At 35.0% G+C, this 136,248-nt stretch overlaps 1 protein-coding gene and 2 pseudogenes across 2 annotated transcripts; all 3 read right to left on the bottom strand.

The window, feature by feature from the left end:
• Window positions 1-2,953: 2,953 nt before the first annotated feature.
• LOC115865693 (UDP-glucuronosyltransferase 2C1-like) lies at window positions 2,954-39,679 on the bottom strand (annotated as a pseudogene).
• A 17,736-nt stretch (window positions 39,680-57,415) lies between these two features.
• Window positions 57,416-91,277, bottom strand: LOC115865694 (UDP-glucuronosyltransferase 2C1-like). 2 transcript variants are annotated; one of them, XM_030880708.2, is made up of 6 exons: window positions 90,557-91,277; window positions 84,369-84,517; window positions 77,568-77,699; window positions 65,275-65,362; window positions 63,712-63,931; window positions 57,416-57,695 (listed from the first exon to the last, which is right to left on the bottom strand). In XM_030880708.2, the coding sequence occupies exons 1-6, from the start codon at window positions 91,275-91,277 to the stop codon at window positions 57,416-57,418; spliced, it is 1,590 nt and encodes a 529-aa protein (XP_030736568.1). The 2 variants fall into 2 exon arrangements, with proteins under 2 accessions (XP_030736568.1, XP_069901633.1); XM_070045532.1 differs by having other exon boundaries at window positions 84,369-84,532; window positions 90,824-90,881.
• Window positions 91,278-109,717: 18,440 nt separating this feature from the next.
• On the bottom strand, window positions 109,718-121,665 carry LOC115865724 (zinc finger protein 532 pseudogene; annotated as a pseudogene).
• Window positions 121,666-136,248: the final 14,583 nt, after the last annotated feature.

Genomic DNA, 136,248 nt, shown 5'->3' on the forward strand with positions numbered 1-136,248 from the left:
TGATACCATCATGACACCTGGACAGTGAATCTTCACTCAGTTCTTAGTAATTATCGATGAAATAGCAGTTTTATCTCAACAAAGGAAGAAAGATCTAGTTTATTGCAAACTCTCCATGAGTTTTAGGATCTCCCCTATCATAATCTGCATGATGAGACTTTATGTCTAGGAGTCCTGGAAAGGAGACAAGGTCTAAACTGAGGCATGTTCATGAGGGCAAAGGATCTCCAGGATAGTGGGGTGGCTTCCCTTCATGAAAAGATCATAATTTTATCATCTGACAATTCCTTTAAGCGTGAAAGGCGCCTTCATTTCATGGTGTCATATGGATTGCTGATATCATAGAAGATTTCATCTGAGTGTATTAAAGATTGTCTCTGGGGGAAATGAATGGCAGGAACTGACAATGAGAGATTAGGATCTCAGCCTCTTTGGCTAAGTTTAGAGCCAGAATCTAGAACTTTGGTAGAATTGGAATGGAATTCAGAAGCAAACAACCTGGGGAGGAAATGAAATTGAGAAGCAGGTTGGTAGGGTTTCAATGTTCATTGCAGAACTTATGGTTCTCTATTTTATAGGCAGCAGACGCTTCTAAGTCCCAAATGTATTACTGTTTAAAATACAGTTAATATTCTCCTAAATTAGGGAGTATGTTAAATCTAAGATACAGGTGAATCATTATTTTTGGTAAAACATGTAGAACATAAGAGAAACAAATCCTTCATTGTAAAAAACAAGCAAGTTTGAAAATCAAAACATAAAATATAAATCACTTTTTTGTGATGTATAGAAAGTGACTTTGTATTCACATATGTATGCATGTAATGTACAAAATACTTGCATCTACCTATTAGTGTTTTCAATGGTCATGATACAGAAGAAAATTGAGCAGGATTCTATAATATAGTCACATATGAATAGTAAATAGTTTAAAAATAAAGTATTTTAAGACATGTTATTTTAACTGACTGGAAAAGCCAGAGGTCATCAAACTCCTGAAAAATATGTTTTTATTAAAACTTAAACTAGAAAAAATATGATATGTTACAAAGGTTTAGCTTCTACACACCTAAAATTATTACCAGATTGTTAATATATTTAATATAGTAATGTATAGATGATTTAAATAGGTAAATATTTGTGTTTAAGAAAAATTTTGGTCTCTACAAGATAGAATATATTTGTTTATTTGCCAGGGTAGTTCTTTTGAATAAACTCAGAAATTGCTAACAAGGTATCCAAATCTTGAGTTTACTTAAACTCCTTTATGTTACATCATTTGATAATAATGAAAAAAGTGAAGGGATATCTTGACATTGGTATAAAATAACCAAAGATTAAACTATGATTTTATAGAGCATTTTAGGAAATAACATTATCTTATTGCCAGAATAAATGATTTAGCACTATGGTAAATTATTGCTTCGATTACATTAATTAGATTGTAAACAAGGTAGCATTGTGTTTACATTTTTCAAAATATGTACCTTAAAGCATTATAATTAGTTAATTATCTCAAAACCTCATAAAATTGAGAAAATATCTTTTTTTGTATATCTCTTTATAGTTAATTCCACACCTAAGAATAAATTTATCTTTATCTTGTTCTTATTTGTGCCACTATTCCTGTAACAAAGAAGATAATTGCCCAAATGATTTATAACTATTCTAAGATAGAGCTATAATTTTAGGCCTCTTAAACTTGAGTTATAAATTTCAAACTCTGTGGTAAATCATTTAATGAACTTGGTTACTACTATGTAATACCATCACAGTTAAATAATATTTTGACCTCAAGGGCAAAACACTGGCAAACATAATGGAAGATAGACTTTTTAGAAAAGAAAGGAAAATATATTCTTTATTTTTATTAAAATTGAACTTGTGTCTTCATGTTTACTGCAGATTTCTGACTGATGCTAGTTAATAAGAAGCCTAGGTACTTGTGCTTATTATAGCTGTCCCAGTACAGTTCATGAGAGGACCAGGGGAAGTGATGGGACAAAGGAAAAGGAAGAAATGGGCAAACTCTTGAGTTTCTGATGGAGAAATCATACCCATAGAAAATAGCATTTCTGAGAAATACATTTTCTTCCCAAAGTATTTGCAGAGTAGCTCTTAAGTAATTTGCTTCTTCTTTTCAAATATGTACATTGTAAGTAAAATTAATGTAGGAAAGAATTAAATAAACTTTTAAATTAATTTAAAAGGGTAGGAATGAAATTCCAATCATTTACTTCTGCTCCATCATATCATCAACCATGCTAACATATGATAATCAGCTAGTTCTCTGAAGCCACGAAGTGTTACAATACAAATGAAGTACTATCATTATTAATATCCAAATGAAGGGAAATCTTCAAATCAAAGACCAAAAATAGTGTTTTGTATTCCAAGAGGGACAAAGTCTGACGTGTCATGTGAAAGGAAATTGATGGTGTAAAATCTGCTTTACAGCAGATTAGAAACCCTGACAGTTTCCTGATCTTCCTGACCAGAAGGGCAGCTCTGGCTAGAGTAATATTTTACATTACTTCTTGTCTAGTTCCTTTAGATAATACGCAATAATTCTCATACACTGGACCCAAAACGATGTTATTTAGGAAATAGTCAACATGAGCAGTACTGAAAATAGAATTAATCATTATGTTCCTAAGGTCTCAAACAGCATCTCATTTGGTTGAACTGAAAGAAAGAAACAAAGCACTGAGGCTTTAATGGTAATAACTTCCATGTGTTTAATTGTTTATATTGTCTTTTAAAGAACAGATTAATTTAAACCTTAATTCTGAATCATGTGGCATATTTTTGGGGTGAGTCTTTGATCTGTGACTTGATAAGCTGAGGAATGGACAAGAACCTGGGGAAGTAGGAGAGGAATCTATTCTAATCAGTGGCTGGGTTAATTCAGATGGATCCTACCAAAGTTTCCAGCCGGACTGTTAAAAAAAAACTACTCTCTCTTTTTCTTCTTCGCAGTTTTACCAAACTTCCAGCAACAAAACAGGCAACATTTAGTGATCAGGAATATAAAAGTTGCCACGCATGCTAGGAGGAACCCAATCACATAAAAAGAATTGTACTGGTACTAGGTGTAGTTGTGGATGGCTGGCCAAAGGTGTTTGACTGCTTTATGGCACATGATAAACTCAATCCAGAAGAACTGCTCATTCCAGAGGCTTCATAGGCTGATCATGGTGAATTCTTGCTAACTTTATAGCATTCTCTTTATAGCTAAAATTGAATATACAGATAGCAACTTGAAAAATTTGTTAAGGACATGATATACCTAAAACTGTTATATATTATTAAAAGTATATTACATAATTATATAATAAGTTGTGTCATAAATGATATCACCAAGAGTCAGAATGCATATGAAAGTTTGTTTCCTCTTGAGATATTTCTAGATATAGTGGCCTATCAGCTGGAATTTGTTGGATGTTTCATAGTCTCAGTAATGATTGGAGGCAGGGGAGAAAAGAATTTCTAACTGGAAATAGCATTTTGAAAGTTCAGAAATAAGAATGTAGAATATGTAGGTTGAGAATACAGAATTTGGTTTCATTTGATGAGTGTAGTATTGGGAACATGATAGTGACAAGAAGCAGCAATGAGGGGAAAGTTTATGAAAAAGGAACCCTTCCCCCCACCACTCTGCCCTTCCCCAGGTTCTGTCTGGAGTGTCAGTGTTAGCAAGGAGCTAGTCTTCAATAGTAACAGGAAATGGTTTCAGTCTGTGATTTTCATGGCCCTGACATTCCAGATGAAACCAATAAGTTTCACGTGACCGTCTGAGCAAGAAGTGGGCCTGAAAGTGAGTAGATGCTGGACTCTTTGCTTCAATCTACAGAGGAATGCAAGTGCCAGTGTTGAGATAGAACAATGGCAATAGCTAGAACACTAACCCTTCTAACTTCTGTCATGGAACAAAGACCAGACCAAGGTTTGGTTTAAGGTTTTGAATGGCTGATTTAGAAAAAGGATTTCCTTGTATCTGTGAAAGAGTTGAAGGAGGAAGGTTATTCTCCCACACTGAAGTGCAGTCATCATTGATGGAGAATATAGAACATTAAATTGTAGAAGATAGTGGAAGAGCATGTAGAAAGTTCTGAGGAAGGGAACGGTAAATCAGAAAAACATCAAATCCTTGTTGCTGTTTGGTTTAAAAAAAAAAAAGGCCTTTCTTAATACCAAGAATTTAAGGAATAAATACTTCTGAATATATCTCAAGGAAACAAGGAAATAGCAACAAGAAACCCTCTAAGACCCAAAAACAAAATATCTGTCAGATAAAAAATTAATGAAAAGAAAATCCTCCAGGAATAGAGAGACTGCAATAAAAAGAAAGTGCATCATTAAATCCATATAAATACAAAACTAAGGCTAAATGTTATTCGAAATTTTGGTCGTGGACAAAATGTGTACATTGTAAGTTTTGAACATGTTATAATGATAATACAGCAAACAAAAATTAAGATGTGATGTTTAGGTGACATGAATGGGAAGTTTAAAAGTGACTTCATAGTGAAAAGTCATTCTATATTGACCAAAATTGGAAATATTTAAAAAGTAATTATTCTAAACTCTAATGTAAATATTTGTACATAGAATTATAGGAAAATTTTAGTAAGAATTTATCTAATATTAAAAAAATCTCTCCAACCATGGCAATTCTTTTAATTTTAATATAGCTTATTTTTTTCCAAGAATATATTTGATTTATTTGAAATACACTAAAATGATAAATATAATCACTTGCTGTTGAGAATATTTTTACTTATTTATAATCACAGCTAATCACCATGCAGTACAAATATCCCTATAACTTATTCACTTCAAACTAAAAGTTTGTACCCTTTGACCAACATCTCTTCACTTCCCAAACCCCTAGACTCTAGTTACCACCAACCTGCTTTCAGTTTCTATGAATTTGACTTTTTAGATTACACATATAAGTGATATCATATAGTATTTGACTTTCTCTGCCTGACTTATTTCACTTAGAACAATGCCATGTTACACAAATTGGCAGGATTTCCTTCTTTCTCTTTGCTGAATAATATTTCTTTACATACATATACCACATCTTCTTTATCCATTTATCCATTGATGGATAATTAGGTTGTTTTTATATCTTAGTTGTTATGAATAAAGCTACAATGAACATAGAAATGCAGGTATCTCTTCCATATTCCGTTGTAATTTCCTTTAGATGTATACCCCAAAGTGGCATTGCTGAATGATGTAGTAGTTCTATTTTAAATTTTTGGAGGAAGCGCCATCCTATTTTCCACAGTGGTTACAGCAATTTACATTCCTACCAACACCCTTCTTCACTTCCTCACCAACATTTGTTATACCTTTTCTTTCGTTCATGGCCATTCTAATAGGTATGAGGTGATATTTCATTGTGGTTTTGATTTGCATTTTCTGATGCTTACTGATGTCAACCCCCCTTTCATGTATCTGTTGGCCATTTGTACATCTTCTTTGGAAAAATGTTTATTTAGTAACTCTACTAATTTTTAAATTTTTCTTTACTTGAGTTATATGAGTTTTTATATATTTTGTATTTTAACCTTATCAGATATCTAATTTGCAAATATTTTCTCCCATTTTGTACGTTTTCTTTCATTTTGTAGATCATTTCTTTTGCTGTGCAGGAGCTTTTAAATTTGATGTAGCCCACTTGTTGATTCTTGTATTTGTTCCTTGTGCTGTCGTTGGCATATCCAAAATATTGTTACAAAGACCCTTGTCAAGGAGCTTTTTTTTCCCTATATTTTCTTCTAGGAGTTGTATGGTTTCAGGTCTTATGTTTAAGTTTTTAATCCATTTCTAGTTAATCTTTGTAAGTGAGGTAAGATAGGGGTCCAATTTCATTCTCCTATATGAGATTATCTAGGTTCCCCAGCACCATTTATTGAAGACACAACTGTTTTCTTATTGAGTATTCTTGGCTCTCTTGTTAAATATTGTTTTACCTTATATGTGAGGGTTTACTTTTGGACACTCAATCCTGTCCATTGGTCTATGTGTCTGTTTTTATGCCAGTACCATACTTTTAGAAGATCTGTAGCTTTGTAGTAGCTACAATTTAGGATTTGTGTTTCAATTTCTGTGCCCCAAAAGGCTTTAGAACCTGGTCACTCGACTCACCCTTTCCTGTTGAGAAACTCTTTCTAGCTGGGAAGTTCCCTCTTGGTGTTGAGTAATGCTGGCTTGGAAATGGGATGATATGGGTAAAATGAAGCTGTCTTCATTCTGTTTTTTGTGATTATTCTCAGGATTTTTTAGTTCCACAGTGTTGCTAAAATTCCTTAAGTGGACTTTAGAGCTCTCCCAGAGATGTTTTTGTTTATGGGTACTGTCGTGTCTAATTGTCGATCTTTGTCAGGGGACAGGGAGGCTGGGGTCTTCTGTGTCTCCATTTGGATCTCACTGTCTCACACTCTTTACTTCACTGTCTTTCTCTTGTTTTCAATTAAAATATACCAATATAGGATGTTTTTAATTAACAAGTAGAATGATCCTATTTTTATAAAAGTCTTTCTATCTTTTTTTTCTAGTTATAAATTAGCACGAGGAAATACCTAAAGTAATATTTCTATACTGATGGTTATAGCTGCATGTGGAGAGTTAAGTGATTTTTCACTTTTATTTCTCTATGCTTTTTTAATACTGTCTAAATTCTTTATAGTGTTAACATCTGCATTTTTAAGAGATAAACAATAAGTATTATTAATAAAAATATTTGTGTCTCTTTAACAGCAGCTTAGTTTCTTTAAATAAATTTAGTATTTCTTTCAGGTTGTAATCTATTACCCAGTAACAGTAGGTGAATCTAAATACTTTCATAGAATTTGAGAAGTGTAAGACAATCATATTTGATGTTAGTTATGTCCTGGTGATTATGTAAAAGTAATCAATTTAACTGAATGAGACAATTTACTCCTTTTGAAATACTGAGGCTTCTCAGAAAAGAATATAGTCTATACTCAGGAAGGGTTGTTAATAACTGTGTTCAAAGTGTTAAGGAGATTGGAACTCGTAATTATGTGCAAATTTAATTCAACAGCTGCCCCTTTGGCTTTTATATGAGCAATATTATCATGCTGATCACCAAACAGGGGAATTACCACCATAGGGACCCTGTGGTAAATAGCTTCATAGATCCCATTGGTTCCACAGTGAGTAATAAAAGTTCTGGCTTTGGGATGACCTAAAAATAAAATATATATCATTAGTAAGAGTTTCAGATACAGAAAATCATGACACCTTTATAAATCATTAATTCAATTAGGTAGCATCTTCTGCATAATTCTGTGCCATGAGGCCATATATAAATTCCTATAGGCTCTAAAGAAAGCAGCAATTAATTATTCCAGGCTAAGCAGCAATTAGTAATTCCAGCAATTAAGTCATTCCACACCTGTGAAAAGTTTGTGCAGAGTTAACCGATGGAGAGCACTTGACGTTGGACAGTTGCTGGGGTGAGAATACTTTAATAAAAAGGAATGGAGGGTTTTAAGAAAACAAACGCTTGCTTTAATAGGGAAAGGGAGTTGAGATGTGCAGGGTTTCAATGTGAGAATGTTGGCATAACAGGCTAGAAAGATCGACCTGGGCAAGTTCATGTAGTACTCTGTTTTAAAAATTGGGTTTTGAATTGATTATAAGTAATTTGAACCATTTATAATATTGTAGATGGTGAAATGGCTTATCAGATTTTTTTTTCAAATAGCTACTGTGGGAAAAGTGAAGAGACGAGGAAGATAATGGATACAGAAAGCCAGGAGGGTGTTGCAATATTCTATACAAAAGATAATGATAGCCTGATGTAAAGGTACTTTCTTTGGCTCTGATTCTGAGGAGGGAGAGATTGTATCATAAATGGAAGAATTATAAATACCATATTTATGTTAGTGCTTGACAAAGATTCCATATTTGACCAAACTCTAGTCAGGCTCCTCTGAACTCTCTTTTCAAGTAGACCCTGATTTGGGGGCTTTTTGTTTATCTCTGCATTGCCCAATTTTAGCAACCATCCTTCTAAAGTCAGTTTAGCTAGATTCTCCCAGTACTGATACCTGATCACTCTTTTGAGCTGCTGCTTCCTCTTTCACCATCCCCCAAGTGATGGCTGATCACCCTGGCCTGCTGTCAACAAGAATCGGATTAGGTTAGTTTTGCCAGCGTCCTCCCTTGACCCTGATGTTTCTTCTAGTGATTTTCCATCCACTGACCTCCCTCTCTGCACTTTGGTTATAAATTTCCCACTTTTCTTTCTGCATGCAGTTTAGTCCAATCTCTCTGTCTTACTGTAAAAGTCCATTGCAGTAGTTACTGTACTTATCATGGTGGTCTTGGCTAAAGTGTGCCTTACAGTCTTTAACAAGTGTCATGAATAAGTTTTTCTTTAACAAGCTCCAGAAGAAATGTGAAGAAGAAATTAAGTTTTTTTTCTTATTTTGAATACAACTTATCTGTCATTGAGTAATCATTCAGATTATTCCTCATTCGTAATTAAGCAAAATTATTTAATTTTGCTTCTCTTTGGTCTTACCCAAGATCATTCTGTGGAATCCATCCATATAGCCGGGTATTTGCTCCTAGTGTTTCTGGTTCCTTTTCCTGTGTATCTCCACAGAACCTGCTAAGACAAGTGCATTTACTCTATTAGAAAACTTTTAGAATCACATCCCATCAGAAGGAGGCAGTTAACTTAGAATTAATCAGGTTTGATGACTCCAGGTAATACACAAGCAAACTGAGGTCCTAAGTGATTAAGTAATGAATGTTTTTAAACCTTTGACACCACAACAGTGTTTTCAAATGCTTGCAATAATCCTAGTCGATAGGCTATCATCATCAGGTTAATTCTAACTTGTAGATGAAGATAAAAGACAATCTGTATCTGAAACAAGTGTATATTGGTATTACTAGGCCATTCTGGTAAAGTGGATTTTGAAACAAAGTTTTCAGAGGCAAAGGGAAGGAATGTGATTTACGTCACTAAGAAATTGTTAGTGCTTTGATCTTTGTTATATACTTGGTAGTAACTTAGAATCAAGTATTTCCTTTTTTATTATAGTAAAATATACATAATGATGTCTATCATTTTAAAGTATTGTAATTATAGAATCTGGTGGCACTAAATACATCCACAGTGGTGTGTAACGATAAGCACTATCTATACCCCAAATGTTTTCATCTTCCCTACATAAACTCTGTATCATTAAGCAATAACTCCCTATTCCCCCCACTCCCTAGCCCCTGGTACCTCTATTCTACTTTCTGTCTCCATGAATTTGTCTAATCTAGGTATCTGATATAAGTGGAATCATACAGTATTTGTCTTCTGACAACATTATTTCACTTAGCATTATGTCTTCAAGGTTCATGTATATTTTAACATATCAGAATTTCCTTTCTTTTTAAGGCTGAATAATATTCCATTTTGTGTATATATCACATTTTCTTTATCTATTCATTCTGGTATTGTGAACAATGTTGCTGTGACCATTGTTGTACAAATATCTGTTTGAGTCCCTGATTTCAATTTCTCTTCATAAATAGTCAGGATTAGAATTACCGGGGCATATAACAGCTCTATGTTTAACTTAGTGAAGAACAAGAAAAATGTTTTTCAGAGCAGATACATCATTTTGCATTCTTATGAGTATAATAGAGAAGAACAAATCTGATTTCACATTAGATCTGTTTCTTTTACTTTAACCTTTCTGTTCTGTTTCCTGTGTTGGTCATGCTGGCTCTGTACCTTTTGTAAAATAATGTTGCCTACAGCCTAAAATGTACAGGATAGCCTATTCTCAAGGCTCTGACCTTTAAGAGTCCATTAATATAGAGATAAAAGTTGCAGAACAGAAAATAATATTTGTCTTGTTGGAGGTTTACAGGAACATCATGACCTGACCTACTTGGAGAGTGGCAAGAACAAAGTACTGTCCTACACCAAGAAGTTTGCAACAACTAACCACATACCTCTCTTACCTTGCCTTTAAAAGTGCTTTGTTGAAACCCTTTGGAGAGTTCAGGGCTTTCTGGGCACAAGCCACCCACCTCCTTTGTGGACTTGCAGTAAACCTTTCTCTGCTCCAAACTCCTATGTTTTGGTTTGTCTGGACTAACTGCATCAGGTATACGAACTTGCATTCGGTAACAGAATTGTAACGCACGAGGTCCTATTTCTCCACATTCACACCAACCCTTGCTATTTTCCGTTTATTTACTTTTTATAATAGCCATCTTAATGTGTGAAGTGGTTCTTCGATTTGCATTTCCTTAATGATTAATGATTTTGAGCATCTTTGCATGTACTTTTTGACCATTTGTGTATCTTATTTTGAGAAGTATCTATTCAAGTACTTTCCCATTTTTCAATTGGTTTTTTGTTGTTGTTGAGTTATAGGAGTTCTTTATGTATTGTGCACATTAGTTCCTTATCAGATACGTGATTTGCAAAGATTGTCTCCCAATCTGTATATTGTATTTCACTTTCTTGATAGTATCTTTTGATGCACAAAGTTCTGCATTTGATGAAGTCCAATTTATTTACTTTTATTGTTTGTGCTTTTGGTGTCATACCTATGAAATCATAGCAAAATACAATGTGATGAAGTTTTCCCTTAGGATTTTCTTGTAAAAGTATTATGTTTTTACTTCTAAAGTTTGTCTCTGATCCATTTTGAGTTAATTTTTTTAAGGTAAGTGTCCAACTTTATTCCTTTGCATGTGGATATCAAGATTTTACAAGCACTATTTGTTGAGAAGATTGTCCTTTCCCCACTGAATCGTCTTGCATCCTTGTTGAAAATCAATTGCCCATACGTGTGAGGGTTAATTTCTACTTTGTCTTCTATTCCATTGGTTTATATGTCTGCCCTTTTCCCATTACTACACTGTTAATTTACTGTAGGTTCATAGTAAATTTCTAACTTCAGTGTTTGAAAGTGTGAGTCCTTTAACTTTGCTGTTTTTCAGGATTGTTTCGTCTATTTGTGGTTCTTGTAGTTCCATGTGAGGTTGAGGAGTGGATTTTTTATTTCTACAAAAATGCTGTTAGAGTTTTGATAGGCATTGCATTAAATCTGTAGCTAGTTTTGGATAGTGTTGACATCTTAACCATGTTAAGTATTCCTATCATGAACATACATAGGATGAGTTTCCACGTATTTAGGTATCCTTTAATTTCTTGCAGCAATAATGTTTTGTGGGGAATTCCCTGGCTGTCCAGTGGTTAGGGCCCTGAGCTTCCACTGCAGGAGGCATAGGTTCAATCCCTGGTTGGGGAACTAAGATCCTGCATGCCACGCAGCACAGTAATAATAATAATAATAATAATAATATTTTGTGGTTCTCATCATGCAAATGTTTTACCTCCTTAGTTAGATTTATTCTTAAGTATTTAATTTGTTTTGTTGCTCTAGTAAGTGGAAGTTTAAAAATTTCATGTTCAGAGTGTTCACTGACCCTGTGTGTATGAAAAAAACTGATTTTTGCCTGTTAATCTTGTATTATGCACCTTAGTTAAGTTTGGTTATTATCCTTAGTAGTTTTTTGTGAATTCTTTGAGATTTTCTATGTCTAGTATCACGTCATCTGCAAATACACATTGCTTTACCTCTCTCATTCCAATGTGGATGCATTTTTATTTCTTTTTCCTGTGTCATTCCTATGCTAGAACTTCTGGTATAAGGTTAAATAGCAACAGTGAAACAATACAACTTTGTATTGTTCCTGATCTTAGGAAGAAAGCTTTCAGTTTACACCACTGAGTATGACATAAGCTGTGGGTTTTTCAAAAGTATCCTGTATCATATTGAGGACTTCTCCCTCTATTCCTAAATTTCTTGAGAGTTTTCATCAAAAGAATGTTGGATTTTCTCAACTTCCTTTTCTGTGTAAGTTAAAATGATCATTTGTTTGTTTGTTTTTCCTTTCATTATATTCATGTGCTGTATTACATGGATTGATTTACATTTGCTGAACCAGCTTTGCAAAAATAGAATAAGTATCATTTTACTATGGTGAATACTCCTTTCAATATTCTAGTGGATTTGATCTGCAAATCTTTTCTTGAGTATTTTAATGTCCATATTTAGAAATGATCATGGTCTGTAATTTTATTTTGTGGTGTCTTTATCTGGCTGTTGGGAAAACTAGTAAAGTAGTCTTGTTTAGGCTTCAGAGGCAAAAGAAGGCCTCTGACTGACTTGTGATCCTGCCTGGACTGCAGGCCTGCTTGCACACCTAACAATTCTTACTAACAAGTCAAGCAGCAAGTACAATAAGAAAGGGAGTGGGTCTTGGAATTTCTTGAGCCCTGGGGACCTGGCCAGTCCCCTGGGGTCTAGAAAATCTTGTGACTCATATGGTGAAATCAACAGCATTGTTACAGTTGAACCAGAGCTGCATTTTTGCATGCAAACTGATGACATCAGTTTGTGGCCTGGAATTATAAACGGAAGCCCCCAGAACTACAATTTGAAGTTTCACCCCTGAGGTGGACGCACCGCCTGGGACCCTTCCCAGCTGGGACTCCAGATTGCTGTTACTCGGGATTTCCCAGCTGCTGTTTGAATCTGGATGAAGATGTCAGCCCAATCTGGTGATGTATACTCTGTTATGTCTTTCTAATACTTTTATTCATCCCCTTCTAATGATTGTATATTGAAATTAAGTTAAATCATCTTCTATTAAAGAAACTAATTAAATCTGTTCAGTTGTGTGAGACGAGTGGGTATTTTGCTGGTGAGTCCAACGAACCTTGAAACTGAAAGCAGGTTTCGGCAATACACAGGCTTTCATATCAGGTAAATCTAGCCTCACAGCATTATATAATGTTTCCTTCTTTTCACTTTTTTGGAATATTTGAAAAGGATTACTTAATTATATAAATGTTTGATAGAATTTGCCAGTGATGCTATCTCTCCAGGACTTTTCCTTTTTGGTAGGTTTTTGATTACTATTTCAGTCTCTTAATTTGATATAGGTCTGTTGAAATACTCTATTTCTTGTTTAGTCAGTGTAAGTAAATTGAGTTTTTCAAGGTATTTATCCACGTATTCCAGGCTGTCTAATTTTTGTTGTGCAAGTTTTGATAATATCCTCTTTTTTTTCTTTCAGTTTTGTTGATATATAATTGACATACAGCACTAAGTTTAAGTTGTATAGCATTATAATTTTACTTACATACATTATGAAGTGATTATCACAATAAGTGATAAGTGAATAAGTGAATATCCATCATCTTATGTAGGTACAAAATTAAAGAAATAGAAAAAAATTTCTTCACATGAGACCTCAAGATTTACTCTCAACAATTTTCATATATAACATACAGCAGTGTTTATGATATATATTGCATTCCTAGTACTCATTTATCATATAACTGGAAGTTTGAACCTTTTAACCACCTTCCTCCAATTGTCCTTTCCCCAGTCCCCTGCCTCTGGTAACCACAAATCTGATCTATTTTTCCATGAGGTTGTTTTTTCTTTTCTGTTTTGAAGTATAACTAACCTACAACACTATGTTAGTTCCTGTTACACAATATAGCTATTTGGTATTTCTATACCTCTCAAAATATCATCACGATAAGTCTAGTTACAACATGTAAAACTATTGTATAGTTATTGTCTTATTCCCCACACTGTATTTAGCAAAATACATACATATATATGTGAAAATACATGATTATTTTAAGTTGCTGATCTCTTAAGTTCAAGTGCATTTTAACAACCTTGCATTTTTACTTTCCTCACCACACTTACTATTTTTGACATCATATTTTAAACCTTTTAGTTTCATGTATCTCTTAACTACTTATTATGAGTATACATGATTGTATTACTTTTGTGTTCTAACCTTCCTTCTAGCTTTATATCTGGCTGATTTACTAACTTTACTATATATTTGCCTTTACCAATTTTTCCTTTTGTGATTTTCCTGTTTCTAGTTGTGACCTTTTCTCTCTCACTTAGAAAAGTCCCCTTAACATTTCTTGTACACCTGGTTTGGTGGTGCTGAACTCTTTAACTTTTGCTTGCTTGTAAAACTTTTGATCTCTCCATCAAACATGAATGAGAGCCTTGCTGGTGAGAGTATTCCTGGTAGTAGGTTTTCCCCTTTCATCATTTTAAATATTATATATTGTGCCACTCCCTTCAGGTCTGCAGTGTTTCTGCTGAAAAGTTAGCCAATAGGCTTATGGGAGTATCCTTGTAAGTAAATTGTTCCTTTTCCCTTGCTGCTTTTAAAATTTTCTCTTAATTTTTGCCATTTTAATTACAATGTGTCTTGGTGTGGTCTTCTTTGGGTTGATCCTGTGTGGGATTGGCTCTGCTTCCTACAACTAGATGACTGTTTCCTTTCCCAAGTTAGGGAATTATAGCTATTATGTCTTCAAATATGTTCTCTGCCCCTTTCTGCCTCTCTTCTCCCTCTGGGAGACCTATAATGCAAATGTTAATATGCTTGATGTTGTCACAGAAGTCTCTTAAACTGTCTTCTTTCTTTTTATTCTTTTTTCTGTTCAACTTCAATGATTTCCACTACTTTGTCTTTCAGCTCGCTGATCGATGTCTCTGTATCATCTAATCTACTGTTGATTCTTTCTGGTGTATTTATCATTTCAGTTATTGTATTGTTCATCTTTGTTTTGTTCTTATTTATATTTTCTAATTTTTTGCTAAAAACTTCTACCTTCTCACTCTGTTTATTTAATCTTCTCCCCAGTTTTTCTGAACATCTTTACAATCATTACCTTGAACTCTCTGTGGGGTAGATTGCCTATGTCCACTTCACTTAGTTCTTTTTCTGGGGTTTTATGTTGTTGCTTCATTTGCAACATATTCCTCTGTTGCCTTATTTCACCCAACTTGCAGTTTTTATTTTTATGTATCTGAAGGTTGGTTACATTTCCTGATCTTGTAAAAGTGGCCTTTTGTATTAGACATCCTATCCATCCAAGCAGTGCACCCTCATCCGGTCACCAGACTTAGATGCTCTAGGGGTACCTGTATTTGGGCTGCCTGTGTCCTCTTGTTGTGGTAGATTGATTACTATGAGCCATTAGCTCTGCTGAAAGTACTCTCCACTGGCCTTTAAGGCCATTGTTTTGGGGGCATGGCTTCCTGGTGCTGGAGCCCTGGTCTGGGGAGCCTAACCAGGAGTTAGGACTATGCACTCCTTGGGGACAGTCTTTGCTAATTTGCTCCCTTGGTGCTATGAGTCTTGACTATACCACTTCTTCTTCCCCCCATCTGTCTCACTGTGCTAAGAGGTAAGCTGGGGTATTCTTCTTCTCCCATCTTGGCTACAACTTCTTCATATCCTCTTATAAACTTTTTATTTTTGAAAAGCCTTTAGTAATCTCCCTAGGTTCATTTCTCATTTTAAAATTATTTGCATCTACTTTTTTTCTTTTTCTCTTTGGCAGTTTAGCTAAAAGTTTGATAATTTTGCTGACCTTTTCAAAGAACCAGGTTTAGGTATTATTGATTTTCTCTGTTTTTTTTTTTGTTTGTTTGTTTGTTTTGTTTATCTCTGCTCTAACTCCATTTTTTTTCCTTCTGCTATATTTTGGTTTAGTTTGCCTTCTTTTTATAGTTCTTTAAAGTATAATATTAGTATATTGATTTTTAGATCTTTCTTCTTATTTAATGTAGGCACTTGCACCTATAAATTCCTCTCTGAGTCCTGCTTCTCCACATCTATTGATTTGGACTGTTGTGTTTTCATTCATCAAAAAAAAAAAAATTTCTGGGGGCTTCCCTGGTGGCGCAGTGGTTGAGAGTCCACCTGTCGATGCAGGGGACACAGGTTCGTGCCCCGGTCCGGGAGGATCCCACATGCCGCGGAGTGGCTGGGCCCATGAGCCATGGCTGCTGAGCCTGCGTGTCCGGAGCCTGTGCTCCACAACGGGAGAGGCCACAACAGTGAGAGGGCTGCGTACTGCCAAAAAAAAATTTCCAATTACTTTTCTTTCCAGATTTTTTAAAAGTTTATATTTTACAATACTTTTACATTTACAGAAAAATTGCAGAATTTCCATAAACCCCACATCCAATTTCTGCTATTACTAGCATCTAACATTAGTATGGTACACTTGATTTTTTTAAGGTTTTTTTTTTTATTCTTGAATTTTATTTATTTATTTTATACAGCAGGTTCTTATTAGTTATCTATTTTATACATATTAGTGTATATATGTCAATCCTAATCTCCCAATTCATCCTACCACCCCTTGCCCCCATGTCCATACATTTGTTCTCTACATCTGTGTCTCTATTTATGCCTTGCAAACTGGATCATCTTTACCATTTTTCTAGCTTCCACATATATGCATTAATATACGATATTTGTTTTTCTCTTTCTGACTTACCTCACTTTGTATGACAGTCTCGAGGTCCATCCATGTACCTACATATGACCCAATTTCATTCCTTTTTATGGCTGAGTAATATTCCACTGTATATATGTACCACATCTTCTTTATCCATTCATCTGTCAGTGGGCATTTAGGTTGCTTCCATGACCTGGTTATTGTAAATAGTGTTGCAATGAACTTTGGAGTGCATGTGTCTTCTTCTTTTTTTTTTTTTTTTGCAGTACGCGGGCCTCTCACTGTTGTGGCCTCTCCCGTTGCGGAGCACGGGCTCCGGACGTGCAGGCTCAGCAGCCATGGCTCACGGGCCCAGCCGCTCCGCGGCATGTGGGATCCTCCCGGACCGGGGCACGAACCCGCGTCCCCTGCATCGGCAGGCGGACTCTCAACCACTGCACCACCAGGGAAGCCCGCATGTGTCTTTTTGAATTATGGTTTTCTCTGGGTATATGCCCAGTAGTGGGATTGCTGGGTCATATGGTAGTTCTCGTTTTAGTTTTTCAAGGAACCTCCATACTGTTCTCCATAGTGGCTGTATCAATTTACATTCCCACTAACAGTGCAAGAGGGTCCCCTTTTCTCCACACCCTCTCCAGCATTTGTTGTTTGCAGATTTTCTGATGATGCCCATTCTAACTGGTGTGAGGTGATACCTCATTGTAGTTTTGATTTGTATTTCTCTAATAATTAGTGATGTTGAGCAGCTTTTCATGTGCTTCTTGGCCATCTGTATGTCTTCTTTGGAGAAATGTCTATTTAGGTCTTCTGCCCATTTTTGGATTGGGTTGTTTGGTTTTTTTGTTACTGAGCTACATGAGCTGTTTATGTATTTTGGAGATTAATCCTTTGTCTGTTGATTCATTTGCAAATATTTTCTCCCATTCTGAGTGTTGTCTTTTCATCTTGTTCATAGTTTCCTTCGCTGTGCAAAAGCTTTCAGGTTTCATTAGGTCCAAATGTATTGTTTCATTTGTTTATTTCTGTTTTTATTTCCATTGCTCTAGGAGGTGTGTCAAAAAAGATCTTGCTGTGATTTATGTCAAGGAACATTCTTCCTACGTTTTCCTTTAAGAGTTTTATAGTGTCCGGTCTTACATTTAGGTCTTTAATCCATTTTGAGTTTATTTTTGTGTATGGTGTTAGGGAGTGTTCTAATTTCATTCTTTTACAAGTAGCTGTCCAGTTTTCCCAGCACTGCTTATTGAAGAGACTATCTTATATACATTGTATAACCTTGCCTCCTTTGTCATAGATTAGTTGACCATAGGTGCGTGGGTTTATCTCTGGGCTTTCTATCCTGTTCCATTGATCTATATTTCTGTTTTTGTGCCAGCAACATACTCTCTTGATTACTATAGCTTTGTAGTATAGTCTGAAGTCAGGGAGTCTGATTCCTCCAGCTCCAGTTTTTCCCTCAAGATTGTTTTGGCTATTCAGGGTTTTGTGTCTCCATACAAATTTTCAGATTTTTGTTCTAGTTCTGTAAAAAAATACCATTGGTAATTTGTTAGGGATTGCATTGACTCTGTAGATTGCTTTGGGTAGTATAGTCATTTTCACAATATTGATTCTTCCAATCCAATAACATGCTATGTCTCTCCATTTCTTTTTGTTATCTTTGATTTCTTTCAACAGTGTCTTATAGTTTTCTGAGTACAAGTCTTTTACCTCCTTAGGTAGATTTATTCCTAGGTATTTTATTCTTTTTGTTGCAATGGTGAATGAGATTGTTTCCATAATTTCTTTTTCTGATCTTTCATTGTTAGTGTATAGGAATGCAAGAGATTTCTGTGCATTAATTTTGTATCCTGCTACTTTACCAAATTCATTGATTAGCTCTAGCAGTTTTCTGGTGGCATCTTTAGGATTTTCTATGTATATTATCATGTCATCTGCAAACAGTGACAGTTTACTTCTTCTTTTCCAATTTGGATTCATTTTATTTCTTTTTCTTCTCTGACTGACATGGCTAGGACTTCCAAAACTATGTTGAAAATAAGTGGCTAGAGTAGACATCCTTGTCTTGTTCCTGATCTTAGAGGAAATACTTTCAGTTTTTCACCATTGAGAATGTTGTTTGCTGTGGGTTTGCCATATATGGCCTTTATTATGTTGAGGTAGGTTCCCTCTAGGCCCACTTTCTGGAGAGTTTTTATCATAAATGGGTGTTGAATTTTGTCAGAAGCTTTTTCTGCATCTATTGAGATGATCATAAGGTTTTTATTCTTCAATTTGTTAATATGGTGTATCACATTGATTGATTTGCATATATTAAAGAATCCTTGCATATAACTTCCACTTGATCATAGTGTATGATCCTTTTAATGTGTTGTGGGATTCTGTTTTCTAGTACTTTGTTGAGGATTTTTGCATCTATATTTATCAATGATATTAGTATTTAATTTCTTTTTTTTTTTTTGGAGGATCTTTGCCTGGTTTTGGTATCAGGGTGATGGTGGCCTCATAGAATGAGTTTGGGAGTGTTCCTTCCTCTGCAGTTGTTTGGAAGAGCTTGAGAAGGATGGGTGTTAGCTCTTCTCTAAATATTTGATAGAATTCACCTGTGAAGACATCTGGTCCTGGACTTTTGTTTGTTGGAAGATTTTTATTCACAGTTTCAATTTCATTACTTGTGATAGGTCTGTTCATATTTTCTATTTCTTCCTGGTTCAGCCTTGGAAGTTTACACCTTTCTAAGGATTTGTCCGTTTCTTCCAAGGTTTCCCTTTTATTGACATAGAGTTCCTTGTCGTAGTCTCTTATTATGCTTTGTATTTCTGTGGTGTCCATTGTGACTTCTCCTTTTTCATTTCTAATTTTATTGATTTGAGTCCTCTCCCTCTCTTTCTTGGTGAGTCTGGTTAAAGGTTTATCAATTTTGTTTATCTTCTCAAGGAACCAGCTTTTAGTTTTATTGATCTTTGCTATTGTTTCCTTTGTTTCTATTTCATTTATTTCTGATCTGAACTTTATGATTTCTTTCCTTCTACAAACTTTGAGTTTTGTTTGTTCTTTCTCTAGTTCCTTTAGGTGTAAGGTTAGATTGTTTGAGATTTTTCTTGTTTCTTGAGGTAGGATTGTTTTGCTATAAACTTCCCTCTTAGAACTGCTTTTGCTGCATCCTTAGGTTTTGGATCATTGTATTTTCGTTGTCATTTGTCTCTAGGTATTTTTTGATTTCCTCTTTGATTTCTTCAGTAATCTCTTGGTTATTTAGTAACATATTGTTTAGCCACCATGCGTTTTTTTTTTTTTTTTACATTTTTTCCCTGTAATTTATCTCTAATCTCATTGCATTGTGATCAGAAAAGATACTTGATGATTTCAATTTTCTTAAATTTACTGAGGCTTGATTTGTCACCTAAGATGTCATCTTTCCTGGAGAAAGTTCTGTGTGCACTTGAGAAGAAAGTGTAATATGCCGTTTTTGGATGGAATGTCTTATAAATATCAATTTAATCCATCTGGTCTTTTGTGTCATTTAAAGTTTTTGTTTCCTTATTAATTTTCTGTCTGGATGATCTGTCCATTGGTTTAAGTGAGGTGTTAAAATCCCCCACTATTATTGTGTTACTGATGATTTCCTCTTTTATAGCTGTTAGCATTTGCCTTATGTACTGAGGTGCTCCTATTTTGGGTGCATATATATTTGTAATTGCTTTATCTTCTTCTTGGATTGATCCTTTGGTCATTATGTAGTGCCCTTCCTTATCTCTTGTAACATTCTTTATTTTAAAATCTATTTTATCTGATGTGAGAATTACTACTACAGCTTTCTTTTGATTTCCATTTGCATGGAATATCTTTTCCATTCCCTCACTTTCAGTCTGTGTGTGTCCCTAGGTCTGAAGTGGGTCTCTTGTAGACAGCATATATATGGGTCTTGTTTTTGTAACCATTCAGCGAGCCTGTGTCTTTTGGTTGGAACATTTAATCCATTCACGTTTAAGGTAATTATCGATAGGTATGTTCCTATGACTATTTTCTTAATTGTTTTGGGTTTGTTTTTGTAGGTCCTTTTCTTCTCTTTTGTTTCCCACTTAGAGAAGTTCCTTTAGCATTTGTTGTAGAGCTGGTTTGGTGGTGCTGAATTCTCTTAGCTTTTGCTTGTCTGTAAAGCTTTTGATATTTCTATCGAACATGAATGAGATCCTTGCTGTGTAGAGTAATCTTGGTTGTAGGTTCTTCCCTTTCATTGCTTTAAATATATCATACCACTCCCTTCTGGCTTGCTGAGTTTCTGGTGAGAAATCAGCTGTTAACCTTATGGGAGTTCCCTTGTATGGTATTTGTCACTTTTCCCTTGTTGCTTTTAATAATTTTTGTCAATTTGATTACTATGTGCCTCATTGTGTTTCTCCTTGGGTTTATCCTATCTGGGACTCTCTGTGCTTCCTGGACTTTGGTGGCTATTTCCTTTCCCAAATTATGGAAGTTTTTGACTATAAACTTTTCAAATATTTTCCTGGGTGCTTTCTTTCTCTCTTCTCCTTCTGGAACCCCTATAATGTGAATGTTGGTGCATTTAACGTTGTCCCAGAGGTCTCTTAGGCTGTCTTCACTTATTTTCGTTCTTTTTTCTTTATTCTGTTCCACGGCAGTGATTTCTACCATTCTGTCTTCAAGATCAGTTATCCGTTCTTCTGCCTCAGTTATTCTACTATTGATTCCTTCTAGTGTATTTTTCATTTTAGTTATTGCTTTGTTCATCTCTGTTTGTTTCTTCTTTAATTCTTCTAATTTTTTGTTAAACATTTCTTGCATCATCTTGATATTTGCTTCCATTCTTTTTCTGAGGTCCAGGATCATCTTCACTATCATTATTCTGCATTCTTTTTCTGGAAGGTTGCCTATCTCCGCTTCATTTAGTTTTTTTTTCTGGGGTTTTATTTTGTTCCTTCATCTGGTGTATAGTCTTCCGCCTTTTCATTTTGTCTGTCTTTCTGTGAATGTGGTTTTCATTCCACAGGCTACAGGACTGTAGTCTTCTTGCTTCTGCTGTCTGCTTTCTGATGGATGAGGCTGTCTAAGTGGTTTGTGCACGCTTCCTGATGGGAGTGACTGGTGGTGGGTAGAGCTGGGTGTTGCTCTGGAGAGCAGAGCTCAGTAAAACTTTAATCCATTTGTCTCCTGATGCATGGGGCTGAGTTCCCTCCCTGTTAGTTGTTTGGCCTGAGGCGTCTGAGGACTGGATCCTACAGGCTCTTTCGTGGGGCTCATGGTGGACTCTGGCAAGGCTCATGCCAAAGAGTACTTCCCAGAACTTCTGCTGCCAGTGTCCTTGTCCCTGTGGTGAACCACTGCCACCTCCCACCTCTGCAGAATACCCTCCAACACTAGCAGTTAGGTCTGCTTCAGTCTCCTGTGGAGTCACTGCTCCTTCTCCCTGGGTCCTGATGTGCACAGTACTTTGTGTGTGTCCTCCAAGAGTGGAGTCTCTGTTTCCCCCAGTCCTGTCAAAGTCCTGCAATAAAATCCCACTAGACTTTACAGTCTGATTCTCTGGGAATTTCTCCTCCCACTGCTGGACCCCCAGGTTGGGAAGCCTGACATGGGGATCAGTACCTTCACTCCAGTGGGTGGACTTCTGTGGTGTAATTGTTCTCCATGTATCTTTTTTGGTGAGTTCCAGTGTCTTCCTGTTGATGATTGTTTGTTTTGATTCCGGTGCTCTTCCAAGAGGGAGTGAGCACACATCCTTCTACTCCGCCATCTTGAACAATCTCTTTCCAATTACTCTTGTGACTTATTCTTTGACCAATTATTTGTTAACTTCAATAGCATGAAAAAAACTGTGCTCTTATATAGACCCATCTATCTCTTTCTTTATTGATGTGATAAATTACATATTTATACATTGTGCTCCTAATTACATAAATTAATAATTTCATTTTATGAATTTTTATTTTAAATCATTGAGAAAATTTTTTAAAAATTGGGGTTACAAAACTACTGGCTTTTTAAAATTGCCTTTACTGCAATTTTACCTTACTGCTGACCTTTATTTCTTCATATGGTTTTACCTACTGTCCAGCAGCATTTTATTTCAATTAGAAAGACTCCATTTGCATTTTTACAAGGAAAGTCTACTGTTAATTATGTCCCTCAGCTTTTGTTTTTCTTGGAATATTTTAATTTCTACTTCATTTTTGAAGGATATTTTGCCTGATATAGCATTCTTGGTTAACAATTTGTCTTTGAGGACTTTGAATTTATCAATCTACTGCCTTTTGGCCTCCAAAGTTTCTGATGAGATATTGGCTAGTCACCATAGTCAAGATACCTTTTAGGTGATGAATTCCTTCTCTCTTGCTGCTTTCAAGATTCACTCATTATCTTTGGCTTTTAACAACCTGGTTATAATATGTCCTAGTTTAGGTCTCTTTGAGTTTATCCTACTTGGTGTTCACTAAACTTCTTGGTTTTGTAGATTTATGTATTTCATTAAATTGGGCTATTTTAGGCCATTATTTCTTTAAATATCCTTTCTGCCCATTTCTCTCTTTCTGGGGCTTCCACAATGTGTATGCTCATTCACTGGATGATGTCCCAGAAGTTTGTTAAGCTTTGTTCATTTTTCTTCATTTGTTTTTCTTTCTGTTCCCCCAACTTGATAAATATCAATTATTCTTTCCTCAAGTTTATTTATAATTTTGCCTGTTCATTTCTGGTTTTGAACTCCTGAGGTGAGCTTTTCATTTCAGTTATTGTAATTTTCATCTCCAGGATTTCTTTTTGGCCCTTTCTTTAGTAATTTATTTTTCATTATCAATATTTCATTTTGTTCCTACATCATTTTTTTCTCTTTATCATTGTCTCCCTTTAGTTGTTAGTGCATCTTTACGGCAGTGGTTTTAAAGGCTTTTTCTAGCAGCCACAAAATCCAGACTTCCTCAGGAATAGTTTCTCTCAATTTATTTTTTTCCTATGATTGAACCATATTTTTGTCTATCTTCTTATGCCTTGTGATATTTGTTGAGAGCTGTACATTTGATTTTTATAATGCTCTAACTCCAGAAATCAGAATTGACCCTTTGTTAGAGTTTGAATTTTTTTTTTTTTCGGATTGTTGAAGTATTTCTCTTTACCAGAAACCAGCCTGAGTTTAAAGTTTTAGGTCTTCTCAGTTCTTTTATAAGCCAGTGTCTTTCCCTGGACATGCACATAGCTTTCCAAATTCCACTATGTGAGGTTGTTTTTAATGACCTAATTCAATGTCTTGCTCCCTAATGGACAAAAAAGGAAAAAAAGAAAAAAATAGTGCTGATCCTTTAAAACTCCTGGATATTGTTTCTGCTTATGAAGGTTGAAACAACTCTCACCAACTTCTGTGCCTACACCTCAAGGATCAGAGGCAGTAATCAGCAAACAGAATGCAGAACCCCAATATCTGGAAAATAAGGTCTTTTTTGCCCACAGTGGCTCCACCAATTTACACCAGAAATATAGGCATTTTGCCTGACATGGGGTTGAGTGATGGAGGCTTTGAAGTTGCTTTTAGTCTAAAGGGGTGAAATTTACTAAATTAACCACAGTTCCTAGTCAAGCTGTCCCCTGTGAGTTGTAAGTGCTCAGACAGGCCCCAGAGTTCCAATATAGTTACTTCCTACAGCTTTGGCTAGCACAATTATTTTTTTGGTAGAGAGACAAACAAAATTTGTGCTTCCTATTCTACCCTGCTTTCACCCATAAGCATTGCATTTTAATGCAATTGAAAACTCAATAATTTTCAATAATTTTATGAAAATGATTTTTGGATTAAATATTTAAATGGGTACTACTTACACAAAATAATTTTAAAGTAACTTCATTATGAATACAAAAATTATTATGATGATTTGTAACTTAAAATTACATTTAATTCTCTATTTTAACTAAAGGTAAGGAGAAAAGGGTGTCCCTGGCAGTTTAAAAGCAACATCACTCAGTTATAATCTAGAATGGTATCAATAAATAATTGTAATTTATAGGAACATCATAGAGTGAACTGCATAAATCTTTTACTGTATTATTATAGTTTTTAACTGTTTAAATAGAAGAATCACTATTTAGGAGTATTTCAGGAATCTAAGCTGTCAGTTCTGGGCTCAAACAGGGCCTGGTCCACGTCCATTAATTAAAAGGAAATAGAGTCCCAAGGCATTCTGTAAATCAAAGCTATATTTTTGAATATCTATTCCCTTATTCTCCATCATGGTAGCTGCAATTTGTGTGTATGCCTCAGATTAAAAAAACAATAAGCACAACAAAACAAGGTTAGATTACATGGAAGCCTTAAAATGTAGATACAAAGCCGACTGAAAATTTGACAGTAGTGAATGATTGTTTTAGCTTATTATTTAAAGAAAATTTTGCAATATGTTTTCCTGTTAGTAATGCCAGGTTTAAAACAAGACAGCAATCAAATATCCTGTTTTAACGGTTAGTACCTTTTTTTTTACAGTTCAGTTAAATTGACACTAACATTGCCAATAAAATTTCTGGCATTTTTAAGCATGCTTTTAAGGAGATCTTCATGGAATTTAAAATAGCTGTCCCTGAAAAAATAAGATTATCTGACCTTCTGAGGAATCTGGGCAAGGGCTGATGCAATCACATTAGACTTTTCTACTGTGAGGTTTTTGATCATTGACCCCAGAGTAAACACTACAACTGCAACTTTTTTTTTTTAAACATCTTTATTGGAGTATAATTGCTTTACAATGGTGTGTTAGTTTCTGCTTTATAACAAAGTGAATCAGTTACACATATACATATGTCCCCATATCTCTTCCCTTTTGCATCTGCCTCCCTCCCACCTTCCCTATCCCACACATCTAGGTGGTCACAAAGCACCGAGCTGATCTCCCTGTGCTATGCGGCTGCTTCCCACTAGCTATCTATTTTACGTTTGGTAGTATATATATGTTCACGCTACTCTCTTACTTTGTCCCAGTTTACCCTTCCCCCTCCCCATATCCTCAAGTCCATTCTCTAGTAGGTCAGTGTCTTTATTCCCATCTTGCCCCTCGTTCTTCATGACCTTTTTTTTTTTTGATTCCGTATGTATGTGTTAGCATACGGTATTTGTTTTTCTCTTTCTGACTTACTTCACTCTGTATGACAGAATCTAGATCCATCCACCTCACTACAAATAACTCAATTTCGTTTCTCTTTATGGCTGAATAATATTCCATTGTATATATGTGCCACATCTTCTTTATCCATTCATCTGTTGATGGACACTTAGGTTGCTTCCATGTCCTGGCTATTGTAAATAGAGCTGCAATGAACATTTTGGTACATTACTCTTTTTGAATTATGGTTTTCTCAGGGTATATGCCCAGGAGTGGGATTGCTGGATCGTATGGTAGTTCTATTTTTAGTTTTTTAAGGAAGCTCCATACTATTCTCCATAGTGGCTGTATCAATTTACATTCCCACCAACAGTGCAAGAGGGTTCCCTTTTCTCCACACCCTCTCCAGCATTTATTTTTTGTAGATTTTTTGATGATGGCCATTCTGACCGGTGTGAGATGATATCTCATTGTAGTTTTGATTTGCATTTCTCTAATGATTAGTGATGTTGAGCATTCTTTCATGTGCTTCTTGGCCATCTGTATGTCTTTTTTGGAGAAATGTCTATTTAAGTCTTCTGCCCATTTTTGGATTGGGTTGTTTGTTTTTTTGATATTGAGCTGCATGTGCTGCTTGTAAATTTCAGAGATTAATTCTTTGTCAGTTGCTTCATTTGCAAATATTTTCTCCCATTCTGAGGGTTGTCTTTTCATATTGTTTATGGTTTATTTGCTGTGCAAAAGCTTTGACGTTTCATTAGGTCCTGTTTGTTTATTTTTGTTTTTATTTCCACTTCTCTAGGTGGTGGGTCAAAAAGGAACTTGCTGTGATTTATGTCATAGAGTGTTCTGTCTATGTTTTCCTCTAAGAGTTTGATAGTGTCTGGCCTTACATTTAGGTCTTTAATCCATTTTGAGTTTATTTTTGTGCATTGTGTTAGGGAGTGTTCTAATTTCATTCTTTTACATATAGCTGTCCAGTTTTCCCAGCACCACTTATTGAAGAGGCTGTCTTTTCTCCCCTGTATATTCTTGCCTCCTTTATCAAAGATAAGGTGACCATATGTGTGTGGGTTTATCTCTGGGCTTTCTATCCTGTTCCATTGATATATATTTCTGTTTTTGTGCCAGTACTATATTGTCTTGATTACTGTAGCTTTGTAGTATAATCTGAAGCCAGGTAGCCTGATTCCTCCAGCTCCGTTTTTCTTTCTCAAGATTGCTTTGGCTGTTCAGAGTCTTTTGTGTTTTCAAACAAATTGTGAAATTTTTTGTTCTAGTTCTCTGAAAAATGCCAGTGGTAGCTTGATAGGGATTGCATTAAATCTGTAGATTGTTTTGGGTAGTAGAGTCATTTTCACAGTGTTGATTCTTCCAATCCAAGAACATGGTATGTCTCTCCATCTATTTGTATCATCTTTAATTTCTTTCATCAGTGTCTTATAATTTTCAGCATACAGGTCTTTTGTCTCCTTAGGTAGGTTTATTCCTAGATATTTTATTCTTTTTGTTGCAATAGTAAATGGAAGTGTTTTCTTAATTTCACTTTCAGATTTTTCATCAGTGTATAGGAATGCCAGAGATTTCTGTGCATTAATTTTGTATCCTGCTACTTTACCAAATTCATTGATTAGCTCTAGTAGTTTTCTGGTAGCATCTTTAGGATTCTCTATGTATAGTATCATGTCATCTGCAAACAGTGACAGCTTTACTTCTTTTCCAATTTGGAGTCCTTTTATTTCTTTTTCTTCTCTGGTTGCTGTGGCTAAAACTTCCAAAACTATGCACAACTCCATTTTTTCCAGAGCTTTGCACAAACTCTTCTAACTCCTGTGAGGGAAACAGTCTTTGTTATATGAAAGTTGATAGTATCAAGAATAAGTCATACACTTTTCTCAAGGTGTCAGAATTATTAGAACATTTCTGTTTTTCATATGTTAACCATTTCAGTATACAAAATATGACCTGAAATCACTGGTTATTAGACAAATTAAAAATGACTTAAATTGGGTGTTCCCTTCAACATGATAGAGCGGTGTGTGTGTGTGTGTGTTTACAAATTATTGACTACATGTTATCTCCTGCCATGTGCAGAGTTCTTTACATGTATCCTTTAACATAGATATATGAGAATTCTAAGAGATATGTATACATTTGCAAATGAGAAAGCTGTCTCAGTAAGGTTGAGTAAATTGTCCAAGTCTACACAGCAGTAGCTGGCAGAGCCAAATTTCTAAGTTAAGCTTGTTGATTGTAAAGCCAATGACTATATTCAGTACTCTCTATTGCCTTCCAAAACCCTCTCCACAATGTTCCAAATGAAGAACATTTGATTCCTGCTTTAAGTTAAATAGTTCTGGTGCTTCACTTTATATTTAGTTTTGGATGCTAATAAGATTATCATTCATTTTTCTGCTGAATTGCAGTCAGTATAATGACATAAGTTTGGTATATTTACTTTATCCTGTTTTCTAAATTTCAGTTTTCTTTTACTTTGGTTACATTTTCTCTTTGTATAAGCTTCCATAACCACATTTAGAAATGAGGTAGCCACATAAATTCCTGACTAGATAAGACATGCAGAAAGAACTATAATGAATACTCTGAGGCTGACAGTAATATAATAGAAATATATGACTTTCCATTAAAAATAAAAATATCATATTTAATCATGCTGAAGTAAAAATGATCCTTTCATCCTATGTTTAACTACTAACAAAACTAAAACTAAGTCAACTAAATAAGAGAAGGAAAAAAATGTATGAGTCTTGAAAGGGAAAGACAGGGAAGAGATTTATATTAAGGAATTGACTCACATGATTATGGAATTTGGAAAGTTTAATCTGCAGAATAGGCCATGAGTCTGGAGACTCAGAGAAGAGCCATTGCTCTAGTTCAAGTCTGAAGTCTGTCTACTGGCAGAATTCTTTTTTGCTTGGGAGCATTCAGTCTTTTGTTCTATTCAGGTCTTCAACTAATTGGGTGAGGCTCACCCACATAATAGAGAGCAATTTGTTTACTCAAGGTCCACATATTTAAATGTTAATGTCATCCAAAAATACCCTCACAGAAACTTCTAGAATGATGTTTGGCTAAATAGCTGGGTGCCTGGCCCAGGCAAGTTGACACATAAAATTAAACATCACACTATATTTTACATGGATTGACTTAATATGTAAAGCTATCAATCTCTTTAAATTTCTTTTCATTTATGGCATTTTTCTTGATAAATTGGCACATTTTAAAATTTATATAAAAATTACATTTTCATCAATAATGAATGAACTTTGAAAAAGCAAAGGAAATACTGGAGACTACTTCATCAGATAATAATGCAGAATACAAAATGAAGGCTACTGAATTGCTAACAGACTAAGTGAACCATAGAATAATGTAGTTAGGACAGAAAGAGAGGCATAAGTAGGTGATAGTCCCGTTTATGCTAAAAATGGTATCACAATTCACTGGGACAATCAGTGAGAAAAATTCATACTGTGTGGATTGTTTATCAGGTAGTGGTATAACAATACATTCATTATTCAGACAAAACAGGGAGGTGAATGTTTACCTCCTAGCATGTATTAATAGAAAAATCTGAATGCATTAAATATATCATGTTAAACTATAATATTATACATTTAAAAATAAAATATAAGAGAATATCTCTTTAACCTCAGAAAAGATACAAATATTTTAAATGAGACTTTGAAAAGTACAAATCATAAGGTATTAAAGGATGGATTTGATTACATCAAATTTGGCAGTTTACATTTAGAAAAGGAAATTAGAGGTAATATTAACAAATATATGAAGCCATAGGAGAAGATATTTGCAATGGCTAGATCAAGGATTAATACCTAAATATTCTGTGCTATGGAAAGAATTTGTATTTCTTGCAAAAATGTTAGAATATCCAAAATAATGTACTAAGTATATGATTTTCAAAGAGGGAAAATAAGAATAATAAGTTTCTGAAAAGATGTTCAGCTTTGCTATTACAGAGAATACAAATAAAATTCAGCAATGTAATATCACTTTACCTCTTTGAAACTGACAAATAGAATAGTATCAAGGTGTAGATAAAATGTGGAAGATGTGACCACCTATGCACTCCTGATGAAACAACACATTTGTAGAGATATTCAGTGAAATTAAATGTACAACACAATTAAATATGCCAATAACCCATGATACTATAATTTAATCCCACTATTGGATATAGATCTCAAATATATGCCTAGCTTTGCAAATTTTCCTCCTAATATTCTCCGTTGTAGGATGGAGATGGGGACACCTAATTATCCTTTGTGAGGAATAAATAAAATGTGATAAATACATAAACCAAAACTCTGCAACTCTCACAATGAATTAAATGGATTTACAAATAGAAACTTGGATATATTTGAAAAAAATCATAGAGTAATAAGAAAAAGTGAATTATAGTATAAAACAATTTATGTAATTATAAAACTCAAATCAATACTATATATAGTTTGAAGATCCACAGTATCTGTGTAAATTGAAGTGAGACGATAAATATTAAATGCATTTGACTGGGTGCCTACTGGTTGTGGGGTAATGAAAAAAAAGAAGATAAAGAAAAAAATGTAAGAAAATAAATCAAAAGAGATGTCAGCTATGGGCTGATTATCATATGGAATGAATTGCGAGAATGATTAATACATTCTGAGGCTCTGAAATTAAAAAAAGAAAACCCCAAATTCCATAATTCCACAAACTTACATTTTGGCATTCAAAATCAAATTGACATCTTTTTCATGTTGTAATGGAATCTGAATACATGTATCATATTGAAAATTCTATAATAGATCATGTGACAAATAGTGCTACTGACACAAACATTATTGAGTAATAATCTATTTTGAAGTGATAATTTTAAGGTTTAGATTGTGATTCAATGTCAGTTTGAGATAAGTAGTTCTTGTCCTGTGTGGATAAATATTATTGTTGGAATTAGGCTGGTGATAAAAGCATATGAGATTGTTGTTTTACATAGGATGGATATATATTACTTTTGTAAATACTTGAGTTTATAATTGTAAATGTTATTATAATTGGAATTGTTAATATGAATAGTGTGACTAGTGTGAAGGAGGTAAATAAGTTTATTACTTTTATTTGGAGGGAAATTTTTCACTCCTCTCTCCAACCTTTTCCTACATCTTCCTTACAGGGAAAAGATGAAAGTCTGAGTCTTACTGCAGATCCCTAGTTGGGTCACATTCCTTAGAGGATTGTTGTGCTGAGTGTTATAAGAACACACATACATGATTAACTGTGACTCTCCCTCTACTTCTTCAGTAGATGGGGCTAAAAATTTAAGAAGAAAAGACCCTGTTCCAAAGATGGGTCTTCAATACTGCTTTTTCCTTTTAATGTTTACATTGATCTGATTAATTTGACATAGCTGCCTGACATTGATAAGATTTTGGCTCAAGGGTAGAAGCAGCTGTGTACACTTTGAGTTTAACCAAATGATCCAGGCTAATTTACCAGAGAGCTCTGCATAAGGATTAAGGCACAAATGTAGTTAACAAAGGGCTCGCACTTATATATCATCTGTCACTGTACATACTCTAACTCAGAAACAGAACACAAATGTGGTTATTGTTTGTGGAAATGTTCAAGCTTTACACTTTCTCCCATCATATTCCTTTCTATTAGAGCCTCAAACCTCACGATTACTTTACTTGTCACTCTCTTTATGTGTTAATTTGCACATTCACATCGACTCGTATTTGTATGTAAACGTAGATACAGTGTACTTTAGTATCTGCTTTTTTTTTTTTAAAAGATTTATTTATTTAATTTTATTTTTGGCTGCATTAGGTCTTAGTGGCAGCACGTGGGATCTTCACTGAGGCATGCAGGATCTTTCCTTGCAGCGCGCGTGCTCTTCGTTGGGGCATGCGGACTTCTCTGTAGTCATGGTGTGCAGGTTTTCTTTCTCTAGTTGTGGCACGTGGGCTCCAGAGTGCGTGGGCTCTGTAGTTTGCGGCACGGCAGGCTCTCTAGTTGAGGCGCGCAGGTCAGTAGTTGTGGTGCGCAGGTTTAGTTGCCCTGCGGCATGTGGGATCTTAGTTCCCTGACCAGGATTAAACCCGCGTCCCCTGCACCATTAAGGCGGATTCTTTACCACTGGACCACGAGGGAGGTCCCTAGTATCTGCTTTTTATAGTTAGGGATACCATTGAAAATCTTCTGGAAATATTCTAATACCAAAATTAATCATGTGAATTATTCAAACAATTAAATGTTATGAAAATACTTGCTATATTAAAGAACCCCCTTACAGCTGTCATAAACTTAGGAATCATTTTTTTTTCATGAGTGTGAGAGCATGTCATTATTGAACTGCAGAGATGTTATTGTGCTTTTGTAGTGTCCCCAGGGCCCTAGTGTTCTCTGATGGGTGGAGACAGGGGAAATAAGATCCATTGGAAATACTTCAAAGCTCTTACACTTTCTGGACATCCTTAAAGTTCATACAAAAGAAATCAGTTAGATCCTTGGTGACATATAGCTGGTAAAATAAATAAATGCACAAATTCACACAAACACACATTATATATACATGTATGTGTGTTACTGGGTCAATAATAAGGCAATAGGAGAATTCTGAATATTTTTGAATTATTAAATATAGCAAATATACTTATAAGTAAGTCTCACACTATCCCAACAGGGCATAGACCTTTTATCAAAAATTATGAAATAAAATAAAAAAGGCTCAGAATATTTAAGTGATTACTTTCTGAGCAGAAACAATGGCTTAGAACAAAGTAGAATGGATATCCAATATCATTTAACTTGTCAAAATATTAATGTATATATTCATATAACAGGATAAAGTAAAAATTTCTGTTACATGATTTAAAAATTCCCCCAAATTCTCAACCTCTTCAATGAGTATTCCATATATTTCCTGACCTTACCTGAAACTCAGGTCTTGCCCTATAATCCTTTAAGTATGCTCAATCATTCTACCCTACCTACATCAAACAGGGTCCAGACAGAGTCTTAATATGTGTCCTGCTTTCTTTTGACTGACATTTCCAACTGTTTCATTTTCTCTGCTTTTAAAAAATATCCTTATCTTTATGTCTTTACTCTGTACTGTCAACTACTCATGTTCTCTAATGCCAACTGTCAGGCTGACAGGTGCAACACCTGTTCACACAAGCCTTAGACATTTGGATTATAGTCTCCTGTTCCACCCCAATTTCTGCTTTTTAACTCTGGGTGGTGTAATGTTTACAATAAACAGCCAATACAAAGTCATGTCTTCTTATTCCTTGACATCCCTAATTTAAAACCACTTCTTATGGAAAAGGCAAAACTATGGAGGAAGTAAAAATAGTTATTTCTAAAGATTTAGGGGCAGGGAAGGATGAAGAAGTGGAGCACAGAGTATTTTTAGGAGAGTGGAGAGTCTGTATGAGAGTATAAGGGTAGATAACATGTCATTATACGTTTATCAAAAGATGGAATGTACAACACACAGAGTAAACCTTACTGTAAACCATGGACATTTGTTGATATTCATGTGGATGTTGGTTCATAAAGTGTAACAAATGTGCTGCAGGAATGTGGAATATTGATGGTGAGGGAAACTGTGTATGGGAGGGGGCTAGAAATAGGTGGGGACCCTCTGTATTTTGTGCTCAGCTTTGCTGTGAATATAAATGCCTCTAAAAATAGTCAATTAGTTTAAAAATAAACCCCACAAGTACTGCATAGACCTGTCCTCTGAGATTGAAACAATGTATTTTATAGCTGCTTGCTAGACACTGCATTGTATCTTATTCAGCATACCCATATATGAAACGATCATTTTCCCTCACAACTGCTCCCATTTACTTCACCTTTGTAAATGACAATATTCACTACTAAATTGCCCATACCAAAAAAAATAATAATAAATAAGTAAAGGACTGACATATACAAAGAAACAAAAGCCAAGGATTAATTCTGGCACTCTCTCTTTTAATCTCCACCCTCAGCCTATCAGAAAATCCTATTGACTTTGTAAATACTTCCTAAATCTCTCCATTTATATTCAAAATTGCTATCATAGTGAAGTTTGGATCTTTATAATGACTTTCAGGAACTATTGCAACTGTATCTCAGCCCATTTCCCTGCTTTAAATCTTGCTCCATTCCAAACAATTCAATAGTCAAAATTTATGAAAGGGAACGCTATATCACATTACTGCTTACAAATTATATGTTGATCCTCATCGACCTTAAATTTGAAGTGAAGAATACTTAGCATTGTCCCTTTGTTTTTTTCATAACCTATCCTCCGATCATGTCTCCAGTCTAATTTCTCTCCTCTTTTCAAATCAAACAGGTCATCATTACTGAATTTCTGCCAGAATTTTACTGGGCCATCTCATTTCTATTAGATCTTTTATCAAAGTATTATAATTTCCCCACTATTGTCCATGTCTTAGACAAGATTATGCTAAATAACATGCAATTCCAAAATCTCAGTGGCTTAAAACAACAGCTTATTTCTTTCCCATGCCATATGTCCATCTAGTGAGCTGTAACTGTTACACATATTCTTTAACTAGGACTCAGGTTGACAGAGTAGCCACTCTGGAGCACACCCCATTGACATTACAGAAAAGAGAACTCTGGAGTAAGTGCACCTGACAGTTAAGTGTTGGACCTGGAAGTGATACATGACACTTCAGCTCATACTCATTGCCTGGAGAGTATTGAACAATTTGCACCAAACTCAGGGGCTAGGGATTTTATTGTTGTCAAATATCTGGCATATTTGATGAACATCATTAATGATTACCATGCTAATGTTATTAATACTATGGTATTATAATACTCCAAGTGGATAATTCCCATTAATTCCTATGTCCAAGTTTTCAGATTGAAGATCAAATACTAAAAATAATAAACTAGAAATCATTCCAAGAGGTAAACACTCAAAGAGGCAATAATAAGTACATTTAATTACCTTTAGCAGGGACTTTGCAGGCTTGCAGTGCAGTCCTCCAACAAATTCAAAATTAGGTAGTAAGGGTGAAGAAATTCAAAATCTCGGTCAGTTCGAATCAATCACATTTCAGCTTTCCCCATAATCTCACATAACGTGGTAGGTTTTCCTGAATAAAAATAAAGAATGATAGAGGGAAAACAAACTGATATATGAGATGGGAAATGTTTTACCATCAAATTTTCTAAGAAAAATCTTTAAAGAACCAGTATTGGTCCCATGTAACTATTGCCTTTTCCCTGCAAGAGTACACAATAGTGAGATTATGAAGAATCAGACACAGATTTAAGTATGGAACAAAGTCAAAAGCCTGCTGCTTTCTCTGTCAACAGACTCTTTCAGCTTGAGCTAAGTCTGAGCCCTACTCCATGCTCAGAATCAGCACGTGCTCTGAGCAATGAGCAAGGAATTCAGCCAGTGATCCCAGCCTACTATGGTAGAGTCTCCTCCTCTTCTGGAATTCCAATTTATCTCATCCTCATTGCTCCAAAAGAATTTGATATCTTTAAAAATCAGCTTTTGTAATTGATCCATCTTTTTTTTTTTTCTGGTGTTTGGGAGTTTGCCACCACAACTAACTATATCCTATCAGGACTGAAATCTTTTAATAAATATTTAAAAGTGATTATCTCCTTTGCTATCCATAATTATAGTTCCTGTTTCACAAGATCTTGTCCTCTTTGGTGAAGATATAGCACTTCATAATAATCTGGTGATGTATTAGTTGTTATTTTGACATATTTAGCTGACAAACACTACAAAAGGGGTACCTTTCAAATGAAGTGGTGACCAAGTGAATATTAACAGAATAAGAAATAAAATTAGTGACTCTGATTAAATTATTTTTCTTAATTTTGAACCAGAGCCTCCTTTCTGAATTCTATTCAATTACTGTGGTGTAAGGGACCTTACCCAGCATTTTGGTGTCCTTTCGAAATATGTACTCTATATTACTAATAGGAGGAAACCATTGCTATCTGGTTTCTCACCACATGGCTTTTTGAATAATCTCCTTGATGTTCTAAGTGTGTTAAAGTTTGATTAGAAAATGTAAGCGATTTTGAACTGCCAGGAAGATCTATCTGCATGAGATCACAAGAAAATCTCATTAATTTAGGTTTTGATTCTGGTAATGCCAAAGGTATTCAAAATACAGTTTCATACTCAGTGTGTATCCCATTTCACTGCCTTATTGGTGTCAGCCATGAGTATAATATTATTCTCTTTGTGAAATGTTTCACTCTCATACCCTTTCATAAAAGTTTCGTTGAGATATATTTTAAATACAATCAATTCTTCCTTTTAAATAAATGACAGTATAGTTTTTGGTATATTTATAATGTTGTGAAACAATCACCACTATTAAATTTTAGAAAATCATTAATCCCCAAAGAAATCCTGTATCCATTTAGAACAGATACTCGATAAAAGGAAAAGGGAAGCAGTTATAAAACAAGAGATCACAACTATAAAGGAAAATTTTAATTTTTCAGGAATAAACTAATTTTTTAGTAATGATGCATTATTAGAGATATTTCTGTCAAAAACAGTAAAAAAGAAAACAATTTTAAAATTCACATGAAACTGAAAAAGACCCCAAATAACCAAAGAAATCCTGAGAAAAAAGACCAATCTGCAGGCATCACACTTTCTGATTTCAAGCAAGATTATAAAGCAATAGTAATCAAAACAATTTGGTACAGGCATAAAAACAGACACATGGACCAATGGAACAGAATCAAGAGCCCAGAAATAAACCCATGCATATTTGATCAACTAATATTTCACAAAGGAACCAAAACAACTCAATGGAAAATGACAGTTTTAAATAATTCTTGCTGAAAAAAATGGATATTCATGTGCAAAGGAATGAAACTAGACTCCAATCTTACTCCACAAAAATTAGCTGGAAATAGATTAAAGACGTCAATGTAAGACCTGAAACCAAAAAATTTCTAGAAGAAAACATGACAGAAAATTTTCTTGACAGAGGTCTTGACAATGATTTTTAAAATATGACACAAAAGCATAAAAAACAAAATTAAAAATAAATAAGTGGGACTACTTCAAACTAAAATGACTATGCACAGCAAAAGAAATGATCAACAAAATGAGAATACGACCTATGAAATAAGAGACATTATTCTCAAACCATATATTGGATACAGGGTTGCCATCCAAAATCTCTAAGGAATTCATACAATTCAGTACAAAAAAAATAATAATTAAATTAAAAATTAAGCAAAGGACCTGAATAGACATTTTTCCAATGAAGCTATTCAAATAGGTAGCAAATATATAAAAATGTGCTCACCATTGCTAATCATCAGGGAAATGCAAATTAAAACCATGGTGAGATATCACCTCACACCTATTAGCATGGCTATCATGAAAAGACAAGAGATAACAAATGCTGGGGAGGATCTGGAGAAAGGGGAGCCTTTGTGCACTGTTGGTGGGTATGTAATTTGTGTAAAACTATGGAAAACAGTTTGGAGGTTCCTCAAAAAATTAAAAATAAAACTACTATGGCACTCCATGTTCACTGCAAGTTTGGAGCATTATACAGTAGCCAAAATATGGAAGCAATCTGCATGTTTTTCAATGGGTGAATGGATAAAGAAAATACGATTATATATACCATGGAATATTAAGTCATGAGAAAAAAGGACAACCTGTCATTTGCCTCGACAGATGGAACTTGAGGACTTCATGGTAAGTGAATTAGGTCAGACAGAGAAAGACAAATCCTATTTGATATCACTTAAATGTGGAATCTAAAAAGAAAACAAAACAAAAAAGAAAATGAACTCATAGAACCAGAGAAGAGACTGGTGGTTGCCAGATGCCGGGGCTGGAAGATGGGCACAATAGGTAGGTGAAGGTGGTGAAAGGGTACGAAATTGCAGTTATAAAATAAGTCAGTCCTGTGGCTGTGATGTACAGCATGGTGACTATATTTAATAATACTGTGTTGTATATGTGAAATGTGCTAAGAGAGTAGATCTTAAAAGTTCTCATCTCAAAATAAAAAAAACTACATTCAGTGATGAGTGTTAACAAGTTCTTGTGGTGTTCAATATGTACAAATATAAAACCATTGTGTTGTATACCTGTGATAAAAGGAAATGATTTTAAGGCAGGACAAGAAAAATTTAACATAAAATTTTCTCTTCCATTTGAGCCACTACCCCCCCCTTTAGTGTATCTGCATTCTACATTAACTAGGTCCCCTTAGAAGACACAAGAGTGCCTACTCAACCACCACGACCACAACAACAAAAAAACCAATTTCCTCCTGGTGCCAGCAAGGTAGCTCCTTAGGAGATAAAATTCCTTCCTTAATCCCTTAAGGGATCACAGTGACCCACTACTCGCCTTCTTGACCTATGTAAACTGTCAGTATATTACTTTGATGTATAACACTTTGTCTCAAAAACTTGTACAACTGTGCTTTGACTTCTAAAGGGGAGAACATTCCTCAGAGCTTTATGAAAAACTGTCTCCTGGATTATAATCCTCACGTTGGCTCTAATACAATTTTCCAGTTTTTTGTAGACTGACTATTGATTAATTTTTGTAGATCCCTGAAATGAATGCAATGTTACATGTTAATTATATCTCAAAAAATCTAAATAATGTAAGTAGGGTAGGGCTTCCTCAAAGATAAATAATGTCTTATGCAAAAATCATCCATGACACAATTAAATGAATGCTTTTCAAATAAAAAAAATCAAAAGGAAAAACAAAGGGGGTAAACAGACTTGCTTAAACAGAGAAAAACTTTGTGCTCAGAGTAAAAGCTCACTAGTTGACCTCTAATGCAATTTAAAATAGAACAACAGCAACAAGAAAATAATAGGTTAAAAGTTTAAAAACATGGTCCTTTAGGGAAAAATCTTCCTTTTTTCTCCTTTGGAAAACAAGAGCAGATGAAACGAAGCTATATTTATTTATTTATTTTCTAGTTTCATGCTCACCACATGCCAAGCTCTGCAACCAACTAACCAAGCCCTGATAGAATGCAAACAGAAAGTCTGAGAAACAGCACATTAATCAGAAAGAAAACAGACTGTGTACCAGAAGTAAACAAGAGAGTAGTCCAAGGTTATGGAAATTAAGCACAGTGTCAGATTTGGGTTTTCCAGTTACTTCAAAAAAACCTAGGGGCATCAGTCAGGATTTATGCATAGGTATATAGAATATTCCTTCTTTGATATATTGTCAGTACTCAATCATATAAAACAAAACAAAAAAGAGAAAAAAAGGAAAAAAAGAGAAAAAAAAAGAGAAAAGAAAAAAAAATTATTATTTTTTCATTCAATATAGTTAAGCAAGAGGAGCTTGGGTTCTCTCTTAAAAACACTTTTTTGTAAGTTTTCATACAGTCAGATAAATATTTGCATTTTACATATGAAATAAGAATCATTACATGCACATTTCTCTTACCTAAAACCTTGCTGTAATACTTATCCCATTCCAGAAATATATCATATGAATATAACATTTCATTCATTGCATAGAAAAACCAATTCTTCAGCCTCTGTATAAAAGTCACGTTGTCTGTCAGTACTGATGTGATGCCAGGAACATATGAAGAAGGTATAAGATGCTCAGCACACAATCTCTCAATGACATTCCCATAAGAAAACCAAAAATAATATATAAATGGGATATTGAGGAGTTCAGCCACTGATTCCCCACAAAAGCTTAAAGGGTCATCAATACAGATATCAAACTTAGCTGCCAGTAGCCTGTTGAGTAACTCCTTGTTTGTGATAGCACTGTCACATACTCATTTGTCTGATGTTAATAAACTGCTGATCATTTTTGTTAGTTTTTCTTGCAAGTCCCACCATGAAAGTTTCGGCACTTCAAAAGAAATTGTATAGAGACCAGTATCAAATTCTTCCATGAAAGCTTCTTTAGTTACTGGAAGTTGGAGGATCTCCACATTGAAGGGAATCTTGGTATGATCAAGCAGAAGGCTTGGTGAAGGTACCAGGATGGTTATCTCATGTGTGTGAAGGAGGAGTTCTTCCAGAATAACTTTTAAATTAATCCAGTGACTAAAATCCTCAGGCCATACAAGTACTTTCCCAGTCCTTCCAGAGTCAAAGAGCATAGATGCAGCCTGAAAAGGACACAGAAGCCTTTCACAGTCTTCATGATTAACTCTTGCTCAAACTAAATCTTATCCATTTTATTTTATTTTATAGTAGGCTGGGTTGAACTTTGAATTGTGTACTTGTAAATCAACCATATGTCACTTAAAAAATAAATTAATTAATTTAAAAAAAATGATTAAAATGCAATGCAACTGCTGTGATGGAAAAAAAAAAGTCGATGAAGTCAATAATATATTAAGGAAAAAAAAAAAAAAAACAAGTGAGAATTTCCAAACTTCTTTTGGATGATATCAAAATAAAGAGGCTTAAAGTTAAAGACAAATCCATAATAAATTCTTGGTAATGTTAAAAAAATCCATCATCATGTGATGCATACTCAATTAAAACTAGATTTTTTGGAATTTTTCTCTGGTTTTCTTTGAATGTCCGTTTGAAAAGAGTGGTCTCTCTAGTATTTCTCTTACTGATAATTATGCTAGGTATTCTACATAGGAAAGAGACAAACACTTCCTGCCAGAAAAATAAAATATGTCGAGTTTAAGAGCTGTTAAGGCAAGGAGAATTTAATATAAATATTCTGATGCTAAATAAAGTGCCAGTTTGGCTATATCACAGCTATCTTTAAGAAAAATATCTTTTTACTATTACTGTGGATATGAGTCAAATTCTGCTTCTAGGTGAGATTAATGTTATGTTGTGAAGAGATAACTTAGAATGGAGAAGGTAGATCATGAATAAGAAATCTTGATTATCTTATGCTTCCTTCTAGTGTATCCACTTCTCTTTTCTTTGCTTTCTTGTTCTAAGATTCTTCTTATAGTGTAAAATTCCCTTTTTTTTTTTGGCTTGGATCTTCACAACTGGAAGCCACTACTCCATGTAGAAATGGAAACAATTATATTTAGGATCATAACTTCATCTATAGTCCTTTTGCTTAAAATGTTGATTTTCCTCGTTATTAATCAATAGGAATATAGGATGATAATAACATTATCATAAGAATAATTGACTAATAATAAAAATATAATTGCATAATTATTCAATTTCCTACTATAACTTTAAATTCTACCTCCAAATGATAAGCCAATCTATTTTCATTTGCAGTCTTCACTATCATCAATCTAACCCTATTCAGTTTCATATCTAATCTGGACTTACTGAAGTACCCTTCCAATATCACTTCTTCAACTTCTGCACACCTGCAACTTACTCTCCATAGAGAAACTTTTCTGATTTTCAAAAAAATTCTATTTCAGAAAATATCATACTTGAGCAAAATGGTTTAATAACTTTCTCTTATATGTACATTAAAATCTATACTCTTTGAAATGGCCCACAAGACCCTAGTTTTCTAATCTTATGTTGTTTCACTTTCCCCCTTCATTGATATCAGCTTCCTTTAAACTTTCCATGATAAGAATTTCTTTCCTGTAGTGACAGCATCAAGATTGTAGAAGGAGATCTCTACTGTCATCCACACAGAATATTGATATTGGCAGTCATCCAGGGATGAACGTAAGTTTCTGGGAGTCCGGTGGAGAAATTTTATCCCACCATTGGAGCAAATCATTCCAAGAACAGATTCATTGAAGAGGGTAAGAAAACAATTTCACTTTGCCTGTGTCATTCCTTCCACAGGGCATTATGGACCAGTTCCAGGAAAGTCCCTTGTAAGAACTTCTTCTTTAGGAGAACTGTAATTTCTCCTACAGTGGAAAGTGAAATCTTATGAGTACTTGGTTTCCCCAGCAATAAGGGATGTCCACTTCTTTCTCACCTTTCCCAGATTACTGAGGTGATCTGCAAAGCTAAGGAGATAGGAGAGGCTGGGATCATCACCAGGCCTTAGAACTTATCAAAGCAAGGCTAGTAACCACTCTGTGGTTCTTCCTTCTAAACAATTTCTGGACTCCATTAGGAAGCCTGCCCACCATCTTCTTGGGACAACTCATCAGAAGACTGCTCTGTGGGGCCACAGACTCCCCCAATGCTTTGTGCTCCTTTACTAAACTCTGCTTCTCCTTCTCCCTGACCCACAGAGCTGTCTCCAGCTGTACACTGCCATGGAGAATAAGAGTAAGCAAGTGCAGAAACCATATCTGTAGGACTGGGATAAGACTCACAAACTTGAACATTTCAGGACTCTACACTAGGGAAAACAAATTGGAGACCCTCAACACACAGCTTCCATTGTGGAATCAAAAGAAGGCATACAACCTGAAGAAATCCCCCTAAAGAGGGAAAAAGCAATGTGGAACAGACATATCCATAAGAAAGGTCTGAGAAAGTCTCAGATTTTCTAGTCAGACTGAGAGGTGAAAGCATTTCTGTCCCAAAGCCAGTCAGTAACGATTGTGTGAGGTAACTGATGCTTTATGTGCAAACACCAACACAAGCCTTTAAGGAACATAAAAAATTAAGGAAACATGACATCACCAAAGGAACACAATAACTTTCCAGCAACAAATTACAAAGAAATACAGATCTATGAATTCCCTGAGAAGAATTTTAAATAATTTTTAAAGGAAGCTAAGAGAGCTGTGAGAGAACACAGACAATGAAATACAGCTCAGTGAAATCAAGAATACAATACATGAACAAAATGAAACATTCAACACAGACAGAAATCATAAAAAGAAACAAAAATGAAACAGGAAAAATTATAGACCATATTTTTCTAAAAATAACACAACAATGAAAAGAAACAAACAACATACCCCAGAAATCCTGGAGCTAAAGAATGCAATGAATGGAATGAAAAATGAATACAGAGCCTCAAGAGCAGACTCAGTGAAGCAGAAAAAAGAATCTGTGAGCTCAAAGACAAGTCATTGGAAATTATCTAGTCAGAAGATAAAAAGGAAAAAAGACTAAAAAAGAGTGCTGGAGGCTTATGTGAAGAACGGGACACCTTAAAGTTAAACAATACTTGCATTATTGGATTCTCAGCAGGAGAAGAGAGGGAACAAGGTGCAGAAAGCTTAATTTAAGAAATAATAGCTAAAACTTCTCAAGCTGGGGGAGGAATATGGACTTCCAGGTACATGAAACTCAGAGGTTCCCACACAGAATCACCAAAGAGAAGACTTAACCAAGACATATGATAATCAAATTCTCAATAGTTAAGAACAAAGAGCAAAGGGAGAAAAATACCAAACCAGCAAGAGAGAAAAAAACAACTCACTTCATACAAGGGAACTCCCCATAGAGATATTATTAAATTTCTCAGCAGAAACTTTGCAGACCAGGACAGATTTGGTTGGTATATTAAAAGTTCCAAAAGAAAAAAACCTATGATCCTGAAATATTTTATGTGAAAATGATGTCCTTCAGAAATAAAGGAATGATACTTTCCCATACAAACAAAAGCTGAAATGGTAGAAAACTCAGACCAATATCTCTGATGAATATAGATGTCAATTTTTTTCAACAAGACATTAGCAAACCAAATTCAACAGCACAAAAAAGGGACCATACACTGTGATCAAATAAGATTTATCTCTGGGATTCAAGGATGGGTCAACATACATAAATCAGTATTATGATACACAATATTGACAGAATGAAAAATAAAACTCATATGAGCATATTATAGACACAAAAATTTTGAAAAAAATATAACATCTTTTCATGATAAAAATGCTTAACAAGTTAGGAATAAAAAGAACATGACTCAACATGATAAAGGCAATCTATGCAAACCCACAGCTAACATCATACATAACAGTGAAAGTGACAGCTTTTCCTCTGGGATTTCATCAGGAATAACACATGTGCTCTATTCAATACTGTACTAGAAGTCCTGGCTAGAGCAATCAGTCAAGACAAGGAAATAAAAGGCACCCAAATTGGAAAGAAAGAAGTAAAATTGCATTTCTTTGCAGATGATATTATCTTTTATATAGGAAATTATAAAGACTACCAAAAAGTTTTTAGAAGTGACCAGTGAATTCAGTGTATTTGCAGAGTACAAGTCAATGTACAGAAATGGGTTGTATTTCTATACACTAACAACAGAACATCTCAAAAAAGAACAAAGAAAACAACTCCATCCAAAATAGCTCAAAAAGAATAAATGTTTAGGAGTAAATTTACCTAGGATGTGAAAGTTCTGTACAGCAAAAATTATAAGACTTATTTGAAATAAACAGAAGAAGACACAGAAAGTTGGAATGATTCCCATATTCATGGATTAGTAGAATTAATATTGTTAAAATATCCATACTATCCAAAGCCTTCTGTATTCAACGCAATTGATGTAAAAATTCCAAGGCATCTTCACAAAAATAAGAAACACAATCCTAATATTTATATGGAGCCACAATATAATTGCCAAAGTAATCCTGAGAAAGAAGGACAAAGCTAGAAGGCTCACACTTCCTGACTTCAAATTATGTTACAAAGCTATAGTAATCAAAACAGTATGACACTGGCATAAAGTATGCATGTAGACCAATGGAACAGAATTGAGAGTTTAAAACAAAAAAAGCTTTGACTATAAGGTTAACTCATATTTTATATGGGATCCAATAACACTAAATGGGGAAATGATAGTTTCTTTTATAAATGGGGATAGAAAACTGGATAACCACATGCCAAATAATTAAACTGGACCCCTATCCTACATCACTCACAAAATTTAGCATGCAATTGATAGAGACTTAAACATAACAAAAACTGAAAGCATTCATAGAAGAATAGATAGGAGAAATGCTCTTTGACTTTGGTCTTGGCATTGATTTTTTTTGATTGACACCAGAAGCACAGCAACCACAGCAAAAATAAACATGTGGGACTATATCAAACTAATAAGTTCTACACAGGAAGAATAAAAATAAACAAAATAAAAGGCAACCTACAGAATGGGAGAAAATATTTGCAAATCATATATCTGATAAGGCATTAATATCCAAACTACATAAAGAACTCTATACTTAATAGTTTAAAAAATCTGTTTTAAAATGGGTAGACACATTGAATAATTTTCCCAAAGAATACATATTATAAATCACCAAGAGGTATGTGAAGATGTGCTCAACATTTCTAACCATCACAGAAATGCAAACCAAAGCCACAATGATCTATCACCTCACATCTGTTAGAATAGCTATTATCAAGTACAAGACACAAGAAGTATTTGTGACCATATGGACAAAAGAGAACTCTAGTGTACTATTTGGGGGAATGTAAATTAGTACAGCTACTATGGAAAACAGTATGGAGGTTTTGTGAAAAAAAAAATAGAGCTACACATATTTAGCAATTCTCCTTCTGGGTACATATCCAATGGAAGTGGAAACAGGATCTTACAGCGATATCTGCACTCATGTTCATTTTAGCATTAATAACTACAGCCAAGATATAGAAATAATCTAAGTGTCCATCAATAGATGAATGGGCAAACTGATGTGATATATGTATACAATAGAAGATTAGTTAGCTATGAGAAAGAAGGAAATCTTTCCATCTGCCACAGCATAGATGGACATTGTGGGCATAATGCTAAGTGAAATAAGTTTGACAGAGAAAGACATACTGTATGATATCACTTATATGTGGAATCTAAAGAAGCCAAACTTATAGAAACAGAGAATAGAATTGTGGTTTCTTGAAGGTAGGGGTTAAAGTGAAGGGAGAGATGATGGTAAAAGTGCACAAACATACAATTATAAGACGAATGAGTTCTGGGGACCTAATGTACTGCATGGTGATTATTGTTAATAATACTGTATTACACTTGAAAGTTGCTAAGTGAAAACATTTTCAATGTTTTCACCACAAAAAAAGGAAAGAAGCAAAGAATGGTAATTATGTGGTGTCTCAAAGATGTTATTTAATGCTAAGGCAGTAATTATTTCTAATATAAAAGCATTTCAAGTCACCTCAAATTTATACTATGTTGTATGTTGATTATATCTCAATAACTGTTTGGATATCATTAAAAATTTCTTGTATTAATGATTCTGCTGAATTATATTTGTAATGAACCACAAAAGGGATAAATAACTTTGACCCACAGCCAATGAATTCATCCATTATCAGTATTACTCTCTCAATGTTATTAGATGTTTCCTGGCTTGGATGTTAACCATTTGTACTTTAGTAGGAAAAAACTAAAAGTGTTTATTTTGTTCTCTTAGTCTTAGGAAGTCTGGAAAAATAAGAGAGTGGGCTTTCTCTTGGATTTGAGTTCAGTGAGTCACTAAATTTTTACATTACAAAAATTCCATTCTTGTTGCAAAGCTTCCTCCGGTTCTGCTTCAATTTGTTTATTCAAAGATTTTTCCAAGTCATTTAAATTTTTTAGTAATTAAGTCAGTTAAGGTATTGACTCCATTTTTGTCCATGATGGTATAACTGGAACCAGACTAACCCTCTGCCACAAACAACTAGAGAACTGGACAAATTATATGTAACAACTATTTTCAGGTATTGAACAGGCATCACAGAAACTTGACAACTAAGAGAAGGGAAGCTAATGAGGTGAACCCTAAGATCACTATAGCTTTCTGACTATAGCCACTTTTGAGATTACATTGCCAAAAATAGAATCAATAGCAGAAACTGGGGGTATCAATGAGTGAAGAAAAAGAAATGAGAACTTGAGGAGAATTGACATCTGGGAAAGGAACTGCCATAAATTGGAAATTCAAAATGCTCTACACTGTTTTCTACTGAAAAACTAAGGTACTCAGTTTGTGTTGATGCTGAAGTCAATTTTCACCCGTGGCCTTAAAATATCTTGATTTTTTTTACCACTTTTATACCTCTCAGTCTTAGGAACCAATAAAATTGCTAAAATTCTGGGTCAATGAAATGTGACCTTTTTGCAGAGTCCATGTAGATAATAAGATAAAATCATTTCCAGTATTATCTAACTATTTCTGTCAGGGTAAATAGCCAGTGTGAAGGGATCCAATTTAGGAAATTGGCCTCAGTGCCCAGTTGGTTTACTCTAGCAATGATGCCCTATCAGGAACTCAATGTTTAATTCTCTTCCAAGCAGATATGATCCTTTTGACACTCAGGGAGTAGTTACATGAGCCTCAGTAAATAAGATCCCATACACTGGGGCCCATGCATAGCTTTACTCTCTGTCACCATAGTCACTTTGTTAATTTGTTCTAGGAGCCAGAACTGGGGTGGATGATGATAAAAGCGGTCTGATGTGACCCGGCTGGGTAATTTTGCCTACTTAATTGCTTAATGCCAATTCTATGATGGTTGGTCTCTGGTGAGAAATAACATGATGTCCCATGGTTGAGTGTTCCATATTTAACAGGGTCCCATAACATGTCAGGAGTTGTTTTTCCAAAAACACATAATTCTTCAGTCCAGATGACTTTATATTGCTGTGTTGTGATTCTTCTATTAAGCTTGGCAGAGATTCCATACAGTGTCTTCTCTCACTGCTGATGTATTTAATGCTATAAGGTTTACCTAATATTGCAGACTATTACAGGCTGGACCTATTGCAGAATTCTTTCCTGCTCTGGGTCCATTCATAACTGATAGTCTTTTGAGTTATCTGGCCTATGAGTCAAGAATGGAAAAATATGCTTCCCCTAATTCCTGAAAAGGCCTACAATATCTATTATTTTTCTTTGCAGAAAAAAGGCAAAATGCAAAATCTATCCTCTTTTGGAAATGATTACCTTAAATATCTCTGATCACTGGATCTCAATTAATTTTACTGATGTGGAAGATCACACTTGAATATTCACAGGGTTTTTCTCCCACTTTCTAAAGCTCATGTGTCTTACACAGTTGCCCAACATACTAACCACTTTTTGTTCATCTTTCTGATTTGCATAGTGTTGTCAACATAGCTGGTTAGTACAATTTTCTGAAGGATATCCAGATAATTCATATCTCATTGGCCTATATTATGAGGGAAGAGAAGAAAGTTTATTTTATATAGTCTTCAGGCAAAATTGTATATACATGTATACTATTGTCTTTTCCAAGTGAATGAGAACTGTATCTGATCTCCTTTCAGATAGGGATGGCAGAGAACACAGTTACTAGAGCAATGACCTCATCCCATGTACCTGAAGATGTATGCTTTAGCAGAGATATCACATCAGACACAGAGTGTGAGAGTAGAATGAATTCTTGTATGAGTTTGCAGGATCCACTACCATTTTCCAGGATCTTTTGGTTTTGAGGGGCCCAGATAGGATGGAGCTCATCATCCTGCATTCTTTAACTCTTTAATATCTTTAATTTTCACCATACACAGAAGTGTGATCCTGTCTTCTGTTTGTGTTTTTGGGGTCAAGTAAGTTGTTTCAAGTCTTTAATGGGTTGACTAGTGGGCACCCCAAAGTATGTCCAAGTTGTAACTCCCAGGATCTATAAAATTGACCTTATATGGAGAAAGCAGTCTTTGAAATATACAGGCATACCTCATTTTATTGTTCTTTGCTTTATTGTGTTTCACAAATATCAGCTTTTTAACAATTGAATGTTTGTGGCAACCATGAGTCAATCAAGTCAATCAATGCCATATTTTCAACAGCATTTGCTCACTACATACCTCTGTGTCACATCTGGGTAATTCCTGTAATATTTCAAACTTTTTCATTATTATTATATTTGTTGTGGTGATCTGTGATCAGTGATCTTTGATATTACTATTGTAATTTTAGGGGGTGCCACAGAACCTCACCCATACAAAATGATGAACTTAATCAATAAATACATGTGTTCTAACTGCTCCATCAACTGGCTATTCACCTGTCACTCTCCTGCTCTTCAGATCTCCCTATTCCCTTAGACACAACAGTATTGAAATTAGGCCATTAAAAACCCTGCAATGGTCTCTGTGTTTTCAACTGAAAGAGTTGAATATCTCTCCTTTAAATCAAAGGTAAAAATAATAAAGCTTAATGAGAAAGGCATATTGAAAGCTAAGACAGACCAAAATCTAGGCTTCTTGCACCAAAGATTTTTTTTTTTTTGCAAAGGAAATGTTCTTGAAGGAAATTAAAAATGCTACTCCAGTGAACACGCAAACGATAAAGTGAAACAGCCTTATTGCTGAAACGGAGAAAGATTTCATGGTCTAGTTAGAAGATTAAACCAGCCACAACATTCCCTTAAACCAAAGCCTAAACCAGAGCAAGGTCCTAACTCTTTTCAATTCTAAGAAGGCTGCAAGAGGTGAGGAAGCTGCCTAAGAAAAATTGGAACTAGCAGAGTTTGGATCATAAGGTTTAAGGAAAGAAGCCCTCTTCAAAACATAAAAGTGCAAGGTAAAGCAACAAGTGCTGATGTAGAAGCTGTAGTAAGTTATCCAGAAGATCTAGCTAAGATAATTCATGAAGGTGGCTACAGGCAGCAGATTTTCAATGTAGATGAAACAGCCTTATATTGAAAGAAAATGCCATTTAGGACATTCATAGCTAATGACGAGAAATCAATATCTGGCTTCAAATTTTCAGAGAACAGGCTGACTCTCTTGTTATGGGCCAAGCAGCTGGTGATTTGAAGTTGAAACCAAAGTTCATTTGCCGTTTTGAAAATTCTAGGTCCTTAAGAATTATGATAAATCTACTCTGCCTGTGCTCTATAAATTGAACAACAAGGCCTCGATGACAGCATATCTCTTTACAAGGAATACTTACAGCTAAATATTTTCAGCCCACCTCTGAGACCTACTGTCAGAGAAAAGAACCTTTCAAAATATTACTGCTCACTGACAAGGCACCTGATCATCCAAGAGCTCTCATGGAGATGTACAATGAGACTAATATTGTTTTCATACCTTCTAACACAATGTCCATCATGCATCGCATGGATCAAGGACTAACTAAAACTTTCAAGTCTTATTATTTAAGAAATACATTTTGTTAGGCTATAGCTGTCGTGGATAGAGATTTCTCTGATGGATCTGGTCAAAGTGAATTGAAAACCTTCTGAAAAAAACTCATCATTTTAGATACCATTAAGAACATTTGTGATTTATGGGAAAAGGTCAAAATATCAACATTAACAGAAGTTTCAAAGAAATTGATTCCAGCTCTAATGGATGATTTTTAAACAGTTCAAGACTTCAGTGGAGGAAGGAACTGCACGTGTGAAAATAGCAAGAGGACTCAGAAGTGGAGCCTAGGCAAAAAATATACAAATCAATTTTCACTGCAAAGTAAAGGAACTGTTACAGTGGAGGATTACTGGACTGAATATCAATATTATGACATAGTATGAGTATGTTTCGTGTTTGGTAATTGCAATCATTGTTGCTTTTGTTGTGGTCATCCATTTACAGTGCTTGGTGTCAGTCTATCTTTTGTAAAAATAAAATACAGTGTGTGTGTGTGTGTGTGTGTGTGTGTGTGTGTGTGTGAAAATAAATAAATAAATAAAAAGTAATAGAACCTAAGATTTAGAAATAAATAATAAATAAATAAAATAATTTATTTTAATGTTAAAAAAAAAAAAAAGAAGTGGAGCCTAGGGATTTCCTTGGTGGTCCAGTGGTAAAGAATCCGCCTTCCAATGCAGGGGACATGGGTTCAATTCCTGGTCAGGGAACGAAGATCCCACATGGCACGGGGCAATTAAGTCTGCGCGCCACAACTACTGAGCTTGTGCACCTCAATGAGAGAACCTGTGTGCCGCAAACTACAGAGCCCATGCACTCTGGAGCCCACACCACAACTAGAGAAAAGAAAACCCACCCTCCATAACTAGAGAGAAGCCCACGTGCTACCACTAAGACCCAAAGCAGCCAAAAAAAAAAGAAGTGGAGACTAAAGATGTGACTGAATTGCTGCAATCTCATGATAGAACTAATGTGTGAGGAGTTGCTTCTTATGGATTAGTAAAGAAAGTGACTTCTTGAGATGGAAAGTAGTGCTGGTGCAGATGCTATGAAGATTGTTGAAATGAAAACAAATGATTTAGAATATTGCATAAACTTACTTGATAAAGGGGCAGCAAGGTTTGAGAGGATTGACTCCAATTTCAAATGAAGTTCTATTGAACACAAAATGTTTTCAAATAGCATTGTATGTTACAGAGAAACAAAAGAAAGAGTCAATTGATGTGCCACAGCCACCCTTGTCTTAAGCAACCACCAGCCTGACTCATTAACAGTCATCAAAAAGGTAAGACCTCCACCAGCAAAAAGATTATGACACATTGAAGGTTCAGATGATGATTAACATTGATTAGCAATAAAATCTTTTTTAATTAAGGAAGGTACATTTTTTTACACACTTAATAGATTACATTACAGTACAGACATAACTTTTACATCTACTGAGAAACAAATAAATTTGTGACTCACTTCACTGTGACCTTTGCTTTGCTGTGGTGGTCTGGAATCCAACCTGCTATACCTCTGATGTATGCCTGTAATTAAGTTAAAGATATCGAGATAAGTTCATACTGGATTTAGGATGGGCTCTAAATCCAATGACAGATATTCTTATGACAAGAAGGATGGAAAGGGTTTATAGACACACAAAGGAAAAGGTGATGTGAAGAGAGAGACAGCAATTGGAGAGAAACCACAGCCAAGGAACAACATGCATTGTCAGAAGCCAACAGAATCTTGTAGCGAGCCATGGAATGGATTTTTCAAGAAATCTCAAAAAGCAATGGAGCATAACAACACCTTGATTTCAGACTTCTGGCTTCCATAACTGTGAAAGAATAAATTTCAGTTGTTATAAACTACTAAGTTTGTGGTAATTTGTTATAGCAGCCCTAGGAATCTAATACAGAGTGCTTCTACCCGACCTTTCCCACTATTATAACTTTTATCCCACATGTCAAGGATACAGTTTGCATTTGTGCCACTGACAAAGTATTTCTATCCAATTATATATTTGAGGGACTGAAAAAATCATTAGCTGTCCCAGGATGCTGTCATCCTCTTGGGAAAGAATTGAGGAAATTATTAGCATGCACACTTACTGTGTTGCTACAGCGTTCTTCCTCTAAAGGACTTAGTCTCTTCATTAGTCAATGGATCAGGTCTAAAAACTCTCAGGTCTAAAAGCTTGATAAGTGATTATGATTTGAGTGAAACGATGGTCCTCATCCTTCTGATACTGATCCTCAAACTCTTCTGGTAGACAGGACAATGCCCTTTTTGGTGGCCTGTTTATCTCTATCACCATATTGATAGCTTTTCATGGGTTAAGACTGCTTGGCTGCCACTCTAACCTCACTGTTCACTGTGATCATTGTGACTGTCTGACTTCTGATGATTGAGTACCATCACCTAGTCTCTCTTATTTTTGGATTTGATTACAATTAACATCATTGAGCTCAGTTTTGTTACTGCCAACCACCTGGCCCTCAGAATATGGCCACACTGAACAATTTATAACTTCAGTAAACAATCATGTGGTAGATTTTCCAGACTTACAAGCATGTAAATCTTAATATATCCACTATTCTAAGCCGTTGGATTCCTTCTTTCACTGTTTATCATGGCACTTCCAGCATATCAATTTTACGTCCTATGGGCCATCACTTTTTCCAAGTTTCTACAGGAATCTCAGTACTCTGTTACCACCATCTCCTGGAGTCTGAACCCAGGTATTAAATCCTATGTCCTGACAGTGCTCCAAAGTTTTAAATGATGCTTCCTTATACAACTTTATGTTTTACTTTCCTTAATCCTATTCTTCAGCATACAGTTCCATATATAATCTCTCAGTTCCTGCTGGTAAATATTGGATAGGTCCTCCAGTTCTTTTGAGCTATACTATGTTTCCTCCCTTGGTTGATCCTTCTTATACCTGGCTTTATACACTGTGACTTAACCCTAGTCATTGGCCTGTGGCCAAGAGGGGAGATAAGAGCAGATACTGAGAGGGACATAAGATGTTCTGTAGGGTAGAGGACCGTATATCATCCTCAAACAATGGAGAAGTGCTACCCCTTCACAGAGAGGAGTGGGCTCAGGGGAATCTAGGAATTCAAGATTTTCACATACATTAACTATTTCTCTGATGTCTTGGCATTCTTTTCTTTCTCAACCAGGGTCCTGCTCTTCAAAAAAGTTAAAACTACGTTGGGAATTTAAGTAGAACTGGAAATGTTTTATTTTAAAATAAAACTGATTTTTCTTTTTCTTTTGCCTTCTGCAAGAGATGAGAATTGCTTTATATTCTGACAAGGAGGCTCCTCTGGCTTTCTCACTTAGTCTTAATACGATGGTCTAAAGTTCTCATTCTATCATATTTTCCAAAGCACTAATTCTGCAGAAACAAACATGTACCTTCATTTTCCTCATAATTTCTGCTTTTTCCATATTTATCAAATACATGATATATCACAAACACTGCTACCTTCTATTGGGTTTTAAAACGGGTCATGAGGCAGGACCAAACTCAAGGCTGGAGAAGTAGCTTCACCTCTTGACAGGAGGAGTTACAAAGAAAACGTAACCATTTATATTATACTGCAGTAAGAAACTTCATTAAATATAAATAAACTCATGAGGAACTACATCTTTCAAACATGGTTTTAGTAAAAAATCTACTTTAAGCATAAGAAAGTATGACTACTTTATGTAAACTTTATGTTTGTTTGCCTTACAAATCAAACATTTCTAAGGGCTCACACCTGATGTTCCTGCAGCTTTCAGAATGATATCTCTGATATCTCTTCTCCAGATCAAATTTTTCTATTACTGTATCTGTGCTATTTCTCTATTAGGAAGGAAAATTGCTTAGTTATGGATGAGTTGTCTCTGGGCATTGTTATTACTCCTTCCTTCTCAATGGATTAAAATTCATTTGCTAAGGAAAACTAAAACTTTGGGGATTAACATTAGAATTATTATTATCAAGTATCTATTTTCTGATTCTACTATTACTGCCAATAGGCTTTTACAACCAAGTCAGTTCTCCAGCCTAACTCTCCAGATTTTTTATGTCATTCCTTGAACAGGCACCCATCACAGCATTGTTGATTTAGTCTATGGATAGAAGCTGACAAAGGAGATATTTTGACCAAGCTATAATATATAAAAGTGCTAATTTTTAGCTTTTTGCTGTTGAATCTCTCTTTTACCCATTCCTCCTTGCTTAGTAATATTTTTCAGTTTTTCCAATACTTATATTTTTTCTTGAAACCAGAGACACAAATTTAGATATGGGAAAACATTTGATAGATTAAATCATGCTATACTTCTTCATGGACTTGTTCTTTCCAGGCAGTTATCAAGCAACCTTTTGTTTATATTAAATTGCAATAATCAATACATTTCAGGAAGTTCCAGCTTACCTAGGAAGAAATATATAAATGACATGGAGATGGAGGTGAAAGACATCATTTCACTTAGTGCATCTCATTCATCACTCACGTTACTGATCATGGATTAACCAGGAATTTAGTCCTGCAATAACCTTTATTCTATAAAATATACATAGGAGGATGAGTCTTTTCGCTATGGAAGGGAAGACTTGTTGATTCCTGGTGAGATCTGCATCATTAGGGTGGGCTCTTAAGCCACTGGGGTTTCTCTGCTTGCCTTTCTTTACACCCCAAAAGGAAATTCACCTTCCCATGTGTAACCTGTTTATTCTCTGGTGGCTGACTAGGTGCAACTGGAGACCAAATTGAGACACATGTGAGTGATGCAAATTCTTTATGCTGCACTTCCATACTTAGCATGGAAGAAATTATAATCTTTAGAAATCAATTTCTCATTTAACCATTTATATCGACCTTGGGGCATTTCTTCATTCTCAGTGAGCATGATGAAATAGCAGTTTTATATCAATAAAGGAAGAAAGGTCTAATTTGTTCCAAACTCTCCATGAGTTTTAGGATCATCACTATTGCTAACTGCATGATGAGATTTTATGTCTAGGAGTCCTGGAAAGGAGACAGGATCTAAAATGAAGCATGTTAACCAGGGCAAATGATCCACGATGTGGGGAGCTTTCCCTCTGTAGAAGAATCATGATTTTACCACCTGACAAAGGTGAAAAACAGGTGCCTGCATTTCATGGTGTCATGTTGACTTCTGATACCATATAGGAGTGGTTTACATCTGAAGATATAAAAAGGTCATCTCTGTGGGAAATTAATGGAGGAATTGAGAGTGAGACATTAGAGCCAGAATCTAGAACCATGGTAGAATTGGAGTGGGATTCATAAGCAAAGAACCTGCAGAGGAAATGACATTGAGAAGCCAAGGGTAGGTAGTGATTCAATGTGCATTGCTGAACTGATAGTTCCTTGTTCCATAGGCAGCAGACTCAAAAGTCCCAACTGTATTGCCATTTGAAATATCACCATTGATAGTCCCATAAATTTGGGGAGTATGGTAGGTCTGAGGCTGTAGGTTAATCATTATTTTTGGTAAAATATGTAGAACATTACAGTAACAAACACTCCTCATCAGAAAAGGGAAGCAAGTTTGACAATCAAGACATACAACCATATGAATCACTTTTTATTTATAACAGATAGAGCTTCACTTTGTGTTCACACATATATGCATGTGCACATGTACAAAATACCTGCATACACCTATTATCATTTTCAAATAAGTCATGACACAGAAGATATTTGAGCAGGATTTCCTAACATATAGATTATATAATATAGATTATATGTAGTTTACAAATAGAGTATTTTAAATCATATTGTTTTAACTGACTAGGAAAGCCAGAGGTCATCAAACTCCAGGAAAAATCTTCTTATTGAAACTTAAACTGGAAAAATATAGCATATTAGAAAGGTTTAACCTCTGCATACCTAAAATTATTACCAGATTGTTAATTTAGTTAATATAATGATGCATAGATAATATAAATAGGTAAATATTTGTGTTTAAGAAAAGCTTTGGTCTCTATAAATAGAATATATTCATTTATTTTTAGGAGTAGTTTTTTTTAATAAACAGAAATTGCTAACAACGTATCCAAATCTTGAGTTTAAACTCCCTTATATTAAATCATTTTATAAGAATGAAAAAGTAAAGAGATACCTTGACATTAAGATTAAACTATGATTTTAAAGATTATTATAGGAAAGAACATTACCTTATTGCCAGAATAAATGATTTAGAAGTATGGTAAGTTATTGTTTTGATTACATGAATTAGATCTTAAAACAAACAGCATTAGTGCTTACATTTTTGAAACTTTATACCTTAAAGTATAATAATTATTTATTTCAAATCTCATAAAATTAAGAAAATACATTTTTTCTGCTATATTTCTTTATAGTTAATTTGCCATTTAAGAATAAATTTATATTTACATTGTACTTATTTGTGCCACTATTCCTGTTTAAAAAAACAGATAAATGCCCAAATAATTTTCATTTGTCCTAAGATAATTTTATATTATTTTCTAAAATAATTTTATATTTGATAGACTTATGTTTGTTCTATGATAGTAACTTTCAGTCTATTTTGCTTGGGTTATAAATATCAAAGTCCATAGTAAATTATTACTGAACTTGGTTGATATGTATTATATTGAATAATTTTTTGACCTCATGGGCAAATTATTGGCAAGCATACTGAAGATAGACTTTTTGGAAATGAAAGAAAGAGACTTTTTTTTAAATGGAGAATTTGGCAGAATTTCAAAATAAAATCACTGTCAGAACTCCCCAAAATTGACCCTGTATGGTTAGAGAAGAAGGAGAGGGAATACTCTTTTTTTTTTTGAGAACTTTCTATTAAAATTCAACATGTTGTCTTCACGTTTACTGCAGATTTCAGGCTGACAACTAGTTAATAAGAAGCCTAAGTACTTGTGCTTGGTATAGTGATCACAATACAGTTTGTGAGAAGACCAGGGGAAGTTATGGAGTAAAAGAAAAGGAAGAAATGAGAAAACTCACCGAGTTTCTGATTATATGTAGAAATCATCCTCACAGCAGATAGTATTTCAGAGAAATGCATTTTTCCCCCAAAGAATCTGCAGTGTAGTCTAAGAAGTTTGCTTATTTCCAAATGTGTTTATTGTAAGTAAAATTAATGTAGGAAAGAATTTTTAAAAAATTAAGTTACTTTTAAAAAGTGGGTATTAAATTCCAATCATTTACTTTTGCTCCATTATACTATTAACCATGCTAACATATGATAATTAGCTAGTTTTCTGAAGCCACAAAGTGTTACAATACAAATGAAGTACTATCATTATTAATATCCAAATGAAAGACAATCTTCAAATCAAAGACAAAAAATAGTGTTTTATATTCTAAGAGAGACAAAGTCCAGTGTGTCATATGAAAGGAAAGTGATGGTGTAAAATGTGCTTAATAGCAGAGTAGAAACCCTAACAGTCTCCTGACCTTCCTGATTGGAAGGGAAACTCTGACTAGAGAGAGTATGCTCTACACTACTTCTTGTAAAGTTCCTTTAGATAATATGTAATAATTCTTACATGCTGGACCCAAAATGATGTTAGATATTTAGGAAATATTCAATATGATCAGTACTGAAAATTGTTAATCATTATGTTCCTAAGGCCTCAAGCAGCATCTCAATTTGTTGAGCTGAAAGCAATGAATGAAGTAAAACACTAAGTCTTTAATGGTAGCAACTTCCATGTGTTTATTTGTTTATCATCTCTTTTTAGAGAATAGATTATTTTAAACCTTAATTCTAAATCATGTGGCACATTTTGGGGGTGAGTCTTTGATCTTTGACCTGATAAGCTGAGGAATGGATAAGAACCCAGGAGAGTAGGAGAGGAATCTGTTCAAATCAGTGGCTGGATTAATTCAGATGGAGTTTATCAAGGTTTCCAGCCCAACTGTTAAAAAAACAAAAAAAACCCCACTACTCTTTCTTTTTCTTCTTTGCAGTTTTACCAAACTTCCAGTAACAAAACAGGCAACATTTAGTGACCAGGAATATAAAAGTTGCCACGCATGCTAGCAGGAACCCAATCACATCCAAAGAATTGTACTGGTACCAGGTGAGGTTGTGGATGGCTGGCCGAAGGTGTTTGGCTCCTTTGTGGCGCATGATAAACTCAATCCAGAAGACTGCTCGGTCCAGGGGCTTCATAGGCTGATCATGGTGAATTCTTGATAACTTCATAGCATTCTCTTTATAGCTAAGGATTGAATAAATATGTAGATACTCACTTGAAAAATTTGTTAAGGACATGAAATACCTAAAATTTTTATATATTATCAAAGGTATATTACATAATTATTAATACATTATTTCATAAATATATCACTAAGGGCACAGAATGCACATGAAAGTTTGTTTCCTCGAGATATTTCTAGATAAGGTGGTCTATCAGCTGGAATTCATTGGATGTTTCATAGTCTTAGTAATGATTGGAGGTAGGGGAAAAAATAATTTCTAATTGGAAGTAGAATTTTAAATGTTCAGAAATAGGAATGTAGAATATGTGAGTTGAGAATACAGAATTTGATCTCATTTGCTGAGTATGGTATTGGGAACATGATAGTGACAGGAAGCAGCATTGAGGGGTAGGTCTATGAGAAAGGAACCCCTTCCCCTTCCCCCTCAACCTTCCCCAGGTTCTGTCTGGAGTGTTAGTGTTAACAAGAAGCTAGTCTTCAACAGTAGCAAGAAAGATTTCAGTCTGTGATCTTCACGGCCCTGATATTTCAATTGAAAACAAAAAGCTTAATATGACCCTATGGGCAAGAAGTAGGGCCTGAGATTGAGTAGATGCTGGAAACTTTGCTTCAAGCAACAGAGGGATGCAAGTGCAGTGATGAGAGGGAAAAATGGCAATAACTAGAACACTAACCCTTCTAATTTTAGTCAAGGAACAGAAGACCAGTCCCTGGTTTTGGTTTAAGTTTTTGAACGGCTGACTTAGAAAAAGGATTTCCTTGGGTTTGTGAAGGACATGAAGAAGGGAGGTTATTCTCCCACACTGAAGTGCAGTCACCATTGATGGAGAATACAGAACATTAAATTATAGAAAATAGTGGAACAGCATGTAGAAAGTTCTGAGGAAGATAATTGTGGCTAAAAAAAAAAAATTATACAAAGTCCTGTTGCTCTTTGGTTAAAAAGAAAATACTACAGGCCTTTCTTAATACACAAGAATTTAAGGAGTAAATACCTCTGGATATATCTCAGGAAAACAAGGAAACAACAACAACAAAAGCTCCAAGACACAGAAACAAAATATTTGTCAGATAAAAAAAATAATAAAATCGTCAGATAAAAAAAAAAAAATAATAAAATACTTTTAATTTTAATGTTTTTTCCTCACAGTATATTTATTTGATTTTTATGAGAAAGAATAACATAATAAATATAATCATTCATCATTAGGAATTTATTTATCTATGATTACAGCTAATCTTCATGTTGTTCAAAGTTCCCCACAATTTATTCACTGAAGTAAGTTTCAATTTACTGAAAGTTTGTAATTTTGTATAACATCTCTTCATTCCTCCAACTCCTAGCTCCTGGTAACCACCACTCTAGTATCTTTTTCTGTGTGTTTCACTTTTTATATACAAATATAAGTGCTATCATACAGTATTTTTCCTTCTCTGACGTATTTCATTTAGCATGATGCCATATTATCACAAATGGAAAGATTTCCTATTTTCTCTTTGCTGAATAATATTCCTTTATATACATATGCCACATATTCTTTATCCTTTCATCCACTGACAGAAACTTAGGTTGTTTTTATATTTGGCTATTGTGAACAAGGCTGCAATGAACATGGGAGTGAAGATATCTCTTCCATATTCTGTTTTTATTCCCTTTAGATACATACCCAGAAGTAGGATTACTGGAGAGTGTAGTAGTTCTATTTTTAATCTTTTGAGGAGCCTCCATACTTCTTTTTTATAGTCACTGCACCATTTGCATTCCCACCAAGAGTGCACTAGAGTTCCCCATTCTTCATATCCTTACCAACACTTGTTATAACTTGTCTTATTTTTTTTTTAATAGATCTTTACTGGAGTATAATTGCTTCACAATCTATGTTACTTTCTTTTGTACAACAAAGTGAATCAGCCAAATGCATACAAATATCCCCATATCCCCTCCCTCTTGAGCCTCCCTCCCACCCTCCCTATCCCACCCCTCTAGGTCATCGCAAAGCACCAAGCTGATCTCCCTGTGCTATGCTGCTGTTTCCTACTAGCTAATCATTTTACATTTCGTAGTGTATGTATGTCGCTGCTACTCTAACTTCACCCCAGCTTCCCTCTCCCCCGCTGTGTCCTCAAGTTCATTCTCTATGTCTAAATCTTTATTCCTGCCCTGCCACTAGGTTCATCAGTACCATTTTTTTTAATTCCATATATATGCGTTAGCATACAGTATTTGTTTTTCTCTTTCTGACTTATTTCACTCTGTGTGACAGATTCTAGGTCCATCCACCTCACTACATATAACTCAATTTTTTTTAAGGCTGAGTAATATTCCATTGTATATATGTGCCACATCTTCTTTATCCATTCATCTGTCAATGGGCATTTAGGTTGCTTCCATGTCCTGGCTATTGTAAATAGTGCTGCAATGAATATTGTGGTACATATCTCTTTTTGAATTATGGTTTTCTCAGGGTATATGCCCAGGAGTGGCATTGCTGGGTCATATAGTAGTTCTATTTTTAGTTTTTAAAGGCATCTCCATACTATTCTCCATAGTGGTTGTATCAATTTACATTCCCATCAACAGTGCAAGAGGGTTCCCTTTTCACCACACCCTTTCCAGCGTTCATTGTTTCTAGATTTTCTGATAATGGCCATTATGACCAGTGTGAGGTGATACTTCATTGTAGTTTTGATTTTATCTCTAATAATTAGTGATGTCGAGCATCTTTTCATGTGTTTGTTGGCAATCTGTATGTCTTCTTTGGTGAAATGTCTATTTAGGTCTTCTGCCCATTTTTTAATTGGATTCTTTTTTGGTTTTTTTTTTGATATTGAGCTCCATGATGAGCTGTTTGTACATTTTGGAGATTAATCCTTTGTCCATTGCTTCATTTGCAAATATTTTCTCACATTCTGAAGGTTGTCCTTACGATCATACACCATGATCAAGTGGGATTTATCCCAGGGATGCAAGGATTCTTCAGTATATGCAAATCAATCAATGTGATACATCATATTAACAAATTAAGGAATAAAAACCATATGATCATCTCCATAGATGCAGAAAAAGCTTTTGTTCAATACCCATTTATGATAAAAACTCTCCAGAAAATGGGCATAGAGGGAACCTACTCAACACAATAAAGGCCATGTATGACAAACCCACAGCAAACATCACACTCAATGGTGAAAAACTGAAAGCGTTTCCTCTAAGATCAGGAACAAGACAAGGATGTCCACTCTTGCCACTCTTATTCAGCATAGTTTTGGAGGTCCTAGCCACAGAAATCAGAGAAGAAAAAGACATAAGAGGAATACAAATTGGAAAAGAAGAAGTAAAACTGTCACTGTTTGCATATGACATGATACTATATATAGAAAATCCTATAGATGCCACCAGAAAACTACTAGAATTAATCAATGAATTTGGTAAGGTTGCAGGATACAAAATTAATGCACAGAAACCTCTGGCATTCCTATATTCTAACAACGAAAAATCAGAAAGAGAAATTAAGGAAACAATCCCATTTACCATTGCAACAAAAAGAATAAAATACCTAGGAATAAACCTACCTAAGGAGGTGAAAGACTTGTACTCAGAAAACTATAAAACTCTGATGAAAGAAATCAAAGATGACATAAACAGATGGAGAAATATACCATGTTCTTGGATTGGAAGAATCAATATTGTGAAAAATGACTATACTACCCAAAGCAATCTACAGATTCAATGCAATCCTTATCAAACTAATGGCATTCTTCACAGAATTAGAACAAAAATTTTTACAATTTGTATGGAAACACAAAAGACCCCAAATAGCCAAAGCAATTTTCAGAAAGAAAAACGGAGCTGGAGGAATCAGGCTTCCAGACTTCCAACTATACTACAAAGCTACAGTAATCAAGACAGTATGGTACTGGCACAAAAACAGAAATATAGGTCAATGGTACAGGATAGAAAGCCCAGAGATAGAACCATGCACATATGGTCACCTAATTTATGACAAAGGAGGCAAGAACATACAATGGAGAAAAGACAGTCTCTTCAATAAGTGGTGCTGGGAAAACTGGACAGCTACATGTCAAAGAATGAAATTAGAACACTACCTAACACCATACACAAAAATAAACTTCAAGTGGATTAAAGACCAGACACTCAAATGTAAGACCAGACACTATAAAAGTCTTAGAGGAAAACGTAGGAACTCCTTGACATAAACTGCAGCAAGATCTTTTTTGACCCACCTCCTAGAGTAATGAAAATAAAAACAAAAATAAACAAATGGGACCTAATGAAACTTAAAAGCTTTTGCACAGCAAAGGAAACAATAAACAAGATGAAAAGACAATATACCTTGTCTTTTGATGGTGGCCATTCTACCAGGTGTGAGGTGATACCTTATTAAGGTTTGGATTTGCATTTCCTGATGCTTAGTGACATCAAACTGCTTTTCATGTACGTGTTAGCCATTTGTGTGTCTTCTTTGGACAAGTATCTATTCAGTAACTCTGCTTTATAAGAGTTCTTTATATGTTTTGTATATTAACCTCTTATCAGATATGTACTTTGCAAGTATTTTCTTCCATTTTGCCAGTTGCCTTTCATTTTGTGGATCATTTATTTTGCTGTGCAGAAGCTTTTAAGTTTGATGTAGTCCCACTTGTTGATTTTTGCATTTGTTCCTTGTGTTGTTGGTGTCATACCTAAAATATTGTTGGCAAAACCCTTGTCAAGGAATTTTTCCCCTTTGTTTTCTTCTGGGAGTTTCATGGTTTCAGGTTATGTTTTACTATTTAATCCATTTCTAGTCAATGATTCTAAGTGATGGAACATAGAGTTCCAAATTTCATTCTCCTGCATATGATTATCAATTTACCCCAGTACCATTTAATGAAGAGACAACCATTTTCCTATTGATTATTCTTGGCTCTTTTTTCAAATATTATTCAACTTTGTATATGAAGGTTTGTTTCAGTGCTCTCAATCCTGTCCTTTGGTCTATTTGTCTATTTTTATGCCAATACCATACTTTTAAATTTACTTTAGCTTTGCAGTATAGTTTGAAGTAGGAAGTGGGATGCCTTCAGCTTCATTCTTCTTTCTCAGGACTTCTTTGGCTATTTGAGATATTTTGTGGCTTCATACAAATTTAGGATTGGTTTTTCTACTTCTGTGCCCCAAAAGGCTTTAGAAGCTGGTCACTCAGTTCACTCTTCCCTTCCTGGTGAGGAACTCTTTCTAGCTGGGAATTTCTCTGTTGGTGCTGAGCAATGCTGGCCTGGGGATGGGATGATGCAGGCATAAATAAGCTGTCTTCACTGTTCTTGTGTGATTATTCTCAGAGTTTTTTTGTTCCACATTGTTGCTAAAATTTCTTAAGTGAACTTTAGAGCTCTCCCAGAGATATTTTTATTCATGGATAGTGTCTAATTGTTGATCTTTTTCAGGGGACAGGGAGGCTGGGGTCTTCTATGTCTCCACTTGGAGCTCTCAATTTTACTTCATTGACTTTCTCTTGAAATATTTTTAATTAAAAAGTAACATGATCCCATTTTTATAGGATTATTTTTCTTTTCTATTTATTAATTAGCACAAGGAAATAGCTGAGGTAATATTTCTACTGGTAATTGGTTATAGCTACATGAGGAGAGTTAAGTGGGTTTTCATTTTTATCTCCTTATGTTTTTGTCATATTGCCTGAATTCTTTATAATGGTAATATCTGTAATTTTTAAGAAATAAACAACAAACACTATTAATAAAAATAATAATATTTAGTAATAGCTTAGTTTATTTAAATAAATTTAGTATTTCTTTGAGATTGTACGTTGTTGCCCAGTAATCTATTGCCCAGGTGAATCTAAATGCATTCATAAAATTTGAAAGGTATAAACCAATCATATTTAATGTTAGCCAGCCCCTGGTGATTATGTAAAAGTAATCAATTTAGTAGAATAAAACAATTTACTCCTTTTAAAATACTGATGCTTCTCAGAAAAGAATATATTCTATACTCACGAAGGGTTGTTAATAACTGCTTTCAAAGTGTTAAGCAGATCGGAACTTGTCATTCTTTGCAAGTCTACTTCAACAGCTGCCCCTTTGGCTTTTATACGAGCAATATTATCATGCTGATCACCAAACAGAGGAATTCCCACCATAGGGATCCCATGGTAAATAGCTTCATAGATCCCATTGGTTCCACAGTGAGTAATAAAAGCTCTGGTTTTGGGATGACCTAAAAAGAAAAAAATATATATCATTATTCTATGTTGTAAGAGTTTCAGAAACAGAAAATCATGACACTTGTATAAATAATTCAATTATGGAGCATCTTCTATATAATTGTGTGCCATGAGGCCATATGTAAATGCCTATAAACTCTAAAGAAAGCAGCAATTGATTATTCCATGCTAAGCAGCAACTAGTGATTCCAGCAATTAAGTGATCCCATAAGCCTCTGAAAGGTTTGCACAGAGTTAAATGATGAAAAATACTTGCCTTTGGACAAGTTTTTGGGGTGAGAATTCTTTAGTAAACAGGACTGAGGGATTTAAGAAAAAAATGCTTCTGTGGTTGGGGAAGGGGGTAATATATGCAGGGTTTCAATGTGAGAATGGCTAGAAAGATAGATGAGGGCAAGATCATGAGGTTTCTGTTTAGGAAAATGGAATTTGCCCTTTATTTTGAGTAATATGGAACCATTTATAACATTATAGTTGGTGAAATGGTTTATCAGATTTTTTTCAAATAGTTATAGTGAGAAAAAGAGAAGAGAGGTGGGAGAAAATGGATACAGAGTCAGGATGATGCTGAAATATTGTATACAAAAGTTAATGAGAGCCTGATCTAAAGGTACTTTCCTTGACTCTGATTCTGAGGAGGGAGAGATTGTATCATAAATGCGAGAATTATAAATTCCATATTTATGTTAGAACTTAACAAAGATTCTATCCTTGACCAAAGTCTAGTCAAACTCCTCTGAACTCTCTTCTCAACTAGGCCCTGATTTGGGGGTTTATTTGTTTATCTCTGCATTGCCCAATTTTAGCAAGCATCCTACTAAGTCAGTTTAGCGAGACTCTTCCAACCTGATATCTGATCACCCTATGTAGCTGTTGCTTCATACTTCACCATCCCCCAAGTGATGTTTGCCTTCAGCAAGAATCTGATTCAGGCAGTTTTGCCAGGGTACCCACTTGGCCCTGAGGTTTCCTTAGTAATCTGCCATCCAGTGACACCCCCTACTCTGAACTTTGCCTACAAATTTCCAACTTTTCCTTTTTGCACTCAGAGTTGAGCCCAATCTCTCTGACTTACTGTAGAAGTCTATTGCAGTAGTAGCTATATGTATCATGATGGTTTTGAATAATGTGTGCCTTACAGTCTTTATCAAGTGCCATTTATAATTTTTTCTTTAACAAGCTCCACAAGAAATGTGAAGAAGACATCAAGGGTTTTTTGTTATTGTTGTTTATTCCTTATTTTGAATAGAAATTTGTTGGATTTATTTGTTATTGAGTAATCATTCAGATTATCCCTCATTCACTTCCATTTAATTTTGCTTCTCTTTGGTCTTACCAAGAAGATCATTCTGTGGAATCCACTCATATAGTCGGGTATTGGCTCCTAAAGTTTCTGGTTTCTTTCCTGTGTATCTCCATAGGACCTGTTAAGATAAATGCCTTTACTCTAGAAAATTTTTAGAATCACATCCTATCAGAAGGAAGCAACTGACTGAGAATTAATCTGGTTCGGTGCCTCCAGGTAATACACAAGCAAACTGAGACCTGAAGTGATTAAGTAATGAATGTTTTTAAACCATTGATGCTATAACCATGTTTACAAATGCTTGCAATAATCCTAATCGATAGGCTATCATCATCAGGTTAATTCTTACTTAGGAGATGAAGAAAAAAGATAACCTGTACCTGAAACAATTACATAGTGGTGTTACTAAGCCATTCTGGTAAAGAGGATTTTTGAAACAGTTTTCAGAGGCAAAGGGGAGAGATGTTATTTACCTCACTAAGAAACTGTTAGTGCTTTGACCTTTGTTATATATATATATGTATGTGTGTGTGTGTGTATATATATATATATATATATATACACACACACACACACACATTAATATAGAATCAAGCATTGCCTTTTTTAATTATAGTAAAATATACATAATGATATTTATCATTTTAAAGTATTGTAAGTATAGAATTTGGTGGCATTAAATACATTTATAATGTTTGTAACCATAAGCACTATCTATACCCCAGATATTTTCACCTTCCCTAACATAGACTCTGTACCATTAAGCAATAACTAACTCCCTATTTCCTCCACTCCCTAGCCCCTGGTAAAGTACATTCTACTTCATGTCTCTTTGAATTTGACTACTCTAGACTTGTGATATAAGTGGAATCATACAGTATTTGCCCTTTTCCCACTTAACATTATTTCACTTAGCATTGTTTTCAAGGTCATGCATGTTGTACCATGCCAGAATTTCCTTTCTTTTTAAGGCTGAATAATATTCTGTTTTGTGTGTATATCACATTTTCTTTATCCACTCATTTACTATATTGTGAATAATGTTGCTGTGAACATTGGTGTGCAAGTATTTGTTTGAGCCCCTGATTTCAATTCTTTTGGCTATATAGCCAGGATTAGAATTATTGGGTTATATGATAGCTCCGTGTTTAATTTTCTGAGGAACGACAAAAATGTTTTCCAGAGAAGATGCATGATTTTGCTCTCCTACTAGCAATGCAGGAGGTCTCATTTCTCCATTAACACTTGTTTTTTTTTTTTTTAATAATAGCTGTCCTATGTGAAGTGGTATCTCTTTGTTCTTTGATTTGCATTTCCCTAATGATTAACGATGTTGAGCATCTTTTCATATACTTTTTGACCACTTGTATACCTTCTTTGGAAAAATGTCTATTCAAGTACTTTCCCCTTTTTCAATTGGGTTTTTGTTGCTGTTGTTGAGCTGTAGGAGTTCTTTATGTATTGTGCATGTTAATTCCTTGTCAGCGATATGATTTGCAAAGATTTTCTCCCAATCTGTACATTGTATTTTACTTTCTTGATAGTATCTTTTGATGCACAAAAGTTCTGCATTTGATGTAGTCCAATTTATTTATTTATTTTTTTACTTTTTTTGCTTATGCTTTGGTGTTATATCTATGAAATCCTGACATAATCCAATGTGATAAAGTTTTCCCTGAGAATTTTCTTGGGAAAGTGTTACAGTTTTACTGCTAAAGTTTGTCTCTGATCCATTTTCAGTTAACTTTTGCATATGGTGTAGGGTAAGGATCCAACTTCAATCTTTTGCATGTGGATATCAAGATTTTATCAGCATTATTTGTTGAGAAGAGACTGTTCCTTCCCCCAATTGAATGGTCTTGCACTCTTGTTGAAAATCAATTGACCATATATATGAGGATTAATTTCTGCATTTTCTTCTGTTCCATTGGGTTATATGCCTGTCCTTCTTCCAGTACAACAGTGTTAATTTACTGTAGGTATTATAGCATATTTCTAATTTCAATGTTTATAAATGTGACTCCTTTAACTTTGTTGTTTTTCAAGATTTTTTTGTCTGATTGTAGTTCTTATAGTTCCATATGAGGTTGAGGATTGGATTACTCATTTCTATAAAAAAGGCTGTTAGAGTTTTGATAGGCATTGCATTAATCTGTAGATTGCTTTGGATAGTAATGACTTCTTAACCATGTTAAGCTTTCCTATCTATGAACATGGGATGACTTTCCAAGTATTTAGGTATTCTTTAATTTCTTGCAGCAATAATGTTTTGTGGTTTTCAGCAGCAAATATTTTACTTCCTTAATTAGGTTCATTCTTAAGTATTTGTTTTGTTGTTTTCGTAAATGGAATTTAAAAAATTTCATGTTCAGTGTGTTCACTGACATTTATATAAACAAAACTGATTTTTGTATGTTAATCTTGTATTCTGCACTTTTGTTAAGTTTGGTAATTAGTTCTAGTAGCTTTTTCTGAATTCTTGAGATTTTCTATGCATAAGATCATGTCATCTGCAAATACACATTGTTTTACCTCTCTCTTTCCAATTTGGATGCCTTTCATTTCTTTTTCCTGTATAATTCCCATGCTAAAACTTCTAGTATAAGGTTATATAACAGCAGTGAAACAATACATCCTTGTATTGTTCCTGATCTTAGTTTCCACCATTGAGTATGATATTAGCTGTGGGTTTTTCAGAAATACCCTGTATCATTTTGAGGGCTTTTCCCTCTATTCCTAGTTTCTTGAGAGTTTTTATCAGCAGAGAATGTTGGATTTTCTCAACTTCCTTTTCTGTGTAAGTTGAAATGGTCATTTGATAGTGTTTTTATTTCCCCTTCATTATAATCATGTAATGTATTACATTGATTGATTTACTTTTGGTAATTCAATGAATGTAATATTTATTTACTTTGCATAAATAGCATAAATACTATTTTACTACGGTGAATACTGTTTTCAACATTCTAGCGGATCTGATCTGCAAATATTTTCTTGAGTATTTTAATATCTATATTTAGAGATGATCATGGTCCGTAATTTTATTCTTGTGTGATGTCTTTATCTGGCTTTTGTAACAGGGAACATCTGGCCTCATAGAGTAATTTATTGTTTCCTTCTTTCCACATTTTTTGAATATTTGAAAAGGATTACCTTAATTATTCAATTCCTTAAACATTTGGTAGAATTTACCATTGATGTTATCTGACCCTGATTTTTCCTTTTTGGCAGGTCTTTGATTACTAATTCAGTCTCTTAATTTGATATAGGTCTGTTGAAGTAATCTGTTTCTTTTTTAGTCAGTGTAAGTAAATAGAGTTTTTCAAAGCATTTATCCACTTCTTCTAGATTGTCTAATTTTTGTTGTGCAACTTTTCATAATATCCTCTTTTATCTTCCAGTTTTATGAGATATAATTGACATACAGCACTAAGTATAATGTGTACAGCATTATGATTCTACTCACATACATTATGAAATGATTCTCACAGCAGGTATAACATTAAAGAAATTTTAAAAAAAGTTTCTTGACATGAAAACTCTTAGGATTTACTCTCTTAGCAATTTTCACATATAAAGTACAGCAGTGTTACCTAAATTTATGATGTCTATTGCATCCCTAGTACTTATTTATCTTATAACTGGAAGTTTGAACCTTTTAACCACCTTCTTCCAATTGTCCCTTCCCCAATCCCCTGACTCTGATAACCACAAATCTGATCTGTTTTTCTTTGAGTTTGTTTGTTTCTTTTTGAAATAAAACTGACCTACAACACTATGATAGTATCTGTTACACAACATAGTGATTTGGTATTTCTATATGTGTCAAAATGATTATCATGATAAGTCTAGTTAAAACATGTGAAGATATTACATACTTATTGTCCATGTTCCTCACACTGTACTTAGCAAAATAAATACAAATATATGTACTTAAGTTGCTGATCTCTTAAGATTAAATGCATTTTAAACAACCTTGCCTTTTTACTTCCCTCACCACACTTACTGTTTTTGACATCATATTTTAAATCTTTTTGTTTTGTGTATCCCTTAACTAGTTATTGTGAGTATACATGATTGTATAATTTTGTCTTTTAGCCTTCCTTCTAGCTTAATACATGGCTGATTTACTGACTTTGCAGTATATTTGCCTTTACCAATGAGATTTTTCCTTTTGCAATTTTTATGTTTCTAGTTGTGGGCTTTTCTTTCTCACTTAGAGAAGTCCCCTTAACTTTTCTTGTAAACCTAGTTTGGTGGTGCTGAACTCTCTTAGCTTTTGGTTGCTTGTAAAACTTTTGAACTCTCCATCAAATCTGAATGAGAGCCTTACTGGGTAGAGTGTTCTTGGTTGTAAGTTTTCCCCTTTCATTATTTAAAATATATCCTGCCACTCCCTTCAGGCCTGCAGTGTTTCTGCTGACTAGTCAGCTTTTAGCCTTATGGGAGTTTCCTTGTACTTAACTTGTTCCTTTTTCCTTGGGCTTTTAAAATTCTCTCTTTATGTTTTATTTTTGCTGTTTCATTACAACATGTCTTGGTGTGGTCTTCTTTGGGTTCATTCTATTTGGGATTGTCTCTGCTTGGATGACCATTTCCTTTCCCAAGTTAGGGAAGTTTTCAGCTATTATGGCTTCATTACTTTTTTTTTTTTTTTGAAGAGTTCACATATTAACAGGTTTAATGTTTTAATATAACTCCCTCACCAATTCTCTTTGTATTAAAATTTCAACTTGGGGTCTACAAGCTATGGGTGACTAATTTTCCAGTTCACAGTAATGCTAAAGACTTTTTTTCTTTTAATCTTTATTGGAGTATAATTTCTTTACAATGGTGTGTTAGTTTCTGCTTTATAACAAAGTGAATTAGCTATACGTATACATAGATACCCATATCTCCTCCCTCTTGCATCTCCCTCCCATCCTCCCTATCCCACCCTTCTAGGTGGTCACAAAGCACTGAGCTGATCTCCCTGTGCTATGTGGCTGCTTCCCACTAGCTAACTATTTTACATTTGGTAGTGTATATACGTCCATGCCACTCTCTCACTTCGTCCCAGCTTACCTTTCCTCCTCCCCATGTCCTCAAGTCCATTCTCTACATCTGCGTCTTTATTCCTGTCCTGCTCTTAGGTTCTTCAAAACCATTTTTTCTTTTTTTAGATTCCATATATATGTTAGCATATGGTATTTGTTTTTCTCTTTCTGACTTACTTCACTCTGTAGGACAGACTCTAGGTCCATCCACCTCACTACAAATAACTCAATTTCGTTTCTTTTTATGTATATATGTGCCACATCTTCTTTATCCATTCATCTGTCGATGGACACTTAGGTTGTTTCCATGTCCTGGCTATTGTAAACAGAGGTGCAATGAACATTGTGGTCCATGACTCTTTTTTTTTTTTTTTGAAGTTTTGTATTTAATTTAATTTATTTTTTTATACAGCAGGTTCTCATTAGTTATCCATTTTATACATATTAGTGTATATATGTCAATCTCAATTCATCACACCACTCCCCTCCACCACTTTCTCCACTTGGTGTCCATACATTTGTTCTCTACGTCTGTGTCTCTATTGCTGCCCTGCAAACTGGTTCATCTGTACCATTTTTCTAGGTTCCACATTTATGCTTTAATATACAACATTAGTTTTTCTCTTTCTGACTCACTTCACTCTGTATGACAGTCTCTAGGTCCATCCACCTCACTACAAATAACTCAATTTCTTTACTTTTTATGGCTGAGTAATATTCCACTGTATATGTGTACAACATCTTCTTTATCCATTAATCTGTCGATGGGCATTTAGGTTGCTTCCATGACCTGACTATTGTAAATAGTGCTGCAATGAACAGTGGAGTGCATGTATCTTTTTGAATTATGGTTTCCTTTGGGTATATGCCCAGTAGTGGGATTGCTGGGTCATATGGTAATTCTATTTTTAGTTTTTTAAGGAACTTCCATACTGTTCTCCATAGTGGCTGTATCAATTTACATTCCCACCAACAGTGCGAGAGGGTTCCCTTTTCTCCACACCCTCTCCAGCATTTATTGTTTGTAGATTTTTTGATGATGGTCATTCTGACCTGTGTGAGGTGACATCTCATTGTAGTTTTGATTTGCATTTCTCTAATGATTAGTGATGTTGAGCATCTTTTCATGTGTTTGTTAGCCATCTTTATATCTTTGGAGAAATGTCTATTTAGGTCTTCTGCCCATTTTGGATTGGGTTTTTTGTTTTTTTGATATTGAGCTGCATGAGCTGCTTGTAAATTTTGGAGATTAATCCTTTGTCAGTTTCTTCAAATACAAATATTTTCTTCCAGACTGAAGGTTGTCTTTTCATCTTTTTTATGGTTTCCTTTGCTGTGCAAAAGATTTTAAGTTTCATTAGGTCCCATTTGTTTATTTTTATTTCCATTTCTCTAGGAGGTGGGTCAAAAACCATCTTGCTGTGATTTATATCATAGGGTGCTGTGCCTATGTTTTCCTCTAAGAGTTTTATAGTTCTGGCCTTACATTTAGGTCTTTAATTCATTTTGAGTTTAATTTTGTGTATGGTGTTAGGGAGTGTTCTAATTTCATTCTTTTACATGTAGCTGTCCAGTTTTCCCAGCACCACTTATTGAAGAGGCTGTCTTTCCCCTATTGTATGTTCTTACCTCTTTTATCAAAGATAAGGTGACGAGGGGCTTCCCTGGTGGCACAGTGGTTGAGAGTCCGCCTGCCTATTCAGGGGACACGGGTTCGTGCCCTGGTCCTGGAGGATCCCGCGTGCCGCGGAGCGGCTGGGCACGTGAGCCATGGCCACTGGGCCTGCACGTCCTGAGCCTGTGCTCCGCAACAGGAGAGGCCACAACAGTGAGAGGCCCGCATACTAGAAAAAAAAAAAAGATAAGGTGACCATATGTGCGTGGGTTTACCTCTGGGCTTTCTATCCTGTTCCATTGATCTATATTTGTTTTTGTGCCAGTACCATACTGTCTTGATTACTGTAGCTCTGTAGTATAGTCTAAAGTCCAGGAGCCTGACTTCTCCAGCTGTGTTTCTTTCTCAAGATTGCTTTAGCTATTCAGGGTCTTTTGTGTTTCCATACAAATTGTGAAATTTTTTTGTTCTAGGTCTGTGAAAAATGCCATTGATAGCTTGATAAGGATTTCATTGAATCTATAGATTGCTTTGTCTAGTATAGTCATTTTCACAATGTTGATTCTTCCAATCCAAGAACATGGTATATCTCTCCATCTTTTTTTTTTTTTTTTCTGTTCAGCTTCAGTGTTTTCCAGTACTTTATCTTTCAGCTCACTGCTCTCTTTCTCTGTATCATCTAATCTGCTATTGATTCCTTCTAGTATATTTTTCATTTCATTTTTTGTATTATTCATCTCCATTTTATTCTTCTTTATATTTTCTAACTCTTTGTTAAAAACTTCTAACTTCTCACTCTGTTCATCTAATCTTCTGAGTTCTTTGAACATCGTTACAGTCATTACATTGCACTATCAAGTAGATTGTTATATGCACTTCACTTAGTTCTTTTTTTAGGGTTTCATATTGTTGCTTCATTTGGAACATATTCCTCTGTCACCTTATTTCATCTAATTTGCTGATTTTTTTTTATGTATATCTGGTAGGTTGGTTACATTGCCTGACATTGGAGAAGTGACCTTTTGCAGGAGACATCCTATGTGTCCAAGCACTGCACTCTCTTCTAGTAATGAGAGCTACATGCTGTAGGGCAGCTCTAATTTGGGCTTCTTGGTATCTTCTGTGCTATATGTTGAGTACTATGAGCCCTTGGCTCTTCTGAAAGTAATCCCCACTCACCTTCAAAGCCAGTGTTCTGAAGGCTTGACTTCCTGGTGCGGGAGATGTGTGCTGGGGAGCCCAATGTTTGGCTCAAACTGTTCACATCTTGGAAACAACCTCTGCTAATTTGCTCACTTGGAAATACGAATCTTTTTTTTTATAGATGACTTTTGTTTTATTTTATTTTAATTTTTATTGGGGTATAGTTGATTTACAATGTTGTGTTAGTTTCATGTGTACAGCAAAGTGAATCTGTTATGCATATACATATATCCATTCTTTTTAAGATTCTTTTTTCATATAGGCCATTACAGAGTATTGAGTAGGATTCCATGTGTTATGCAGTAGGTCCTTATTAGTTATCTATTTTGTATATCGTAGTGTATATGTGTCAGTCTCAGTCTTCCAATTTATCCCTCCCCCACTCTTACCCCCCTGTAACCATAAGTTTATTTTCTACATCTGTAACTCTATTTCAGTTTTGTATTGGGTTGGCCAAAAAGTTCTTTTGGGTTTTTCCATAATATTGTATGAAAAACCCAAAAGAACTTTTTGGCCAAGCCAATAGATAAGGTAACTTGAAGCCTTTTTTTAGATTCCACATGTAAACAATATCATATATTTGTCTTTCTCTGACTCACTTCACTCAGTATGCCAATCTCCAGGTCCAACCATGTTGCTGCAAATGGCATTATTTTGTTCTTATTTTGGTTCTTTGTTCTTTTCTCTTAACCATACTGCTTCTCCATCACTCCTATCTGGCTCATTGTGGTTTCTTCTTTATATCTTTAGTTGTAGAAGATCTTTTCTGCTCATCTTCTTTTTCTCATCAGTAGTTGCTCTGCAAATCAGAACTATTTTTGTGTGCCTGTGAGAAGAGGTGAGATTGGGGTTTTCCTACTCTTCCATCTTGGACACAGCTCCATCATATCCTCTGATAATATTTTAATCTCTGTACAGCCATTAGTAATCTCCCTAGGTTCATTTCTGATTTTAATTATTTGCATATACTCGATTTTTCCTCTTTGCGAATCTAGCTAAAGTTTTGATAATTTCCCTGACTTTTTCAGAGAACCAGCCTTTGGTTTTATTGATTTTCTCTGTTTTTTGTTTGTTTGTTTTGTTTATCTCTGCTCTAGTCTTTATTAGTTCTTTCCTTCTGCTAACTTTTGGTTTAGTTTGTCCTCTTTTTATAGTTCTTTAAAATATAAGATTAGGTAATTGATTTTAGATCATTATTCTTTTTCAATGTAGGTACTTGCAGCTATAAATTTCTCTCTGAACTCTGCTTTCTCTGCATCTCTTGCTTTGGTCTCTTGTGTTTTCATTCATTTAAACAAATATTTTCATATTACTTTTGTAACTTATTCTTTGACCTATTGATGGTTAACTGCAATAGCATAAAAACATGTGCTCCTTTATAGATCCATCCATCTCTTTCTATAATTGATGACATAAATTACATACATATACATACTGTTCCTAATTACATAGATCAATAATTTTTTTTTTTTTTTGTGGTACGCGGGCCTTCCACTGTTGTGGCCTCTCCTGTTGTGGAGCACAGGCTCCGGATGCACAGGTTCAGTGGCCATGGCTCACAGGCCCAGCCACTCCGCAACATGTGGGATCTTCCCAGACTGGGACATGAACCCGTGTCCCCTGCATCGGCAGGCAGACTCTCAACCACTGCGCCACCAGGGAAGCCCAAGAAAAAATTTTAATAAATGGAGTTACAACAAAAATAACAATAATACTAGTTTTTATTATTGCCTTTAGTGCAATTTTACCTCACTGCAGATCTTTATTTCTTCTTATGGTTTTGTGTTACTGTTTAGCAACCTTTCATTTCAACAAGAAGTATTCCCTTTTGCATTTTTTACAGGGAAAGTCTAGAGTTAATGATGTCCCTCAACTTTTGTTTATCTGGGAATGTCTTAATTTCTACTCTTTAAAAAAATTTTTTTAAGGCCACACTGTGTGGCATGTGGGATCTTAGTTCCCCACCAGGGATCAAACCCATGGCCCTCGCATTGGGAGGGTGGAGTCTTAAATACTGGACCACCAGGGAAGTCTCTACTTCATTATTGAAGGACATTTTGCCTGATATAAAACTCTCAGTTAACAAGTTTGTATTTCAGCACTTTGAATTTATCAATCCACTGCCTTTTGGCCTCCAGTGTTTCTGATGAGAAATTGGCTGATCACTTTATTGAAGATATCTTTTAGGTGATGAATTCTTTCCCTTGTTTCTTTCAATAGTCACTCATTATCTTTGTTTTTCACCAACTTGAATATAATGTGTCTTGGTGTAGGTGTCTTTGAGTTTATCCAACTTGAAGTTCACTAAGCTTCTTGGATTTGTAAATTTATGTATTTTATTAAATTGGGACTATGTTAAACCATTATTTCTTTAAATATTCTTTCCGCCCATTCTGCCCATTTCTCTCTTTCTGGGACTCCCACAATGTGTATGCTCATTCACAGGATGGTGTCCCACAAGTCCCATAGGCTTTGTTCATTTTTCTTCATTCATTTTTCTTCCTTGAACTCGATAATTTCAAATATCCTTTCTTCAAGTTTGCTGATGATTTTGCCTGCTCATATCTGGTTTTGAACCCCTGAGGTGAACTTTTCATTATAGTTATTGTAATTTTTAACCTCTGGAATTTCTTTTTGATTCTTTTTAAAAATAATTTCTTTCTCATTATCAATATTTCCTTTTGTTCCTCCACCATTTTCTTTTCTTTGTCATTGTCTTCCCTTAGTTCTTTGTACATCTTTAAAAATGTGGTTTTAAAGGCTTTTTCTAGTAATTCCAAAATCCAGGCTCCCTCAAGAATGGTTTCTCTCAGTTTATTTTGTTTCTTTGATTGGGCCATACTTTCATCTATCTTTGTATGCCTTGTGATATTTTTCGAGTATTGTACATTTGCTTTTTATAATGTTCTATCTTCAGACATCAGATTTGCCCCTTGTTAGAGTTTGATTTTGTTGTTGCTGTTGTTGAAGTGTTTCTCTTTGCTAGAAATCAGGGTGAGGTTAAAGTTTTAGGTCTTCTCAGGTATTTTATGAGCCAGTGTTTTTCTCTGGACATGCACATAATTTTGTAAATTCCACTATTTGTGAGGTTGTTTTTTTAAAATGTCTAATTCTCTAATGCCTGGCTCCCAAATGGAGAAAAAAGTAAAAAGAAAAAAGAAAAAGCTTATCCTTTAAAACCCCTGGAAGTTGCTTCTTCTAATGAATGTTGAAACAACTGTGCCCAGCTTCTGTGCATATACCTCAATGACCATGGGCAGTAATCAGCAATTAGAATGCAGAACCACAGTATTTGGAGGATAAGGTCTTATTGTCTACCAGTTCCACCAAATTACACCAGGAATGCAGGCATGTTGGCTGCCATGGGACAGAGTGATGAAGACTTTGAAGATGCTGCTATTCTAAAGGGATGACATTGACTAAAATTAACCACAGTTCCCGCTCAGTTTTTCCACTGCGAGTTGCAAGTGCTCAGTTAGAGTCCAGAGTTCCAATATAGTTACTTCAGACAGTTTTTGCTAGTACAATTTTGTTTAGGTAGAGAGACAGGTCTTAGTGCTTCCTAGTCTACCCTGGTTTCACCCCTAAACATTGTATTTTAATGCAATTGAAAGTTTAATATTTTTATGAAGATGGAATTTAGATTAAATATTTAGATGGGTGCTGCTTCCACAAAACAATTATTGAAAGTAATTTGGTTATGAATACAATAATTATCGTGAGCATTTGTAACTTAAATTTACATGCAATTTTCTATTTTAACTAAATGTAGGGGAAAAAAGTGTTCATGGTGGTTTAAAAACAGTGCCACTCAGTTATAACCTAGAATGGTATAAATAAAAAGTTATAATTTTGGGGAACTTCAAGGAGTGAACTGCATAAATCTTGTACTGTATTATTAAAGATTTTAACTGTTTAAAATGAAGAGTATCTATTTAGGAGTATTCCAGGAATCTAAGTTGTCAATTCCAGGCTCAACCATGGCCTGGCACAAATCCATTAATTATAAGGAAATATAGTCCTAAGGCATCCAGTGAATTAAGGCTGTATTTTTGAATATCTATTCCTTTATTCTCCATCAAGGTAGTTGTAACTTGTGTATATGTCTCAGATTAAAAAATGAAGAAACAAACCAAAAAACTCAATAAACACCAAAAAACAATGTTAGATTACATGGAAGCCTTAAAACCTAGACACAAAGCTGACTGATTGTTTGACAGTAGTGAATGATTAAGTTTTAGGTCACTATTTAAAGAAAATTGTGCAATATGTTTTCCTGTTAGTAATGTCAGGTTTAAAGCAAGCTAAGAATCAAATATTCTGTTTTACCATTTAGTATTTTTTCTTTACAGTTCAGTTAAATTGACACTAACAATACCAATAACTTTTCCTACGTTTTTAAGCACACTTTTAAGGATATCTTCATGGAATTTAAAGAAGCTGTTACTGAAAAAGTAAGATTATCTGACCTTCTGAGGAATCTGGGCAAGGGCTGATGCAATCACATTAGACTTTTCTTCTGTGAGGTTTTTGATCATTGACCCCAGAGTAAACACCACAACTCCATGTTTTCCAGAGCTTTGAACAAACTTTTCTAACTCCTGTGAGGGAAATAGTCTTTGTTATATGAAAGTTGATATTTACAAGAATGTCACACACTTTTCTCAATATGTCTGAATTCTTAGAACACTTCTGTTTTTTCGTATGTTAACCATTTCAGTGTACAAAATATAACCTGAAATCACTGGTTATTAAGCAAATTAAAAATGATTTAAATGGAGGTTCCCTTCAGCATGATAGAGGGGAGTGTGTGTGTGTGTTTACAAATTATTGACTACATGTTATCTTCTCCCAATTACAGAGCTCTTTACATGTATGATTTAACTTAGATATACGGGAATCTTAAGAGATATGTATACATTTACAGATGAGAAAGCTATCTCAGTAAGGTTAAGTAATTTGTCCAAGTCTACGCAGCAGTAGCTGGCAGAGCCAAATTTCTAGTTTAAGTTAAATAGTTCTGGTGCTTCACTTTATATTTAGTTTTGGATGCTTATAAGATTATCATTCATTTTTCTGCTGAATCACAGTCAGTATAATGACATATTTTTTGTATATTTACTTTTTTCTGTTCTCTAAATTTCAATTTTCTTTTATTTTGGTTACATTTTCTCTTCGTATAAGCTTCCACAAACACATTTAGAAACGAGGTAGACATATAAATTCCTGACCATATAAGACATGCAGAAAGAACTATAATGAATACTCTGAGGTTAACAGTAATATAGTAGAAATATATGGCTTTCCATTAAAAATAAAAATATCATATCTAATTATAATGAAGTAAAAAAAAATCTTTTCATCCTATGCTGAACTAGTAGCAAAACTAATTCAACCAAATAAGAGAAGATAAAAATGTGTAAGACTTAAAGTGGAAAGACAAGGAAGAAATTTATATTAAGGAATTAACTCACATGATTATGGAGTTTGGAAAGTTTAATCTGCAGAATAGGCCATACGGCTGGAGACTCAGATAAGAGCCATTGCTCTAGTTCAAGTCTGAAGGCTGTCTACTGGCAGAATTCTTATTTTTCTTGGGAGTGTTCAGTCTTTTGTTCTATTCAGGTCTTCAACTAATTGGATGAGCCTCAGCCACATAATGGAGGGCAATTTGTTTACTCAAGGTCCACATATTTAAATGTTTATGTCATCAAAAAAATACCCTCACAGAAACTTCCAGAGTGATGTTTGGCTAAATATCTGGGTACCTGGCCCAGGTAAATTGATGTATAAAATTAACTGTTACACTGTATTTATAGATGGATTGATATAATATGTAAAGCTATCAATCACTTCAAATTTATTTTCAATTATATCATCATATTCTTCAGATACTAGGAAATATTTTAAAAAGTATATAAAAATATATTTTCATAAATAATGAATAAACTTTGAAAAAGAAAAAGGAGTACTGGAGACTATTTCAATCCGATAATAATAAACAATACAAAATGAAATCTACTGACCTGCTAACAAAGTCAACAATAGAATAAAGTAGTGAGGCCAGAAAGAGAGCCATGAGTATGTGAAACCCTCCTGTATGATAAGATGATATAATTCATTGGGATAATCAGTGAGAAAATATCACACTGAGTGGATGGTTTATTAACTGGTGGTACAATAATATGTTCATTATTCAGACAAAAAAGGGAGGTGAATATTTACCTCCTATCATGTATTAATTTTAAAAATCTGAATGGATTAAATGTATCATGTTAAAATAGAATATTATACATTTAACAATAAAATATAGGAGAATGTCTTTTTAACCTTAGTAAAGAGAAAAGTATTTTAAATGAGATTTTTAAAAGTACAAATCATAATGTATAAAAAGATGGATTTGATTACATCAAATTTGGTACTTTATGTTTAAAAAAGGTAATTAGAGAAAATATTAACAAATATATGGAGTCATAGGAGAAGATATTTGCAATGGCTAGATCAAGGATTTATACCTAGATATTCTAAATGATGGAAAGAATTGATATTACTTGGAAAAAAAAGATTATCCAAAAAATATACTAAATATATGAGTTTCACAAAGGGAAAATAAGGATAATTGATAAGTTTCTGAAACAATGTTCAACTTTGCTATAAATGGAGATTACAAATAAAATTCATCAGTGTGATATCCCTTTACCTCTGTGAAACTGACCCGTATTAGAAAATAGAATAATAATCAAGGTCTAGATAAAATGTGGAAGATGTAACCCCCTAAGCATTCCTGATACCAAAATTCTCTGCTACAGTCAGAATGAATGAAATGCATTTACAAATTGAAACTTGGATACATATGAAAAAAATTATATATACTAATAAGAATGAGAAAATGTGAATCATAGCATAACATCATTTATATAATTAAACAACTCAAATCATTTCTACATATAGTTTAAGGATACACAGTTATCTGTTTAAATTGAAATAAGATGATAAACATTAAATTCATTTGACTGGGTGCCCACTGGTTGTGGGGTAATGGAAGAGAAGAAGATAAAGAAAAAATGTAAGAAAAATTAATCAAAAGAGATGTTTGCCATGGGCTGATTATGGAGTGGAATGAACTGAGAGTATGATTAATACATTCTGTTGCCCTGAGATGCACGAAAAACAAATTCTGTAATTCCACAAACTTATGTTGTGGCATTCAAAATCAAACTGACATTTTTATCATGTTGTAGTGCGAGGGAAATTTTTCACTCCTCTCCCCAACGTTTTCGTACGTCTTCCTTACAAGAAAGAGATGAAAGTCTGAGTCTTACTGCAGATCCCTAGTTGGGTCACATTCACTAGAGGATTGTTGTGCTGAGAGTTATAAGAACACACATACATGATTAACTGTGATTCTCCCTCTATTTCTTCAGTAGATGCGGCTAAAGTTTAAGAAGAAAAGACCATGTTCCAAAGATACTGGCACAAAAACAGAAATATAGATCAATGGAACAGGATATAAAGCCCAGAGATAAACCCACGCACCTATGGTCAACTAATCTATGACATAGGAGGCAAGAATATACAATGGAGAAAAGACAGCCTCTTCAATAAGTGGTGCTGAGAAAACTGGACAGCTACACGTAAAAGAATAAAATTAGAACACTCCCTTACACCATACACAAAAATAAACTCAAAATGGATTAAAGACCTAAATGTAAGACCGGACAACATAAAACTCTTAGAAGAAAACATAGGCAGAACACTCTTTGACATAAATCACAGCAAGATCTTTTTGACCCACCTTTTAGAGTAATGGAAATAAAAACAAAAATAAACAAATGGGACCTAATGAAACTTAAAAGCTTTTGCACAGCAAGGGAAACCATAAAACGGCAAAAAGACAACCCTCAGAATGGAAGAAAATATTTGTAAATGAATCAACAAAGGATTAATCTCCAAAATATACAAACAGCTCATGCAGCTCAATATCAAAAAAACAAACAACCCAATCCAAAAATGGGCAGAAGACCTAAATAGACATTTATCCAAAGAAGATATACAGATGGCCAAAAAACACATGAAAAGCTACTCAACATCACTAATTATTAGAGAAACGCAAATCAAAATTTCAATGATGTATCACCTCAGACCAGTCAGAATGGCCATCATCAAAAAATCTACAAACAATAAATGCTGGAGAGGATGTGGAGAAAAGGGAACCCTCTTGCACTGTTGGTGAGAATGTAAATTGATACAACCACTATGGAGAACACTATGGAGGTTCCTTAAAAAGCTAAAAATAGAATTACCATATGACCCAGCAATCCCACTACTGGGCATAAACCCAGAGAAAACCAAAATTCAAAAAGACACATGTATCCCAATGTTCTTTGTGGCACCATTTACAATAGCCAGGTAATGGAAGCAACCTAAATGCCCATCGACAGATGAATAGATAAAGAAGATGTGGTACATATAGACAATGGAATATTACTCAGCCATAAAAAGGAATGAAACTGGGTCATTTGTAGAAATGTGGATGGACCTAGAGACTGTCATACAGAGTGAAGTTAAATCAGAAAGAGAAAAATATCACACATTAACACATGTATGTGGAATCTAGAAAAATGATACAGATGAACTTGTTTGCATGGTAGAAATAGAACACAGATGTAGAGAACAAATGTATGGACAACCAGGGAGGAAAGGGGGGGTGGGATAAATAGGGAGATTGGGATTGACATATATACACTAATATGTAAAAAATAGATAACTAGTGAGAACTTGCTGTATAGCACAGGGAACTCCACTTCACTGTACAGTAGAAACTAACACAACATTGTAAAGCAAGTATACCCTAGTAAAAAAAAATAATAAAATATTTTTTAAAAGTTCAATTTTTTAAAAAAGTATACTTGTCTTTATGTCTTTATTCTATACTTTCATCTATTTCTCTAATGTCAATGGTCAGGTTTTCAGGAATAACCCCTCTTCACAGAAGCCTTAGGCATCTAGTTTATAGTATTTTGATCCACCCCAAGTTCTGTTTTTCACTCTGGGTGATGTAATGCTCACAAAATGCAGCCAGTAAAAAGTCATGAGTTCTTATTCCTTGACTACAAATGTGAGACTACTGCTTATGGAAAAGGCAAATCTATGGAGAAAGTAAAAAAAAAAAGGTGATTTCCAGAGATTTAGGGACAGGGAAGGATGAAGAAGTGGAGCACAGGGAATTTTTAGGACAGTGGAGAGTCTGTATGACAGTATACGGGTAGATACATGTCATTACGTATTTATCAAAATATAGAATGTACAACACAAAGAGTTAACATTTTTGTATGCAGTGGACATTGGTTGAGATTAATGTGAATGTTAGTTCATAAAATGTAACAAATGTGCTGCAGGAGTGTGGGATATTGATGGTTGGGGAAGCTGTGCATGGGAGGGGGCAAGAGATAGGTGGAACTCTCTGTACTTTGTGCTCCATTTTGCTGTGAATGTGTCTCTAAAAATAGTCTATTAATTTAAAAAACCATAAATACTATGTAAATCTGTTCCCTGAGATAAACCAATGTATTTGGTAGATGCTTGCTAGACACTGCATTGTACCACATTCAACATATGCAAATATGAACAAATCATTTTCCCTCACAACTGTTCCCCTTTCCTTCTTCTCCTCGTAAATGATAATATTCTCTACTAAATTGCCTGTACAAAAAATAAATAAAGAAATGTAAAGAAATGACATGTACAAAGAAACAAAAAGCCAAAGATTAATTCTGGAAATCTCTCCCTTAATCTCTAGCCTATCAGAAAATCCTATTGACTTTCTTTGTAAATACTTCCTAAACCTCTCCATTTATACTCAAAATTGTTATCATATTGTAGTTTGGATCTCTACAATGGCTTGCAGGAACTATTGCACTTCTATCTCAGCTCATTTCCCTCCTTTAAATCTTGCTCCATTCCAAACAATTCAATAGATAATATTTATGAAAGGGTAAGTTGTATCACGTTACTGCTTAAAAAGTATACATTGATCATTCATTGACCTTAAATTTGAAGTAAAGAATACTTAGTACTGCCCATTTGTTTATTTATAACCTATCCTCCGATAATCTCTCCAGGCTAATTTCTCTCCTCTATTCAAACCAAACAGGTCACCATTACTGAACTTATGCCAGGATTTTGGGTGGGCCATCAATCTCTATTTGATCTTTTCCCAAACTATTATAATTTCCCTACTATGTCCAGTTTTTAGACTAGGTTATGCAAAATAACTTTCAGCTCCAAAATCTCAGTGGCCTAAAACAACACCTTATTGTTACCAAGTCCAAACTCACTATGCTCACTGCAGGACTGCCCAATGAACTGAAGACGAGGTGCTGAGGCAAGGAATATGACTTTATTCAGAAAGCCGGCAAACTGAGAAGATGGCAGACTAAAGTCTCAAAATAACCATCTTATCGGGGTTTGGATGCCAGTTTCTTTTATAGCACAAAGTGTGTGTGGGGGATATGAGGGAGTAAAGTAAAAAGGCCGTAAGTTTTGCAAATATCACCTGGAACGGCCAGCCTCGGGGAGGGGATGTGTTAATTTCTTCTTTCTTGCAGCCATCCACAGGTGGATAGGGTCTGGATGTTTGCCTGAACAAAGGCACTTTGGTTTAACATTCAGGCAGAGGGGTAGGTTTCCCCAAGGCAAGCCATTATGTATAGACAGTATCCTTTTAGTGAACAACAGCAGCGGAAAGCAAAGGTTAAAGTAAAAGAAACAGATCCAACATGTAGTCAAGATTTGGCTCTTCCCTGTTACATTATTTCTTTCTCATGTCATATGTCCATCATTGAGCTGCAACTGTTATATATATTCTTTAACCAGGACTCAGATTGGCAGAGTAGCTACTCTGGAACACAGCCCAAAGACATCACAAAGGAAAAGAGAACTCTGGAGTAAGTGCACCTGATAATTGTGTTGGACCTGGAAGTGATACCTGTCACTTCAGTTCATTCTCATTGCCCTGAGAGTATTGGACAATTCCACTAAACTCAGGGGCTAGGGACATTACTGTTGTCAAATATGTGGCATATTTGATAAGCATCACTAATGATTACCACAATAATGTAGTAAATACTTAATGGTAATGTAATAGTCTAAGGTGGATAATTCCTGTGTCCAGGTTTTCAGTTTGAGGGTCAAATACTAAAAAATAATAAACTAGAAATGATTCCAGGAGGTAAATACTCAGAGAAGCAAAAAGAAGCACATTTAATTACCTTAGGTAAGGGCTTTGCAGGCTTGCAGTGCAGTCCTCCAACAAATTCAACATTAGGTAAGTAAGGGAATGGAAATTCAAAATCCCAGTATGTTCGAATCAACCACATTTCAGCTTTCCCCATAATTTCACATAATGTGGTACGTTTTCCTGAACAAAAATAAAAGACGATAGAGGGAAAGCAATCTGATATGTTAAGTGGGACATGTTTTACGATAGAATTTTCTAAGAAAAATCTTTAAAGAAGCAATATTAGTTCTATGCAACCCATGAGAAATCAATAGGACTTTGCCCCCCAAGAGTACACAATACTGAGATTATGAATAACCAAACACAGATTTAAGTATGGAACAAGGCAAAAGCCTGCTGCTTTCTCTCTGCCAACAGACTCTTTCTGCTTGAGCATACCTGAGTCCCACTCCAAGCTCAGAATCAGCATGTGCTCCTAGCAATGAACAAGAAATTCAGCCAGTGATCCCAGCCTACTATGGTAGAGTCTCCTCCTCTTCTGGAATTCCAATTTATCTCATCCTCATTGCTCCAAAACCTCTGATATCTTTTAAAAACAGCTTTTGAAATGTATCCATCTTTTCTTCTGGTGTTTGGGACTATGCTTCCATACTTATTATATCCTATCAGGAATGGAAATCTTTTCATAAACATTTAAAAGTGATTATTCCTTTGCTGTACATAATTATAGCTCCTGTTTTACAAGACTTTGTCCTCTTTGGTGAAGAGAGAGCACTGCATAATAATTTGGTGATGAAATATTTGCTATTTTGACATATTTAGCTGGTAAACAGTACAAAAGGGTTACCTTTGAACTGAAGTGGAAACCAAGTGAACATTAACAGAATAAGAACTCAGATTAGTGACTCTGAATTAAATCATTTTACTTAGTTGGGAACTAGAGCTTCATTTTTGAATTCTATTCAATTACTGTGGTATAAAAACCTTACCCAGAGTTTTGGTGTCCTTTTGAAATACGTACTCCATATCACTGATAGGAGGAAACTATAGCTATCTGGTTTCTCACTGCATGGCTTTTTGAATATTCTCCTTGATGTTCTAAGTGTGGTAAAGTTTTGATCAGAAAATATAAGGGTTTTGATCTTACCAGGACAATCTATCTATGTAAGAGATCACAAGCAAATCTCAGTAATTTAGGGGTTTTATTCTGGTAATGACAAAAGTATTCAAAATCCAGTTTCAGACCCAGTACAGACCCCATATTGGAGCCTTATTTGTATCAGCCATGGGTATAATTTTATTCTCTTTGTGTGATGCTTTACACCCACGCTTTTCTTAATGACAGTTTTATTGAGGTATAATTTATATACTGTACAATTCTTCTTTTTAAATAAACTATTGAGTAGTTTTTAGTACATTTATAACATTGTGAAACCATCACCATTATTAAATTAAAAAAATTTTTATTACTTGCAAAAGAAATCCTGTATCCATTGGCAGTCATTCTTCATTTCTCCCTCTTCCCAGCCCGTGACAACCACTAATCTACTTTTTGCTTCATTTGCCTATTCCAGAAAAACCCTATTTAACTTAATATAAATGAAATCATATACTATGTGGTCTTTTTTGCTGCCTTCTTTCATTTAGCATAATGTTTTTCATGGGTCATCCACGTGGTAGTATGTATCAGTATTTCATTACTTTTTGCTGTTGAATGATATTTTTGTAAGGATATACGTCATTTTGTTTATTCATTCATTAGTTGGTGAACTTTTGGGTTGTTTTCATGTTTGTCTACTATGAATAATGCTGCTCTGAGCATTCATGTATATGTTTTCTGTGGACATATGTGTTCATTTTTCTTGGTTATAAACCTAGGAGTAGAATTGCAGGGTCATATGTTTGGTTCACTTTCTTTCATATCAAGATGATATCTTTTTCCTGTTAATTCTCCACTACTGATTTAGTAATCTGGTGTGATTAATGCATCTTATTGAAATGAAGATAATATTGTAGGAGAAATAAAAAAATAATTGATCTGAATAAGGAGATTGTGAGAAAATATGTCAAATTTGGAAAAACTTTTCCAAATTTCCAAAAGCAATGCCACATTTGATATAATGCTGGGGCATTTGTTGAATGATTAAAGGATTATTTACATCTTCAGGAAAGTGTGCCTACATTTTATTTTGTTATTATTGATTTATTTTGGACTTTTTTGTTCAGACACTGTGAAGTTAAAAAGTTGGTGTGTATATTTCTGTCTGGTAGAAAATATCATCCCCTAAATTATGATTTTATTGCCCTATTAGACATTGACCATTTTTGTGTCTAACCCAATAGTATTATCCTAACATTCCTTTGTCTCCCAAAATGTTATATTAATATTTCCTCAAAATATGGTTTGAACCAGATACCTTCTTACTTGTTTTCTCCTCAATTATTTGAACATATCTATGACATGATTCAATTTATAATTGTATAAGTTATGAGTTACAGTTTTGAAATTTGAAAAATATACTTGGAATACATTTTATAATGGAGATACTAAATTGATACTGAATGATAATCTATATCTAATAGCATTTTAAAATTTATGAGAGTAAAAGAAATTTGTTTCTTCTATTTACCAAGACTTTATTATTCTTTCTCAGATTATTGATATATTCCCCAAAAGAATGTTCTAAGGTGCCAAGAGCTAGCAAGGAATCAGAGACAGAGTTGTGTCCTATAACTTATGTCTCACTATAAAATAGCTTCCAAAACTGAGTACAAAATTGCTGGAACCAGAGGTAAACAAATAACTTCAATACACCTATAGATCAGTCACTGCTTGATCCATGGCTCAGAAAATGTCACTAGGATGAGATTTTAAGTTATCTTTTTTTGGTTTTGCCTTTTGCAGCTTGGACTGTGACTTTGGGTAGGTGATGGGTACAGCAGTTTCTGTCCACATTTATTTTTGTTTTAGGGTCAAGTCTAGAGATATAAGCACCTGTTTCTGTCACAGAGTGCCCAGAAAAATCCTCAGTGCAACATGTCGACTTTTATTAAGTCATATGCCTTTTTTGAATATATGGCATATTCCTGGGCAGCATACTTCATTAGAAGCACTCATATTGTTTGTGAGTTGTTGAAGAAATAATTTCTCAGAGGAAATTTTTAACAGATATCCAAAAAAGAAAAATGGAAGTGGCTACATAAAATAATAGATCACAACCAAAAGGGTAAATTTTAATTCTTTAGGAATAAAATTAATTTTTGTAATGATAGGGTATTAGAGATACTTCTGTTAAAATACGTACCAAAGAAAACACTTTTAAAATTCATATGGAAGTGCAAAAGACTACAAATAGCCAAAGCATTTGTGATAAAGAAGAACAAACCTGGAGGCATCACACTTTCTGATTTCAAGCAATATTTTAAAGCTGTACTAATCAAAACAATATGGTACTGGCATGAAAACAAACCCATTGATCAGCCCAGAAATAAGCCCATGCATATAAGGTCAACTAATATTTCACAAGGCAGCCAGAAATAGTGGAGGAAGACAGTCTTTTAAATAATTTTCACTGAAAAAATTGGATATTCACATGCAAAAGAATGAAACTAGACCCCCATTTTACTCTGCTACAAAAATTAACTTGCAAAGGATTAAAAACATAAATATAAGACCTGAAAAACCATAAAATTCCTAGAAGGAAACATGGGAGAAAAGCTCCTTGACATGGGTCTTAGCAATAATTTTTAAAATATGACACCAAAAGCATAAGCAATAAAATTAAAAATAAAAAAGTGAAGACTACTTCAAATTAAAAAGCTTCTGAAGAGCAAAAGAAATGATCAACAAAATGAAAAAGCAACCTATGAAATGAGAGAAAATATTTGCAAACCATGTATCTGATTTGTCATTACCACCCAAAATGTCTAAGGAACTCATAGAATTTGACAGCAAAAAAACAAACAAACAAAAATGCAAATAATTCATTTAAAAAAATGAGCAAAGGACCTGAGTAGACATCTTTCCAAAGAAGATATTCAAATAGCCAACAAATACATAAAAAGGTGCTCAGCATCACTAATCATCAGAGAAAGGCAAATCAAAATCACAATGAGGAATCACCTCACACCTATTAGGATAGCTATCATCGAAAAGACAAGAGTTAACAAATACTGGTGAGGATGTGGAGAAAAGGGAGCACTTGTGCACTGTTGGTGGGAATGTAAATTGGTGCAGGTACTTTGGAAAATAGTATGGATGTTCCTCAAAAAACTCAAAATAAAATTCCTACTGTACTCTCATGTCCATTGCATCATTATTTACAATAGCCATAATATGGAAACAATCTGTTTTCCAATGGGTGATGGATAAAGAAAGCATGGTTATATAAACAATGGAGTAATATTAAGTCATGAAAAAAAGGGACAACCTTCCATTTGCATAAACAAGAATGGAACTTGAAATTGTGGTAAATGAAGTAAGTCAGACTGAGAAAGACAAATACTGTTTGATATCATTTAGATGTGGAACTTCAAAGAAAAAAAAAGAAAAAAATGTTTCAGAGAATAGATTGGTTGTTGCAAGATCCTACGGTTGGAGGGTGGGCACTATAGATAGATAAAGGTGGATGAAAGTTATAAACTTTCAGTTCTGGGGATGTAATGTATAGTATGGTGACTATAGCTAATAATACTGTATTGAATATTTGAAATGTGCTAAGAGAATAGATCTAAAGTTTTCATCTCAAGATAAAAAAGACTTTTAACTATGTGTGGTGATGAATGTTAACTAGAGTTATAGTGGTGATCATTTCACTATATGTACAAATATAAAATCATTATGTTGTCCACCTGTGATGAAACAAAATGATTTTAAGGCAGGACAAGAAAAATTTAAAGTAAAATTTTCTCTGCCATTTGAGCTACTACCCTGCTCCCCTTTAGTGTCCATTTTGCATCTGCATTGTACATTAACAAGATCTCCTTAGAAGACACAGGAATGTCTGCTCACAAACAAAACAAAAATGAAACAAACAAAAAAGCCAGTTTCCTCCTGGTGCCAACAAGGTAACTCCTTAGGATATAACATTCCTTCCTTAATCCCCTAAAGGGTCACAGTAACTCATTACTCGCTTTGTTGGCCTATGTAAACTGTCAATACATTACTCTGATGTATAACCCTTTGATGTAAAACCCTTTGTCTCAAAAACATATAACTGTGCTTTGACTTCTAATGGGTGAAACATTCCTCAGAGCTTTCTGAAAGACTGTCTCCTGGGTTATAATCCCCACATTGGCTCAAATAAAGTTGTCCATTTCCTAGATTGACTATTGATTAACTTTTTCATCCACACCTGAAACTAATACAATGTTATATATTAATTATATCTCAAAAAATCTAAATAATATAAATAGGATACTGCTTCCTCTAAGATAACTAATATACTATGCAAAATCATCCTTAACACAATTAAATAAAAGTTTCTTTAATAAAAAAATCAATTATGCAAAAGGAAAATTAAAGTGGTTACAGACTTGCTTAAATTGAGAAAAGCTTTGTGCTCAGGGTCAAAGCTCTCTAGTTGACCTCTAATGCAATTATGAATAGAACAATAACAAGATAACAATGGGATAAGTTTAAAAGTCTAGAAACATGGTCCTTTAGAGAAAAATCTTCCTTGTTTCTCCTTTTGAAGACAAGAGCAAATGAAATCAAGATATATTTATTTATTTTCCGGTTTCATGCTTACCACTTTCCAACCCCAGGAATCAGTCAATCAAGCCTTGATAGGATGCAAACAGAAAGCCTGAGAGACAGCAGGTTAATCAGAAAGAAAACAAGTGTATAAAAGGAGAAGTAAACAAGAGAGAAGTAGTCTAAGGTTATGGAACTTAAGCACACATCAGATTTGGCTTTTCCAGATACTCTGGAAAAAAAATTAGTAGCATCAAATAGAATTTATGGAGAAATATAGAGAATATTCCTTCTCTGATATGTTTGCAGTACTCAATGATCTAAAAAAAAAAAAGAAAAAGAAAAATTTAAAAAAAGAAAGAAAAAGAGCTGTTTTTATTGTTTTCACTCAAAACAGTTAAGCAACAGGAGCTTGGGTCCTCACTTAAAAAAAAAAAGTCTTTTGTAAGTTTTCCTACAGTCAGATAAATATTCACATTTTACATATGAAATATGAATCATTATTACATGCAAATTTCTCTTACCTAAAATCTTGCTGTAATACTCATCCCATTCTGCAAATGCATAGTATGAAGACATCATATCACTCATTGTATACAATAACCAGTTCTCCAGCCTCTGTATAAAAGTCATGTTGTCTGTCAGTCTTGATGTGATGCCAGGAACATATGAAGAAGGCATAGGAAGCCTGGCACACAATCTCTCAATGACATTCCCATAGGAAAACCGAAAAGAGTATATAAACGGAATATTGAGGAGTTCAGCCACCAATTCCCCACAAAAGCTTAAAGGGTCAGCAATACAGATATCAAATTTAGCTGCCTGTAGCCTGCTGAGTAAATCCTTGTTTGTGACAGCACTGTCACATACTCTTTTAGCTGATGCTAAAAAATTTTTTATAACTTTTGTCATTTTCACTTGCCTGTCCCACCATGAAAGTTTCGGCAGTTCAAAAGAAAGTGTATAGAGATCAGCACTGAATTCTTCCATGAAACTTTCTTTACTTATTGAAAGTTGAAGTATCTCCACATTAAAGGGAATCTTGGTATGATCAAGCAGAGAACTTGTTGAAGGTACCAGGATGGTTATCTCATGTCCATGAAGGTGGAGTTCTTCCAGAATAACTTTTAGATTAATCCAATGACTAAAATCCATGGGCCATACAAGTACCTTCCCAGTCCTTCCAAAGTCAAAGAACCATAGATGCAGCATGAAAAGGACACAGAAGCCTTTCACAGTCTTCATGATATTAAGTTTGCTCAAACTAAATCTGGGCTTAAACCAAGTGCATGAAACTCACAATCCAAAGATTTGTACTTGACCCTCCCAATCAATTTATAGTAGGTTGGGCTGAACTTTGAGTTGTGTACTTTGTATTGAGGAGTAAAATGAAATGCAAGTGCCTTGATGGAAAAAAAAATGTCAATAAAGTCAATAAAATAAGTTAGGAAAAAACAAACCTCAGAATGAGAGTTACCAAACTTCTTTTAGAGGATATCAAAAAAAGGGTGTGTGAAGTTAAACACAAATCCATAATAATTTCTAAATAATATTAAGAAAATCCATCATCATCTGATGCATATTCAAATAAGACTAGATTGTTTGGATCTTTTTCTCTGGTTTTATTTGAATGTTCTTTTGAACAGAATGGTCTCTGTAGTGTTTCTCATACTGATAATTCTGCCAAATATTGCAGATAAGAATGAGGCCATCACTTACTGCCAGAAGGAGAGAATATGCACACTTTGAGATGTTAAGGCAGGGAGATTTAGATCCAAATGTTCTGAAGCTAAATTCAGTGCCTTTCCTGCTAAATCACATCTATCTTTAAGAGAAGAAGAAAAAGATATCTTTTTACTGTTATTGAAGATAGGAGTTCAAGTTCTGGTTCTCATCAGATTAATGTTATATCGAGAAGAGATATCTTAGAATGCAGAAGTCATGAAGAACATAACTAGATAATCTTATCCTTCCTTCCAGCACATCCAATTCTATTTTCCTTGCCTTCCTGTTCTAAGATACTTTTTATAATGTAAAATTCCATTTTTTGCTTGGATCTTCACCACTGGAAGACACTATACCATGTAGAAATGTATTCAATGATATTTAGGACAATAACTTCATCTATAATCCTTTTGCTTAAAAAGTTGATTTTCCTCAAGCAATTAATCAATAAGAATATATGATGATAATAACATTATCATGAGAATAACTGGTTGGTCCTTAATAAAAATATAATTGTGTAATTATTCAATTGCTTACTATTTCTATACATTCTACTCACAAATTATAAATCAACCTATTTTCATTTGTAGTCTTCACTGCATCTATCTGACTCTAGTCATTTTTATATCTAACTTTGACTTACTGCAATACCCTTCTGATATCACTGCTTCAACTTCTGCATACCTGCAACTCACTCTCCACAGAGAAACTTCTCTGATTTTCAAAAAAAAATCTGTTTCAGAAATTATCATACTTGAGTAAAATGCTTTAATAACTTTCTCTCGTCTATACATTAAAACCTATACTCTCTGAAATGACCCACAAGATCCTGACTTGTTTTCTAATCTTATGTTGTTCCACCTCCATTGATATCAGCTTCCTTTGAGGTTTTCATGGTAAGAATTTCTTTTCTGTAGTGACATCAGCAAGACTGCAGAATAGGATATCTCTACTGTCATCCCCACAGAGAACAGTGATTTTGGCATTCCCCCAGGGGTGAGCATAACTTTCTGGGAATCAGAAAGTCTAGTGAAGAAGTTTTGTTCCACCACTGAAGCAAATAATTCCAAAAATGTGTGCATTGAAGAGGGTAAGAAGAATAGTTTCATTTTTCTGTGTCATTCCTTTCCACATTATTGTGGCTTAGTGCCAGGAAAGATACATGTGAAATGTAATGTCTCCCACAGGGGAAAGTGAAGTTGTATGAGTGAGTGCCTGGTTTCCCCAGCAATAAGGAATGTACACTTTTTCCTCACCTTACCGAGATTACTGAGGTGATCTGAAAAGCGTAGGGGCTACGAAAGGCTGGGATCATTGCCAGGCCTTAAACTCATCAAAGCACTGCTACTAACCACTTTGTGATTCTTCCTGCTAAACCATTTGTGGACTCCATCAGGATTCCCACCATCTCCTTGGGCACCTCATCTGCAGACCCCTCTGAGTGACCACAGGTTTCTCCAGTGCTTCGTGTACCTCACCCACACCACTCTGCTCCTCCTCCCTGACCCACAGAAATGTATCCTTCTGTGCACTGCCATGGACAGCAGGAATTAGCAAGTGCAGAAATCAGACCCATGTCTGCTGGATTGGAAGAATACTCACAAACTAACATTTCAGGACTCAGTACTAGGGAAAATAAATGGAAGATTCTCAACATGTGGCTTGCATTGTGGGATCAATAGGAGACATACAATTGAAAGAAATCCCCCACAAGAGGGAAGAAGCAATGTGGAACAGACGTATCCATAGAAATGTTCTGAGAAAGTCTAAAAAACACCTCATATCAGACAAAGAAATACCCATTGGAATATTATTGGATTTCTCAGTAGAAACGTCACAGTCCAGGACAGAGTTGGTTCGTATATTCAAAGGTCTGAAAGACAAAATCTGTGACCAAAAATATTTTACCTGAAAATGATGTCCTTCAAAAATAGAGATAAATAATTTCCCAGAAAAACAAAATCTGAGTAAAAAATTACAGACCAATATCTTTGATGAATATAGACGTAAAATTTTTCAATAGGACATTAACAAACCAAATTAAACAGTGCAAAAAAAGGGACCATACACCATGATCAGATGGGATTTATCCCTGGGATTCAAGGATGGGTCAACATAAGTAAATCAATAATGTGATACACAACATTAAGAGAATGAAAAATAAAAATTATGTGATCATCTCAATAGATGCAAAAAGTTTGGAAAAACAACATCTTTTCATGATAAAAACACTTAAACTCGGTATAAAAAGAACATGACAACATAATAAAGGCAATCCATGACAAACCCACAGATAACATAATAGCAAATAATAAAACATTGAAAACTTCCCCTCTGAAGTTTCACCAGGAACAACAAATATGTTCTATTCAACAGAGTATGAGAAGTCATGGCCAGAGCAATCAGCCAAAAATAAATAAATAGATAAATAAATAAAATAAATGACATCCAAATTTGAAAGGAAAAAGTAAAATTGTGTTTCTTTGCAGATGACATGATCTTATATATAGGAAATTCTAAAGACTCCACCAAAAAAACTGTTAGAAATAATCAGTGGATTCAGTATATTTTCAGGATAAAAATAAACATAAAAGAAATAAGTTGTGTTTCTATACACTATTAACAAAACACCTAAAAAAGGGACAAAGAAAATAATCCCATTCAAAATGGCATAACAAATAATAAAATGCTTAGGAATAAATTTACCTAGGAGGTGAAAGGAAAGTTCTGTACACAGGAAACTATGACATTTTTGAAATTAATAGAAGAAGACACAAAAAATTATAATGATATACAAAGTCATGGATGAGTAGAATATTGTTAAAATGTCCATAATAACCAAAGCGTTCTCTATTTAATGCAGTTCATATAAAAATTCCAATGCATCTTCACAAAAATAGGAAAAAACAATCCTAATATTTGTATGGAGCCACAAAACACCCTGAATTGCCAAAGCAATCTCAAGAAAGAAGGACAGAGCTGGAGGCATCACACTTCCTGATTCAAATTATATTACAAAGGAATAATAATCAAAACGGTATGGCACTGGCATAAAATATGCACATAGACCAATGGAACAGAATAGAGAGTTCAAAAAAAAGCTGTCATAAGTAAGGTCAACTAATATTTGACACAAAATCCAATAACTCTAAATGGGGAATGGATAATCTCTTCAATAAATGGGGTAGGAAAACCAGATCACCATAGGTAGAAGAATGAAACTGAACCCCTATACAACACCACTCACAAAATTAGCATGAAATGGATAAAGAATTAAATATGATAACAAAAACTGAAAACATTCCTAGAGAAACAGACAGGAGAAATGCCCCTTGACATTGGTCTTGGCAATGATTTTTTGGATTGACACCAAAAGCACAGCAACAAGAGCAAAAATAAACAAGTGGAACCTTATCAAACTAATAAGTTCTGCACAGAAAAAGGAAAAATCAACAAAAGAGAAGGTAACAGACAGAATGGGAGAAGATATTAGCAAATCATATATCTGATAAGATATTAATATCCAAAATATAAAAAGAATTCATATGTCAAACCCAATCTCCCAATTTGCTTTGCTGTACAGCAACTAACACAACATTGTAAATCAACTATATTCCACTAAAAATTAATTAAGAAAAAAACTCATACATTTAACAGTAAAAAAAAAAAATCTAATTTAAAAATGGGCAGACACATTGAATAATTTTTCCAAAGAATACATATATATGACCAACAACTACATTGAAATGTGCTCAACATTTTTAAAGATCACAGAAATGCAAATCAAAGCCACAGTGATATGTCACCTCACTCCTGTTAGAATGGTTATCATCAAAACACAAAGTATAAAAAGTGTTGGTTAGGGGGCTTCCCTGGTGGTGCAGTGGTTGGGGGGTCCGCCTGCCGATGCAGGGGACGCGGGTTTGTGCCCTGGTCCGGGAGGATCCCGCATGCCGCAGAGTGGCTGGGCCCGTGAGCCATGGCCACTGAGCCTGCGCGTCCGGAGCCTGTGCTCCGCAGCGGGAGAGGCTGCAACGGTGAGAGGCCCGCGTACCGCAAAAAAAAAGAAAAAAAAAAAGTGTTGGTTAGGATGTGGAGAAAAGAGAACTCTAGTATACTGTTTTGGGAAATGTAAATTAATATGGCTACTATGGAAAACACTATGTAGGTTTCTCAAAAGAAAAATAAAGCTACCACATGATTAAGCAATTCTGCTTCTGGGTATATATCCAATGGGAATGGAGACAGAATCTTGGAGAGATATCTGCACTTTCATGTTTATTTCAGCATTATTAACTACAGCCAAAATATGGAAACAACCTGAGTCCATCAGTGGATAAAGTTGATGTGATACATTGCATACAATCAAAAATTCTTTAGCTGTGAGAGAGAAGGAAGTCTTTCTTTTTGCCACAACATGGACGGACCTTGAGGTCATTATGTTAAGTTAAATAAGTCCGATAGAGAAAGACAAATACTGTATGATATCACTTATATATGGAATCTAAAAATGCTAAACTTATAGAAACGGAGAATAGAATGATGGTTTCCAGGGGCTGAGGGTTAAGGTAAAGGGGGAGAAGATGGTCAAAGGGCACGACCTTCCAGTTATAGGATGAATAAGTTCTGGGCATTCAATGTACAGAATGGTTATTGTTAATAGTATTGTATTATGCTTGAAAGTTGTTAAGTGAATAGATTTTCAGTTTTCTTACCACAAAAGAAAAGAATGATAATTATGTGATGTCATAGAGGTGTTAATTAATACCAGTATATATTTGTAATATATAAGCATTTCAAATCACCTCAAAATTATACGTTGTGTCAATTTTATCTCGATAAACTGGAAAAAATAAAATTTTAAATAATGCTTAGATGTCACTAAAAATTTCTCTGCATCAACGCTTTTTCAGAATTATATTTGTCATGAACTACAGAAGAGTTAAAGAACTTTGACCCAGAGCCAACAAATTTATCCATTATCAACATTACTCTCTCAATATTATTAGGTGTTTACTGGCCTGGATGTACTTTAGCAGGAATAAAAGGTGTTTACTTTGTTCTCCTAATCTTAGTAAGTTTGGAAAAACAAAAGGGTGTGCTTTCTCTTGCATATGAGTTCAGCAAGTCACTGAATTTCTACATTACAAAAATTCCCTTTTTGTTAGAAATCTTCCTCAGTTTCTGCTCCCATTTGTCTACTCAAAGACTATTCCAAGTTGGTTAAACTGCTTAGTAATTAAGTCATTTAAGGTATTGACTCCATTTCTGGCCATGATAGGGTTAACAGGGACCAGACTAACCCTCTGCCATGAGCAAATAGAAAACTGGACAAATTATACGTAACACTATTTTCAGTTATGAATATCAGGCATCACAGAAACATGACAACTAAGAGAAGGGAAGCTAATGATGTGAACCCTAAGATCACTATAGCTTTCTGACTGTAGCCACTTTTGAGATTACATTGCCCCAAACAGAATCAACAGCAGAAACTGGGGGTATCAATGATTGAAGAAAAAGAAATTAGAATTTGAGGCGAATTGACATCTAGAATAGGAACAGCATAATTTGGAAATTCAAAATATCCCATACTGTTTTCTACCAAATAAGTAAGCTACTCATAAGACTTTGTGTTCACACGCTGAAGTCAATTTTCACCCATGGCCTTAAAATATCTTGATTTTTTTACCATTTTTATATCTTTCAGTGTTATGAACTGTTAAAATTGCTAAAATTCCTGGTTAATGGAATGTGACCTTTTTGCAGTTAATAAGATAAAATATCTTATTAACTTATTAATCATGCAGTTAATAAGATAAAATAATTCCTAGTATATGTGACTATTCCTGTCAGGGTAAATAGCCAGTGTGGAAGAGATCCAAGTTAGGAAATTGGCCCCCAGTATCCAGTTGGTCTACTCATACAACAGTGCCTTATCAGGAACTCAGTGTTTAATTAGATTCCTAGCAGATGTGATCATCTTGATACTCAGTTAGGGAGTAGTTACATAAGCCTTGGTAAACAGGAGCCCATATGTTGGAGCCCATGCATAGCTCCACTCACTGTCACCACTTTGTTAATTTGTTCTAGGGACAGGCACTGGGGTGGATGATAATAAAGGCTGTCTGATGTGACCTGGCTGGGTAATTTTGCCTACTTTATTGCTTATTCCCTATTCTATGATGGATAATCTCTGGTAGGAAATAATATTCTGTCCTATGGTTGAATGTTCCATCTCTAACAGGGTCCCATAGCATGCCAGGGGTTGTTTTTCCAAACACATGTAATTCTTCAGTCTAGATGACTTTGTAATGCTGTGTTGTGATTCTGCCATTAACCTTGGCAGAGATTCCATACAGTGTCTTTTCTCACTATTGATGTATTTAATACTATAAGGTCTACCTAATATTATAGCCCACCACAGGCTACACCAACTGCAGAATTCTGTTCTGCTATGGGCCCACTCAAAACTGGTAGTGTTTTGTGTTACCTGGCATATGAGTCACAGGATGGAATACATATGCTTTCCCCAATTCCTGGAAAGGCCTACAAATAACTACTGTTTTTTTCTCTTTGTAGAAAGAAAGGCAAATACAAAAATCTATTCTCTTTTGGAAATCATGTCCTCAAATACCCCTGATCACTGGATTCCAATTAATGTCACTGATGTGGCAGATCACACTTGAATATTCATAGGGTTTATCTCCCACTTTCTAAGGTGCATGTGACTTACACAGGTGTCCAACATAATAGTCACTTCTTGTTCATCCTGTGTGATTAGCTCAATGTTATATCAACATAGTCAGTTCATACAATTTTCTGAAGGATATCCAGATAATTCATCTCATTGGCCTATATTATGAGTGAAGAGAAAAAAGTTTATTTTATATAGTCCTCAGTAAAAATTGTAAATGTTTGCTGTTTCTGTTCCAAGTGAATGAGCCCTCTGTCTGATCTTCTCAGATAGAGATGGCAGAGAACACAATTACCAAAGAAATGACCTCCTACTATGTACCTGAAGATGCGTTAATAGGCTCTAGCAGAGATATCCCATCTTAAAGAGAGGCTGAGAGTAGAGTGAATTCTTGGATGAGTTTGCAGGAGGCCAGTACCATTTTCCAGGATCTTTTGGTTTTGCAAGGCCCAGATATGATGGAGCTAATCATCCTGCATTCTTTAACTTTTTAAGATCGTTAATTTGTACCATCCATAGAAATGTGATCTTATCTTGTGTTTGTGCTTTGGTTTGGATCAGGGTGGTGGTGAGAGGAAGATGTTTCAAGGCTATAGTGGATATCCCAAAATACGTCCATGTTGTAACTATGAAACTGATCTTATATAGAGAAAGGGTCCTTGAAATGTACACTCATACCTTGTTTTGTTGTGTTTTGCTATATCGTGCATCACACATGTTGGCTTTTGACAAAGTGAAAGTTTGTGGTAACACTGAGTGAATTAAGTCAATCCGTGCCATTTACCAATAGCCTTTGTTCACTTCATATGTTTTTGTTACATTTGGGTGATCTTGAAATATTTCAAATTTTTTCATTATTATTATATTTTCGATGGTGATCTGTGATCTTTGTTGTTACTATTTTAAGTTGTGAGGTTGCACCAGAACACCTCACTCATATAAGATGATGAACTTAATCAATAAATATACGTGTTCTAACTTCTCCATCAATTGGCTATTCCCCTGTCTCTCTCCCACTCCTCAGATCTCCCCCTTCCCTCAGGCACAACAATATTGATATTAGGCCATTAATAACACTGCAATGGCCTCTAAGTATCTAGTAAAAGGAAGAGTTGAATGTACTTCGTTTTAAATCAAAAGCTAGAAATAATAAAGCTTAGTTATGAAGGCAGGTGGAAAGCTAAGGTAGGCCAAAAGCTAGGCCTCTTGCACAAAATCAAGGAATATTTTTGCAAATGAAAATTTCTAGAAGGAAATGAAAAGTGCTACTCCAGCAAGCACACAAATGATAAGAAAGTGAAATAATCTTATTACTGATGTGGAGAAAATGTCTGTGGTCTAGATAGGAGATCAAATCAGCCACAACATTCTCTTAAGCCAAAGCCTAATCCAGAGCAAAGACTTAACTCTCTTCAGTTCTGAGAAGGCTGAGAGTGGTGAGGAAGCTGCAGAAGAAACGTTGGAACTAGCAGAGTTTGAATCATTTAGTTGAAGGAAAGAAGCCAACTTTATAACATAAAAGTACAAGGTGAAGCAGCAAGTGCTGATGTAGAAGCTACAGCAAGTTATCCAGAAGATCTAGCTAAGATCATTCATAAAAGTGGCTACCCTAGGGCTTCCCTGGTGGTGCAGTGGTTGAGAGTCTGCCTGCCGATGCAGGGGACACGGGTTCGTGCCCCTGTCCGGGAAGATCCCACATGCCGCAGAGCGGCTGGGCCCGTGAGCCATGGCCACTGAGCCTGCGCGTCCGGAGCCTGTGCTCCACAACGGGAGAGGCCACAACAGTGAGAGGCCCGTGTACTGCCAAAAAAAAAAAAAAAAAAAAAAGCAAAACAAAACAAAACAAAAAAAAGTGGCTACCCTAAACAACAGACTTCCAATGTTGACAAAAGATCCTTATATTGGAAGATGATGCAATTTAGGACTTTCATAGTTAAAGAAGAGAAGTCAATGCCTGACTTTAAAGTTTCAGAGGACAAGCTGACTCTCTTGTTAGGGGCCAAAGCAGCTAGTGACTTGAAGTTGAAGCCAGTGCTCTTTTACCATTCCAAAAGTCCTAGGGCCCTTAAGAATCATGCTAAATATACTCTGCCTGTGCTTTATAAATGGAGCAACAAAACCCAGATGACAGCACATCTCCTCTTTACAACATGGATTACTGAATATTTTCAGCCCAGTGTTGAGTCCTCTGCTCAGAAAGAAAAGGTTCCTTTCAAACATACTGCTCATTGACAAAGCACCTGGTTACCCAAGAGCTCTGATGGAGATGTGTAATGAGATTACTGTAGTTTTCATGCCTGCTAACACAACAACCATTCTTCATCCCAGAGATCAAAGAGTAATTGCAACATACAACTCTTATTATTTAAGGAATACATTTTGTAAGGCTATGGCTGCCTCAGATAGTGATCCCTCTGATGGAGCTGGGCAAAGTCTGCTGAAAATTTTCTGGAAAGGATTCACCATTCTAGACACCATTAAGAACATTTGTGATTCATGGGAAGAAGTAAAAATCTCAACATTAACAGAGATTTGAAAGAAGTTGATTTTAGCTCTCATGGATGATTTTGAGGGGTTCAAGATTTCAGTGGAGGAAGTAACTGCAGATGTGGTGGAAATAGCAGGAGAACTTGAATTAGATGTGGACCCTGAAGGTCTGAATTCACTGCAGCAATCTCCTGATAGAACTAACAGGTGAGAAGTTGCTTCTTATGGATGAGCAAAGAAAGTGATTTCTTGAAATGGAAAGTACAGCTGGTGCAGATGCTGTGAAAATTGTTGAAATGAAAATAAACGATTTAGAATATTACATAAACTTAGTTGATAAAGTGGCAGCAGGGTTTGAGCATATAGACTCCAATTTTCAATGAAGTTCTACTGAGAGTAAACTTCTATGGAACAACATAGCATGTTACAGAGAAATTATTCATGAAAGGAAGAGTCAGTTGATGTGCATACTTCAGTGTTTTCTTATTTAAAGAAATTGTCACCTAGTCTTAAGCAGCCACCACTCTGATCTGTTAACAGTCTTTAACAAGGCAAGACCTCTACCAGCAAAAAGATTATGACCCACTAAATGTTCAGATTAGCAATAAAGCACTTTTTAATCAAGGAAGGTACATTTTTGTACACTTAATAGACTACATTGTAGTGTAAACATAACTTTTATATACACTGAGAAACCAAAAAACTTGTGACTGATTTTATTGTGATTTTTGCTTTGTTGTGGTGGTCTGAAACCCAAACTACAATACCTCTGAAATATATCTGTAATTAAGTTAAGCATATAAAGATAAGTTCATACTGGTTTTAGGATGGGCTCTAAATCCAGTGACAGATATTCTTATGACAAGAAGGATGGAAGGGGTTTATAGACACAAAAGGAAAAGGTGATGTGAAGAGAGACAGCAATTGGAGAGAAACCACAGCCAAGGAGCAGCATGCATTGTCAGTAGCCAACAGAATCTAGGAGAATCATGGAATGGATTTTTTCAAAAAATCTCAAAAGGAAATGGACCTTGACACACTTTGATTTCAATCTTCTGGCTTCCAGAACTGTGAAAGAATAAATTTCAGTTGTTATAAACTACCAAGTTTGTGGTAATTTGTTATAGCAGCCCTAAGACTCTAATACAGACTGCTTCTACCCAACCTTTCCCACTATTACAACTTTTATCCCGCATCTCAAGGATACAGTTTGGATTTGTGCCACTGACAAAGTATTTCTATCCAATTATATATTTGAGGGACTGAAAAAATCATCAGTTGCCCCAGGATGCTGTCATCCTCTTGGGAAAGAATTGAGGAAATTATTAGCATGTACACTTACTGTGATGCTACAGCGTTCTTCCTGTAAAGGACCCAGTCTCTTCATTAGTCAATGGATCAGGTCTAAAAATTCCAGGTCTAAAACTTGGCAAGTGATTATGATTTGAGTGAAGCGATGGTCCTCATCCTTCTGATACTGATCCTTGAACTCTTCTGGTAGTATAGACAGGACAATGCCCATTTTGGTGGCCTATCTGTTTATCTCTATCACCATACTGATAGCTTTTCATGGGTTAAGGCTGCCTGGCTGCCACTCTAACCTCACTGTTCACTGTGATCATTGTGACTGCTTGACTTCTGATGACTGAGTGCCATTACCTAGTCTGTATTATTTTTGGACTTGATTACAATTAACATTATTGAGCTCAGTTTTGTTACTGCCAACAGCCTGGCCCTCACAGTATGGCCACAATGAACATTTTATAACTTCAGTAAACAATCATATGGTAGATTTTCCAGACTTACAAGCATATAAATCTTAATATATCCACTGCTCTAAGCCTTTGGATTCCTTCTTTCACTGTTTCTCATGGCACTTTCAGCATATCACTTTTACTTCCTATAGGCCATCACTTTTTCCAAGTTTCTCCTGGAGTCTAAACTCAGGTATTAAATCCTATGTCCTGAGAGAGTGCTCTAAAATTTAAAAAGATGCTTCCTTATACAACTTTAAATTCTACTTTCCTTAATTCTTTCCTCAGCATACAGTTCCACATATCATCTCTCAGTTCCTGCAGGTAAATATTGGATAAGTCCTCCAGTTCTTTTGAGTTATACTATGTTTCCTCCCTTAGTAGATCCATCTTATACCTGGCTCTATACACATGATTAACCCTAGTTATTGGCCTGTGACCAAGAAGGGAGATAAGAGCAGATACTGACAGGGATACAAGATGTTCTGAAGGGTAGAGGACAGTATATCATCCTCAAACAATGGAGAAGTGCTATCCCTTCACAGAGAGGAGTAGGCTCAGGGGAATCTAGGAAATCAAGATTTTCACATACATTAACTATTTCTCTGTCATTCTGCTCTTTCTCAACTAGGGTCTTGATCTTTGAAAAATTTAAAACTAGGTTGGGACTTTAAGTAGAACTGGAAATATTTTATTTCAAAATGACACTGATTTTTTTTCCTTCTGCAAGAGATGGGAATTTCTTTATATGCTGCTAAGGACGCTCCTCTGGCTTTCTCGCTTAGCCTTAATATGATGGTTTAGAGTCCTCATTCTGTCATTATATTTGCCACAGAAAATATAATGCAGAAACAAACATGTACCTTCATTTATTCTTAATTTCTGTTTTTCTCATATTTATCCAGTACCTGATATATCACAACCACTAGTAACTATTCTTCCAAAAGTATATGGTCCCAATTCACCATGACTAAAAGTAGTAAAATATTCACAGTTATCACAGTCCAGGTATTATCTGTGTACAGTGGAGTATTAGAAAAGTCCCTTTTTTACTCATTACATTTTCCCTCAAGTATTTGAAAAGAAACCTTATTTTTTGTGTTTGTTAGAATTCATACACACACATATATATGTATAATATATAAATTTCAAATTAAAAAGATATATTTTGTTAAGAGTAGTGAGGAGATGGAAATATGATAGTTTCTCAATGAAAGTTTATCAACCATTAAAGAGTTTGTACAAGTAACCTAGAAGTCCTTGACACTCTGGACTTTGTTCCAATTTGACATTGATCCACTATATTAATATTCTTTGGGATTGTTTATTTAAAGAGCTACATATGTACTGTGTTTTTGATAAATCATAATGTCATTGTTACATATTGCTGTATAACCAACCATTTTTTTTAACATCTTTATTGGAGTATAATTGTTTTACAATGGTGTGTTAGTTTTTGCTTTATAACAAAGTGAATCAGCTATACGTATACATATATTCCCATATCTCCTCCCCCTTGCGTCTCCCTCCCACCCTCCCTATTCCACCCCTCTAGGTGGTCACAAAACACCGAGCTGATCTCCCTGTGCTATGTGGCTGCTTCCCACTAGCTATCTATTTTACATTTGGTAGTGTATATATGTCCATGCCACTCTCTCACTTTGTCCCAGCTTACCCTTCCCCATCCTCATGTCCTCAAGTCCATTCTCTACATCTGCGTCTTTATTCCTGTCCTGTCTCTAGGTTCTTCAGAACCATATATATGTGTGTGTATATATATATATATATATATATAATTTTTTGTTTGTTTGTTTAGATTCTATATATATATATTAGCATACGGTATTTGTTTTCCTCTTTTTGACTTACTTCACTCTGTATGACAGACTCTAGGTCCATCCATCTCATTACAAATAACTCAATTTCATTTCTTTATATGGCTGAGTAATATTCCATTGTCTATATGTGCCACATCTTCTTTATCCATTCATCTGTTGATGGACACTTAGGTGGCTTCCATGTCCTGGCTATTGTGGTACGTGACTCTTTTTGAATTATGGTTTTCTCAGGGTATATGCCCAGTCGTGAGATTTCTGGGTCATATGGTAGTTCTATTTTTATTTTTTAAGGAACCTCCATGCTGTTCTCCATAGTGCCTGTATCAATTTACATTCCCACTAACAGTGCAAGAGCGTTCCCTTTTCTCCACACCCCCTCCAGCATTTATTGTTTATAGATTTTTTGTTGATGGCCATTCTGACTGGTGTGAGGTGATACCTCATCGTAGTTTTGATTTGCATTCCTCTAATGATTAGTGATATTGAGCATCCTTTCATGTGTTTGTTGGCAATCTGTATATCTTCTTTGGAAAAATGTTTATTTAGGTCTTCTGCCCATTTTTGGATTGGGTTGTTTGTTTTTTTGATATTGAGCTGCATGAGCTGCTTGCATATTTTGGTGATTAATCCTTTGTCAGTTGCTTTGTTCACAAATATTTTCTTCCATTCTGAGGGTTGTCTTGTTTATGGTTTCCTTTGCTGTGCAAAAGCTTTTAAGTTTCATTAGGTCCCATTTTTTAATTTTTGTTTTTATTTTCACTTCTCTAGGAGGTGGACCAAAAAGGATATTGCTGTGATTTATGTCATAAAGGGTTTGGCCTATGTTTGCCTCCAAGAGTTTTATAGTGTCTGGCCTTACATTTAGGTCTTTAATCCATTTTGAGTTTATTTTTGTGTATGGTGTTAGGGAGGGTTCTAATTTAGATCAATGGAACAGGATAGAAAGCCCAGAGATAAACTCACATTCACATGGTCAACTTATTTTTGATAAAGGAGGCAAGAATATGCAATGGAGAAAAGACAGCCTCTTCAATAAGTGGTGCTGAGAAAACTGGACAGCTACATGGAAAAGAATGAAATTAGAACACTCCCTTACACTATACACAAAAATAACCAACCATTCTTAAACTTAGGGTTAAAACAACACCATATTATTTGCTCATGACCCTCTGGACCAGCAATTTGGTCTGGGGTCAGGGAAGTGTTATCTTTGGAGCTTCCCTGAGCTTACTCTTCAGTACAGAGTTAGCCATCAGCTTAGCTGGAGCAGAATGATACAAGAAGGCATCAGTCACATGGCTGGAGTTTGGCAGATTAGTAGGAAGCTTTGATTTTCACTTTCTTGTGGCCTCTCCAACAGACAAGCTTGGACTTTTTTGAGATGAGAGCAGAATTTTATAACACCTTGCATGTAAGTTCTAGGCCTAGGTCACTTCTGCTTCTATTGAGTTTTAGAACACGTCACTAGTCAATTCCATATTCAAAGGGTGGAGAAGTAGCTTCCACCTCTTGATAGGAGGAGATACAAAGCAAACAAAGTCATTTTTAATGCACTACAGTAAGAAACTCATTAAATACAAAATCACCAAAGCTAGGTTCGTTTGATTTATTACAGGAAGGGTGTAGAGTACTTTGACTGGACTTTATTATTGCTTCAGAACAGGGAAGTCAAAGGAAGATAGTTAGGGTGTTGGGACCTGGTTAGTGATATCAAGGAAGACTTTGTAAAGAACAGGTTGTGACTTGACAAGGTTTATGACATAACGTTGGATTGCTGGACATGGTGAGGTGAAGTCTTGAATCTAGGTTATTAATATTATTGTTATTATTTTCATTATTATTATTTGGCCAAATGTCCTATATTTATTCACATATGAGCTGTGTTTAATATAGTCATGATGGATATAGTGCATAACATCTGACAGCAGCAAGACCTTTTGAGGAGCTGAATATCAACTACATTATATCATGCAAATATCTATACACACAGAACATTTCTTTTTTAAAGTACATAACATTATTAAAATGTAAAATAAAATATATAAACACAAAAAAAGACAAGAAAAAATATAATTCTTCCAGAGAACTACAAATGGAAGAGTCAGTAGAGTACCTCTGCTGCACTTCAATAAAGTGGAACTACCAAGAATAAACGTGTTTATTGAAATAACTGAACTAAACCCTGGTAGCTCAGTGCTTAATCTAACAGCCATTTGTAATACTCAGACTGCTGCATTGTCAAAGCAGTTGTTGAAGTCATGCACACCAACTCAAAGTACCAGGATATTTGGCAGTGGCATCCGGAACAGGAAATGCAAACTCTTCCAACAGGAAAGGATTAAGTCAGTTGTGATATTTTTACTGTCAAGGGTCAAGAGAAATACTTTATACTGCTGATTGTTTCTCTAATATTGAATAAATTACATGACAAAACTTGCCTCTATAACTTTGCTTTAACTACATATTTGTAACTTTTACAGTAGTCCAGCCCTTTTATAACTTTATCTCCTGTGCTCTTTAAACCAGCCTTGCAAATTGGCGCAGAAAACAAGTCCCCATTTTTCTTATATAATACCATTCTTCCCCATTCCTCAAGATTAAATTAAGAAAATCTGCATTCTTTACTGGATTATTAGTCTAAGTTTTTCTCCACCACTGGGGAAAAAACCCCCAAAAACCTACTTGTAAGGCTGCTTTAAAAACTGTTTGGTGTGTGGATTAAAGACCTAAATGTAAGGCCAGATACTATAAAACTCTTAGAGGAAAACATAGGCAGAACACACTTTGACGTAAATCACAGCAAGATCTTTTTTGACCCACGTCTTAGAGTAATGAAAATTAAAACAAAAATAAACAAATGGGACCGAATGAAACTTCAAAGCTTTTCACAGCAAAGGAAACCATAAACAAGACAAAAAGACAACCCTCAGAATAGGTGAACATATTTGCAAATGAAACAACAGACAAAGGATTAATCTCCAAAATATACAAGCAGCTCATACAGCTCAATATCCAAAAAACAAACAATCTAATCAAAAAATGGGTGGAAGACCTAAATAGACATTTCTCCAAAGAAGACATACAGATGGCCAACAAACACATGAAAAGATGCTCAACATCACTAATTATTAGAGAAATGCAAATCAAAACTACAGTGAGGTATCACTTCACAGCAGTCAGAATGGCCATCATCAAAAATTCTACAAAAAATAAATGCTGGAGATGGTGTGGAGAAAAGGGAACCCTCTTGCACTGTTGGTGGGAATGTAAATTGATACAGTCACTGTGGAGAATAGTATGGAGGTTCCTTAAAAACTAAAAATAGAACTACCATGTGACCCAACAATCCCAGAACTGGGCATATACCCTGAGAAAACCATTCAAAAAAACACATGCAGCACAATGTTCATTGAGCCAGGACATGGAAGCAACCTAAATGTCTATCTACAGATTAATGGATAAAGAAGATGTGGTACATATATATAATGGAATATTACTGAGCCATAAAAAGGAATGAAATTGGGTCATTTGTAGAGATGTGGGTGGACCTAGAGAGTGTCATACAGAGTGAAGTAAGTCAGAAAGAGAAAAGCAAATATCATATAATAATGAATATATGTGGTATCTAGAAAAATGGTACAGATGAACCAGTTTGCAAAGCAGAAATAGAGACACAGACATAGAGAACAAATATATGGATACCAAGGGGGAAAGGGGTGGGGTGGGAGGAATTGGGAGATTGGGATTAACACATATACATTATAGATACTATATATAAGATAGATAACTGATGGGAACTTACTGTATAGCACAGGGTACTCTACCTAATGCACTGTGGTAACCTAAATGGGAGGGAAGTCCAAAAGAGAAGGGATATATGCATGTGTGTGGCTGATTCATTTTGTTGTGCAGTGGAGGCTAACATAACATTGTAAAGCAACCATACTTCAATAAAAATTAATGAAAAAGATGAAATAAAAACTGTTTGGTGTGGCCTAAAAAAAACTGTGAGCAGAAACTAACACAACATTGTAAAGCAACTATACTCCAATAAAAAATATAAAATTAAATTAAATTTTAAAAAAAGTTGTGAGGAACCTATCTCTGCAGCTGTGTTTCAAATGTGCACTTTTATACTTAGACTAGGCACACTGAGGATAATGTTAAGGTAATGAAGCTTTCTTAATGTTATTGAGACCCATAATCACTTATAATTTATGTAGTAAATTTAAAAGTTAAAAAACACATTCTAAATTAGTTTCTGATTAATTCTAAAATTGTTCTAATTTAATTCTAAAGATTAAAAAGGGAATATCTTAACCTGTAATTAGTTAACAAACTAATATTTTTAATATTTGCAACATCCAAAATGGTTTAGTTGAATTTAGGAACTTCCACTGTTATTAAGAACTCTGTTTTAAAGAAACAGTAAAAGAGGAAATTAACCCTAAAAAACTCAAAACATTTTCCACCAGATACTGATATACACATGTAACAAAGATTATAAAATGTTATTCATTTAAATATATACAAACTCTTTTAAACTCAAATACTGTTTTTAACTCATCAAGTACATATATAAGATGAAGAAGGCACATTGAAAGAGAATATACTGCAACAGCCTAGACCATACTGTTAACTCGAATAAGCTGCAATTTTTTTGCAACAAAAATGCCTTGCCTTTTTTATTCCAACATGGACAGAGATTTTCCTTATAGGCATGTGAAAATTAATAAAGAGCAACTTCATTTAAAATGGAGTCAGAGGTCAGAAGGGAGAGCTCTCACACAGTACCACTTGGTCAATAACAGGAAGGACTCTCAATTACAGACCCCAACAAGAAGAGTCATCAACAGTTAAGAATTGTCAGTTACAGGTCTCAACAGGAAAGATGTACATTGCATCTCCTTCAGAAAATTGAACACCCCAGCAACTAAGCCGGTGAGAACATTTTCGCTCTGATTTCTCACTTTTGTCCAATGGGTTTTCCTTCAAAACAATCCCTCCCAACTTCTTCATTTTTCTCTATAAAATGACATTCCTTTCCTTTGTTTATTGGACTTGCCTATGGCTTTTCCTATAGCCTGCTTGTCAGGAATTGTAATTATTTGCTGTTCCCAGATAAACCCATTTGCTGGTTAAATTCCTGGCTGTTTTATTTTTTAGGTTAACAGACAACTGTAGCTATTTCTCAGTTGAACTCATTATTTTGGATTTAATAAAGATCATGTCATGTGTCCACATGTGAGTATTTAAGGCAGCGTCAGCTGCAAAATGTTTTGCGCACACTTCGCTTTATCTTTCTGACACTACACCATCAGATGATTTATCCTTGTGCCTAGGTTTGTTCTCTTGTGGGTTATCTTCCCCACACCCATTCTGTTTGGACACTGGCTGAAGTTACTTCAATTTGTTCACTATGCAGAGCTGCCTGAACAGAGAGACTTGGGACATATAACAGAGGCCACATTTGGGCACTGGTAAGAAGAATCATTCAATTTGTGTTACAGGTTGTTGTCATAGAATTGCAGGAGATTTTTCATTATGAAACTGCACACAGCACATTTGTGAACCTTAAAAACATTTCTCTTTAGCTTTTCCAGTGACTGGGTAATAGTTCCTTTGGGAGATATAAAATCTAAAACTGATTCTGAAACCAAGCAGGACCTTGGGGGGCTTTCCCCAGGATAGAGAACCCCATGACCCCTGCCTCTTGTTTGTAGAAAAACTGTTGGCCTCCTAGGCCTTCCTTGAGTTCCAAAGAAATTCAGTCAGAGAAGTGAGAAAATGCAGAAACAAAGGAAAACAGTCAAGTGAGACAAAACAATAATAGTTTAGACATAAAACAAATTCAAGGACTTTTAGCTCCTCCTCAAGGCTATAGATCATACCCTGAGACATATCCTTGAGTTGTTTTGCAAATATTAAAACCCTCACCGGGTGGAAAAAATTAACTGCATATTGACCACCAGCACAAAGACCACCCCAGACCAGGTGAAACCAGAAGGTTGATGAATGAGATTCCCAAAACATCATCCTGCTACCACACCAACAACTGATAAGAGAATTGTGCATGAGCTGATCACACACTCTGCGATCCTTTCCCTCATACTGTTTTTATTTTCCTTTTTTTAAAAAATAAATTTATTTATTTTTGGCTGCATTGAGTCTTTGTTGCTGCACGTGGGCTTTCTCTAGGTGTGGTGAGTGGGGGCTACCCTTCGTTGCGGTGTGTGGGCTTCTCATTGCAGTGGCTTCTCCTGTTGCAGAGCACAGCCTCTAGGCACATGGGCTTCAGTAGTTGTGGCACGTGGGCTCAGTACTTGTGGCTTGCAGGCTCTAGAGCACAGGCTTAGTAGTTGTGGTGCATGGGCTTAGCTGCTCCGCGGCATGTGGGATCCTCCCAGACCAGGGCTCAAACCTGTGTCCCCTGCATTGGCAGGTGGATTCTTAACCATTGCACCACCAGGGAAGTCCCATAATTTTTTTTAAAAACCGTTTTCTGAAAGTCATTAGGGAGTTCAGGTCTTTTGAGCATTAGCTGTCTCTTCTCCTTGTTGCCTTGCAATAAATGCTGTAGTCCACTTCATCACCAATGGGTGTCAGTAGATTAGCTTTTCTGCACATCAGGTGAATGAACCCAAGTTTTGTTCTGCAACAGTTTTTCCATTTTCTCCTTTGGAATGGAAAACTTGGCATCTTCTTTTGTTTCTGTTTTCTTCTCATTTGTCACTTCTGTTCGTTATTTTTTTTAGAGTCTCTTGTTACAACTTTTTAGAGTACTTATATGTAATTATGTATTAGAATGATAATTTGTTTATTTAAAAATCTTCAACAACAATTATTTATAGATGTTATACACTGTGCTGTGCATTGTGATGACTGAGAGACAGTTCAGAAAGAATCCCTGCCTTTTTAAGTTTATAGTCTAAAAAAGAAGATAGAAAAAGGAAACAGGCAAAAACCAAGGGAAAAATGATCATAAATGCTGTAAAAGAAACAAACAGGTTTGGAGAAGTGAGACCAATTTAGGTAAAAATTGTTGAAGTGGAAGTTTAATATCTGTCACCTCCTCCTATAAATGACTTTAATTTCCATGAAAAGAGGTGTCAGTACCTAACAGACTGTCTATTCCACTGTAAGTGCAAGGTAAATAAGTTGAATGAGAAAAATGAATGAATGGATGACTTACATTTATTAAATGTCTACCAATTTCACTGAACTGAGTTCGTTGTGTACATTATCTCATTTTATCCTTATAGCGACCCTAAGCCATCCAGATTTTATAGGTAGTAATATTTTTATAGGTAATATGTATCTTGTCCAAAATCAGAGAACTTGTTACATGCTGGGCCATCTGATTCCAACATGGAGATGTGTGGCCAAGGTAATTAATCATTGGAGGTAATGGTTCTATAAAATTAGACTTATTCAGTACATAATAATATTCTTACTTCAGTCCTGTTCCATTTATTCTGTGCATTGACTTTTATTCACTTAAATTTTACATTTGAATGTAAGTAAATAATTGACTTTTATATGTATAATTTCTCCAAGATAAACATTTAAAAAACACTCTTTAAATTCAGTCATCATGTCCATAAATATTCTGTTATTCAAAGATTATATTGTGAGTTAATCTCTAACAGCTCATATATGAAATAAAATGGGAAGGAGAGAGAAGAAGAAAACGGTTAGTATATACAAATAACACATACATGTAACAAGAAAAGAGAAAATATCAAAGATACTTTAGTCCTCATTTCTGTAAATTGGTTATTATGTCATAGTTGATATCTGTGGTTTTCTTCTTTAGTGCCCATCTCATACTTCCTTGTCTTCAGCCAGAAACTTCTCTGGGTTCTTTACCTGGAGGGGTGATCCAAATCTCCACTCCTACAAGGTGTGCTTCTTTAACCAACTTGCCTTATTTGGTTGCTGTTAGTGTTCCATTAAGATTTGCAACTTGGTTTTGAAGCAAAAGAGGCATTCCGGAGAATCCCCTGAGTTCAAGACATCATCCTATTTATCTCCATTTTGTCACAGCAGCTAAACTTCCCCTTGATAATCAGAATGAGTCACTCCATACAATAGATTAACTTTTCTTTTTTTTTTGCCTTTTGGTTGAGAGGCAAAAAAAGCCCCAAGTGACTAGGTGGTAGTCTCATCTTCCAATTCAGTGGAACCATTATTGAGTCCCCTGGTGGAAATCAAATAAGAAGAACAAACCTGACTCCATATTGGACCCATTCCTTTAGCTCTAACCTTTGTGCTCTGTTGCCTGTGCTTAGTGATACTGGCTCTGTCCCTTTGTAAAAGAATGTTGCCTATAGCCTGGAATATACATAATAGCCCTTTCTCAAGGCTCTGCCTCCCAGGCTTGATCTTTAAAGGTATAAAACTTTTCATTCACATAGAGATAAAAAGTTGCAAAACAGAGAATAATATTTGTCTTTTTGGAGGTTTATAGGAATCTTGTGACTAGACCTATGTGGACAGGTGCAAGAGCAAAGGATTATCACATCCCCTCTGGGTCTGGCCAGCACCAAGAAGTTTGCACCAACCAGCCACATCCAATTCTCTTTCAGTATAAAAGAAACCTGAATTCTAGCTTGAGTAAGATGGTTCTTTGGGACACTAGTCCACCATCTCCTCAGTCCTTGCCCCAACACGTCATCTTTCAATTTGTTGGCCTTTTGTGTGATGAACAGTACAAGTTTGGACTTGGTGACAGAAAGGTTCCCCATTGAGAACTGAGGTCAGTCGATGGAATGGGAAGCAAAAATTCTGCAGGTGTAAGAGTATAATCCCACTTCCACTTCTTGATTCTGGCACTTACGTATGCGGGATATGGGGAGATATCACTATATAATAGTCTCTGAATTAAAGCATACACTGCCTCCTATAAAACAAACAAAAAATCTTTTCAGGGTGTTGCCTTCCAAGTGTTGCTGTAACTCATCAGTGAGCCATTCCATCTTTCAATTAGGCTAGCTACTTCTGGGTGATGGGGCATATGTTAAAATCCATTGTAAACCCCATTCACTCTGTGCCTTGTCTATTCACTCTTTCCATGATGTCTTTAATGAGTGGAAGCTATTTGTTTTAATGTGCTTAAATTTATCATTTTTTCTTTTTTTATGATTAACGCTGTCATGGTCTCTATCATGTTCGCCATTGGGTCCGCATACAGCAGAACTGTTACAGGTGTTTGTGTAGGTGTGACTCTCTCCAGGTTCCTGGGAGGACTCCTACAGGGTCACTGAGTGGGTCCTTGGGCAGGCAGAACTAGCCCTGGACCACAACTGAGTGAGGCTGGAACAGGGTCACAGAGCTGCTTTTAAGGTTCACAGCCAGGTCCAAGATCTGAAGGCCTGCCTCTGGGGGCATGAATAAGGGTGTGTCCTGCCAGATCCCTGGGCAGGCATGACTGTGACTAGGAGGGATTGGAGCTGAATCAAAGGGGTTGCAGGACCTGCAGTTAGGTTGAGGTCAGGGAACCTGCCTCCAGGGGCACAGATGGGCATGACTCCCACTGGGTCCCTGGGCTGGCAGGAGTACATATAGACCACAGCTGCAGCTAAGGTTGGTTAGTTGAGGGGCTGAAGCTAGGTTATAGGGCTGCTTCAGGATCCGCAGTAGGGACCAAGATCGGCAGACCTGAGGCACGGGCAGGTGTGGCTCTGAGTCCTTTGGTGAATGATGCTAGTAGCAAGATGAAGGCCAATCAGGGCTCTAACCAAATCCATAGGAACATGGGGCTGTTTCCAGATCTGTAACTAGGATCATAGTTGGCCAGCCTACCACCAGGGTGCAGACCTACCAGACCTACCTTATTAAATGCAGCTCTATTTACAGTAGCCAGGACATGGAAGCAACCTAAGTGTCCATCGGCAGATGAATGGATAAAGAAGATGTGGCACATATATACAATGGAATATTACTCAGCCATAAAAAGAAATGAAATTGAGTTATTTGTAATGAGGTGGATGGACCTAAAGTCTGTCATACAGAGTGAAGTAAGTCAGAAAGAGAAAAAGAAATACCATATGCTAACACATATACATGGAATCTAAGAAAAAAAAAAAAGGTCATGAAGAACATAGGGGCAAGACGGGAATAAAGACACAGACCTACTAGAGAATGGACTTGAGGATATGGGGAGGGGGAAGGGTAAGCTGTGACAAAGTGAGAGAGTGGCATGGACATATATACACTACCAAATGTAAAATAGATAGCTAGTGGGAAGCAGCCGCATAGCACAGGGAGGTCAGCTCGGTGCTTTGTGACCACCTAGAGGGGTGGGATAGGGAGGGTGGGAGGGAGGGAGATGCAAGAGGGAAGAGATACGGGAACATATGTATAACTGATTCACGTTGTTATAAAGCAGAAACTAACACACCATTGTAAAGCAATTATACTCCAATAAAGATGTTTAAAAAAAAAAAAACATGGCCCTCCACAGTCTTGGGCTCCATAGGGCTTTCACCATCTAGATCCCAAATCTCCCACAAAAGCACTCTTGTTTGTGGATGACTGCCAAATTATTGTTGCTGTGGGTGGATATGAGTGAGGGACATCCTATTCTGTCAACCTGTTGACATCCCTTGCCTAGCAGTGAGCATTCTGTTAACTGAAATTTGAACCAAGTCTCTAAGATAGGTCATTCCTAATATAGCATACAGTAGCCTATTCTATTCTGTATTGAGCAAACTATATCTCTAGCATCATGTTCACATTCTAAGTACTACAATCAAGATTTATATTTAAAAGCAGAATTCACTGTAGATCATAATTTGCTGCAGCAAAGAACAGCTAGAATGAGAATTTATTACAGATTAAAAATACAGGTGAAGCTCTATGGGACTTTTATGAGGAAAATAAGTGTTAGTGATTAAAGTTTGAAGCTTATCTACCATGAGGTGATGTTATAGAACACATTTAGAGAAAAGCTACCAAACAGCATAGGTATATTTTTTTCTCAAGCAATTTTTGTGGTATTTATGGTTTGAATAAAGAAGATTAATCTTGATGCACATGATGACAATATTAGTTTCTGGGTATGGATAAATGGTTTGAAAACAGATTTCTGTTTAAAGCCTGTCAGGGTAGACAATTTTATTATTTTATTTTACTTTTGAAGAGCAAAATTATTACCACAATATACATCCATTTATATCTCTGGACTTTAATGAATAAGGAATGTTTCAGATCCAGAAATGACCAACAATGTGAAACGAATTACAAAAACTGAGGTTTTCAGATCTTTCTCCTGTGGTTTGGTATTAATATAATGTAATATATTATATTATTATAATTACTTTAAAACACTTAAGTATAAACCTTCTGGAATTATGCATATTTAAGTGTATATGTGTGTGTGAGTATGTGTGTGTGTATTTCTTTTCATTGGTACCCTAACAGGTGTTACCTAACAAATGGCCTGTCATTTATTAGACTACAACCCAGAGGAAAATCCTAAAGTCACTTTAATTTTTCATTTGAAGAGCTTGACGCGCAGGCTCAGCGACCATGGCTCACGGGCCCAGCCGCTCCGCGGCAAGGGGGATCCTACCGGACCGGGGCACAAACCCGTGTCCCCTGCATCGGCAGGCAGACTCTCAACCACTGCGCCACCAGGGAAGCCCAACAATAAACTTTTGAGTAACTTTTTTTCTATGTATATACCTGAAGTTTAATAATTATGAAAGCACCTGGTTAGATTAGAAAAAGAAAATACAGTTTCTTATTCAAAACACAAGATCTCAGTTTTGTCTGGGTGCTAAACCTTACTAATAATTTTTTTTAAGTTATAGTAATTTAACTGTTTCATTTTTAATTGGCTAATTCTATGACTTATTTTATCCCTTACAGATGTAAAGAAAGGGAAAGTGAACTCCCTGAAGATTTTTTAGGCTAGACAGTTCTTTCTGTCTCTCCATATTCTGCTGGTTTTTTACTGGTTTCCAACTCCTTTTCTCACTCATGAATCTGTTGCTTCCTCTTTGCTCCAAAACATAGTACCTTCAGGAAAATCAACATATACTGGTTATGATGGCCTTCCATTATTTATGCTTTTTTCAACAGACTGTGATACGTATTAATAGCAGTACTGCTGTCTCTCAACTGGAAAGATCATGAAGTTTTATTTTTAATGTCACATAGATTCTTTGGTAACTGTTATGCATACCAGTAGATAAACCTCAAAGTTAATTTTAAAATCTTATATGGACAAGACAAAGAATGCTAAAATTATGACCAGGAGTCACTGTTGCCCTCAGTTCTAAGAGTTATTTTTTTAAAAAAGAAGAAGGAAAAAAAAAGAAAGAAAAGAAATAGGGTTAATGAGAATAAATATATCAGAACCGTTTGGAGATTTGTTGGTTGAAAGTGTTTTAGCACACCACCAGTCCTGAGAATTTTGCATTAAGAGAGTCTTACACAATTTTGGCAGCTCTGAGGTGTTCTGTGTTTTCAAAATATAGGATTACCATCACTGTCTATTTTTTACCAATTGGAAACTTTAGATTTTCTTTGGTAATTACAAATTATACAGATTCCAAGTTTTATGAAACATTTGAATCTACCGTGAAAATGCCTATTTCTGGTTTTCTGCTCCCCAAATCTTATCAATACAGGTAACTAACTGGTAATTACCATATGATACAAACAAAGGCCTTTTCTTTTTTTCTATTTCAGTGAGGCCCTACATTTTTCATGATACAATTTAAGGATATTTAGCTTATGGATCTGTTTTAAGAAACTGATCTGCAAGGAATAATTGTATATAATGTTATTTAGATTTATTTAAAACTCATTTAAGAGAAGGATGTCTGGATGTATTTATCAGAATATATGGAAAACATTGCAAAGAGATGAAAGTCAGTTATATTATCCCATCCATTAGAAATAACCAGTATAACTAAACATTAAAAAAAAAATTCCTGTTTAGAATACTTTAGGATAGACATCTTTCTTAAAGGCCCAAGAGGGTAACTTTGTGATATTTAAAGGGCTTAAATTTTAGGAAGCAAGATAAATGGCCTTTTTAAACCAAGCATTTTATATAGGAAAAGCATTTATTTTTCATTTTAAAGCTATCAAATAGGTATGATATCCATACTTTAGAAATGAGCAAAGATGTTTGCTGTGATACTGGATATTACAGCTCCTGCAGTCATTCTTTCCATTTTTAAGGGTGTATTCTAGCAGTGGAAAGCATCTAGCATGTCAATGATTGTACTAATTCAGAAAAAACCCATTAATATTAGTTTTCATTTTTTTGAACTTTAAGTTTTTGAGAAAAGGGTACAGTTGGAGGTTATCACCCACAAATATATTTAAATGGGTATTTCTTACTTTGAATTTAAAGTAATCTTATTAATTTCTATTTTAAATACATAGTTATATATTTAGTTACATTGCCAGTTTTTAAAGTTCTCAATTTCAGTGAGACAAAGTATACTAAAATGTTTAAATAGCTACATTCATTCTTACATTTTAACATTTCAGCAACCATTCTGGCTTACGGAACTTGCATTCTGGTTCCATGTTATGACACATGCCCCTTGGTTTTAAAAACAAAAAAAACCCTTCCATTTTGTTAAACTATTTTACCAAGTGGAATGAACCAGCCAGCACATCTAATGTACTTATCTACTTATCATTGGTGACTCTGTTACCTTCTAACTGCTGAACCAGTCTCTCCTGATATATAAATGATTCCCTGGGAGACTTTGGAAGCTGTATTAACTCTTTCAGTCTTTTATTTTATCTCTTATTATTTTTTTCTCATAATTAATCTAAATAGAAGGCAGTTATCTAGTTTAGTGGCTATTACTTTGAAGATTCTCAGATCATGTTTTAGTTTCTTTTAGCTTTGTAGCCCCTGAGAAATACATTACTTTATAATGTAATGGCAATTTGTACTAGTATACCACACAGAGAGAATTATTCTTATTATTTGATGAATGAACAATCTCAAAATTATAATATTGTAACTGAAAGGACTTTGAGATTTAAGGAACTGATGAAAAGAATTAGAAACTTTTGTGTAGTACTTACTCTATTTTCAGTCATCTGCAAAATGTGAAGTTATAGCTTTGGAATATAGATCCAAGTGAGGGAAAAAACTAGTAAAATTCACATCTGGAAAGTACCCAAAGTTGCTAAAAGGTAGTAAATGTGGTTTTCAGTGTAAGTTATTGACATAAGATGATTTATTTATAATATATTTAGATTTTGAAAGTTACTGAGAGAAACATACATACAAACTAGATTTTCTTTTCTGAATCAGTGGAACAGAATTGCGGGGGAGCTTTATTACAGTAACCATGTCTATGAAGAATATTTACATCTAAGCCTACTCCTATAGGCTTTAAGCTCAAATCATCAGAATTTAAATTAAGTTATTCCTTATTTTGCCTATACCCATTTTTTTCTTTCAGTGTCATTTTTGCTTGACAAAATGTTGGTGACATAGTGTATTTTTATTTGGTAGGTCCTTGGCAAGAATAATTTGCCAAAAGCAATAATGGCTCAGATTAACAATGAAGTGGAATTGAACCAATTTCCAGCTTCTACTAAGGAGCAGACATTCTATGGGTATTTCATTTTTAGATTATAAGTATGTTAAGATTTATTAATGGAGAGTTAAGCCTATGTCAGATTATGGGAGGAAGACTGTTAGTGACATCATAGTTGTACTTTTATTTTCTAACTTCAAACTCAACTAATACAGTTAGATATTTCTATTACATCATAGTGATTATATTTTTATGATAAAAAGGTAATATTTCCATATCTTTACAAATTGTCTCTGCAGAGATGTCAGGCGATGATGTTATTGGCATCTCGATTTGGCAGTATCCAAAAAATGAGACTGCCTTAAAGTATATGTGCTACTTCGGTTACGTATCTCTCTCTGCCTAGGGCCTAGGCCAGTTCCAACGAATACCAAGATCTCGTACATAATAGTTTATAAAGAATTTAAGCGTTCAGACAGTTGGTTGAAAACAGAAAACTTAACAAAATTTTTTTTAAACTAAAATTTTTAAATTTCAGTTTGAAGTGCCTGGTTTATAAAATCAGATTCTTTGATTATTACCTTTCTCTTTTAAACTGAATAATTTTGCTGATTAAACTTAAAGCCCTAGGCTCAATTGTGATGATTTATTGATAAAATTGCTTCTTGAGGATTTGAGGTCCTACAGTGTCATGACGTTTATTAAATTGTCCTTGTTTTCCCAAATACTGGTCTAACCATATCAAGACATCACTATTCAATTAAACAAGTTAAGAAATCATCCTGTAAATGAATGTTTAAGTTACTAAATTGTATCATCTGCTGTGGAAGTATCAATGTTCCCTACATTAAGAGGCGCTGTCATCTCCTCAAAACACATGCTGTTTCCTTGGTATTAGCGGAGACTGTGTTCATTTAAAGATGGGAAACCTTTCATGCAGTTCCTAGAAACACTTGTTTTTTCTAGAAAGAAACTTTTCTATGATTAGTTTATAATTATGTTTTCTCTAAGTGCTTTCTTTTATTTCAGTTATCAATTTAATTTTCAAGTTGACAAATGCTACGTAAAGTCTTTCATACTGAGACTGGTCCATTAAATTATTGAAAGTTGCACTGCTCTTCATCTTTCAGGTGTCTGAAGTGAATGCCATCAGGTGTTTGGAAGGAGTAAGATGATAAACTTTATTCATTTTCCTTATACAAAGCGATGGCTTCTAATGCTTATATTTCAAGTCTTTTTTTTTAAAGACAACAACCCTAACAGAGTAAAATTTGCATTATCTTCATGGCCGTACGTGTTTCAGGACACCTAGGAGCCTCGCCTGGGCACCCTATTCCCATCCAGAACGCTGAGTACCCCCAGGCCCCCCTGGACCTGATAAGCAACATCCAGGCCCGTAGCCCTTCAGAACCACTCTGTGTATGCCGAGTGTAGGGCAACACACTGAAATCTTTCTTGGGACAGCTTGAAAACCCCAGCAGTCCCAGAGGTTCACGAACACCGTTCTGACAGGTCCACCATGCCGTGGAAATCTGACTCATTGCCCTAATCTGAGCTGCACTGAGAAAAACACTCGGCTTGGCATTCCATCTAGGACCTCTTGCCTGAATTCACCCTGCCTCTGGGAGAAAGTTGGCTTGCGTTCCGACTGCATCTAAAGCCCAGTTCTTCGTGTGACTCTGCAGGCTTTTGAAGAACCACAGGCCTGTAGGCCTAGCTAGGGTGTTCCTTCGTTGGGGCAGTTCAGGTCCCAATAATGTATTTGATTTTTTCTGTTGTTGCTGGTGCTTCCTGTTGCATCAGCTAGAGATTGTTTGTCTTTTTGTAGGGTACCCTTGTGACACTTATGCCCAGTTAGAAAATACTATATGGCTTCTTTGGGCCTCTGCTATCTTTTCAAGAGCCATTTTATAAAAATCCTAGGTAGCCTATTTTAGTATTTAAATATATATATACATGTGAGAGATACTTTTAGAACAGACTTTTTTTTTTACTTTAACATTCCTGAATTCACATTTTTAAGATTAAACTTAAACTTTCCAGAATTTATATTTGCCTTTTTCCACAGCAGTGTAATAGACCATAATTCAGCAATAGAAGAAATTGATGTCTGGTTAAAGGAAACAGATGTGAAGGGAAAATAATTGTTTTAATGTAACAGAAATGAATTTTTAAATAAAATTATTTTGTTTCATAATTTTGTATTTGCTGCTACAGTTGCTCAATATTTTATAGAGCTAACATATAAATCTGGCTCCATTCAAAAACTGGAGTACTTTCTAATACCGCTAGCCTAGGAGGAAACTGTGCACCAGTCTTCCAGATGGGTGACTGATGGCCTTGTTTAGCTGATGCATACTTTAAAATTCACCTATAGCCCAACATCAAGGAAGTTTGGGAGAAACTTTTATCTTTATAGTTATAGAATTATGATTCTTTTTGGGCACTGGCATTTTGTGAAAGCTTTGGGGGAGGGAGAGTGAGGCTGGGGAAGAAATGTGAATTATGTAGAAGGGTGTTTTCATGTTTTCTACCCTGTCCTAGAACGAGTACAACTTTCTTACCTGTGTCAGGTCCTAGTTCACCAGCTTTGTATCCAGTGATCATCTCATACAAGTTTGGCTATACTTGGTGATAGTGCCCATAGCTAAGTTATTTGGCATGTTTGACTTTCAACAGTAACAAAAATGGTTTTGGATTTTGTTTTATTTCCTAAAAATATATACAATGTCAGAACTTCACATTTTATATACTAGTATCTGGCTATTAGTATTTTACAGGAACCATAGTTCTTGGTGACTATATATATATATATATATATATATATATATATATATATATAGGGTGGGCAAAAAAATTCGTTCAGTTTTTTCTGTAAGATGGCTCCAGTAGCACTTAGTTGCCTTTAACTTCATTCAAAACAATTTTGTTAGATTGCATGTGACAGCTGTCATATCAGCGTGCATTTAAAAAAAGACATCAAAATTGGTGAATTTTTGTGTAGCCATTGTAATATTGAAAAGGGAAGAAAAGAAACAACATTTTTGGCATATTATGTTTATTATTTCAAGAAAAGTAAAAACATAACTGAAACGTGAAAAAAGATTTGTGTAGCATGTGGTGAAGGTGCTGTGACTGATCGAATGTGTCAAAAGTGGTTTGCGATGTTTCGTGCTGGAGATTTCTCACTGGACAATGCTACATGGTAGGTAGACCAGTTGAAGTTGATACTGATCATATTGAAACAATAATTGAGAAAAATCAACGTTATACCATGAGGTAGATAGCCAACATACTCAAAATATCCAAATCAGGCGTTGAAACTAATTTGCACCAGCTTGGTTATATGAATTGCTTTCATGTTTGGGTTCCTCATAAGTTAAGCTGAAAAAACCTTCTTGACCATATTTCCTCATACGATTCTCTACTGAAATGTAATGAAAACGTTCCCTTTTTAAAACAAATTGTGATGGATGATGAAAAGTGGATACTGTACAAAAATGTGGAACAGAAGAGATCATGGAGCAAGAGAAATGAACCACCACCAACTACACCAAAGACCAGTCTTCACCCAAAGGAGGTGACATTGTGTGTATGGTGGGATTGGAAGGGAGTCCCCTATTATGAGCTTCTCCTGGAAAGCCAAACGATTAATTCCAACAAGTACTGCTCCCAACTAGACCAACTGAAAATGGCACTCAACGAAATGTGTCCAGAATTAGTCAACAGAAAACGCATAATCTTCCACCAGGATAACTCAAGACCGCATGTTTGTTTGATGACCAGGCAAAAACTGTTACAGCTTGGCTGGGAAGTTCTGATTCATCTGCTGTATTCACCAGACATTGCACCTTCAGATTTCCATTTATTTCGGTCTTTACAAAATTCTCTTAATGGAAAAAATTTCAATTCCCTGGAAGACTGTAAATGTCACCTGGAACTGTTCTTTACTCAAAAAGATAAAGAGTTTTGGGAAGATGGAATTATGAAGTTGCCTGAAAAATGGCAGAAGGTAGTGGAACAAAAGTTTGAATATGTTGTTCAATAAAGTTCTTGATGAAAATGAAAAATGTGTCTTTTATTTTTACTTAAAAAACCGAAGGCACTTTTTGGCCCACCCAATATATATACATACATATGTATATATATGACATTTTTTGTATACTAGGTACTGTTTCAATGCTACAATCATTTTTAGAGTTATTGTAATCAATGTGAGTATCATGCTTTTTCAAATCTGAAAAAAATATTTATTTGAGTAGAATATTTTCTCTCACTGTTGTATTTTCTTAATATTGGAGTGACAATAGTGGTATACTTTGAGGAATCATACTCTAATTTACTACTGATGTTTTGGTCAAAATATAGAATTTATTTTGAAATTTTAAATGGTGTTTGTTATGGGCTGTATTGTGTCCCTCCAAAAAGTACTAACCTCAAGTGCCTCAGAATGTGAGTTTATTTGGAGATAGGACTTTGAAAGAGGAATTAAGGTAAAAGAAGGTCATATAGGGCCCACCTTATATGGAAGACTTGTTAGAAGACCATGTGAAGCCATCAGAGGAAGATGACCATATGTAAACCAAGGAAAGAGATCTTAGAGGAAACCAACCTTGCTAACACCTTGACTTTAGACTTCAAGCCTTCAGAATTGTGAGAAAATAAATTTTTATTGTTTAAGCCACCCAGCTTATACTACTTTGCAGCGTTGGCTCTAGCAAACTTGTACAGTGGTATATAGGAACAAATTTGAATCTTGAGTGTTGATGTGTTTTGAAATGAATTTTCAAAGTGTTGGGTTTGTATCAAGGCATGAAAGGAGGATTTTGCACCATTTGGAAGATGATACATATATAACAAGTCAGATATATTTAACAAACTCATCATTTGAAGAAAGACCTGTCATGCTCCATGTTTATCTTCTGGGAAATCATTTGTATATTGAATAGTTGCATCTAAGATTTTTGTTTAGCTTTCATAAAGTTATAGTAGTAATAATCATTAACTTCAAGTTAATAAATATATTAGTTTTCTCAATAATAAGAACAAAACGTTGTACATTTGAGATTGTAGAGACAGGTGGTTAAGATTAGGATAATTTTTTTTGCTAAAATAAATATCAGAGTTCAGAGTTGGTGAGTAATTAGGAGAGAATGCAGAAATATAGAGAATTAAATAATTAAGGAATAGAAACAAGCTAGGTGGTATACACACCAACTTTAAAGAAGTGCTTATTTTTAAAGTTTTAGTGGAATTTAAACTAGATAATATATGAAGAGTATTTCCACTTTCTGTGTAACTATTTATTTGACCCACATGCACTTTTTTTGGGAATGTAAATTGGTGTAGCCTTTATGGAAAATAGTATATAGTTTACTCAAAAAATTAAGAATAGAGCTACCATATGATCCAACAATTCCACTTCTGGGTATTTATCCAAAGAAAATTAAAACTCTATTTCAGAAAGATATATGCACCCTTATTTTCATTGCAGCATTATTTTTAGTAGCCAAGGTATGAAAGCAACTTAAATGCCTACCAATAAATGACTGGATAAGGAAGTGTGGTATATGCGTGTGCATGTATATATGTGTGTGTGTGTATATATATATATATATACACACATTTATGTATATATACATAAACACAATGGAATATTAGTCATATAAAAGAAAGAATTCTTGCCATTTGTGACAACATGGATAGACCTAGAAGGTATTATGCTTGGTGAAATAAGTCAGACAGAGAAAGACAAATATCATTTAATTCCCTTATATGTGAAATCTAAAAATAAAGCAAACAAACGTGAGAAAACAGAAACAGACTCATAGATAGATATAGAAAACAAACAGGTGGTTTCCAGAGGGGAGAGGGCTGGGGGAATGAGTGAAATAGGTGAAGGAGATTAAAAGGTACAAACTTCCAGTTATAAAATAAATAAGTCAAAGTGATGTAATGTACAACATAGGGAATATAGTCAATAATATCATAGAATCTTTGTACGGTGACATGTTGTAACTAGACTTATACTAATGATCGTTTAGTAATGCATAAAAATGTTGAATCATTTTGTTGTACACCTTAAACAAATATAATTTTGTAATTCATTTATACTTTAATAAAAGATATAATAAAACTTCTAGTCCATAAGAACATAATAAAAAGCCAAAAAGAAAAATAATTTTTAAAAATCAGAGAAATAGAAATATATAAAATGATTATAAAAGTAAAATATGTCAGTTTCACTAGAATATACCACTGGATAAAAATTTCCAAGTAAAAGATGTAAAGCTTACATAGGTTATAAAAATTCAGTTATGCACTGGGTAAAAGGTATACCTAGATATTAGTATAGTGTGTAACTTCCAAATAAGTAGAAAAAAATTAAAAAAGAAAAACACAGCAAAACAAGAAGCATCCAATTCTGAAAACAAAAGAAAAATGGGAAAATATAATCTGAAATCCAGAAAACCCATGAAAAGATAATGACAATGAAATATAGTAGTTTCCAAATAAATAAATGCAGATTAAAATTTTGTGTTTAGAAAATACTCATAAACAGTAGATTAAAAAATATCTAATTATATGGGCTTCCCTGGTGATGCAGTGGTTGAGAGTCTGCCTGCTGATGCCGGGGACACGGGTTCGTGCCCCGGTCCGGGAGGATCCCACATGCCGCGGAGCGGCTGGGCCCGTGAACCATGGCCGCTGAGCCTGCGCATCTGGAGGAGACTGTGTTCCGCAATGGGAGAGACACAACAGTGAGAGGTCCGCGTACCAGAAAAAAAAAAAAAAAGAGAAAAAAAAATCTAATTATATTTTAGATAGAAAGACAACAGCTAAAGCATTACAACATTTACACATTTAAAGTAAATATATGAAAAATATATCACATATATACTTGACTAAAGAATGCAGATATTGTTATATTGATATTAGAAAATAATTTACTTAGACTAAAAACGCATTATCAAAAACAAAAGTCACTGAGAAAAAAATGTTAAAATTTTCAGTTCACTGGGAAACTATAATAATTCTATGTGAGTGCAACTAATAACATCACCTTAACTATAAGGGAAACTTTGATAGAAGTACATGAAAAGTGTAAAATTAAGTGAAAACTTGAGGTGGATATTTTGATTATATCTACAGCGTTGTGATAAAGAAAATGTGGTATTGAAATCTTTTTTGTATTTACAATACAGTTATACACACAAATTTGGGTAAATAATTGTGGTATATTGATGTAATGGGATATTACAATGGTGAAAACGAACAAGCTACAGTTATTGCAAAAAAAGTCCGTAAATCAGAAAACATATCAAGAAAGTTAAACATGGGATATTTTGTAATCAAACTGCTTTATTCACACAGTTGTACAGCCACACAGACTTTGCCTCATTAGTCAGAGATAATGAATGGGTCACATCTCTGCTATTTTATTAATTCCAAATGAGTAACGCCAAAGCAAGATATAAAGATTTCCACTTCACAGTCTCAGTTGTAGTGGTATTTGTCATTCTGTGGCCTGTAGTGGTATTTGTCATTCTGTGGCCTGTGCAAGCACTTTGTTTGCTTTTCCAAAAAGCTAATGGGTAGGACCAGCAGTTATATACAAGGAAACAAACAGGACTGACAGCACTTAGGAAGCCGGACAATTGAAGCGTTAGTGAAAGAGTTTTAAAAAGTTAGTGTTAACTTCTAACAAAAGTCCCGAGGGTTATCACTGAATTAGATATGAGATTACATTGACATTTTAGAAAAATGACGGGAAAAAGATAAGATTATATGAAAAGAACTTATTTTTTTTACTTTGATAAGTGTTTGGTCCTTATCACTGGAGGTGGAAATAAAAAATAATTCTATTTTGTGGAGCCCCTACTCATTTACTATGAGTGGTGACTGCAATTGACACAAGCCTCTCTTACTACTACATGAGGATGACGGAATATGGAGAAAGAGAAGTGGAGCCTCAGATGGAGGCAGGGGAGTATGAAGTGGTTCATAAATCCTGGACACACTCCCAGTAGAACAGGAGCAGAGGTCACTGTCTAGAGCTGGCAAAGGACACAGAGTTCACCAGGAGTGCTGGAAGGTTTCTGAAGTGCTGCCAGCTGTAATTTGATGGTAGGTAAGATGAAGAGAGTGTTTCTCAGTATATGGAAGAGCATAAGCAGTGCCTAGCTTGAGTTTAAAACACTTGAGTGCCTGTAGAACTTGAAGGAAATGTGAAAAAATCTTATACTCTATCTTTGAAATAGAAAATTAATACATCCAGACAGCATTTACTAAAGGAAATGATTTTTAAAATTTAAATCAGTTTTATGAGAAAATATACAAATATATTTTAAGTGTTTTTGTTTCAATGGCTCTAAAGGGAGCTGTTGCAAAAATTAGTTTATATAAGTATTTTGTGGTTTAGCCTATGATTCAAAGTTCAGCTCAGCTACTTCTCAGATATAGCCATTGTATGGCAGTGTGCTTTTTATTGATTTTTTTTTCATGTTCAAGTTCACGTCAACGAAGGCACAAATTTCCTTGGTTTTATACCATGTATCAATTAGAATACTTAAATTATTTCACAATTGTTAATTCCTTTATTCTTGAATCATCCTCTCCTGCTTCCCTAACAACAGAACCCCCAGTTTTGCTCCTAATAACTAGCCACTCTTTCTTATTCTCACTTCATAGCTCCTGTTCCTCTGTCTCTGCTCTCAATGGTGACCCTGGAATGCTTTAATTACTCTTCATTTATCTCTCCAGATCTATTATCCTCAATTTTATTTTCTAATTTTGGATCTCAGGATGCTCAGCTTTGTGCACTATATCTACTAAATTCCTCTGCTATGTGGCTTCTGGCTGGATTTAGACAATGGGGGAAGGGTAATTGTATTTTGTCACTGTTCTATTCCTGGATTGGGACCGTGTCTTCAGCAATCTCTTTATCCTTCCATTACTACATTTTTTGCCATCTGTTTCTTCCTCCATGTTCCAAATCTCACTAATTTCTTGGAACGTTACTGCTTTACTTTATGGTTTAGCCTAATGGGATATTAATGGCTTCCACTTTTGCTAGCCTTTGGGTGCCTCACTATTCCTTTCAGTTCCCTTCACATTGTCCAGATATTTGTTAAGTACTCTTTTCATTAAAGTATCCCAATTTGAAATGTCTGAGGTGAAATTTTTATCTGCATGGAAACTCAGTGATTCTGATTTGGTAGCAGTCATGGCCTCAGGAAATAGACTATATAGTTAGAATCTGAGGTTGTTATCATATTTGATTAATATATGGATACTTTCCTTGACAGAAGAAGCTAAAACATTGTAATGTTTTCATATAGTGGTGTATTATTCTTCTCAGGTTGCCATAACAAAATACCATAGACAAGGTGGCTTGAACAACAGGAATTTTATTTTTTCACAGTTCTGGAAGCTGGGATACCAAAAATCGAGGTGCTGGCTGATTCTGGTTTTGGTGAGAGCTGAGGGCTCTCTTTCTGGATTGCAGACAGCTGCTTTTTTCTTGTGTCCTCACATGGTGTAGAGAGAGAGAGAGAAAGAGAGAGAGAGAGCAAGCTCTATAGTCTCTTCCTAAAAGAACACTAATCCATTGGATTAGGGCTCCACATTTATGACCTCATTTAACCTTAATTACATTCTTATAGGCCCTGTCTCTAAACACTGTCACAAAGCTGGTTAAGGCTTCAACATATGAAATTTGGGGAGGGACACAATTCAGTCTATATAAAGTTGTATCATGACTCTTCAAATAACCTTGGTTTGAAATGTGTTATAATTTGAAATGTGTTGAAATGTTTGTAGTGAGTAAGCTTTGTGAGTTCAAATTAGCTCACTGTGATTTTAATGGAAGTTTCAGTTGGAGATGAGTGCTTCTGACTAAATTGAAAAACACAAAAACAGAACAGATTAGGTTAAGACCTTGAACTCATAACTCATGGATGAAGAAACAAAATCCTGTATGGAAGTTGTAAAATAATACCTTATATGATGTAGCTGAATTGAAATCATGACTATCAGTCCCCACATCTAATAGTGGTGGTAAATTACAATGCTCATTGGGTTAGGTTTCTAGGGCTGCCATAAAAAAGTACCACAGATTGTGTGGTTTAGACAGTAAATTTTTTTTTCTGAGTTCTAAAGTCTAGAAGTCTGAAATCAAGGTGTTTCCAGAGTTGTTTTCTCTGGGATCTCTCTTCTTGGCATTTAGATGGCTATCTTCTTGTTCACATAGTGTTCTTTCTCTTTATGTATTTGTATTGACTATGTTTCCTTATTGTCTGTGTACTTGATGCTCTGGTATTTGGGACCTTGATCCTGGAGGGATCCCGGAGCTGCTCCTCCCAGGTCTAGCTAATTCTTAGAGCCAGCAAATGACTTCACGGAATGATTATTTTTTTAAAAAACACTTAACTATATGCTGTCTACAAGAGACTCACTTCAGCTATATGGACACACAGACTGAAAGTGACGGGATGAAAAATGTTATTCCATGCAAATGGTACCAAAAGAGAACAGTCATTATAGTTTTATCTTTCATTTGAAAAGATACATGCACCCCAATGTTCATAGTAACACTATTTACAATAGCCAAGAAATGGAAGCAACCTGTGTCCATTGACAGATAAATGAATAAAGAAGATGTGGTACATATACACAATGGAATATTACTCAGCCATAAAAAGAATGAAATGATGCCATTTGCAACAACATGGATGGACCTAGAGATGATCATACTAAGTGAAGTAAGTCAAACAAAGACAAGTATCATATATCGCTTATATGTACAATCTAAAAAAAATGATACAGATGAACTTATCTACAAAACAGAAACAGACTCACAGACATAGAAAACAAATTTATAGTTATCAAAGGGGGAAGGGAGGGATAAATTAGGAGTTAGGGATTAAAATACACACACTAGTATATATATATATATATAAAACAAGGACCTACTGTATAGTACAGGGAACTATATTCAGTATCTTATAATAACCTATAATGGAAAAGAATCTTAAAAACAGCATATATATATATATATATATATATATATATATATATATATATATATATACGACTGACTCACTTTGCTGTACACCTGAAACTAACAATATTATAAATCAACTATATTTCAATAAATTTTTTTAAAAGATCAAACACTAAAATAAAGAGAGCAGTTGTAATGATATTGGACAACATAGACAAAATAGATTTTAAATAAAAAACTGCTGAAAAGACAAAGAAGGACACTAGATAATGATAAAAGTATCAATACACCAGGAAAATAAAAAATTGTAAGTATATACACACCCAGTATCAGAACACCCAAATATGTGAAGCAAACATTGACAGAACTGAAGAGAGAAATAGATAGCAATACAATAATAGTATTCAATATCCCACTATCAATAATAGAAATCTAGACAGAAGATCAATAAAGAAGTAGCATACTCAAATGAAACAATAGACCATATGGACCTAGCAGACATATATAAAACATAGCACCCAACAGCAGTAGAATACATATTCTTCTTAAAAGCAACAGAATGTTCTTCACAATAGATCACATATTAGGTCAAACACAAGTCCTAACAAATTTAAGAAGATTGAAAACATACCAAGTATCCTTTTCTATTACAATGGAATGAAACTAGGAATTAATAGTAGAAGGAACACTGGAAAATATTCAAATATGTGGAAATGAAACAACACACTCTTGAAAAATCAATGGATCAAAGAAGAAATTAAAAGTGAAATTAGAAAATATCTTAAGATAAACAAGAATGAAAATACAAGATACCAAAACTTGTGAGATGCAGCAAAAGCTGTTCCAAGAGGAAAGTTTTTAATGATCAACACTTACATTAAAAAAGAAGAAAGATCTCAAATAAAACCTAACTTTACACCTCAAGGAAGTAGAAAAAGAAGAACAAACTATGCCCAAAATTAGTAGAAAGAAGAAAATAATAAAAATTAGAGCAGAAATAAATGAACTAGAGAATAGAAAAACTATTAAAAATCAATAAAACTGAGTTGTTTTCGAAAAGATCAACAAACTCAACAAAATTTTAGCTAGACTAAAATAAATAAAGAGAAAACTCAAAATCAGAAATGAAAAAGGAGACACTGAAAATTATGCCACAGAAATAAAAAGAATCTTGAGACTATTATGAACAATTATATGACAACAAATTGGTGAACTTAAAAGAAATGAATAAATTTCTAGAAACATACAACTTACCAAGACTGAATCATGAAGAAATTGAAAATCTGAGATCTATAAGTAGTAAGGGCATTGAATCAGTAATCAAAAAGTCTCCCAACAAAGCAAAGCCCAGGAACAGGTGACTTCACTGATGAATTCTACCAACATTTTTTTTTTTTTTTTGCGGTACGCGGGCCTCTCACTGCTGTGGCCTCTCCCGTTGCGGACCACAGGCTCCGGACGCGCAGGCTCAGCGGCGATGGCTCACGGGCCCAGCCGCTCCGCGGCATGTGGGATCTTCCCGGATCGGGGCACGAACCCGCGTCCCTTGCATCGGCAGGCAGACTCTCAACCACTGCGCCACCAGGGAAGCCCTCTACCAACATTTAAAGAAGAATTAATGTCAATCCTTCACAACTCTTCCAAAAATTTGAAGAGAAGAAAACACTCCCAAATTCATTTCATGTGGCCAGCATTATCTTGGTACCAAAGCCAGATAAGGACACTTAAAAGAAAACTATAGGCCAACATCTCTGATGAATATAGATGCAAAATCCTCAACAAAATACTGTCAAAGAAAACTCAGCAGCATGTTAAAAAAGATCACACACTCTTACCAAGTGGGCTCTATTCTTAGGATGTTTCAACATAAGGAAAGCAATCAATATGATACACCACATTACAAAATGAAGGATAAAAAAAATCACATAATCATCTCAATATGCAGAAAAAGAATAGAAAAATCCTACACCTTTTCGTGATAAAAACATTCAGCAAACTAGGAATAGAAGGAAACTACCCAACGTAACAAAGGTCACATATGAAAAGCCCACAGCTCATGTCATACTCAATGGTGAAAACATGAAAATTTTTCCTCTAAAGATCAGGAACAAGGCAACATTTTTGCTTAATTTTTTGCTTACTTTTACCTCATATATTCAATACAGTACTGGATGTTCTAGCCAGAGCAATCAGGAAAGAAACAGATATAAAATCCTTTCAAATTGAAAAGGAAGAAATAAAATCTATTCATAGAAGGCATGATCTTCTATGTGGAAAACGCTGAAGATTTCACAAAAAACTGTTAGAACAAATCAACTGATTCAGTAAGTTTGCAGATTACAATATCAATATAAAATTTGTTCTCTGGACTTCCCTGGTGGCACAGTGGTTAAGAATCCGCCTGCCAATGCAGGGGACACGGGAAGATCCCACATGCCACGGAGCAACTAACTCATGCACCACAGCTACTGAGCCTGCTCTCTAGAGCCCTTGAGCCACAACTACTGAGTCCGTGTGCCACAACTGCTGAAGCCTGCGCGCCTAGACCCCATGCTCTGCAGCAAGGGAAGCCACCGCAGTGAGAAGGCTGTGCACCACAGCAAGGAGTAGCCCCCGCTCGCCACAACTAGAGAAAAACCCACACGTAGCAACGAAGACCCAACGCAGCCAAAAATAAATAAATAAATTTATTAAAAAAAATTGTTTCCTACACACTAACAATGAGCTATCTGAAAAGAAAATTTAAAAAACAGTCCCATTTATAACAACATTAAAAGGAATATACTTAGCCAAATATACTTAGGCATAAACTTAGCCAAAGAGGTGAAAGACTTGGATAGTTAAAACTACAAAACATTGATAAAGGAAATTAAAGAGGACACAAATAAGTGGAAAGACATTCTGTGCTCATGCATTGGAAGTACTAACATTATTAAATGTCCATACTACCCTAAACGATCTACAGATTCAATGAAATCCTTGTCAAAATCCAAATGCAAATTTTTACAGAAATAGAAAAAAAATCTAAAATTGATTTGGAACCACAAAAGGCCCCAAATATCCAAAACAATTTCAAGAAAGAATAACAAAGCTGGAGGCATCACACTACCTGATTTCAAACATATTGCAAATAGTATGGTTCTGACTTAAAGACAGACATATAGACCAATGAAACAGAATAAAGAGTCCAAAAATAAACCCACACATATATGGTCAACTGATTTTTGACAAGGCACCAAGAATACACAGTGGGGAAAGGATAGTGTCTTTAAAAAATAATGTTGTGAAAACTGGATATCCACATGCAAAAAAATGAGATCGGACTCTTACCTTACATCATGCACAAAGATTAACTCAGAATGCACTAAAGACTTAAATGTAAGCCCTGAAATTGCAAACCCCCAAGAGGAAAACAGAGGAAAAGTTTCATGGCTTTGGTATTGACCATGATTTACTGGATACAACACAAAAAGCACAGTAAACAAAAGGCAAAAATAGACAAGTAAGATTACATCTCACTAAAAACTTCTGCAAAACAAAGGAAACTGTTAGAAGATTTAAAAGGTAACTTAATGAAATGGAAAAAAGATTTGCAAATCACATATCTGCTAAGGGGTTAATATCCAAAATATATAAGGAACTCCTACAACTCAATAGCAAAAATCCCCACAAAACTTAATTACAAAATAGGCAAAAGACTTGAATAAATATGTCTGCAAAGATAATATACAAATGGTGAACATGTATGTATATATGAAAAGATGTTCAACATCACTAACAATTAGGAAAATGCAAATAAAAACCAGTTTGATATCACCTTATACCTGTTGGCAATTATAAAACAAACAAACAAAAAATAACAAGTATTGTCAGGGATCTGCAGAAGTTGGAATCTTTATGCACTGTTGGTGAGAATGTAAAATGGTGTGTCCACTATTAGAAACAGTAAGGGGATTTCCCCAAACAGTAAAAATTGAATTACCATATGATGCAGCAATTTCTTTTCTGGGTATTTATCCAAAATAATTGAAATCACTATCTCAAAGAGATATCTACACTTACGTGTTCATTGCAGCATTATTCACAATAACTAAGATATAGAAGCAAACTAAATGTAAACCCACAGATGAATGGATAAGGAAAATGTGGTATATACATACAATGGACTATTATTCAGCATCAAAAATGAAGGAAATCCTGTCACATACTACAACAGGGAAGAAACTTGAGGACATTATGCTAAGTGAAATAGGCCAGTCATAGAAGAATAAAATACTGCGTAATTCCATTTATATGAGGTATCTTAAATAATCAAACTCATAGAAGCAGAAAATAAAGTGGTGGATGCCAGCAACTGGAGGGAAGGGACAATGGGAGTAGCTATTCAAGAAGTATGAGTTTCAGTTCTGCAAGATGCACAAGTTTTAGAGATCTGTCGTACAACATTGTGCATAGAGCTAACAATACTGTATTGTACCTGTAGAAATCTAAGAAGGTAGATATATTTTTTTACCACAATTAAAAAAAAAAGAAAGAATATCCAAGTGTACCTGCTGTGCTTGTAGCAGATAGCAGAGAGTTAAATAAACATTTGATAAGCGTCAGAAAAATAGAAGTCCTAAGATTCTGGAGCACTACTATGACCTATTTTTCTGATGTCTCTTCTCCATTAGAAGAAACAGTCCCTGGCTTGTTATTGAGCTCTGGTTGAGAATGAATACCTGATCATGGGTACCAAGTGACTATGTTACTTATGATGACTATTATTTTGCAATAACAAAAATATAACTGAACATTAGCAGCAACATTCTACAATTAAATAGATATAGTATATATGAGAACAGGCCAAAGCAGTTCCAGAGAAACAAGTAAATTGTCTCTGCAGGTGGCTTAGACTTTTGTGGAACCTACCAATGCTTTTAAAACCTTTCTATAGTATTTCTGCCAGCATCACAAACCAGGGACATAGTCTTAATAAAAATCATGGGCTTCCCTGGTGGCGCAGTGGTTGAGAATCTGCCTGCTAATGCAGGGGACACGGGTTCGAGCTCTGGTATGGGAGGATCCCACATGCCGTGGAGCAACTAGGCCCGTGAGCCACAACTACTGAGCCTGCACGTCCGGAGCCTGTGCTCCGCAACAAGAGAGGCCGCGATAGTGAGAGGCCCACGCACTGCGATGAAGAGTGGCCCCCGCTTGCCACAACTAGAGACAGTCCTTGCACAGAAACGAAGACCCAACACAGCAAGAATAAATAAATAAATAAACTCCTACCCCCAATATCTTAAAAAAAAATCATGGTAATGATATCAGCATTGTGTATGGGCAGGAAACATATTTACAGCTGAGGAAATTCCACAAAGTCTAATATCCATGAAATTTGCTGATTTTACCAGGTTCCCCATTAGGTAATGAGAGCTTTTCAGGGTTTTAGCTGGGGGCTAATACCCTGTATATTTTAGGTTCTGTTTTAAAGAAGGCAGTGTATGCTTTAAATTATGGCCTGATATACGATATATTCTGTATTTCAGTTTGAATACATGGGTTACGATATCAAGGGGTTGAAAGTGGGAATGGATCCTCTAACAAGTATGCTTCCCTATTTCCCTTAGACAAGTTTGTTTTTCTTTACTACAACTTGGAGACAGGCAGTTTAGAGGGTGCATTTCTCAAGAGAGCAGTGATTCTACCCAGGCATATGGACATAATATACTTAGATTGGAAGCATGCATACTTCTTAATTATTTTGAGCTCCTCTGCATCAGAATTCACTCAGAGAAGGGCTTACTCTCCTGGCTGTGGTAATTTATCCAAAATACCAAAGATAAACTAGGTTGTTGACACATGATAAGTGTAGGCAAAATTATGCCTAGTATCCATCTCAATACTCTGATGTCCAATAGTAAAATGTCAGTGGAAAGCTGTGGCAAACTAGTAAGACAAGATATATTTTCACATTGATTTGGAGTGTACAAAGATTTGGATCATCCTACCAGGTAAAGAACCCTGACCAGAGGATAAACGGCATGTGGAATGTTTATGAACAAAGTAAGTAAAAATATTAAGTTCAGTCTCTTGGTCATAACTAAGGTCTGAGAAAGTAAGATTTATGTAAAAGTACCTGGCTGATGGGACTTGGTTTCTGCTTTATTATCCTAGAATGAACAGTTTTATGAATGACTGGT

This window comes from Globicephala melas, chromosome 5 (genome assembly GCF_963455315.2).
Source record: "Globicephala melas chromosome 5, mGloMel1.2, whole genome shotgun sequence".
In the NCBI taxonomy this organism is placed as follows: domain Eukaryota; kingdom Metazoa; phylum Chordata; class Mammalia; order Artiodactyla; family Delphinidae; genus Globicephala; species Globicephala melas.

Excerpts from the sequence above, each read along its gene's own strand:
- LOC115865694 (XM_030880708.2), bottom strand. The coding sequence starts at position 91,277 with ATGAAGACTGTGAAAGGCTTCTGTGTCCTTTTCATGCTGCATCTATGG. Across the intron at positions 77,700-84,368 it reads CTGCAAAGCCCTTACCTAAG|GAGTTAGAAAAGTTTGTTCA; the intron begins GTAATTAAATGT and ends TTTCCCTCACAG. Across the intron at positions 63,932-65,274 it reads TCCACAGAATGATCTTCTTG|GTCATCCCAAAACCAGAGCT; the intron begins GTAAGACCAAAG and ends TTTTCTTTTTAG.